The 144,179-nt window shown below is 41.8% G+C and overlaps 1 long non-coding RNA gene across 1 annotated transcript; it reads right to left on the reverse strand.

Moving 5' to 3' along the window:
• Positions 1–2,135: 2,135 nt before the first annotated feature.
• Positions 2,136–104,776, reverse strand: LOC124796386. The gene is made up of 3 exons (XR_007016756.1): positions 104,724–104,776; positions 4,399–4,632; positions 2,136–2,720 (listed from the first exon to the last, which is right to left on the reverse strand). It is a non-coding gene; the product is annotated as an uncharacterized LOC124796386 (long non-coding RNA).
• Positions 104,777–144,179: the final 39,403 nt, after the last annotated feature.

Below are 144,179 nucleotides of genomic sequence, written 5' to 3' on the forward strand. Positions count from 1 at the left end.
AACCTTATGGACAAGGATTTACATATTAAAGCCACAGATTCTGAAACAAATGCGGCTGAAGGCCTAAATGCAGAGCAACAAGAATTTTAAACGAAACACGGTTGATGGCCTAATCTTAAAGTTGAAGTTCGGCTGAAGGCCATATATTAAACATAAAACAGACAATATTAATACACAGCTGAAGGCCTGGTTCTCAGAAGTGTTTTAAGGGTCGGCCTGGGGAGGAAACTCTAACCACAGGTGAGACAGGCAGCCAAGCATAACACTAAATAATCGGTTTGCACCACGACCGACGGATGGCTGACGAACCAACCAACCGCCTAATCAGTTCCCTTCCACCCGACCAACAGCACGACAACCAAAAGTACCAGCATCAACACGGCGAGGAAAACACACTGCCACAAAACTACGCTAACGACCAGGGCAGGTAACTGGAACGTTAACGGCCGCAAGGCAGAAGATACCGCTGGGGCACTTCACTAATAAATTATAATCAGGGTGCAACAACCAGCAATCAATGAAGAAATGTCACAACGGTTGACCTTTCATGACAGGTTCACTGATTACTCAACTCCAGTATGCAGGTGCGCTGGGCGAAGAACTTAGCAGTTCTTGCAGCTAGTGCCATGCAACTCCGGCCGTGCATGCACGCCGCCAGCTGTCCCGGCCTGATTACGTGCTGCAGAGACTTCTTGTTGTGCAGTTGATTGCGCTTACTTAAACTTACGGCTTGACTTTTTTCAGGTCCATAAACATTTTATTTTTATGTGTTATTACTGTTATTTTGTAATTTGATACACTAACACGTTCCATGACCTTAGAGATTTGCTCCTTAATTACGCCCTACGGAACTTGACGTATAAATAAAATAAAAATAAAATTCATAAAAATTAAAAACCATAACATACCAAGGAACATACAGAAAAGGTAAGACATAAATATCCCACCAGCGGTAAACCTCATGTTCTTTGACATCACATCTATGTACACAAATGTGCCAATAGAAGAAAGATTTAGTGTTTTCAGAAACAACTACAGAAACAAGGAAACCCAACAGACGTGCATGTAGAAGGAACTGAAGCCATTCTCAAGCTTGTAACAGATCAGAACTGGTTCACTGTCAGCTGTGAGTTCTCAAGGTCCCTGCTAGGCTTGAAACATGGGTTACCTATGGAAGTGAGTCCGAATATGCCCCGAATTAAGTAAAAAATACCCTCTCACAGACACTGTTTGGACCCATTAAAAGAAACTGATAAAGCAATATGAATGCAAAAATGTTACAGAATCTTACCTAGGTAGAGAATACTTACTTTGCCCAACAATTTTGTAATGTTCATAGCTAAACAGATTGAATTTATGTTAATGTAATCACAATCAACACTTCACTAAGCACGAAAATGTGTAATGCAGCATGGCTTATAGACCTGTTCAGTGTTGTGTGCATGTGGATCCATCCTATTATGATAGAATACGAATATAAGACACTGAATAAACACATTGTCTGTAGAATAAATACCTATGGCCTGCTGCATCAACATTGACACTTACCATTCATGCTGAAAAATCATGCAGGGAATGTGAAGAATAACATCCACAGTAATTACTGGTAGTTTTGATGTAAATCATAATAAAAAAATCCCTTAAGGCAAGTATTGCATTTCACATCAATTGATCGTATGCTGACTGTTGACTGCAGACTGCAAAATGGTTGGTTCAAATGGCTCTGAGCACTATGGGACTTAACATCTGAGGTCATCAGTCCACTAGAACTTAGAACTACTTAAACCTAACGAACCTAAGGACATCACACACATCCATGCCCGAGGCAGGATTCGAACCTGCGACCGTAGCGGTCGCGTGCTGACTGCAAGACAGCACAAACTCATCTGGACAGGAACTGGTTGACAAGGAGAAATTGATTTGGAAGAACGCTTGATCGTTTTATTCATACAACGACTTCAAAAAGGTAATTAAATCACAACAGCACATGTATTAATAATGCTCAGAAAACACATAACTCTCAGAGTTTCATAACATCAGAAAGTCAAACAAAACAAAATCAGTACAAATAACGAATCAGTGATAGGAAAAGTGATGAAATTAACATTTCTACTGTTTGTCTGAATTAATAGCAAACAGATTCTCTACCAATCCCCAAAACATACTCTCCTCATGAAGATACAAAGACTGGATTTCCATACGTGAAACATGCATCCATATCATGAAAGTTTCAGTAATTTTGCTATGTAGATTGAGAAAATTACCATGCGTAATCCATACCTCACTGAAAATTATTGAAAATATCATATTGCAAATGGACTCTTTCTGCACACAATCAAAATACATCTTAAAAAGCCTTCTATAGAAATAGTTTTCTCTCCTCATCACTGGATCTATTCGCATTAGTGTCATTCAGCACATCACATACCAGAACATTAGACTACATCACAGTCAACACTGCAGGAAGTGCACTTCAAAAATCTGCATATTACATACTCTGCAAACTGCTATCAGTTTTCTGCATATGTTACTTCCAGTGTGTTAAATCACGTAAATTTTCAGTTAATGATTCGCAACAACAACAGATTACATGTGCACATATAGATCCCACTGCACTCGCATCAGGATCGGAACAGTTTTTGCTGAAAGTGAAATTTTGTGAGTATAGAACACTGAATAACATCGTAGTATCTGTCATGCCAAATATTCCTCCATCTCATCTGAAAAAAGAGAACAACATTGTTACATGTACAATTTCTCTAACCATCCCTACTTTTGCATTGCTTATACATCATTTCACATGTTTAACACATTTAAATTCATACAAATTCAAACCAAGGAAACAAAAGGATTACATAAATACATGAATATAATGGCACATCTTAGTCATTCCAGTGGCATGTGCACAGACCCATCATCTATAATCAGCTTAACTTAATACAGCATAATACCAGACAAAATGTTCTATCTGCATAATCTAATATAGTAATAAATTGTACTAGTATATCTCAGAATCCGTGGCTAAAATAACACAATCATAAAGTGTCCATACGCATTGTCTCAGTAGATATAGTTATCATAATATATGGAGACATTCATTCTACCACTGTGAAACAAAACATCCATACAAAAACACTGATGTTGTTTCATCACATAATACTTATATCAAATCACACACTATTGCAAGGAAAAGAAAATTACTCAAAATACACTAAATCTTGCTGATCAGTCACTTCACTACACAAGTTACTTTCAACACTGAAGATTACCAAAGATTCTCAATGTCGAAAATGTGATTTGAAGTGTTTCACCTTTTATTTTACACTTTTACCAGTTCCTATCTCATTTTCAAAACAATTAGCGTTACTTCACAATAATTCAGGAGGAGAAGTTTCTTCATATACATCTGCCCTGTTCCATTTCTTCAGCCAGTATTTGTCTCCAAGTTAATTGTCATATAAATATCCCTGTGGTTGCTACCCTTCAGTTTTCATCAGCACCTTTGTACACCTATATATTACATATATGTTGTGGTCTCTCATATTCTCTAAAATAAATTCTAATTAGAATCCTTTCAAATGTACAGTCATGTTCACAGTTAATTAATGGAGCAGGCACCATATCCTCCACATCGTACAGTCAGATCATGCAGACTAAAAGACACCGAGCTGTGAGGTCAAAATTCATTTGTTGACATAAAAGGAATGAAACAGAACTTCATCCAGATGACTGTTTTGAATAGTGGAAATAGGAAATCAAATACTGAAAGTTGCAAATATGACAGCTTATTTTCAAGTTGTGTTTACAAAAAGATGACCTGCCAATGGAGCAGTCCATCAGTAGTGTATCGCCAAAATATTTCTGAAACACATCTAAAACAACATATCCAGTGGAATTATATATCCAATACAGTACAAAGTACTGCAATGTGAACGATATTATTTGTTTAGTAAACGAAACCGACACTGGATAAAACAAGTACACGGAGATATAAACACAGTTCAGCCAAAACACACAATTGAGTCTGAAGTATACAAAATTTCCTGGACATCACTGTATACAAAACCAACAAGTTTAAGAAGCAATAGATCCCTCCATGTCATAGATCAATTGAAATCAATGTTGCAGTACAGGTTAGAGACGTTTTAACTAGTTTTGGTTTTCTTAACAAGTTTAGCATACTTATCAACAAAGAGATAATTGCTGCAACTTAGAATTTAGTTGTCACACATAACAATCACTCTGATGGTCATTCAGGAAATATTACAATTCACTTCAAGAATTTTTATCATGAGTTTCAAAAATAGTACTTAGTCAGAAGATGTAGATGTAAAAACTTCTAAAATAAGTTTCCTTTCCTCATATCGAGAACGCTCTAAGAATATACCTGTCACTTACGATAACAGACAGCAGCGGAGAAAGGTCTTCTTCTCGTTGCATTACAGCTCAGCGTGGATCTTAGCCTGTTCAACAATTTTCCTCCATTCTGGCCTCTGCGAACCGATTTTCCGCTTCACTTAGACTCTAAGAGGTTTTGTATCTTCTTCCACATTGTCTACCCATCTTACTCTCTGTTTTCTTTCAGTTGTTCTAGATTCAGAAACCATTTTAGTCGTTCTTCGGGTACCCATCCTAAAGACATGTTCAAGTATCAGAAGTGATAATTTTAAGATAACTAAGTTATGAAGACGGTGTAAGTAGCTTCGTTAGTTTTCAGTGTAGACGCAAACCAATAAAGCCAATAAGATTATTTGTAATTTCATTTTCAACGCTGATTCTTTCAGAATGAGGTGTAAATAAAATTTCTTTGCTTGTTCAGTACTTTTGTTATCTTTTATCTGCCTAACAAACATGTTATCTTATACCTACAATATGTTATTTTTACAAACTAAATAAGACTTTGGCATAGACATGAAGCTCAACTTTTTGTTCTTTGTTAATAAAAATATACTTGTGCATAACGATTTGATGAATGATGTTCAATACATTTATTATTTCAATTCTTTTCATTTATTATCTCATTAATTCATTAAATCATAAATTACATAGTAGAATTTTATGTAGTTAAATAATAAACCTTAAGTACGCTGTTAGAGGCTTAATCCGAAAATTGCTCTAAAATGATTTATTCGCAGCTTAGTTATCCCGACATTTTTCGCGGGTTCAGTCCAGCTGTCTGTAGATTGCAAATACGGCGCTGATGGAGAGTGTCTTGTAAATGAAAATAAAACAAGCTTAAAAGAAAGTGCATAATTATGTCAAGAAGGGCTAGGGAGGTATATATATATATATATATATATATATATATATATATATATACTCCTGGAAATTGAAATAAGAACACCGTGAATTCATTGTCCCAGGAAGGGGAAACTTTATTGACACATTCCTGGGGTCAGATACATCACATGATCACACTGACAGAACCACAGGCACATAGACACAGGCAACAGAGCAAGCACAATGTCGGCACTAGTACAGTGTATATCCACCTTTCGCAGCAATGCAGGCTGCTATTCTCCCATGGAGACGATCGTAGAGATGCTGGATGTAGTCCTGTGGAACGGCTTGCCATGCCATTTCCACCTGGCGCCTCAGTTGGACCAGCGTTCGTGCTGGACGTGCAGACCGCGAGAGACGACGCTTCATCCAGTCCCAAACATGCTCAATGGGGGACAGATCCGGAGATCTTGCTGGCCAGGGTAGTTGACTTACACCTTCTAGAGCACGTTGGGTGGCACGGGATAAATGCGGACGTGCATTGTCCTGTTGGAACAGCAAGTTCCCTTGCCGGTCTAGGAATGGTAGAACGATGGGTTCGATGACGGTTTGGATCTACCGTGCACTATTCAGTGTCCCCTCGACGATCACCAGTGGTGTACGGCCAGTGTAGGAGATCGCTCCCCACACCATGATGCCGGGTGTTGGCCCTGTGTGCCTCGGTCGTATGCAGTCCTGATTGTGGCGCTCACCTGCACGGCGCCAAACACGCATACGACCATCATTGGCACCAAGGCAGAAGCGACTCTCATCGCTGAAGACGACACGTCTCCATTCGTCCCTCCATTCACGCCTGTCGCGACACCACTGGAGGCGGGCTGCACGATGTTGGGGCGTGAGCGGAAGACGGCCTAACGGTGTGCGGGACCGTAGCCCAGCTTCATGGAGACGGTTGCGAATGGTCCTCGCCGATACCCCAGGAGCAACAGTGTCCCTAATTTGCTGGGAAGTGGCGGTGCGGTCCCCTACGGCACTGCGTAGGATCCTACGGTCTTGGCGTGCATCCGTGCGTCGCTGCGGTCCGGTCCCAGGTCGACGGGCACGTGCACCTTCCGCCGACCACTGGCGACAACATCGATGTACTGTGGAGACCTCACGCCCCACGTGTTGAGCAATTCGGCGGTACGTCCACCCGGCCTCCCGCATGCACACTATACGCCCTCGCTCAAAGTCCGTCAACTGCACATACTGTTCACGTCCACGCTGTCGCGGCATGCTACCAGTGTTAAAGACTGCGATGGAGCTCCGTATGCCACGGCAAACTGGCTGACACTGACGGCGGCGGTGCACAAATGCTGCGCAGCTAGCGCCATTCGACGGCCAACACCGCGGTTCCTGGTGTGTCCGCTGTGCCGTGCGTGTGATCATTGCTTGTACAGCCCTCTCGCAGTGTCCGGAGCAAGTATGGTGGGTCTGACACACTGGTGTCAATGTGTTCTTTTTTCCATTTCCAGGAGTGTATATATATATATATATATATATATATATATATATATATATATATATATATATATATATATATGTGTGTGTGTGTGTGTGTGTGTGTGTGTGTGTGAGTGAGTGTGTAATAGATCATGAAACGAGACGCTGAATGCTCTTTGCTTTGGTTAGAAGTAAAACACTTGAAAAACATAGACAGACTGTAGCAAGAAAAAATTTCCTGAATAAAAGAAACGGCTTAACATATAATATAAATTTAACTGGCTGAAAGCCTTTTTGAAAATATTTGTTTGGTATGCAGCCTGGTATGTAAATTAAGCATGGACGACAAAACGGGAATAGGAGCTTTTGAAATGTGGTGCTACAGAAGAACTTAAGTTTGAATTGTTATGTCGTATAACTAATGGAGAGGTATTGAATCGTGTTGGGCGAACAGAGAATTACAGTAGTACTTCCCTAAAACAATCAGTAGGTTGACAGGACATGTCTTGAAGCATCAAGAAATCGTTAATTCGCTAAGCAATTGCAATATGTGTAGTTCTCATTTTCAGAGGGAGACCAAGCGTTGAATACCGAAGCCAGGATCAAATACTTGTAGAATGCGATAGTTACGATCACAACAACAATTGCTTCAGATTTGAACTTTGGGTACATTTTCTGTCTAATGATCTCACATCGTAACAACGCAGTGTGCTCTGTAGGAATGAACAGATCGATGAACGTCGCAAGAAATTATTCTCGCGGAGCACGAAAGATCGTCATGGGTCATTCTACATCTGCTTCCAGGTAAGTACATCACTGCGCGCTGGCGTGGATTCATTTCGGCAGGAAGGCACCGTAACACGTTCCGGCATCTCCTAGGGAAATTTTCTTGAACCCACTGCCACAAGTCGCCAGCGGAAATTTAAAAAGTACACATTTGTTAAATCACAAAGTAACTATAATTTGCCACTGCTCCGGCACCAGTAAAAGCGACGATGTTTGACACATTGTGACGTTCGCGTTCAATTCTGTTGCCTATTTGCAGTAATAAATATAACCTCAGATGAATTCAGTTGTAATACTGTATGAGACAGCAAGAACTAGTAAAGATCCAGAAGTAGTTTTATACTATAAAAGTTATTGTAACATACTGAGAAAAGTTGTGAGGAAATCAAGAAATATGTATGTCAGAGAAGAAATTAACAACTCTGGCCATAAAACAAAATCAGTATGGAATGTTGTTAGAAGGAAGACAGGAAAAGTAACCACTGGGGTAGGTAGTATTACTGTTAAAGAGAACGAGACCATCCTAACAAACAGTACACAAGTAGCTAATGTATTTAACAACCATTTCGTAAGTGTAGGAGAAAAAAATTAGTGAGAACAGTTCAAAAGAAAAAGCTAGGCAGTACATGGAAGAGCCTATTTTGAAAAAAATTAGTCAGATTAAGTTTCACCTAACAACCTCTTGTGAAATAAGTAAAATTATTAAATCTCTGAAAAATAAATGTTCTGTTGGAGTAGATGACATCTCTAATAACATATTAAAACAATGTGGAGAAATTACAGCTAATGTTCTGAGTCACATATGTAATGCATCACTAACTCAAGGTATTTTCCCAGACAGGTTAAAATATGCCACTGTCAGGCCTCCCTACAAAAAGGGTGACACCACAGATGTCAATAATTATCGGCCAGTATCCTTGCTTACAGCATTCTCAAAAATCTTTGAGAAAGTAATGTAATCAAGATTGGTTAGCCATCCCAACAGTAATGGGATACTTAGTAAATCACAGTTCGGATTTCAAAAATGCTGTTCCACTGATACAGTTTCACTGTCCACATAATAAAGTCTTTAAATAGTAAGATGTCACCAATAGGAATTTTCTGTGACTTCTCCAAAGGATTTGATGTGTGAACCACGACATTATGTTACAGAAATTACAATTCTATGGTATAAATGGTATAGCTTATGAGTGGTTTAAGTAATACCTACAGAACAGGAAGCAAAAAGTTTCCTTATATAGGTCAAGTGATTTAAATAAGTTTGCCACTTCATCTAACTGGGGTGAAATTACATTAGCTGTTCCATGTGGTTCAGTCTTGGGTCCCCTTCTGTTCTTGATGATGTGAATGACCTCCCTTCCTATCTGAAACAGGAAGCTGAACTGACACTGTTTGCTGATGATACAAGCATCATTATTAATCCAGTAAAAGAAAGTCAAATTCAAACTGATACAAATAAGATCTTTGGAAAAGTCATTAATTGGTTTTCTGCAAATGGGCTTGCTCTAAACTTTGAAAAAACACAGTACATACAATTTTCTACTGCAAAAAGTGCACTTCCTTCAATAAATATAACACATCAACAGAAGTCAGTAGACAGGGTAGAGCATACTAAGTTTTTGGGTGTACATATAGATGAGAATCTTAATTGGAAAATTCATATTTTGGATCTCCTAATGAGACTAGGTTCAGCAACTTCTGCGATCAGAATAATTGCCAATTTTGAGGATATAGAAATTAGGAAGCTAACATACTTTGCATACTTTCACTCTCTGATGTCATATGGAATAATATTTTGGGGTAACTCAACATTTAGACAAAATGTATTCACTGCTCAAAAGAAAGGGGCTAGAATAATGTGTGGGGTTCATAGTCGCACATCTTGCAGGCATCTTTTTAAAAGATTGGGAATTCTTACAACAACCTCACGCTACATCTACTCGCTAATGAAATTGGTTCTCAACAACATGGACCAGTTTAAAAACAACAGTGACATTTATGATTATAATACCAGAAAAAGAAAGACTTACACTATCCTTTGCTCAACCTATCTTTGGCACAGAAAGGGGCAAAATATGCTGCTATAAAAATTACCAGATGAAATAACGTGTCTGACAGACAGCAGTAATAGCTTCAAAACTAAATTGAAATCATATCTCCTTCACAACTCCATCTATAACATAGATGAATAGGAATAAATAAATCTGTAAATATAGTAGATGCATTTTGTGTCATTTAAGGGAATGGAGTAAATAATATAAATATTAATCTTTAACTCTGTATTGTAATATATATATATATATATATATATATATATTAATTTGTTTCATATGTGCATTTCTTGTGCACTTGAGACGTTCCTCATCATAACGGCTTCCGTTCCGTACTATTTATCAGTGGAACACGCAACCAACCAACTAACTAACTATACAACTCAACGAGTAGAAGGCAAGTGACATTTAAAGCATTTGCTACCTTTCTAGCTCTGTGTCCCATGTCACACCTAGTTTCTTTTTTCCTAACTTTTCCGGAAGTCGGAATTGTACCTGAGTTCGATGTGCTACGAATATCTTCATCGTCATTCATTGCTAAATGCTTTGTTAATTAATATTGGACTATTGGCGTCCACTAAAGTTTTTCCAGAGGGGGAGAGGCCGAGACCTTAAAACTCCCATTTTAGATATAAATTACTTGATCAGCTGACAGGTGACACAAAAAATTTATTACATTCCAGAGAATTGGTGGTTATCCACACGATATGTATATTTGTTATAACTCAATTATTAAAAGGTAAGCGCTACCTTCAAAGCAGACCTTTTTATGTTATTAAATTAATTATGGATGAGACTCATTTTTGAAGTTGACGATCTAATGTTTATTGGTACTGAATGCAAAAGTCTAAAGTAGGGTATAATCAGAAGTGGTAATACTGTTGGTTATAAACAAAAATTACCAGTCGTAAAGAGCTTTTGACAACTCTTTCTCGGAAGTGATAACGCAAAAACAAATTTTAATCCATAGCGTAGTGTAACGGCACCGCACGTGGCATTCTGTGAAACCAAACAATGCTCCAGGAAGCGCTGCGTTTAACTATTGTTAATTACGTTAAGGAGACAGTGACAGGGCATCTGATTCGACAATAGTTAGGAAGCTCCTCGTAACTAACTAGACAACAATACTTCGAAGATAAAGAGAGTCGGCACGGCAAAGAAGAGCTGCTTTTAGCGACTTCTTTCGATCCGTGGAACAGCTGTGATCATTCGTGCTGTTATAGACTTGTTTGAAAATTCTGTGATGAATAAAAACTTTGTACTCTAGATTCTGGGGGGGGGGGGGGGGGGGGGGGAAGTAGAGGGGGTCAGAGACCCTTTTGCACACCCACTCACCCTCCACTCGGCGGACGCCTATGATTGTCGTAACTTCGAGTGAACATCTACATCTCCATCAATACTGACATTACAGTACAGAGGCTTTTAGCAATTACCATGGCTAGTAGGAAGTAGTGAATCCGCTGCTATCACCATGAGAACGTCGTCCTATGGCATAACGTTTTCTTAGTTGGTCGAATCATCCAGAGGCTCCATTGGATTACTATTGGAGAACTAATATTGGTAGTAGTAACGTCCCTGCTCTTCCTTGACGAAGTTTAGTGTCACTAGAGTTGTCTGAAGTTGTCAAAAGAGTGACAGATTTGTTGTCCATTTATTCTATAAGAGCTCCAATTTTCCACTGGAACTGAAATTCCCCTCCTTTCAGCGCATATATCTACTTCATCACTGATGGCAGTATCTCCAGTTTGTCTCGTAGTGCTTATAGAATAGATACATCGCTGTTTAACAGTATTTGCATTAGATTCATAGTGGTGAAGAAGTTGTCAAATGCTGCCACAAAGTGTACAACAATACGAGAAACTTCGCTCATCACACAATAAAAAAAATAAGTTGATGGAAGTCGCATATACCGTATTTTACGGAATATAAGACGCTACGGACTTTAAGATGCACCTTAATTTTTAAGGTTGCCAAGCCAGACTAAAAAAAAATTCTTAGTTTATAAAATCGAACTTACCTTCTAAATCCCTGAAAATCGACATCTGAGCTTTCTTCTTCTTCTTCTTCTTCTTCCCCTTCGTCGTCATCGTTGCTCTCTTTTTATATAAGATGGTCTTCACTACCATCGAGAGAGTAACTTACAAGGCACTTCTTGAAAGATTTAGCGGTAATGCTTCTCTCATTCTAGTCCATGATTGTTTTATCCACTGACACACTTGTCGCTTTAAAACTCCCTTCGGCGTGCATTCATGTTGGGTTTCATCCATTATACATTTGTTCTATTCCCCTCTCTTACATACTTTAAATGGTTTATCTATCGAGACATCAAGAGGTAGAAATTTTGAAGTAAGTCCTGCCGGAATAATAGAAAGCTGTGAATTTCCATGTCTCAGTTTCTCTTTTACAGAATTTTTTGAATGCCTACTAAACTGATCTAGCACAAGAAGAGAACTCTTCTTTAGCAGAGCACCTTTCCTTTTCTCTCACTGTCTGTTAATCCATAATTTCATAACGGGCTCGTCCATTCAACCCTTGTAATGTCCGTGAATAACACCTGGCGGTATTTCAGAAGGTTTTGGCACTGTTTTTCGATTGAAAATGATCGTTGGATTAAGTTAAGAAGCGTCAGCACAAAACAAAAGCACAACAGTGTAGTGCATTTTTTCATGTCCGCTTGTTTTTAAGGTTACAGTTTTAGCACCTTTCATAGTAACAGTTCTGTTACTCGGAACGTCAAATGTCAGAGGAGCTCCGTTCACATCCTCTATTTGGGTTAGTTACACACTGGTTTTCTTTCAACTTTGAATAATATAGCGATGGAATGAACACTCTTGTGGCATTTTCGGAGATAGGCCTAATTCGGCTTTGGTTCGCATGACACTTCATAAACCTGCAGCACCAAACAACTCCACGCTTAAGCCTGTAGAGACGAGGACACATCCTGCGCCACTAAAGGTGCAATAAGATAGTACAACTTGGTGTTCCAAGCTATCTAGTAGCTGCGTTTATACGCACAATGGCTGGAGTTGGCGCAGCAGTATTTTAGAGAACAGCTAATGAACTATGAGTGGCAGCTGCTGCTTGTACAGTATTTATTGCAATAATATCTCGGCGACGAAGAAATTTACGTTGGCATAATAGAAGATGGTGGAGTAGACCTTGGATTTTAAGACGTGACGACGGCGGTCGGGAATTGCACAGTCTATTACACGATGAACTGAGGATGGAGGACAGGGAATCGTACAGCAATTTTCTGAGAATGGGAGGGATGGAATTCCTGACATTGCTTCGTTTAGTAGATCCAATAATAACGAAGCAAGACACAGTTATGTGAGAATGTATTTCAGCTTCAAATAGGTGAGTAAGTACCATGATATAAGACCAGTATTCTTAGACTGCTGCACATACAGTGCATGCTTGTAAGCTGTAACTAATTAAATAATTTTCTTAATGTTAGTTCTAACACTGAAGTTTCTAGCTACTGGAGAAAGCTACAGAAGCCAAATGTTTTCATTCAGAATACCTGGAGACACGATAGCCTCAATTATTTCTTACACGCGTTTACCAGTGCTTGAAAGATTCAAACATGAAGGCAGGTTGATTTTGTTAAATTTCACGAGAACATGAGTAAAATAAGTTAATGTAATAACACATTCAAATAAACTAAAGAGTACAGTATGGGAACCATTTTTGTTCAGATGTGTTAGTCTCAGCAAGAAACATATTTCGGGGTGGGGGTGTATTCTAGTGCCTCTGCCACAACTTTTTGGTTGACTGATTGACTGAGGGGATTTTATGGGACTAAATAGTGAGGTTAACAGTCCCGCGTTTCCAAAGTTACTTGTGGAAGAGAGGTGATTTCCTAGAAGTGGAGGATCGATTCAGAGGGGTCAATCCATAAAATGAGAAAATTAACACACATAGGAGAAGGTATAAAAGGGTACATCAAATCTAGAAACTGGGAAAACAGAACGATAAAAGAGTGGTGTTTGTGCGGGGGAGTAGTCAATGGCTCACAGACCGAAAAATCATGAAGAGAGGCCACAAACACAATCGCTCTACCCCTGCTCCAGGAGTACAGCAAAACTTTATAGCTGAACATAAAAACCACTGTTACGTAGGAATCGTCTGCTAATATTAAAGACAAAGAATCTGTAAGGCAGTACTTAATGCGAACGCCCAAAAGAAGGGGACATTCCACCAATACATGAGATACTGTCAGTCTGGCTTCAAAGCCACATTGTGGGAGTGGATCGTTACTCCACAGAAAAGAATGGTTGGGCTTGGTATGACCAATGCGTGGACTCATTTCGATAGGAGCAGAAGGAAAAGTGTCAAACTGCAATAGTGTCTTTGATTGTACAGAGTTTATTACTGAGAGTAATAGAGAAACAGATGTCATTCCACTTTTGAGCAAAGGGAGAATTGATGTAATTCCACATATCTGCACCTGGAATCATGAAAGGGAATGGCGGATAAGAATTGGCCTCGCTAGAAAAACGGTCAGCTAGTTCATTCCCTAGGATGCCCACATGACATGGGATCAACAGAAAGACAACTGAGAAGGCGACACGGCCAAGGGCAGAAAGAAGGACATGGATAGCCGATACCAAAGGGTGACTACAGTAGCATCGGTCTACAGGGTGATGTTTTTCCGTGTGTGCAAACTCTAGGGATTTATCGGTGAAGATACGGAACAAGAAAGGTCTAATGAACTTATGTCCGGAAATACATGGTTTCAGTGCTAGAGACCATTTATTCAATCATACATTGTTACAGAGACTGCGGTCTAATATACGCTGTATCATGCAGCCACAGTTCAGGGTGTGTTGTAAATGGTTTCCATGTGCCTCAACGCTTGCGTGTACGCGCCGTATCATGTTCTGTCTCTCACGTTCACATCGACCAGTGTGCATGCAAACAGAGTCAAAGGCAGTATGAATACGCTGCTCAAGTGTCTCCACATCTGGAGTGGACTCTACATGCACGATACTTTTGAGATGGCCCCACAACCAGAAATTGCACCGGTTTAGATCCAGTGAAGAGCAGGCCATGCAGTTGGACCCCCTTCTTCCGATCCATCGACCAGGGAAGACATGACAGAGTCATCCGAATGTTAATGGCGAAGTAGGCTGGAGCACTATCATGTGGCAGCCACATAATCCTCGAATCATCAATAACCCTTCTTCCAGCAGGGAAGGCAAAGTCACCCACAAGGAACGCCGATAGTTCCAGCCTGTTAGGCGGGGTGGAAAGAAGACTGGTCCCAAAATATATTAGTCAATTATCCTGGCCCACACATTCCAGCTGCTCCGATGCTGATGATTCGCTGTCACTATACAATGGGCTTTCTGCATACTGTCCCACAGATGGTTGTTATGAAAATTAAAGATACATTCCGCATAAAGGTGGCCTCATCTGTGTGTAGGATGGATGAACAAATCCCCAAATCGGGGTTGCCTGGTGAAGAAACCAGTGGCAAAATAGCTCCCAATGTGGAAATCCGTCGCTAGTAAGCCCTGCACACGCTTTAACTGATAACGGAAGTAACAATTGTCACGGACAATGTTGCACATGGTCGTCTAGCTTACTCTATACTGGCGGGACAACTGCCTGGTGCTGACACGGCGGTCGCCTTCCACAGTGTTTATCACATTTCCGCCAAGTCTGGTGTGTGAACATTTCTGGTACGTCCTTCAAGACTTCCTGCTTGTTCAAACGACCATGTCTAAGAAAAAGGGTGAGGCAGTGTTGCAAACCTTGAATGCTGTGCTTGTTGTCGTCGGGGATAGGTTTCTTGATACAACCTTGCTGCCCACTGCCCATTGTCATTAGCCTTTCTGTAAGAAAACACGGTGTCTGTAAGCTCTCGATTCGAGTATGGAACCTTTGTTTACAACGCTGCATCACAATCAGTAAAAGATGAGTCAGCAAGAGCAGTGAATTGGGCACAACACAGTCAATTAATATTGCAAGAGAGGGCTCTTGAGGAACAGTACCACCCTCTAACAGGAAACCATGCATACTGCAGCTATGGCTGCATAGTACAGTGCATATTAGACTGCAGTCTCTGTAACAAAGTGTGATTGAATAAATGGTCTTTAGCATGGAAATCATGCATTTCCGGACATAAGGTCAATAGACCTTTTTTGTTTCGTATCCTTTCGTCGATCAATCCCTAGAGTTTGTTCATGACGGAAAAAACACCCCGTATAGCCTGCAGGCTGCTTATTGAGTCGGTACATACTAAAACACTGTAGAGGGAGGAGTAAACAATGAAGGGCCCTGTTAATGGATAGGAGCTCTTCTGTGAACGCACTACATGAACCCCATAGTAAATGGTATTCCATGCCAGTAGGAGATGTGAAAGCGTATCCTGTCTCTTATATCGTATTAGAGCCATCAGTATAGAAGATGGTAGAACCTCGGAACTCTGCAAGGATGGAACATACAAGGTGCTAGAGTCCAAAGGGGCGACAGAGACCTTAGGATCCTGAATAGGTCGGTCCTAATCCGCTGTCTTGGCACCATCCAATGGAACGGGGTAATGCGGGAGGAATTACACAGGATACATTCCAGTGAGTGGAGGTGGATATCCCGACAGAGGCAAGTGAGAAGTGTTCCAACTGGCAATTCCACCCAGGGGTGTGTATCAGGAAGGAGACATTCCTCACTTGCAAAGAAGATAGGGTAAATGGGATGGTCAGAGAATCAGCGAATGGCGATTGCGTAAGAACCAAAAGTCGGCCCCATCGGATTTGTAGAGGGGGAAACCCCACGTCTTCGAGGAGACTGTCAACGAGCACCAATAGCTAGATGCACTCCACAATGATGAACAGCGCTGAGTAGTTTCAGAGTGGAAGGAGCTGCTGAGCCATAAACCTGACTACCATAATCTAGTCTGGACAAAACAAGAGCACATACAGATGGAGAAGGGTAGCATGGTCTGCACCCCAATATGTGCGGGCCAGGAGGCAGAGAGCATTAAGCTTCGGCATGCATGGGGTCTCAAGGTGGAGTATAAGCAGTAGCCACGTCAGCTTTTTATCAAAACGCCCAATAAACGGGACTGCTACATTATCTAGGCGCTGGTCGTCTAAAGCTGTGGATCGGTGTGTACTGTGTGTCGATGGCAAAAATGCACAACCGGCGTTGTGGAGGGAGAAAATTGGAAACCATAGGAGAGGGCCCTCACAGAGGCCCATCCGATGGTGCCTTGGAGCTGGCATTCAGCAGATGCTGCTGGGTGGGACCTACACCAAGTGCAAAGATACAATGATGGGGTAGCAAGAGGCCCAACAGAGGTTACAAGACTTGATGGTTATGAGGAAGAGTTTGACACTCAACACAGAACCCTGTCGACACTGTTCTGAGTCCCAGGGGTGCTGAGTGAAGTGCCATCTGGAACCTGAATGAGCCAATGGAATAGAAACTCGTGAATAAAAATCTGAAGGGGGCCACGAAAGCCCCAGTCATGGAGGGTAAGTAAAATGTGGTGGCTCCAAGGCACGTCATATGCCTTATGCATGACAAAGAAGGCAGCAACAAGATGCCAGCGGTTAGTAAAAGCCTGTCGGATTCCAATCTGAGTAAATGATCGTTGAATATCGTTCTTCTTAGAAGCCACGCTGATATGGGGACTAAAGACCCCGAGATTCGAGTACTCAGAACAATAGAAAGCTAACCATCCTTTAGAGCAGCTTACAAGTACGTCGGTCAGGCTAATCTGGCAGTAGATGTCGAGAGATATTGGGTTCTTGCTGGACTTAAGGACAGAGATAACTAAGCTGTCTCGCCATTGCGAGGAAAGGCACCCATGAGCTGAGGAGATGTTGCCTCTGGGTAACTTCCAATTGTTGGATCATCTAGTTGTGGATGGAATCTGGACCTGGGGCCGTATCTTGTGAAAAGGTGAGATCCCAAGAGTTCCCATTCACGGTTCAACTTGGTGGAGGTTGAAAAAAGGGGGGGGAGGGACTGTTCAAGTCAGCGTTTCTGCTGGAGAAAGGTAGCTGGAAAGGAAGAGGATGTTGATGCTGTCGCAAAGTGTGTCACGAGGTGTTCTGCAAGGACCGATGGATCGGTACACAGGCCACCCTGGAGGATAAGCTGATTATTGTCGGCAGCCCAGAAGGAGCTTGGATGAAACCGCAGATGAAGAGGCCTATGTTCCCAGGAAATAAACATGGCACTCCGAATGTTCCTATTTACTCTGCTTAATCAGATAGCGAGCCGAAGCACTGATATGCTTAAAAGCGATAAGGTTGGTCTGTGAAGGGTGGCGTTTAAATTGCTGCAGTGTCCATCGATGGTCCTGGTTAGCGACTGCTACGTGCTTGGTCCAGTATTGTACCAGTCGAAGATGATGGAGACCGGTGGATAGAGGGATAATAGTGCCAGCAGCATGGAGAATAGTGGCAGAGACTGCCTTGCACGACCGCATCAGTGCAGTCAGAGAGGTGTCAAAGTGCACAGCAGATGTATAAAAATGCCAACTGGCTCTGCAGAATGCCCAGTGTGGGAGTCTATTTGCCTGATGGTTGCAGGGGAACGATAATTTCACTGGAAAGGGATCATTGTCACAAAGATCATCATGAGGTGACCAATGTAGGGATGCCACAAGAGCAGGGGAGGAGATCGTGAGACTGATAGCAGTAAAGTGAATAGAAGAGCTGTCATTGAGGAGACAAAGTCTGTAATGAGTTGGTCAATTAGAAGACTCCTGTCTGTCGAAGTGGCACTACCCCACAGGAAGCGGTGTGCATTGAAATCCCCAAGGAGGAGAAACAGGGGTGGGAGTTGCTGTATTAAGGTGGACGGTTCAACATGAAGTGGCCTACCTGGAAGGAGGTAGAAATTGCAAACGATGATTGCTGGGATCGTTATCACTCAACTACTATTGCTTCCAGGTTGGTACAAAGGGGGAGCCAGTCACTAATGACATCAGTGCGAACCAAAGTGCAGACCCTCCAGATGCTATCCTGGAGCCGGCACACTTCCGACAGAACGTCCAATAACCATGAAACGTTGGAGAGTGGTCATCGCAGAAGTACGTTACTTGAAGAGCGAGACAGAATGTAGAATAAGGAAACAACGTGTTTTATTTCCAGTAGGTGATGATAATATCAGCTGCAATTCCACCGGATTAGTGTGTGGCGAGAGTCCAGGTTAGACATAAAGAAACCAAGAAGAGTTCACATCACCGGGTCAGTGGACATCACAGACAAGAACAAGGTGACATCCATAAATAAGAAGTCAGACTCAGGTTGCAAAGTATGATATGGCACCTCCAGGGGATGTCAGGGTGGGGGGGCCTTGTCCTGGGACTCACGTTTCTTCTTCTTCTCCTCTTTCAGAGGATGAGAAGGGCAGGACACAGAGGGAGAGCAGGCTTTCCAAGATTGGGACCAAAACAGAGGGAGCAACCTTTGGGAGCACAGACGATATGTCTCATGGCCGAGTTGTGGTAGCAGGTTTCCAGCCTGAGAGACACTAGTGGGAAGGGGTTCAGGGGGACTTGGGAGCTCCATCACCAGTGGGTGCCGAAGAAGGGGCACTTCTCGACTGGGGAGGGATAGCAGCACCCAGAGGGGAAAGGCGTGGGAATTGCAGGGGAGGGGGAGGAAAGACAGGGATGGGGCTGGGGTAAGGAAGAGTGAGGAAGGGAAAAGGATAGTGAGGAGGGGGAAAGTATGTAACAGAGGCAAAATTCGAAGAAAGTGACATCACATGGAGTCCATCGTTTTTAGTGGGCCTCAGCATAAGTGGTCCAGGGGCTTCTGCTCTTTGATCTTCTTTTCTCTCTTGTGAGCTGGGTTATCTGGCGAGCATGGAGTGTGGCGCGCATTGCACTTTACACACACACAGGTGGCGGAACACAGGGCTGCCCTCATGGAGTAGGTGTCTACAGTCATGATGAAGGGGGTCCTCTGTACAGTGGGAAGACGCCACATCGCTCCAGAGTTCCTCATCAGTTTGTAGGATAAGGTACAATTAATAATCACTCGCTAGACCATAGTCGGTGACTAGTGAGGGGTAGTAGACACCAGAACGTCGCCAAAGCACAAAGAGCTGCAGATTGGGTGGCAGAAGAAGATCAATAGGGAGCTCGGTCGCGTCTAAATGAGAGACTCCACTTGGCCAAACCTATCCTCTATGTTCTCGACAAAAAACAACGGCTTTATGGCAGTGAATGCGTTCCTGACCGTCCTAGTACAGACCAGGTAGCGGGGAAAGTGTTCCATTCCAAGATGGCGAGCCTGACCCTCCTCCCAGGGGCTAGCCAGAGAAGGAAAGGCTGCAAGGTTATACGGAGCTGCATTCAATGAACATTTACCACTTAGAGAGACAGCCTTTTGAGAAGAGTCAGATTTTTGCATCTTGATATGCTTCATGTGCCAAGCATCCGACCTGATACCATCCACTCCGATCAGGAGCTCTCTCCTTGAGACCCAATGAGCCACAGCAATGGCTGTCTGGCACAGTGGTTGTTGCTAAGAGTTCCGATGCTACAGAAAGACAAGCTACCACTCATTGGCATACATGGGGAAGGAACAGCTGAGATATCACAGTGTGATCCTTGTGTTGTCAAGGGGCTCAGCCAGATGCGTACTTAACAACCTCACCACACGGACTGGTTACACATGCTGGTAACTGAGCAGGGTGGAGGGGGGCTACAGAGGGGAAGGAAGAGGGGAAGGAAAGTGGAAGAGGAATCCAGGCTGTAGACGCTTTGCAGGGAGTTCTTCCACAGATGGCTCACAGTAAAAGTAGAAAATTGAGAAGTGGAGGTCAAACCCCAAATGGAGAGAAAAGCACCAAACAGGAGAACCCTCTGCCAGGCACTTAAATGTGATTTGCAGAGTATCCATGTAGATTTAGACGTGTAGATGAACGATAACAGCCAGGAGGAACAAAACTGCAGGCAGAGAACTGGGCGAATAGTCAGGTCGACATAAATCAGAAGATCAAGAGAAGGGAAGCAGGGGGCAATGGGGAAGGAGTGAGAATAGAGAGGGAGGAGCACAGTGAATGAAATGCAGCCAGGGAATGGAGAATGAGCTGCAATAGCTTGGAGCCCCATGTGCACCACGTCTTTTGTTGCGTTTTATTTGTTACATTTTGTTAATTGGCAAAGCCAAGGAATTTCCTGTATTTTGCTAAATTCATTAGAAATAGCAAAAAATTCTTTAAAGTGGCATTCTTAGCAATTTTCGAAACATATTTTGGGGGAAGGATGGGAAGGATGTATCTCTGATCCACTCTTCAGCTATGGCGGTGTCCAGGCATTATCACATATTTTTATAGTTTGGTAAATATATTCGACATGTAGCCCTACATTGTAAAAGTTTATGTTAAGAATTAAACCTTACAATTTATAGGTCAAAACTGTTTCAAACAAGCCGGCCGAAGTGGCCGTGTGGTTAAAGGCGCTGCAGTCTGGAACCGCAAGACCGCTACGGTCGCAGGTTCGAATCCTGCCTCGGGCATGGATGTTTGTGATGTCCTTAGGTTAGTTAGGTTTAACTAGTTCTAAGTTCTAGGGGACTAATGACCTCAGCAGTTGAGTCCCATAGTGCTCAGAGCCATGTTTTTGTTTCAAACAAAATCAGTGCACTTCATAATTCATCATTTTCAGTTAGAGTAAAATGTGTCTCATACATAGTGATTTTGGACTTTAAGATAAACTTATTTTTCAGTTCGCCTCTATGAATGTCACATTGACATATTCACATTAGATTATCTTTCAGATACCATCAACAGAAAAAGAATGGTAACATATCTCAAAACAGTTTCAAGATATGTAGAATTTTCCAAATTGTCTTGGCGCTTTAGACAGGAAGCGTGTGGAATTATGAGCACCAAGATGTAAGGGATCATACTACCACAGTTACAAAGGAGGTAATAGCATTGTGTTACTGGCACTTGTTGATGTACAGTGTAAATTTACATGTGTGGATGTAGGTTATAATGTGAAGATTAGAGATGGAGGAATGTTCCAGAACATTCTGCCCTGTGAAATTCTTACTGGTGCTTAAAATTTAATGAGCATTCCTACATCAGAGATATTATCAGGAGCTCAAACTGCAGTGTCTTCTATAGTTGTAGCTGATGATGCTTTTCCCTTAGCAGAGCATATAATGAAGCCATATAAGGGAAATCTAATGCAACAACGAAAATATTTAATCACTGTTTGAGCAGGGCAAGAAGAATTTCCGAAAACGCTTTTGGAATACTAAGCAATACGTTCAGAATTCTCCTTGAGAAAAGGAGCTATCTGTTGAAACTGTGGAGAAAATTTCTACTTGTGTGCTACATAATTTTATTTCTGGGCCTATGTGGGAAGAGCTATGTCGAACAACTGTAAAGGAAAGGGACACAGATCACTGTGTTATCATTCCAGGAGAATGGCTGCAAAGTTATCTCTGAGACACCGGAAGATTAGGTAAACACAAATCAGTTAAAGAAGTTAGGAAAGTGATGGACACTCTTCAGTAATATTTTAACACCACTCTGTATGTACAGTGGTAGTGGGAATCTGTAAAAAAAAATCAGTACTGATACAGAGCCAAATCTTGAAAATAAGTAACGTAAATTATGACTAAAAAGTTAATACAGTACTCAGGAGAGTGTATGGTATTCATAAATTAATTTAGTTGATATTAGCAATAAATTTTGTAATTTGAATTTGCTATAATTACAATCCACATTCAAGATAAAGCACTACATTCAACTTCCATTTTATAGATAACAAGCAATTAAATTTTAATGGAAATAAACAAATAAACAGACCTGTTACTCAAAATAAAGAAGTAAACAGTCCTTTTACTCAAAATAAAGAAAGAAACAGTTTTGTTACTCAAAATAAAGAAATAAACAGTCTTGCTACTCAAAATAAACACCTAAACAGTCTTGTTACTCAAAATAAACACCTAAACAGTCTTGTTACTCAAAATAAGCAAATAGACAGTCTTGTTACTCACTATTGCCCAGGTCTTTCTCTTATTCAGTACAAAGTATGTTAAACAGCTCTCACTTAGCTCTCATCACCAGAGCTTGACTTTTTATTTGCTGTAGAGAAGCAGTTACATTTGAACCAAATATTTAAGTATCAGTTGGAGCAGTTTTAGGTTTATTTATGCTGGTCAGTATATTGTCAGCTCTTTTCAAAATAGCAATTTTTTCTCCATTGTAAGCTCTCTTCCTTTTTGTCCCCTTGGCCATACCACTTCCACATGGATCGCTGTTTGTTGATGACAATGATACTGCTTCAAATGGCTGGCCATCTTCTGCAACTTCATATTGCCTATAATTAAGAACTCCTCACTAACATCAACGAGAGACTCTGGGATCTCACTGACAAGACAGTCATCCTAAAAATCAATGATAACAATTGTGCACAACCTGCAGTATGTACCTTATACTTTCTGTGATTGGATATTTGTGGCCAATACAGGACACTGTACGAGATCATGAGTCACGAAATCAGCCTCACATCGTATTTAATTTTAAGTTACAAAGGGAAAAAAAGGGTTCGATCCACAATCTTCGAATTATAAACTTAACGCAATAGACAACCGAGCTAATGGTCAGCATATCTGCCTAGTAAGCAAAAAGACCCGGCTTCGAGTTCCGGCCGCAGCACAACTTTTAATTCACTTCTTCAGCTTCCAGCGTTATCGTAGATAAATTAGAAACTTAAATGTCTCAAGTGAAAGTATAAGAGGGGATGTAAACTGGAGTATTTTTTTAATGTTTATATAAATTTATTCACCAACAGGTATCACAAAACTTTTGGATTGTATTTAAATTAGATGTATACATGGCAAAAACATTGTATATTTGTTAGTATAATGTATCTTGTGAAGCTCGCCAAGACAACGAGTTATCAGCTTAGTTTTTTCACTTACTTTACTAACTGCAGAGGAAACTGAACGGAAAAGTATTACTTACTGTGACGTTAGTGTTTTTAGTGTAGTCCATGCTTTCTTGTGTGGACTCTGCGCTGCAAATTCCTTTCCTTGCCTGAACGTGGTCTCGCAAGACCATAAGTTTCTTAAAATACCACAACGTGGGCTCATACACGTCAGCATATCCCATACCCCTTTTTGTCGGAGTTTTTATTTTACTAAGTTCCAATACCAAAGTCTTGCGTATACTTTTCATCTTAGCTATAATTTCATCATGAGATGAAAATGAATCAACTGTTTTGTCGAGTGAGTATTTCCTGGCGTGTTTGTCTGAAATGCGGGTAATTTTGTGTCATGAAAACATGTTTCCTGTCTGTAAGCCTCAATAAGAATTGATATAGCTTTCTTAAACCACTCCATTATCACACAGTGCACTACTCATAACAAAAGGTAAAAAAGAAACAGACGTATGCACTCAAATGGCAGCCATATGGCGCGGAATATAGCTTCGTTCGGTTGCATGCTATTTACCAGCAAAACGATGGCACGCAAGGTAACTGTTCACACGAAGCAATTTACTCGGTAGGCCAGTCATGACACAAGAAATATCTCCGTCTGCACAGAGCTTTAAGGTCAGTTAAGTTCCACTGAAGCGCTAGATCAAGAGCACCTATTTGAATCATTTTTCTATTAATTCCATTGCCATTTTGACGGTGTTCTTGAATCGATCTTGAATCAGTCCAAACAGTGCTCGTCACGTGTTTCATACAACGCCCAGCATCGACGGGAAGCGTCTGTTGCTTGCCCATTACAAACAAAATGATTTTAAAATCGAAATTTTGCGTGCCGATTCGACAGAGTGGCCCCAAATTAGTCATGTGCGATATTCACTATATCGATATATATTAACAGGGACAGCAAAACACGAAGAATAACCAGTACCCCAGTAGCAACAGAGCAGAACCTCTGGACGGCGGCATCAACACGGGCCAAGGAGGTGCTGTCGCCGCTGGGTACTGGGTATTTTTCGTGTTTTGCTGTCCCTGTTGATACACATCGACAAAGCGAATATCGCACTAGACTGATATGTGGCCGGTCTATCGAATGAGCACACGTAAAATTCCGATTTAAAAATCATCTTGTTTGTAACTGGAAACGAACCGATGCTATCCGTCGACGCTGGGCGTCGCGTGAGACACCAAATCAACAGGATTTCTTCGGGCTGGCTCCTGACACACGTTGCGAAAACTAAGCTACAAATATCCGCTGAAGTATGAGAGAAATGCGCCTGACGACCCAGGAGAGAAACATCCGGTATTTACAAAGCGGGTCATGTGTGAAGAATTAGACAATCCGATTGTTAAATAAAAACTGTTTGGGCACACTGATGGCGGTTATCTTTTTGACATAAAGTACCTAAATTTCGTAAAATCTAAGACTCATTCTCATCAGAACACCGGGTAGGAAAGTGTGACATTTACTAAGGCATTTACGACTAGCTTAATTGGCGCCAGCGTATGCAGTAGAGGAAGTGAGGCTATTTGCAGATAGTGTTATTGCATTTGGGTTTGTGACAGTAGCAGGAAATTCTACAGAAACGCACGAAGATAAGAACTGCGGTTGAGCGACACTTAGTGAAGGGTCTATGCGCCCAGAGCAAGTAGTGAAATGACCGCATAAACCTAGTTGTAGAGATGTCAGTTGTCAGACCGGAATCCATAAGAAGAGTCCAAACAGAATGTAATTCATCCACGAGGGGCGGTACCTAAGTAAATACTAGTCTGAGAAATTCTTGGTTTGCTCGTACATTTTCCGTCTAGGATTAATAGCTGAGTTGGGGAAAATACAAACAAGAGCAGCGCGATTCGTCTCACATTTGTTTAGTCTGGGGGAGAATGAAACGGAGATGCACACCCAGCTCCAATTGCAGAGGTTTGAAGAGAACGGGGCTAAGCCATGAAGATGTATACTATTGAAATTCCGAGAACACGCCATAAAGGGTGAAGCATGTGTTCTTTCTACCGCAAACACCTCGTCGAATTACGATGGCAAAAAATCATAGAAAGTAAAAAACTCACAAACCCTTACAGAGATTCGTTGTACACTGCGCACCCTTCGCTAGTGGAAATGGTTAGGGGGAGAATGTGTAACGTGGGGCATATCATTTTTATTTTTTTGTAAGATATCGATGTGCATGTCAGAGAGAGCAAGTTATGTTACTGTTAATCTTTGACCTTGTTGTGGCACATCTTGGCCTTTGCGCAATCTGATACATTATTAGTTGAAGTGTCGTAGATGATACACCTATTCAGTAGTGCTATGTTGACTTGTGATTGTATCTGTTAGATGAAGAAAGATTTGTTGTAAAGGAAAGCACGAATGAATATGATGTCGGTTCTGAAAGGCAAAAACAATATATATTTTTTAAAATATTTTTTAAGAGATAAAGATTGAGGAAGGACTGCAGCACTGCGCATCTGGTTTGTCAGAAGGATTACTGTAGCTGGTTAACTTTTTTCACTTGCTTAAGCCTCAGAGGTGAGGAAAAGGTTACCCCGCTGCCCTAAGCCATTCATTAACATATCAACTCATTAAGCTGTTTGGTTTGTTTAGAAATTCTCTGTTAAAATTGTACCCTGTTTTATCATTGTTCACTTTATTAAGCGTAGTATTGTTCAGACCAATCTTATGTGTGAAGATCACGCCAAGTTTTACTCTGTCTTTTTGACTTCTTTCTAAAATTCTTGCCTTGGAATATCATTTTATACGAATAGTTACTATCCGCATCCCGTTGTTTAAAAAACGTTCACCGTTACGCATTACCTCGTTGCACCATGTGGTATGCCACAGTTTGAATATTGTTTGGAAATTTTATTTAAAAATAAAAATCTAGCTTAGCCGCTGCCTGCTTACTGTCAGCTGTTGTGCTTTCGAGAAATCTGCAACAATGTTGTCAAGGCGCTAGGTAAGTGGAAATTTTGATTATGGCTACATAATTGTTCTACTTCAGTTGCGCATCTAATGTAAAGACAAGTTGTATTCAGACCAGTTACAGTTCATTTCAAAAGAGGTTCTGTTTAGTCAAAGTTTAGCATTCGAGTTTAAGTTGGACAACTATTTGTGGGCACATAGTTTTGGTAATACGTAGACTTTTCATAGAGAGGGAGATAAATTTGGGCTAAATGTCATACAGAAACACATAGTGGGGAACATACACATGTCGACCTTTTCTGCCACGATTGTTCGTTGGTTCTTTTGGTAACACGTAGTTAGATGGTGTCGGATTTTTCGAAAGAAAAAGTACAGTTGCGCTAATTTTACTGATATGTTGTACTTCTTTTTTAGGCAATTCATTAAAAATTTCGTGTTTAACTTGCAAAATTTTGTGTTGTGTGACGATTATCGATTACATTATTACGTAAACAGTTGGCATAGTAGTACAGGTTCTGTGAGGATTTCATTCACTGCTAAGTATTTGCGTGCATGATAGTACAGCTTTGTTTGTTTGTTTTTTCGTTACTGCAATTTTATTTTTTCAGGAAATAGTGTTTCATCATGTCTGGCACAACCAAAAACAATATGAAAGTCTGTCGTATCACAAGATAACAGAGTGTGTTACAAAATAACGAGTCGCTATAGAATGAAATAATCCACCTTGAGCAATTAGCAGCTATCAATATTTTACATGTGACTGCAGGAAATTGCGCTGATCCATAATTATTAACCAATTTAGTTGACAATAAGGAAACCGAACAAACGATGGGTAATGAACACGCAAATTCTGAAGTTGAGTCGGTCGGCGATAAGTTGGCACAGTCTAGTGAAAGCGTACAAAAGTTGCCACAGTCGTGGGAAATATTACAACAGCTGGTAACAGAGACACCAGAATCATGTTCTGCGGCAATGTCTTTTAAACGAACACAACTCACATCACCTTCACTGACCCCAGTTATATAGAACCGCACTCCGCGAATCTGACAAATTTTCTAGAATAAATTAGTCAGTTTATGAGTGAGAAAATCGACAAGTCACAGGAAGTGAATAGAAAATCACAGGAAGAGAATAGGAAATCACGAAAAGAAATGAAACTAAACAACAGACTAAACAAATGTGAGACGAATCGCGCTGCTCTTGTTTGTATTTTCCCCAACTCAGCTATTAATCCTAGACGGAAAATGTACGAGCAAACCAGGAATTTCAATACAAAATTTCTCAGTTGATATTAAGGAAGGTATTAAAAATGACATTCAGCCAACAATTATCAGTTTTGCAACTAGGTTATTTAACCTTGAAACTGAACACGAAAACATAAAAACGAACCAGCGTAATGACAAGGACGAATTGTTAAGTAATATCAACATTATAGATACGAGTGCGATAGTTTCACTGATGAAAGAACAGAACGAACAGCTTAACAAAGCGGTGAAAGAAATTAGCGAATAAATGGAAACTTTGACATTAAATTCTGAAAAACAAAAAGAACAATTTAGCACAATTTAATAAAAAAAATCATTACCTGGCAATGACAATTGCAAATTTGTCAACCGGTATAGACAGAGATTCAAATGACACGATAACAGAATAATTTTCAGACACAACAGAATATTAGTAACTAATAAATTTTATAGACCAAATTAATTGGGAAAATAAGCGTTATAGGAACACTACGACTGAAAAAGTCGAGGATATTGAAAGAAAGCTTAACCACGAAGACGAATTTGACCGTTTACGTTCGTATTCAGAAAATTTTGGTGACCATACAAATTTATGGCATTCCACGGGAACAGTACCACACACCCAGATACGACAATGAGTCGCTGACGTGGTGCAACAGAGAACAATCTGGTTCACACGAACACTTTTTGACAGTATGTAGTTTTCAGTAATTACAGTAACGAAATTCGTCCCAAGTTTGGATTGATCAGCTCCTATATTCAGTACCACCAAACTGACCTCTTGAACACAAATTATAATTTCTGTGCGTTTATTTAGAAAATGAACCTGCAGCAAGAATGCGCTCAATACTGCCAAAGCGTAAATGATTTCTACTAAGCATTTTTCTTAGCATATTGGTTGGGGGCTACACAAGATCGGGTGAAACATAGCATTATAATGTTACGAGACTTTGAACAATCTGACCTCTCTAGTCCAGCAAAATACTTTGTAGACATAGTACGCAGAAATCAGTACTTATCAAACCTGTACAGTCCGTTAGCGCTAATTCTCATTTGTGTAACAAAGTTACGAGGGTCGATCAATAAGTAAAGCCCCGCATTTTTTTCCCAGAACATTTTTATTGTTAAGAGTCAGAGTTGGGTGACAATATACGTCATCATGTCTTATCCATGTCCTATTCTTCTACGTAGTCTCCATCACGTTCTATGGCCGTACGCCATCGTTGTGGAAGAGCGTGTATTCTCTGCTGGTAAAAGCTCTTGTGCCGTAGGTGTATACTTGTTTTCACTGCATGACTGACACTCTCGTCATCTTCAAAGTGTGTTCCCTGTAGAGAATCTTTAAACGGCCAAAAGAGCTGGAAGTCCGAGCGTGACAGGTCTGGACTGTAAGGTGGATGAGGCAATGATTTCCATCCCAATTTGGCAAATTGTTCCTGGGTTCTCAGACTTGCGTGTGGGCGTGCATTATCGTGTTGGAGCAAGATTTCTGGTGGATTCTTGTACGATCGAACACGTCGGAAACGGTTCTTGAGTTTATTCAGACTTCTCACGTATGCCTCTGAATTGATGGTTGACCCTCTTGCCATCACATCCTAACTAAGGTACGAGCATATGGGATTGGTTCCCAAGTATGTGAGTGGCTATAAGACTTCTTAAGTAATAGAACCCAGTACGTTGTCCTCGATGGTGAGTGTTCATCGGAGGTGAGGGTAACATCTGGAGTGCTCCAGGGAAGTGTGGTAGGTTCGCTGTTGTTTTCTATCTACATAAATGATCTTCTGGATAGGTTGGATAGCAATGTGCGGCTGTTTGCTGATGATGCTGTGGTGTACGGGAAGGTGTCGTCATTGAGTGACTGTAGGAGAACACAAGATGACTCGGACAGGATTTGTGATTGGTGTAAAGAATGGCAGCTAACTCTAAATATAGATAAATGGAAATTAATGCAGATGAATAGGAAAAAGAATCCTGTAATGTTTGAATACTCCATTAGTAGTGTAGCGCTTGACACAGTCACGTCGATTAAATATTTGGGCGTAACATTGCAGAGCGAGATGAAGTGGGACAAGCATGTAAAGGCAGTTGTGGGGAAGGCGGATAGTCGTCTTCGGTTCACTGGTAGAATTTTGGGAAGATGTGGTTCATCTGTAAAGGAGACCGCTTATAAAACACTAATACGACCTATTCTTGAGTACTGCTCGAGCGTTTGGGATCGCTATCAGGTCGGATTGAGGGAGGACACAGAAGCAATTCAGAGGTGGGCTGCTAGATTTGTTACTGGTAGGTTTGATCATCACGCGAGTGTTACGGAAATGCTTCAGGAACTCGGGTGGGAGTCCTTTCGTGAATCGCTACTGAGGAAATTTAGAGAACCAGCATTTGAGGCTGACTGCAGTACAATTTTACTGCCGCCAACTTATATTTCGCGGAAAGACTACAAATATAAGATAAGAGAGATTAGGGCTCGTACAGAGGCATATAGGCAGTCATTTGTCCCTCTTCTGTTTGGGAGTGGAACAGGGAGAGAAGATGCTAGTTGTGGTACAAGGTACCCTCCGCCACGCACCGTATGGTGGATTGTGGAGTATGTACGTAGACGTAGATGTAGATGTAGTAAATGACACCATCAAAAACCCAGAAGACTGTCACCATGACTTTTCCGGCAGAAGGGGGTTGTCTTGAGCTTCTTATTTTGTGGTGAATGAGGATGATGCCACTCCATGGACTGGCATTTTGTTTCCGGAGCAAAGTGGTGCACCCAGCTTTCGTCCCCCCGTAACGATCCCTGACAGAAAGGCCTTTCCGTCGGTCTCAAAACGCTCCAACAATTCAGATGAAATGGCCTTTCTTTGAATCTTATGGTCCCCTGCTAGCATTCGGGGAATGTATCGTGAGCGCCTCTTTGAATATCCGACAACTGTAGAGCCAACTGTCGAGTTGTGATGCGCCGGTCGGCACGAATAATGGCATCCGCACGATTCAGCGTGTCTGCAGCAGTGGCTGTGACAGGACGTCCCGAGCGTGGCTGATCATGGTGCTCTGTTTCTGAATTTCTTGAGGCTGTAGCTTTCTTTAATCATCGCCCAACTATACTCCCATCAACTGCAGCATCGCCATACACTGCACACAAACGTTTATGGATGTTCACCACGGTTTCTTTTTCTGCACACAAGAATTCAATAACAGCACGTTGCTTGTAACGTGGGTCACATGTAGACATCATTTTGACGCTGTACTACGATTCTTCTGTCTGCCAAAACGGTTCGAAGCTTCACCGGCGCACAGAACAAACATCAAATGTGAAGCACCAACAAGGGCGTTTGCCTATGTATATTAACGGCTTTTTTAAAAAATGTGGGGCATAATTTATTGAACGACCCCTGTAACTACACATTTGAGACACGTAAATTTGGACGGCAGATGTAAAGATGATTTAGAAGTATTTCAAACATTACTTCAGGAACTGAAATGGACTGTGACAACAGCTTAACGAGAAAACTCGGTAACAATCACAACAGAAACTATGACACAGAAGATGCTTTTGCACTGAGTGAAAACAAAAACTGTGGGAACTCGCATAACAAACACAACTATAGAAACAATTACAGACGGGTAAAACAACATTGTCTGTATGACATACAATTTCCGCAGTTGAATAATGATTATTGTGATAGAAGTTATTTCCGGAGCTCTGACCATAAACATAATAACAGACATCACAGTAATTACGGTTATGAGAACAGGTGTAATCATAATTATTATAACAATCAAAATAATCGCAGACAATATTCTACTAACTCAGATGGTCATCATGAAAATTCTCATGGGCACAGTTGAGAGGTAGATTAAATCCGCAAAATACATGGCACAACAATAATTAAGCAAACAGCAACAAACACAGTCACAGTAATCATCATCATGACTTACAGTGGCAAAATTCTGGAAGGGAAAGCCCGGGGCTACAGATAAAAATAATTGAAGTGAGATCATCATATCCACGAGATATACAGCGACAAGGAAACAATAATACATAGGATAATTCTATTTACTAAAGTTGTACCCAGATGATAGAATTACATGTCACCTAGTTTGAAAATATTTCTTGCGTTGCAGCGCACAGCAACAGTTCGCAATAAACAACGCCACTGCACCGCGTACCAGAGAGACTCCAGTAGCGTGGCAGGCAACTTTTGACAAAAGTCGGATGAGTCTTGTCGCGCAACAAATCGAGCGGTTTGCTGTCACAAAGAGTACTCAATAACGTCATCTAAAATCCAAATAACAACAAATAATTTATAATATAATGATTATTGACAGTATCTTTTAACCAGTTCTGAGGGGATAAACAGGTTATCAGCAATTTGTTCACTTGAGAAATATTTTTTGGCTACATACACCGATGATAATACAGAAATGTATAACAATTTCTACCACTTTTGATGAGATATACAGGGTATTAGGATGGTAATCGTGTTGTCTGGAAAGAAGAGTAATAGGTATATTCGCGTAAGAAGTTTTTCAGGCTATATTGTGAGGTAGTGAAGTTGTGTTTATTGAAGTGAAATATTTACAGTTATATCTATGCGATGTTGTTTGTGTGCAAATAAGAGGACGAAAAAAGAGCAGGGAATTGTTATTTGAAGTGTATATTGAGGTGAAAACAGCGAATGTGATTAGTGTTGTAATAGGCTAATGAGCTTTACCTTTGTTAGGTACACAGAATGATACTTATGAGATTTATGATGAATACTGTAATAGAATGAGCCAATGATTCTGATGATTAATGTAGAGAAGAGTAAGTGAGTAATGGTTAGGGCATAGGGACCCTATTTCTGGTTATAGTCAATTTTTGTGTTATGTGGATGCGTTTCATATTTTGAAACGTAAAAGGTAAGTTTTTGAAAAGACGTGGCTAGGTGGCAATAGCGAACGAAGGTAACTTGAGACAACATAGTTATTTCTTTGATGTGGAGTTTATGATTATGTGATGCAAATTATTCAACCTTTCACTAAAAATAAGTGTAATATTTTTCATCGAAACAATATAACTTGAAACAGTAATTCGAGAAGTGTACGTTTTTGTGTCCATTTGCCCACAGAAAATGTTTTGCAAAGATTTGGTTCGGCACTGATTGCTACTCTGTACTGTGACACAATGTTTTAGCGTATGGTATCTCTCTGAACTTTTTGTGCCTTGTCCTTGTGGTAGTGTCTATTTTCTTGTTTATACAGATGAATGACATTTTTTTTCCTGGTTTGTGTACAGTTACATGCAACCAATATTTAACTTCTACTGAGTTCTGTAGATCCAATCTACATTTGCATTGTCTAACAGATAAAGTTTACATATGTGTGAAACGATATTGTGCATTAGTCTACGTGTTTGGGAAATTTTGGAAGTGAAGATGAAATTCATGATTCGCAGGGTCGCACTTGGACAGACAATATACTTAGAAGGAGAAAAAAGGCGATGAGCTGCAAAAAGTATGTGGGATGCTAATATCAATTTTTTTAGCTTTCTTCTTTTTTCCATGGCATAGGATAAGATTCTTTTATACACATTTTTCTACTAACATGTGTGACATTGCATATTAACTGTCTTCTTGTATTTATACATGATATACTTTTGTGTATTCTATTGATGACCATGCATACATATTTATTTGAATAGATTTAGAATTTTTTTAGGTCATTCTGCACACATACAATAATTGTTTCTTATCATGCCTATTACTGTACACTGTTTCATATTATTAATTCGTTTGACGTTTCTATAATTCAGTATTATAAAAACATTTTGCCAATTTTTATTGCTTTTTTTCATAGACATAGAAATCTGTTGTTACCATTACACTACATGTCAGCCCATACATACAGCTAATAAAATATTATTACTCTCGTCTTAATGTGGGTAATTGTATGTTGTAAATGTAACAAATTGTAACTGATTGACTATTCAACACAAATGACTGAGACTTGCCAAGTCAGAAGAGATATATCTACTTACTATGTACTGAAATATTCTCTGCCAAATGTTAGCACTTCTCACCGATACAAGCTGCAGCTGGTTTTTGTAAGGAACTCTTCGATACTACAAGATGGCTCTGGAGTTTTCAATGGATCTGCAGTCTGCCTCAAGGAGATACTTCGGGTTTGTGCATGTGTAGGGTTGTCACCTGAGAACTACGCTTAGTCTCACTGAGTTTGCTTCCACATAATTTCCAAAACAGTGTCATAATTACAACGACCTAGAGAAAGTTGAATCGTTTGTGACAAGGACACTCTTCCCCCCACTCCTGTTGTGCAAGTCAATACTGCCATATGTGCCTGTCCTACAGAAATGTAGGCCCAGTGTGATATAGAAACTCTCTAATCTATTTCCTGTGTGCTACAAAAACAGGGTAGATCGCCAATACTACTTACTGCAATATAAAATGTGACATATAAACTTTCAAAAGAGCCCTGTGCAGAACGTTCCCAAAGATGTCATGAAACATGGTAAACTGGTTGACGTGAATTCTATTGCTTACTTCATTCACATGTTCTTGAACTATGTAAATATTTTTTACTTATAGTTCTTTAACTCATTTTCTTGTAAACCTATTTTTCTCTTTGAATTTGTAACATGTTTTATGTATTCCTTCCCATGACGTTTAGAATTCTGTCGTCGTAACATTCCTGTCTGAAATTATCCTTATACAAAATTCTACTCGGAGAAGGTGGAGGATGTGTAAGGTGGGCATGTCATTTTGATTTTTTGGAAGTTATCGATGTACACATCGGAGAGAGAGCAAGATAGAGCAAGCTACGTTACTGTTAAACAATCTTTCGCCTTGTTGCGGCACAGTCTTTGCCTCTGTGCAGTCTGATACATTATTAGTTGAAGTGCGGTAGGTGATGGACGTATTCTGTAGTATTGTGTTGTCTTGTGATAGTATCTGCTAGATAAAGAAAGGTTTATTGTTAAGGACAGCAAGGATGAATACGATGTAGATATTGAAAGGCAAAAATAATATAAATTTTGAATAGTGTTTTTTTTAAGAGAAGAAGTATGAGATAAGACTGCAACACTGCCCAACTAGATTTTTGGAAGGATTATTGTTAGCTGGTTAACTTTGTTCACTTGCTCAGGGCTGAGAGAAAGACCACCCCGCTTCCCTGAGTCATGCATTAACATATCAACTGATTAAGCTGTTAGGTTTTTATAGAAATTCTCTGTTAACGCTGTACTTTCTTTAAATCATTTGTCACTTTGTTAAGCATAGTATTGTTCAGACCAATGTTATGTGTGAAGAACACGCGAAGTTTTACTGTGTCTTTTTGATTTCATTCGAAAATCGTTGTCTTGGAATACCATTTCATCCCACTGTTTAAAGAAGGTTTACCGTTACGCATTACCACATTGCACCATTTGTCCGAATACTGTTTGGAAATTTTATTTAAAAACAGACGCCTAGCTTAGCCGCTGTTTGCTGTTTGCTGTTGTGCTTTCGAGACATCTGCGACTACGTTGTCAAGACGCGTGGTAGGTGGAAATTTTCATGAGGGCCAGATAATTGTTTTACTTCAGTTGCGCATTTACTTTAAAGAGTTGTATTCAGACCAATTACAGTTCAATTCAAATTAGGTTCTGTCTAGTCAAAGATTAGCATACGAGTTTAAGTTGGATAACAGTTTGCGGTTATATAGTTTCGGTAACACGTAGACTTTTTACAGAGAGGGAGGTAAATTTGAGCTACATTTTATACAGAAATAACTTACAAATGTTAGTGGCATCCAAAGTACATAAAGATTGCAGAGAATTCCATTCGCGTTTATGTGCTGCAACGCGTTGCAAAGCCAGTGATGATAAAACAAGTGGAATCAGCAAATGTAACTGTGTACGCAATCATCGCTGCGTTTGCAAGCTCGACTCATCTTTCATCTTCCGCTGTCTGAGCGTCCTCTGCTGTCTTTGCTTATTGTTCTTAGTACTTTTTACGTGTCCGTCTGTTATGTATCAATGTAAATTTTAAATGCCATGTACTTATGTAATTTTTTTACTTTTAAAGCATTTTTATGTCACTATTATTATTTGTTTCCCTCTGTCCGCCTTGGCGGCTTTCTACAGGCTCCTGCAGTAACCTTCCCTTCACTTGTTTAAGCACTGCCCCTCCACATGTCTCAGAAGTCTGTCTGTAAACTCTCACGACGATAGACATATTCGAATAAGTTCATATTACAATGGCCTATGTTACTTTCTTAAATAGTGGACGAGTTCCAACACAATTTACTTTGCTACGTCTTTTTTGTGATGTTTGTAGACGAGCTATTATACAACATCACTTACATTACTTCGCTTATTTTGACGTTGTTTGCTGTTACATTCTTTTTCATATAATTATCGTACTGTGCTTTGTTTTTCAATTTTGTGCAGACAGAAACTGGAAAACGATATTGGTGCATGAATTCGGTCGTGGTAATCAAAAACAAAAAGTGCAGCTAGTGGTTGTTGTTATTTGATCTCAAATAATGTCGAATGGTTTGTGTCAGGTGTTGGGCACAGATCTATTAACAACGAGAAACAGTGGAGGGCTGACAACTATATCACTGATGTACAAACTGTGGCGTCCATTCTTACCGCATGCAGTAAGACAAAGACTTTCTGCTTACGCCAGACGTTATGTTATGTAGTGTGTTCTTATGTTTTCTCGATTTTGTACGAGTATTAGTTCAGTAACTTATTTTTGATTGTTTTTAACTTTTAAAATTGTCAAATATATCTGCATTTTTTTTACTTTTATTCGTTATGGACACATAATTTAAACTACATTACCCGCGAGGCAAATGGGGCGTATCTCATCATTCATAAGTCTGCCGTTTACTCATTAAACCTCTACTCAACATGTGACAGATACCATTCGGTAATACCTCTATAGTCACGTCTCTCCTGCCTCAAGTGTTAGATACATTGAACTTTTTTTCACTTTCTATTGTATTATGTCGTTATTATGTTCCTGTTTTTATGTCTTACGACTCTTTTTTATATTCACATTCGTCTGGTGATGGTCTATGGACTGAAAGCGCTTACAACGGTAAATAAACGCGATTGAAGCTTTCTTTTTACAATCAGTAAAATCAGCAACTCCCCCAGAAATTATCTCTAAAATTATTATTTATTAGAAACTGGATTTATCTCTGGCAACGACACCTCAGTGTAAGAAAATGTCATTATCCACCCTGTTTTGGATTCTGTGTCAAACTATAGACCTTTGCGCAACACATGAGGGGAGGGGGGTGGGAGGGGAGGGGAAGGAAGCAAAGGGCATACTACCTTCCATGCAACCATATCCAGTAGAGAACTCTTCGCTTGTTAGACAGCTCCCCTTTCAAAAAATCACTTCTGTTACCTACTCAGAGCAGAACGAGGACATGTGGCCCAACTCACCCATTTCCTGACAAGACGTCATGAATGGCATGGAGCAAGACAGTAAGGTGAACACGGTATTTGTTGACTTCTAGAAGGTGCTTGGCTCCGTACACCACCGTTTAGTAACGAAAGTATGATCGTTTGGAGCATCAGTAAGGTACTGGAAATGTGCAATCAACCTGCAAAGTGTCTGCTTACACTAAAAAAAGCATGTACGACCCTTGTAATTGTATTGCTCAATCTGTGGGTCCTATACCGAATAGAACTAAAAAGAGATATTGAAGAAACGTAAATAACCGTAGCGTGAGTAGTTTCAGGTTTGCTTAAACTGATGTCAGAGCGTTATGGAGACATTGAAAATCCTAACTTTCAGACCCATTACACCAAATACTGCGAGAAAATCGGCTAATAAAGTTCCAAACAGCCCCCTTGATATCGCTGCCGTACGGTTCGTGAAGATAAGATTACACCAATTACAGCGCACACAGAGAGAAACAGTTGTAATTTTCGTGTTACACCCGTATGTGAAAAGGGGATAAACCTTAAGAAGTTAAGAAGGGTGCAACGGGTGCGCGTCATTACATGCAGATCGTGTTTCAAGAGAGGAACGTTGGAAAGTTTGTAGCCTACGTCAGTTTCTGCCTCCCATGTCACGTGGAGGCGGCGCTACCATATACGGTGCCCCGCAGTGTAAAGTGAACCGCGTATCCCCGCCTGCAGGAAATTCGAGAGCTCACTGCGACGCAGAAACTGCGGCCAAATTGAGGGAGCAAAACGTCTCAGCTGGCTGGCAGCCCACATCTGGCTCCGCAACTCATTGCGAACGCAACGCGGTCGGCGCGGCGAGGCGTGGCGCGTCGCAGATCGGTAGCCGGCGGTTGGTTGGCAGCGGTGCAGGCTCCGCCCCCTGCCGCGGCAGCGCGCGTGCGCGGCCCCGCCCCGTGCCTCGACCCGGCCCCTTGGCAGCCGGTAGAGCACGCCGCGCCGCGCTTCGCCGTGCGCCCCGACGCCCGCGCGCCGCGCACGCCCACGCCCACGCCCACGCCGCTGTTGCGTAACCCGCGCCGCGGAGCCCCGCCGACCTGCTAACCAATAGCGACCGCCACGCCCGCCACCTCGCTCCCGGTTGGCCGCGGCCCAGTGACAGCTGTCACTAACAGCTGTTTGCAACGGGCACGGCGCTGCGCAGCGCAAACAGGTACGCAACTGTATCGCTCCGTACTCGCGTGTGTAGACTGACGTCTTTCAAGATCGTTTTTGAAGTGTGAACAGGTAACTGTGTGACAACTGACAGTCGTATTCATTCGAGTGAACATGTCGTCCTACTTACCTTCCAACAAAAAAAGTTTCGTATAGTGAAATAGTGGGATTACATATTTAAGTCATAGTTGCTTAGATCACGTGTCGACGTTAACGCATCTCTGGCCAGAGATTTAGGAGCTTTCCTCTCAGTGTACCGGAAGTGTTTCCAATAATTCCTATTTAGAAGAAGGATCCTCGTCTGGCAAGTTACAAACAACAAGAAATAAACAGCGACCCAACAGTATAAACTAGGAATAAAAGTGATTGTTCCAACATGCGCCCGTCTCTCCCCTCCAAAAAAAGTATGAAAAGAAAGGCCGCAACACATCTGACGTAGGACAAGAATGAATATGCACTGCTGAAAATGATTGTTGAGTCGTTGTAGTGGTTAAACTATTTCATATTACTATTTGACTGCAGTAAACGTCATTATTATTTAGGCATGTACCCCCTCCTCTCATTGAGTAACAAACTAAAAATGAATAAATTTTCCTACTTCGTCACGTTGAACAAATTTTTCATGATCATTAACTTGCGCAATAAATTCGTTTTATAATTAGTAGCTAAGTTGCTAAATTCGTTCTGCAAAGTCTGTTTTAGGAATCGATAAGCAGAGGGTTCTGCGAATTATCACTCGTTATCTTCTTTTTTTAAATTTACATTACAGAACTCTCAAATTTATTTGGAGAAACTAGTTGTTGAGGCTGGCCGCCTCTCTATCGATACGGTTTCGTCCCATGTTCGGAAAACTCGACCGAAAACAACGAATGTGATTTTTGCTTCCTATACAAACGACAACATGCAGGAACTTTAAAACAAGATACTCAGACCACCTCAGAGCCCTAAAAAGTGACAGCAACCACTGCACATTTGCGGACCACCTAACAGCCCGTACCGACCACCCAGCAACAACAGCAACATATTTAAAAATACTGAAATCCAACCACAGCCCGCGCCACAAACTGACAATAAAAGAGAACTTCCAAATAAAAAAGGAAACAGCAGAAGGCAAACAAATTTTAAATGAAAACCCTATACTCTGTAAAGGCACATTATTTAACACATTAAAGAAACTTTACGGAAAACGTAACAAAAACAGCTAAAGGAGCTTACACACACACACACACACACACACACACACACACACATACACACAGAAAGAAAGAGAAAAGAAAAAATTCCAATTCGTCGCCAAACTCTCTCGGGAGCAAATCAACGCCGGCGAGGTTAGAAAACACAACAGCGCTCACCTCGTTTTGTGAAGTGAACGAGACGTTTGTAGAAACGAAATTGCAAAAAGTATATCAATATGTGTGTGCAGTGCCCTCAGAATGAAAAAGGAGGAGGATCAATCACAAAAAACTTAAGTAATAACAAATATATACGAAAAACATTTTGCCACACCAAAACCAGGTTTTTAGGAATCAAGAGATGTGTTAACTCGCCGATGAAATTCATATTTATGTAGTCTTGTTTGCAGATGACAAGCTGTCGGTGAGTGCAGACACCATAGACACGGTCTTGCAAAACATGTAATGTAAAATCACGGTAAGAAGAAAAACGAACAAAAACTTTCTTTAGGCCTCACTCCGTTAAATCAGTTACAACCTAAAGTATGCTCACTTTTTTTAGTTATGAGTAAACAAAACCCACTGATGATAGCACAGAGGTGCCAAGACGTGTTTGGGTAACAATAAAAAACTGTTTTCGTATAAAAGGCGGAATCTATAGCCAATAATTTAACTGGAGACACGGAGAATAATTCAAGAGCTGCAGATCCAAAAGATGAATATTTGGTTTAAGAATCATGGAAGAAGCAAAAGTCGTGGAGACATTTAAAAATTTAAAATATTTATCTAATGTGATGACAGAGAATTCGAAACTAGATTTTAAACTGCGTAACATGCAAATGCATATGAATTGCTGTTTGAAATTGAAGAGACTGTAGAAAGGTAGAAAATTAAGGAGACGGGGCCCATATAAGTTCAAGGAAACCAAGATTTTTTGAGAGTTTCACAGGAAGTATTAGGTAACGATTGACTCACACAGCGCATAGAATACAACAGAAGATGAACAGCTAGCACTGCGAGTTGAAATAGCGCAGGCAATTGAGAAAAAAATTAGGCAAAACCTTCGCAGTATGTAACCTTGAATTAAACTGTTGAGAGGAGAAAACGCAAAAAATGGGTTAAATGAAGAAGGTGAAAGTAAGTACAGACGTCTAAAAAATAAAATTGGTAGAAACTAGAAAATGGTAAAGCAAGAATGTCTGGGGAAGAAATGCCAAGCTATGGAAGTTCACATGGCAAAGACAGATATCGTATGTAGAAAAATTAAAGAGAAATAGCTGTATGAACATCAAAAGCTCAGGCGACAAGACGGTACCAGTTATAGACGTAATGTGATGCAGACATTTTCAGCTGCTTTTCTGTCCCACCCTCTCACTGACCTGCCGCTCTCTGTCTGGTCCACACCCTCCACTTCTCGTCCCCCCTGACTCGTCGCTCAATCACCAGTCCGCGCCAGGGACACGTGTTGGTAGCGCTGCAAATGATTCCTCCTCTCAGTCCGCAGGAATAAATCGATTTTCATGTAGCCCCAGAGAAAAAAAGTCTAATTGGATGAGGTTCAAGGATCCTGCGAGCCAAAATAAAGGTCCTTCCCCCCTGATCCACCGTTTGCTCAAAGGGGTGCTGCAGATACCGGTTCTGGAAAGTGTGCCAGGTCGCACTATGCACAGATACTTCCTCGGATACGTAATGTTACCTCCTACACTAACGTCAGCGAGTGCTCCTGCAAGAACAATGTGTATATTGGCCACCTGAGTAGAGGAAGGTACCCATATTTGTAATTTTTCCTTTAGGAATGATCAGTTTCCTGAGCGATTAATGTACTCTGTAGCAAAGAGGCTTTATAAAAAGGGAGAAACGGATAATGTAGACAATTTTAAACCTATTTCTATGCCATCAGTGTTTGCTAAAGTTATCGAAAAGGCTGTGTATGTAAGGATAACTGATCATTTTATATCACGCGATTTGCTGTCAAATGTACAGTTTGGCTTCAAAAGTCGTTTAACAATTGAAAATGCTATATTCTCTTTTGACTGTGAGGTACTGGATGGGTTAAACAAAAGGGTTTCGAACGCTAGGCATATTTTTTGATTTAACTAAAGCGTTTGTTTGTGTTGATCACAAAATATTGGTCCAGAAGTTGGACCATTACGGAATACGGGGAGTAGCTCACAATTGGTTCACCTTTTACTTTAGCAACAGACAGCAAAAGGCCATTATTCACAGTGTTGAGAATGGCTGTGATGTGGGGTCTGAGTGAGGTACAGTGAAGTGGGGGGTGTCTCAGTGTTGGGACCACTCCTATTCCTTATTTATATAAATGATACGCGCTCTAGTATTACGGGTAACTCTAAAACATTTCTGTTTGCTGATGACACTAGCTTGGTAGTAAAGAATGATGTGCACAACATTGGCTCGGTTTCAAATAGTGCAGTTCATGGCATAAGTTCATGGCTTGTACAAACTGACGTTAAATCACAGTAAGACTCAGTTTTTACAGTTTCTAACACACAGTTCAACAAAACCTGACGTTTTAATTTCACAAAATGGGCGTGTGATTAGTGAAACTGAACAGTTCAGTTTTCTAGGTGTTCAGATAGAACGTCATGGAAACCCCACGTTCAGGATGTTGCTCAACGATTTAATGCCGCCATTTTTACTATTCGAACGGTATCTGAAGTAAGAGATAGATCGACACGAAAATTAGTCTACTTTGCTTATTTTCATTGGTTTATGTCGTATGGTATTATATTACGGGGTACCTCATCCCATTCTAAAAGGATATTTTTGGCTCAGAAAAGGGCAGTTCCGCAATAAGTGGTATAAGTTCACGAACCTCTTTTCGACCCCTGCTCTCGAGTCTGGGTATTCTGACATTGGCCTCCCAATATATATATATAGCCTTACTGTTATTTCTTGTTAACAATATTAGCTTATTCCCAAGAATAAGCACCTTTCACTCAGTTAATACTCGGCAGAAATCAAACCTACATTTGGGTTGGACTTCCTTAACTCCTGTGCAGAAAGGTGTGCAGCATACTGCTGCATCCATGTCAATAAGCTACCACTTGAATTCAAAAATCTTAGCAGTAATCCATGTGCTTTTAAATCGAAACTGAAGAGTTTCCTCATGGGTCACTCCTTCTATTCTGTCGAGGAGTTCCTTGAAAAATTAAGCTCATTCTTGTTGTATTGTTGATTGCGTTTACGTAAGCTTATAGCTCGACTTTTTTTGGGTTCATAAACATTTTATTTTTATCTGTTATACTTTTATGTTGTAATTTCATATACTGACACGTTCCATGACCTTGGAGATTTGTTCCTCAATTTGGCCCTACGGAACTTGACGCGTAAATAAAACAAAAAAATATAGAGCTCAAGCTAGTAGTAGCCCATGACACCGGCCCACATTATTAATGAAAACTGTCTCATAATTTTGCACAGCAATTGTACCTCGATCTACAATGCGGGGGCAGAGCGGTTTGTAGCACAATGTTGTTCTCCTTACGCAAGCAAACCGGCCACTTGGCCTGTGACCTTTATGTAAACAAACTAGTCACTTGCGATCTTACGTTATACTTGTGTAAGTCTAATTTATAACCCAGTTATATTCATGTTGTTAATTTATGGCCCAAAAAATGGTCATCATACTCCTTCCCCCTACCGCATTCCTCTAGACCAACTGGATGAAGTAGGCCTATAAGTGGTTGGGTGTTATCCTATTGGTTGAATTATCTTAAGCACTATAATATATAACCAAAAAATGACGTCTTAGCTGCCCATAACCTTTGATATTACGGAGGATCGGTGAAACACAAGTGATATAGCAGGCATCTACCACAAAACACACCAGCACTGTGCAACTGTACAATTATTTTATTTTACCTGACCTGATTAGGGACATCAGGACTTTTCTTACACTGAACCAGATTTTCATGTAGACAGTACTTTTTTACATCATAGTCACCTAGAAAATAACGATTTTAATACGACAAACATTATTAAAATGTCCATGGTGAAAATGTGAATAAATATGACTATGAACTAAGAAAGCTAATACTGGCAGTACTTCTACTACCTGCTGCCACTAATAATAATAACAATAATAATAATAATAACTACAATAATAGGCCCTAACCATATGGTGGTGGCAGATATATAAAGATTTTATAGGTGTGTAATATAGATGTTTTCTGCTATAGCGAGTTCTAGAGAAAGGAAATTTAAGGAGATTGCATCATCTAAGAATACTGGGAAATGAAAAAGATCTGGTTGGAAAGAAGGATGTACAGACAACGAGTGAGTACAAGGACAATGGTAATCACTGTTGTTGCTTTAGTGCAAGTTTAATTAAAAAGAAATGCGACTGAATGACGCAGTGGGATGGAAAGTGCTCTGATGGGAACCGTTGTTTCAGCCATCTTGTTCAGACACGATTGTTAATATCGAGGAGACATATGAGCGACAGTGTAAGTAGATACGACAGCAGAGAACACGGGGGTATGGAAATCTCTGAATTTGCCTGGACAGAGCCAGTATAGCTGTGCATATGATGGTGAAATATGATCAGAGTCGAACATCAGAGATATAACGAACACAGGCTTTCGTAACAGTTCCAGGTGCCGTGAGCTTTCCAGAGAAAGACCTCGCAGGATAACATCACTGTAATCAATAATTGGAAGTATAAGTCTTTGTACAAGCTTGATTTGCAGGTCAAGAGGTAAGAGCTTCTTATATTTTTGTAGGGAATGGGGAGATGCTGATGCCTTTCTGCACATTGCAGTTATGTGTTCAGACCAATTTTGATTTTCATCTGTTATTACTCATAGACTCTTTGCTGAGGAAGAGAAGTTAGTATTTGTCCCATTTAGGGTAAAAGATGGTAGGGATTCCCGATATTTCGGGCTAATGAACCTAGAATATCAACCAGTACCGCTTGGCTTTTGGATGGGTTGAACATTAACCCTACATCCTGCATCAGGACAAAAGTGGTGACACATCTTTGATATACAATGAAAAGAGTATAGGACCTAGCGCCAAACCCTGGGGGACGCCTGATACAACCCGCCTCCATCATCAGTTTGTGGTGCTGGAAGTTCTGTACTGCTGGAGAGAGGTCATTGCACTGTACTTTGCGAAAAATTTGGACTAAAAAGGTTGGCAAATAAAATATCGAAGCTTACAAAGACACCGCTGAAGTTTAAGAAGCAGATGATAGTCGACTCTTGTGCATCCATGGCAAGCTTCAGGACATTTGTTACCTTTATTAAGGCAGATATTGCAATGCGATTCTTGTGGAAACCTGATTGGTAACCGTCTGGTTTGAGGTTAGGTAGTTTGTTAGGTGATTATTGACTATATATTCTAAGGCCTTTGGCAGTGCAGGAAGAATGCAAACCGTTGGCTTAACTACTTCCTTTTTCCAGGCATCTGGGAAAACAGTTTTGGATAAGGAGTGGTAGGGGGCAGTAGTAGCTCAATAATAAGTTTCATTACTTTGGCTGTGATGCCATCATGTCCAGTAGATGCCGATTTGATATGCATGATGGTATTTTTGACGGTATTGCAAGTGGCATGCTTTAGATACAATTTTTCATGTTTACAGCTGTTTACTCCCATAAGTGATCCATGATTCACTATTTCGTTTGCGGTTCCATTGTGGTTCCAAGCTATGAGAAGCGCCGGTCCAACTCTTCGGCTGGGACAATAATCAGCTGCAGCTTTCACTTCGTCTATACCAAGACTATGCAGCTGGACAGACCTGAGTTTGGCGTTTCTCGCAGCTTGACTAATCCTGTCCGCTTCTGCTTGTAGGCAATATGATTTTCAGGCGTAGAGCGCAGCTTTTAAGCCCGATGTGCAGCATCTATGAGATTCGTGAGCTGTTTTAGTTCGTTGATTAGGCAAAGTGCGGGTCTCCTTACTTTTCTGGTTTTTAGGTCAGCATAACTTTGTGAAAAGACGTAAAGAACTCGTTTTCTCATTACAGGTTTGTTAAAATACGTTGCAGTGCAGTAATTGACATATTATAACTTTTTAAAAACATAAGGAACTCCTTCTCGTATTTTAGTTGTGTTAAACTACATTGCACTGCACTTTATATCTTTTTAAATAACTGAAGCCACTTCTTTTCACATTAGATGTGTGTTAAAATACGTCACGCTGCACTCACAGATGAGTTAAAAATTTTATAGACACAAATCCGCAGTCATCAAATACTTCACATGCCAGGTGATGGACGTTGTGCAGTGGAGCGGCTTCTACTGGACTGGCGACCCATGTGGCCCACGCCCTGCAACTCCAGCTTCCACACATTTGCCCAGCACTGTACAGCAATCACTTGCCTATCGACACACTGGGCAGCAGGCTTCTGCGGGTTTATTCACAGTCCATTCATTCATTGTGTGGCAGATTGCTGCTTGTGTACGTGGCACGCACTCTATGGAGGTGAAGGCGCTGCTGACTCAGCGTCACCAAGTGTCTGCAGCAGTGAGTGTACAGAGGTCCCAGTGGTAGTTAGCACTGAGTCTCTGCTGACTCACAAGCGGCGTTTTGCCAAAATGCATGCAGTTGTGCGTTAACGAAGCCTGGACGATTTTTGAACGGTTGGTCAAATGAGGAGGGATGAGCATATTATGGCTGAGTGCAGTCCACTAACTGTGTGCTCCCAAGACGTGGACACTACACGCAGGTAGCCGGCTCTGCATGCGGTTAGCTCCTGGGACATAGGCACTACACGCACCCCAGACAAGACTAGTGTGTGTATGTTTGTGTCTGTTCTCTAGATTTTTTTATTATTGTCTTGTTGAGCCTCTATGGACTGCGTGGTAACGACTAATTTCATTTTGGTGTCTAGGTCTTGTTCTTCTTCCAGCTTTGACTTCCTGCCAGTATCTTCTGAGCCCACCAACAAGTGCCTGTTTATGCTCTTCAGATAATGGTCCTCTCTGTCTGTTGGGCGTTGATGCCATTTTAAAACCTTGGTAGTTGTTCACCAATCTTCTAAATTTGTTCCTGTCAGGAATTTCTCTCTCTGAGATACCAATCTGCCTAAGATCTTTTTAACATTCTTCGAACCATCTTGGCCTTGTTTTCTTAGATTGGAAGAAACTCCATGTTCTTTTTGTTAGTCGGTCACCGTCCTTCCTCATGATATGACCGTAAAATAACAATCGTCTCTTCTTAATGGATGCTGTGACAGATTTTGTCTTGCTGTACAAGTCCTCATTTGCTTTCATTCCCCATCGTCCATCAATCCGTCTATTACCTACGAATTTTCTTAATATCCTATGCTCTCGCTTTTCCAGCCGCTCAGCTTGACCTTGTCTATTCGTGGTCAAAGTTTCGGACGCATATAAGCCTCAGGTCTTACAACTGTATTATAATGTCGGAACTTGATCCCTATGCTCATTGACTTTTTGTTATAGGTATTCTTTGTCAGTTGGTATGCTTGGTCTAACTTCCTCATCCTGACGTTAATTGCTTCTTCTTTTAATCCCTTCTCCTGGATGACTTCACCGAGATACCTGAAATTCTTAACTCGTCCGATTTTTCCCAGATTGGTGATCATCCATTCAGGTCCATCACAGATGTTCGTCATATATTTTGTCTTTTGAATAGAGATCTGGAGTCCAACTTTTTCAGCAATTTCTGACAGGCTATTGATCTTGTTGGCTGCTGACTCTATGTTGTTAGCAGAAATGGCCAGGTCGTCCCTAAAAATTTATGTTTTTACGGGGTTTTTGAATCAACTCAGTCCCACGGAAATACATACGACAGAGCCCCTGGTTGCATATGCGTCTACCAGAGGGGGCCAGTCCACTAGCTGCTCATCACTATAAGCAATATGACCCTTTCTATCCATCTCTCTCTCTCTCTCTCTCTCTCTTTCTCTCTCATGTACGCCAGGTTCCTGAGGAGTATTTCCCGTCTCAAGCTATAACAGCATTTCCAGCCCTAAGTTCTCAGGACTGGGTTCTCATTGTTGATGAGCGGATATGTGAGAGTTTTCTAAAGTAATAATTTACGTTTGCACACATTAGCTGACAGATTTATTTATTTCGTTACCAACGATTTAAGGGGTAGATGTCACAGCCACTGGAACTAGAGTATGATGAGATTATCGAAACTCAAGCCATGACGCCATTTTCGGCCCTAAGTTATCAGGTCTGATTGTGAATCATCGGGTACATTAGTAGTAATTCACATAACAATTTTTTAAAATAATAATTTATGCTTGTATTCATTGCCTGCAGGACTGTTTTTTCTCTAAGTAGCTTAGGTAACGATGTTACGAAGACGAAATGTGTAGACACTACAGCCACTGAAACTGAGCACAAAGAGATCTTCCCATTCCAAGCAATGACGCCATTTTCAGTCCTAAGCCCTCAGAGCTCAGGTCTGATTGTTTATGAGTCGATACGTGAATAGTAATTCATATTTCTACAACAATAACAATAACTTATGCCGGTGCAGGATTTTCTGCAAGAACTGACCTCTCATAAATGTTCGGTGGGATACACGCCGAGAGATACGGGTGGCCAGATCATTCGCTCGAATTGTCCAAATGTTCTTCAAACAGATTGCGAACAGTTGTGACCCAGCGACATTCCATCGATATTTGGCATTCCGACGTTATTTGAAAACTTGAAGTCCAGGAGTGGCTGCAAATGGTCAAAAAGTAGACGAACATAACCATTTCCAGTCCTCGACCGGTTCAGTTGCACCAAGTCAATTCCATGTAAACACAGCCTACACCATTATGAAACCCGTACTAGCTCCCGCGCACAGTGCCTTGTCGACAACCTGGGCTTTGTGGGGCCTGCGCCACATTTGGAACTTACCATCAGCTCTACCCAACTGAAATCGGGACTCATCTGACCACGCAACGGTTTTCCAGTCGGCTAGGGTCCAACCGATATGGCCAGGAGAGGCACTGCAGGCGATGTCTTGCTATTAGCAAAGACACTCGCGTCGGTCATCTGCTACCATAGCCCATGAACGCCCGATTTCACCGCACTGTCCTAACGGATACGTTCGTTGTACATTTCACATTGACTTCTGTGGTTATTTCGCGCAGTGTTACTTATCTTTTAGTTCTGACAATACGCAAACACCGCTGCTCTTCGTCGTTAGGTGAAGGCCCTCGGCTGCTGTGTTCTCCGAGGTGAGAGGTAATGCCTGAAATTTGGTATTCTCGTCACACTCTTGGCGATGTGGCTCTCGGAGTAATGAATTCTTTAACGATTCCCGAAATGGAATGTCCCGCTTTCAGAGTCTGCTGATTCCTGTTGTGCGACCATAATCACGTTGAGCACCTTTTCGCATTGAAAGGGTACAGTACCGCCCGACATTGAAAATAGGTACAACATTCTTCGTTATTCTTGTCAGAACAACATATTTTTTCTAACAATAACTCAATTTCAATTAATACAGTGAAGCCGGATACCAGTGTGGGAAAGAATGACAATTTATTTATTTAATTGATCACATGTGCACTCCCACAAAATAAATCCCTACATCCAGTTTGGTGAGATCTGTGAAATGAATGAATGGATGGTCGTCTGCTAACCGCAGATAGTGAATGTGAATATATGATCATCTTTGAGACGATCCTTTGGCGACCTTTGGTGGAACCAAAGAGATGAAACTTACCGGAGCTTTGAGCGCCTGAAATGTGGCTGGCCAATACGGTAGCAAGATGCTCCCCCACTTCGGCAGAGGTGCGAGATGACCTGAAGAACGGCCATGTTTCAGCACTCTGCCGCTGGATCTAGTGTTGGTAAGACCTGTCTTAGGCGTGCTCCGTAAGGACAAAAGAGTGGAGACATGGTATGCATGTGAAATACTTAAGAGTAGTTTAGTATAATAATTTCTCTATTTCAGGAACTTTTGTGGGGAGAATTAAATGTCAGGCAGGTAATATTAATGGGATTGTAGTAATCTTCGGAAGTGAGCAACGGTCACAATGAAACCACGTGTAGCAATAAGTTGAAATACTTCCGAGTGCTTAAGTTAAGCTGAATTACTAGCGTGTGTACTATAAGTTGGAAATATTTAAGAAATGGCTTGTGCAGGACTTGAAATTAGAGACGAGTACTTCCACGTGGTGAGTACTGTGTGAGTCTCAATCTGTGTATGAGACAAAGGATAAAGAGAAGTACTCGTCCATGGTAGCAGTTGAGGACTCGCGTGTGTGATGAACATGTTCTTAATATTACTTTGCGTGTTATGTTTCCGTGTGACGCTTGATTCAAACTATAATACTCTGAGAGAGAAGCAAGATGAGTCAGCCGTCTATCCAGCAACGCCACTTGGCTTGCATTGCACAGGAAGATGTGCATATATCGTCCAGAGTTCGTAGTAGGAAAGAAAAGTTACGAAGTGGGGCAGTGTCGTGTGAAACTGGGATGAATACTAATTGAAGTGGGAAAGCTGCAAGTGATGTGATTATAATGTTGTGACTATTCCTTATGTTGTATTCCACGTTGCAGTGTGGTGTATGTCATGTAATTTAAGTATGTGTGGTTTGCATGGGAGAGTAGCAAGGTAGTTTCAGAGGTAGTGGGTTATGCTTGTTCCTTTTGTACCGCTCGGTCTGGAGGAAAGTTTCGTGATGATGGTTGTGAGAGTCGAAGTGTGAGATATAGAAAAAGATCCACCATCCTATCCAGAAAGTGCACTGTAGCATTAAATAATTACGAGACCATAAGATAGAGAATCACAAATGTAAAGCCATGCCCACTGGGCGGAATTTCTATTGTGTTATTGTTGTAGGTTATGGAATTTGTGTGTTTAGGTTATAGAATTTATCGGAATAAATAAGATAGTGAAAAGAAAAAGATTGGTGGCCTTTTCCTTCAAATTGTATGTTGTCATGATATCCAGAATTTATATTGTGTGCGCCATTCATATTCAGTGCGATGGCCACGTGTTGATCAAAGCCGTTAAATAAGAAAGAAAATGTGGTATTGCTAGTGCATAGTGAACAGTCAGAGTTCTGTAAATTACTGATAGTCAGATGTGCGTTTCCGTTGCGTAATATTCATACAGAAGAATAATTTGTAACTTAATTGTGAGTACTAGAGTTCGTGTTACTCGATAAATAAGAATGAATCCACTCGCTTGGCAGACCACTCATCTTGCAGTCCTGACTGCTTGATGCCACATTATGAGCAAGGCATGTGGGTGCCTCTCAACATGAATCGGCTGAGTATAAAGGCGAAGAAGGGCAGTTTGCAGACGAATAGTGTAACTCAGTTTACAGTGATCGCTGCCTTTTTTAATTCAGTTATCGGGAAGAGTAGGAGGCAGCAATGTCTACACAAATATGTATGTGAGTCTTGGTAATGTTGAAAATAGTTGGTAAAGTAACAGTGCAAAGCTCTTGCGGGTATAAGTCTCCAAAAGAAACGCGAGTAGGACAGGTTTTTTAGGTTCATTCTTAACATACGCAACCCATTGATCTCCAGGACCTCTACCAACATCTAAGCTTACAATTCCACATTCTTTAGACATCCACATAGTCTTAGGCGTCAAGGTTCTCCATAAACACTCCACAAAATCTGGGAATGCGAAATTTTTTGAAGAATCAAAGAAGGTCGATGTTTGAAAGCGGCCTGATGGGTAGTATAGCAAGGAGATTTTTCTTATAAACAATTCAGGCCTTTTCCCGTGCAGTTTTAAATATAATCCTTTGCTATTGTCTCTTTTCGCCTCTCAAAATGTTCTTGACGCTCTGTGCATTTTTCACAGTTCGGGTGATGCCTGATGCTCCTCCGGCTAACGATCCAACAGGCGAAAGCCTTGGAAGTACAGTAATTAGGAATGGATTAATTCCAACAAATGTCTTAGATATTGATAGAAACCATGGTGCTTTAACCCTCTTCTCTCTTCTTTTTCCATTCTACTTCAGGACACTTCTAGTTGATGACAGTGATGTTTGGAGGTAATTTAGTAAACATGCTACAGGTTTGTTCTTCCTCTTAAGAGAACGACTAGTGGCATTCATAACTTGTCAGAAATCTATCATAGCACCCAATTTAAATTTGGTATATTTTTTTATCAAATGCAAATTCTGTGTCCCATCCTACATGCACTTGCTTGGTTTTATCAGCTAAAATACTATCTGCCAAACCTTTATGTGCGACATAAGCGACATCATGCTCTTTCCAAGCCTCATCCCGCAGATTAATTCTCTTCTCACAGTGTACTAACTACTTCGCCAGCTTTGTTCCCTGCCCACAGTAGTTATACGAGTGAATGTGTAATTCCACTGGTACTTTGTTGAGGATACTACCATTACCAGGAACAATGCACATCCTGCAAGACTTATTATGCTGTCTTCACTGATGGAGTGTTTGCACGCCCTATTATGTACCATGTCTATTGCATCCACACATCTGTTAAGAGATAGAGGGAAGCCAAGGCATTAAACGAAGACCTTATTGCACCACCATCTTATGACACACTATGAGAAAGAAGTCTGATTCACTCTTTCTCTGTAATTCTTCTATGTGAAAACTACTAGCTATTTCACTACCACCATCATTGCACTTTGTAAACTGTATATATCTCTGTTGACAAGTTGCGTAGGTATACTTTCTCAAATGCAGACTTGTATTTTGAAATACATAACAAATCACCTACATTAAATTTCTGCTTGTTTGGATCTACCATTTCAATGCAACTGTATACCATATTTAGAAGCTCATTATTGTTGTTGTTGTTGTGGTTTTCAGTCCAAAGAAGGGTTTGATGCAGCTGGGCAAGCTTCCTCATCTCCAAGTAACTACTGCAACCTACATCCTTCTGAATCTGCTAACTGTATTCGTCGCTTTGTCTCCTTCTCCAATTTTTACCCCCCATGCTACCCTCCAGCACTAAATTGGTGATCCTTTGATGTCTCAGAAAGTGTCTCACCAACCAATCCCTTCTTCTAATCGGGCTGTGCCACAAATTTCTTTTCTCCCCAGTTCTATTCAGTACCTCCTCATTAGTTGTTTTATGTGATCTACCCATCTAACATTCAACATTCTCCTGTAGCACCACATTGCAAAAACTACTATTCTCTTTTTGTGTTAACCGTTTATCGTCCGTGTGTCACTTACATGCGTGGCTACATTCCTTACAAATATTTTCAGAAAAGACTTCCTGACACTTAAATCTAAACTCGACATTAACAAATTTCTCTTCTTCAGAAACAACTTTTTTGTCATTGACAATCCACATTTTATGTCCTCTCTACTTCGACCATCATCAGTTATTTTACTGCCCTAGTAGCAAAACTCATCTACTACTTTAAGTATCTCATTTCCTAACCTAATTCGACCACATGCCATTATCCTTGTTTTGCTTGTGTTGATTTTCTTCTTGTATCCTCCTTTTAAGACACTGTCCATTCCTTTCAACTGCTCTTCCCTTTGGTGTCTCTGACAGAATTACAATGGCATGGGCAAATTTGAAACTTTTTATTCCTTCTTCTTGGGTTTAATCTCCTACTCCATATTTTTCTTTGGTTTCCTTAATGCTTATTCAGTATACAGACTGAATAACATCAGGGATAGGCTACATCACTGTCTCACTCCCTTCTCAACCACTGCTTTCCTTTCATGACCCTCGGTTCTTCTAACTGCCATCTGGTTTCTGTATAAATTGTAAATAGCTTTTCTCTCCCTCTATTTTAACCCTGCCACCTTAAGAATTTGAAAGAAAGGATTCCAGTTAGCATTGTCAAAAGCTTCCTCTAAGTCTACAACTGTTATAAATATACGTTTGCCTTTCCTTATCCATCTTCTACGAGAAGTCATAGGGTCAGTATTGCCTAGTGTGTTCGTACATTTCTCTCTGGAATCCAAACTGATCTTCCCTGAGGTCGGCTTTTATCTGTCTTTCCATTCTTCTGTAAAGAATTCCTGTTAGTATTTTACAACCATAATGTATTAAACTGATAATTCGGTAATTTTCACACCTGTCAGTACATGCTTCTTTAGAATTGCAATTATAATATTCTTCTTGGAGTATGAGGGTATTTCATCTGTCTCATACATAGTACTCACCAAATGGAAGAGTTTTGTCGTGGCAGGCTCTCTCAGGGCTATCAATAGTTCTAACGGAATGTTGTCTACTCCCAGGGCCTTGTTTCGTCTTAGGTCTTTCAGTGTTCTGTCAAATTCTTCATACAATATCATATCTTCCATGTCATCTTCGTCTACGTCCTCTTACATTTCCATAATACTGCCCTTAAGCACATCTCCTTTGTACCCTCTGAATATTTCTACCATTTTCCTGCTTTCCCTTCTTTGCGTAGGACTGATTTTACATCTGAGCTCTTTATGCACATGGTTCTCTTTTTTCCAGAGGTCTCTTTAATTTTTCTGTTGGCGCCATCTATTCTTCCCCTAGTGATATATGTTTCTAAATCCTTACATTTGTCCTCTAGCCATTCCTGCTTAGTCATTCTGCAATTCTTGTCTATCTAATCTCTAGACGTTAATATTTCCGTTCACCTGCTTCATTTACTGGATTTTTATATTTTGTCCTTTCATCAATTAAATTTAACCAAGGATTTCAAGTACCCATCGTGTTTTTTCATGCTTGATCCTCTGCTGCCTTCACTATTTCATCTCTCAAAGCTGCCCATTCTTTTTCTTCTGCATTCCTGGCATCTGTTCTTGTCAATCATTAGCTAATGCTCACTCTGAAACTCTCTATAGTCTCTGCTTGTTTCAGTTTGTCCACGTCCCATCTCCTTAAATTTCTACATTTTTGCAGTTTCTTAACTTTTAATATTCATAACCAATAAATTGTGATCATAGTTTTAATCTTCCCCTGAAAATGTCTTACAGTTTAAAATTTGGTTTCGAAATCTGTCTTACCATTATATAATAAATCTGCAACCTTGCAGTTGTCTCTGGGTCTCTTTCACATTTATCACCTTCTTTCATGATTAGCTATGATTAAATTATGCTCTGTGCAGAATTCTACCAGGTGGCTTCCTCTTTCACTCCTTTTTCCCAGTCCATATTCACATGCTGTTTTTCCTTGTCTTCCTTTTCCTACTATTGAATTCCATTCCCCTACGACTATTAAATTTTCGTCTCCCTTAAGTATCTGAATAATTTTTTTTTATTTTATCATACATTTCTTCAAATCTTCGTTATCTGTGGAGGTAGTTGGAATATAAACTTGTACTACTGTGATAGGCGTGGTCTTATGGGGTTTCAAATAGAAAATGAAATGATGTGGTGGTGGCCCTCAACTACGTACCCACAGACTCAGAGATGAAATATTAAAAGTTTTGGCTGGTTTCGTTGTCTAGGGGTTGGGATGCGTAGTTGCCGCATTACATGCCAAATACTGCTAAGTCTACAGTATACAATATGAATATACACATGAATCGAATGGTCGAACGTTCCTATCACTTTGCAATTGCGAATTTTGAACGTAATATAGACGTTTATAAATGAAAGACTGCAATTAAATAAATTCTGCAGGTACTATTTTAACGGCTTTAAATGATGAGTACAATAGCAGAAATACCTTTAAGAATGCTCTTTATTACTGTAAAAGACTTATTGGTGTCGCTGGTCCAGCAATTAAATAAAATATAAGTTGAAAAATAGGGAAACAACTGTTTCCTACTTCACGTAATTAGTTGTGGACAACAGCATAGCTCGCGAGATACTCACTTCTAAACGCATACCATGTCTTCATTGCATAAGCCACGGAAATCTCACAGGTGCCCAAGTCTGTTCAGGTCTCTACCGTGTGTTCTCCCATACTGTCCAGAACTCCCCTGTCGTCTCTCGAAACGATGCTGCTCCCCCACTTCCATACAGTCTCTCCACGTGTCCTTTTTGGAACGATCGCTGTGATTGGCTAGAGCGCTGCCGTACTGTCCCCAAGCCAACGCACACTCACAAACGTATTAAAACACATACAAAATACTGGATTTACATTTAAATAACTTGAAATTAAATAAATATTCCTACGGTTGGACCATAAACACGCTCTAAGACACATTATTAAATTCAGAAACAAATTAAACAAACATATATCAAAGGAATAGAACGGAAGTAAGCCAGTAGCCTAATGTCTCTGTGCTTCCTAAAACACAGTAAAAAATTGACCAATTTCTTCATGAATAATATATAATGGATATAAACAAAGACACAGATGAATAAATATACTTATAAGCATACTGCTACCGTTTTTTCGTGTAAGTGTGGAGTACTTATGCCCTGACGCGATTAATTAGTAATCGGCCACATTGACCTCCAGTAACTCACGTACTATTCACGTTACATGCCTGTAATTCATTCCAATTTAGGCTTACACTAACAGCTGTCTAAAGACATGTCGATCGACAAAATTGGATGAACCATTTAGATTTTGGAAATTTTTTGCTGGGTGTTACTTGTATAATTTATCATCAGACACTAAACTTTAAACAAATAAAGTTATTGAAAATCTGATTACACCATCAGAATCATCGGGCAAATAATGATAATTTACGTGTTTCTTTTTTAGATATCATGATTCATCTGGCTACTATTAATTTCTGTACGAACTGTGAAATGTCTGCCACTAAGGTTTCACAAAGTCCGCCATCTTTGGCACTCCTGGCATGTCTCCTTCATCGACTCAGCGTCACCATGGAATTCCCAGCCACGCGGTCGGCCTGGACCCCAGCTAACGTTCGGTACCACACGGCCGCCGAAGAATCGCGGCCCACCGAGAGGCCACAGTGCTGCTTTGCCAATTCCGAACTTAGAATATTTTCAGGACGCCACAACTCTCCCGTTACCTCACAGGATTCATATCTATCTTGGCTACAATAATATTCTGATTCTTCTCGGGTTATCAGCCGAGTGGTGGCATCGTCTTGTCGCAACGTTTCGATGAGTTTCATACCCATCATCTTTGCCAGCGGCTGATAACCCAAGAAGAATTCATCAGTGGGAATACGCCAAGAAAGACTGCAATCGCATATACAATAATACTTTCATTATGCTGTTCATAGTAGCGTATCCACATTGCTATTTTCTTTAATTCATTATTAAACCTATTCCTGCATTACCACCATTCGGTTTTGTGTTTATAACATTGTATTTACCTCGCCAAAGTCCTCTTCCTCTTGCCAGCAAGTTTCACTAACCCCAACCGTATCTAACTTTAATCTATCCATTTCCCTTTTTAAATTTTCTTACCTACCTGCCTGGTTAAGGGGTCTGACATTCCTTGCTACTGCCCATAGAACGCCAGTTTTGTTTCTCCTCATAATGACATCCTCCTGAATGGTACCTGCCCGGAGATCCGAATGGGGTCTATTTTACCTCCAGAGTACTTTACCAAAGAGGATGCCATCATCATTTAATCATACAGCAAAGCTGCATGCCCTTGGGAAAATTAGGGCTGTAGTCTCCTCTTACTTTCAGCCGTTCACAGTACCAGCACAGCAAGGCTGTTTTGGCTTATGTTACAAGACCAGATGAGTCATTCAACCAGACTGTTCCCCATACCACTACTGAAAAGGTTGCTGCACCTCTTCAGGAACCACACATTTGTCTAGCCTCTCAAGAGATACCCCTCGATTGTGGCTGCATCTACGGTACAGCTCTCTGAACTGCTGAGGCACGCAAACCCCCACACCAATGGCAAGGTCCATGGGTTGTGGGTGTGAAATCATTATTATGAATATCAGTTGGTTTAATTTTTGCATTATCTGGTTATATTGTCCAATTATTTGTTGAAGAACATCTGTCTATTTATTATGATTCACAAAGATACAAATGTATCACATACAGAAATTTTTATTGCTCTCTGTTCAAATATTTCATCATATCTGCCTTCAACAGGTAGAATGTTGAGTAGTGGTGTACTCCAATACCAATCCATTACATCTTGAAATATCTGTTGTAAAACTCTCTGCCATGATCATTTTGAAGGTTTACAGGACGTTGATTCATCTTTGTCTACAGCAGTTGTTTACAGGACGTTGATTCATCTTTGTCTACAGCAGTTGTTTTCAAACCTTTGCAACTTCCTCCCCAGGCTTTGTTTTCACAGGTAGTGCCCAGGCAAATTTTCAGTAGATATCAATAAGCACTATAGTATATTTGAAACCGTTATTTGCTCACTAATGGTGTCTTATATCTAAGGGAACCGCGTGTCATAAATCATCCAAAGTCGAAATATAATTCATCTGCACGGTAATGTTTTGTGTGCAAGTTCGAGGATTTCTTGAGCTATTGTCTCCATAATTATTCATTAATACATCTTTCTCTACTCCGAAATGACTGATGAGCTCTAGTACTCTCAGCAGTGGCTGATGTTGTGAACAGTCGTAACCATTCTGCTATCTTATTGGAGTCTTCTTATTATGTATACTGCAAATATCGATTTTTCACTTTTTATGCTGAATCTTAAGACCTTAGCTGGCACTACGTGTAAGAGCTAACAATGGTTTAATAATATTTTCCTATCTCCTACTGCTAGGGCTTTTATTTATATATCTGTGGTGCTGTAGTTCCTATGGGCGTTAGTCACATTAATCATATTTCAACGTATATTTGTATCTCTTTTGTAAAACACTTCCGAGGTTTCAAGGTTTAAACAAGGCAGTCCTTTCAAATTCTCTATCTGCAAACCTGCATTCCATTCTTAGTTAAAGTTACAGGGTGCTTACCCAGCCAGTATGATTGACCCCTTATGACCCCCTATGTTCCATCTATCTCACTATCTATGTGATGGTTAATGACTAATATATAGTGTATCCTTCTTCTTCTTCTCTTTTTTCTTCTTCTTCTTATCTTCCTCCTCCACTTATGCCTCCATCATCTGATCGGTTGTGTATGGAATCCATTTAAGAGTTTAGTTATACGTCTGAACGCTTGATCTCACTGCAGTTGTCCTTATTTTAGCAGCTTTAATTTCTGCCAAACTACCTTCTGCACTTTGATAAAGTTGTGTTTTGTCGACTCGCTGTTGCAAACTAAGAAGGCTTTGAGACTGTATACAGGGGGTCGTGAGGCACAATTTTCACTAGTGGTTCAGCAGATATTTACGTTCTTGCCTTGTGTAGCTGGAATCAGGTTAAATAAATATTACTCATTAAGTGTCTCATGCGACGCCTAGTTTCGATGGAAAGCAGGGCTTGTTTCCTGTTACAAACAAAATGATTTTTAATTCGGAATTTTATGTGCCTATCGACAGAGCTGTCCCAAATTAGTTTAATGCGGTATTCGTTTTATTGATAAGTGTTAACAGGAACAGTAAAACATGAAGAATAACCTAAAATTCCAGCAGCAACAGAGCAATGCTCCTGCCTGGAAGTGGCAGTCGGTGTGGGCCAGGGCGGTGGTGTCACTGCTAGAGTATTGGTTATTCTTTTTGTTTTACTCTTCCTGTTAAGACACGTCGATAAAACGAGTATCGCACTATACTAGTTTGGGACAGCTCTGTCAAATGGGCACATAAAATTCCGACTTAAAAATACTTTTATTTGTAATGGAAACAAACTGACGCTTTCCAACGAGTCTGGGCGACGCTTGAAGGGCGTGATGAACATTTGTTTGGGCTGATTCCCGCTACACTTTACAAAAACGAAAATGCAAATATCTGCTGAAATACCAGAGAAAATGGTCCTGATAACTCTTTGGTGGGTTCCCTGCATACTATGAGACTAGCTTTGTGGAAGGTCTTCCTTTAGATTTTCCAGCATTTCTCGAATTTCACGAAACTTTGCAGTTCCCAAATTCAGTTAGCGTTGATGCCCTGCAGTTATCGTTTTCTTGAACATTTATAATCTTCGGTGTTTCCATGATCAAATTAATCAACTTAGCATGTGTTTTACTTTTAGTGTTATGAGGCTGAACGTGTTTGTTAAAAGTTTTGATGCTATCAGTCAACATTGAAATTCTTGCAGACTAGGTTTTCAGAAGTTCGTTGATCATTAACATTTATGTAGAATTCTATTTAGGATTTTTGTTGATAGGTTCAATTTTTCCATCAACGTAATGGCCTATGCAACGTCCCCTTGGAATTAGCGCATGACATAAGTATGGTGTACACTATGGTGACACATTTACATACTGGAACACTATCTCTTAAGAATAACCTCCAGGAAGTTTCGTCTACATTGCCTGCCATTCAATTTTTTGTCTTATCAATAACCGGAAATGTCAGTTTTTTGTCTTATCAATAGCCAGAAACCTATACCTGATCTGATCCCAGAAGTGTTCACATATGGTTAAAATTTCATTGAATGTATGTCAGTTCCTACATGCACCTGATAAATGAGTTTTAAATTCATATTACGTTGTTTGAAAGCTACAGTACAACAAGGTTTTCGCTGTCCCTTACTAACTGCTTTGGTTAAAATAAAAGACATCGTCCCTCCCTATGACGACCGAAACACAAATATTTCCGTATTTGATGCCGGTTTTCCACAGCAAATATAAACACGGTACTTGGCTCTTCTCTTTCAGGTGCAGTATATCAATGCTTCCTTTGAATATCATATATGTTGCACCACCAATGCAATCCAGTATCTTGTGTAACAGCTGGAATTTGGACTGAAACAATGTTTCGAAAATAAATACACATCCTTGACATGAATGTTATCTGGATGTGTTAGCAATGACAAAATAACATTTTTCTTGGTACAGTCTGATTGATCAGCAATTGTCACTCACGTATTATTGGGAATGTGCGATCCATTCTGCTTTTTCATCATCTTCTTGTTTTCAGTAGTACTGCAAGACCAGTCAGACGCTACTGTATGTTTACATTAGCATACAGGGGATTTTAAAGAGAAAAAAAACATATATACGTGACTCTAATACTTTTTCATTTATAAACTTTTACATATAGTTGGACAAGTGTACATTACTTAAAAGAACATAGTTTAGTGCCTACATCCACCAGGGCTTGTTCATACATACTTCCACATATTTATGAACAGCATGTGTCATAGAGTTGAGCGATTATTCCTTCCAAGACATGCAGAGATTGACATGCTAACTCCTTCAGATAGATCCGTATACTCTCCTAGATTATGTACGCATATGGCTGCCAGATTAGCCGCTTTTCTGTAGATTGCTGGATCACGTAACTGCCCATCATAAAATTTTTGAATATTTGCTTTTGTAGATGAGTGTTTAGCCATTCATAGGAAGTCTCCAGTGGAGAGCATATGATCACCTATTATCACTGAAGGAGCTTGAGCACTTCTGTGGAAAATGGCACCAAACACAGGCGAATCGACTCAACCAGGGATAATTATGCAGCCACTCGCTCGACGAAAGATCTGTACCAAAATACTGGAAAGCTGAAAAGGTCACACCAATACTCAGGAAATGTAATAGGAGTAATATGATGACTTGCAATAAGAGTATGGATCATATTCTGTGTTGAAACAACGTTGTGAATTACATAGAAGAAAACAGTCTATTGACACATGTTCAGCACATATTCAGGAAATATCGTTCGTGTGAAACACAACTAGCTCTTTATTCCCTCTAAGTGATGAGTGCAATCGACAGGGGATCTCAAATTGGATTCACATCTCTAGATTTGCAGAAGGCTTTTGACACCGCTCCTCACAAGAGACTTCTAATCAAACTGTGTGCTTATAGAGTATCACTTAAGCTGTGCAACTGGATTCGTGATTACCTGACAGAAAGGTCACAGTATGTAGTAATCTACAGAAAATCATTGAGTAAGACAGAAGTGATATCCGGGTGTTCTCCAAGGAAATCTTATAGGGCCTCTGCTGCTCCTACCCTACATAAACGATTTACGACAAAATCTGAGCAGCTCTCTTATATTGTTTGCAGATGATGCTGTCATGTACCATATAGTAAAGTCATCAGAAGATCAAAAACAATTGCAAAATGGTTTAGACAAGATATCTGTATGGTGTGAAGAGTGGCAGTTGACCCCAAACAAAGAAAAGTGAGAAGTCACGCACATGAGTACCGAAAGGTATCCGCTAAATTTCGGTTACACGATAAATCACACAAATCTAAAACCCGTGGATTCAGTTACTTATTTAGGATTACATTTGCAAATAAGTTAAATTGGAACGATCACAAAGATAATGTTGTGAGAAAAGCAAAACAAAGACTGCGATTTATTTGCAGAACACTTAGAAAATGTAGTAAGTCTGCTAAAGAGACTGCTTGGACTACGCTTGTCTGCCCTCTTCTAGAGTACTGCAGTGCAGCGTGCAACTCGCGTCAGACAGGATTGATGGAAGTGTTCGAATAGGTTCAGAGAAGGACAGCCCATTTTGTATTATCGCGAAAAAGGGTAGAGAGACGCACAGATATGATTCATCAATTGTGGTGGCTATCATTACAACAAAGGCGTTTTTCACTGCATCAAAATCTCCTCATGTAAATTCAGTCACCAACTTTCTCCTCTGAACATCAAAATGTTTTATTGGTACCATTCTACATAGGGAGAAATGATCGTCATAATAAAAGAAGAGAAATAAGATCTCGTACAGAAATATAGGGTGTACCTAAAGTCCAGGAACACTTTCAATTATTTATTGCACGAGAAATAAACATTGTACAGATGTCATACATATTGTATTTTGAAAAGAAACTCTGAAAGTTTTTTTTTTTTTTACAAACATTCGAAATGCGAACCGGCCTGACGCCAATAGCGTAATCGAATTCTTGCCATACCCGTTCCAGCATGGCATCATCGACTGTGGTAGTCGCTTCGCGCATTGTCTCCCGGAGCTCTGCTACATCACCTGATAGAGGCGGTACATACACCAGATGTTCTATGTGTCTCCACAGAAAAAAGTCACACGGAGTGAGATCTGGTGTTCTGGGAGGCCATTTCATGAAACAGCTGTCCCTTTCTGTAGCACGGCCGATCCATCGATGAGGCAGCTCTGTGTTCTGCACTAGCTCCAATCTGAAAGGTTTCATAGACAGCTTCTGTCGCAGGACTTTTCCACACTGTCATTGGAGCCATTTCGAGTTCACGGGATGCACGACTCACCGATTTCTTTGGACTCCTTATGAATGTCTCTCGTACGCGCTCCACATTCAGTTCACTCACACTGAGACGTCCGCTTCTTATTGCCGGGCAAAAGCAACCCGTCGTAACGAATTTGTTGTGCCAGTGGTAAATGGCCTTCCTTGTTCGTGGTTTCTTACCGTACTTGGTTCTAAACATCCGATGAACAGCTGTAGCACACTTGTTTTTGCCGAACTCCAACACACAAAAAAATGGCTCTGAGCAGTATGGGACTTAACTTCTGAGGTCATCAGTCCCCTAACTAACCTAAGTACATCACACACATCCATGCCCGAGGCAGGATTCGAACCTGCGACCGTAGCGGTCGCGCGGTTCCAGACTGTAGCGCCTAGAACCGCTCGGCCACTAAGGCCGGCTCCAACACACAGAAAGCTCGCTCCGCACCCGAACTTACCACATATGCGACTAGCACCAATGTAAATAGTCGTTTTGTTGCCACTTCCCCCAATGATTGTAGAAATTCTGATGGAACGCCCCTCATAGAGGCCTTGAATGTACTGTTTTACGTCTATCCGTTCTCTCCTCTGCATTTAACAGTGGAATTCCCATTGTACTCTTAATGTTACCGCCATTGCTTTTAGTGTCACCGAAGGTTGTTTTGACTTTCCTGCATGCTGAGTCAGTCCTTCCAACAATAATGCCTTTTTCGATTTCTTCACATTTTTCATGCAGTCATTTCGTCTTAGCTTCCCTGCACTTGCTATTTATTTCATTCCTCAGTGACTTGTATTTGTGTATTCCTGAATTTCCCTGAACATTTTTGTACTTCCTTCTTTCATCGATCAAGTAACGTATTTCTTCTGTTACCTATGGTTTCTTAGCAGTTACCTTCTTTGTACCTATGTTTTATCCGTGATTGCTCTTTTTAGAGATGTCCATTCAAAAAGATGTTCAAATGTGTGTGAAATCTTATGGGACTTAACTGCTAAGGTCATCAGTCCCTGAGCTTACACACTACTTAACCTTAATTATCCTAAGGACAAACACACACACCCATGCCCGAGGGAGGACTCGAACCTCCGCCGGGACCAGCCGCACAGTCCATGACTGCAGCGCCCCAGACCGATCGGCTAATCCCGCGCGGCAGAGATGTCCATTCCTCTCCAGCTGTACTGCCTACTGAGCTATTCCTTATTCCTGTACCTATAGCCTTAGAGAACTTCAACCGTATCTCGTCAGTCCACTTCTTTGCGTGTTGATTCTTCCTGACTAACCTATTAATCTTCAGCCTAGTCTTCACTACTACTACATTGTGATCTGAGTCTATATCTGCTCCTGGTTACGCCTTACGATCCAGAATCTGATTTCAGAATTCCTGTCTGACCATGATGTAATCTAACTGAAATCTTCCCGTATCACACGGCTTTTCCAAGTCCTCCTCTTGTGATTCTTGGAGATAATATTCGCTGTTACTAATTGATATTTGTTACAGAACTCAATTAGTCCCTGTCCTCTCTCATTCTTTGACCCAAGTCCATATTCTCCTGTAACCATTTCGTTGCTCCTTCCCCTACAACTGTATTCCAGTTCCCCAAGAGTATTAGAGTTTCATCTCCCTTTACGTTTTATATTTTTCTTTCAATATCCTCATATACTTTCTCTATCTCTTCATCTTGGTCATGTAAGCACCTGTAAATCTCAGTAGTCTATAACTTTGCCCACCACGTTGAGCTTGTTCAGATCGAAACATGGCTGCTCCCCGTGTGACATTGTCTTATATTACGCACACCCATGCGACAAATGAGGGTTACTTTTTTCCTTAGATAATCATTTGCTGACCAATTCGTCTGCCAAAGAGATGTATCTTTCCACCTTCTTCGTCAAGTGAGTTTAAAGTAAAAGCTTGTGTTGTGTGTTTCGGGATGGGCTCATTCAACACGTTGTTTCAAAGTATTAAATGGAATAGCTGCTTCCTTCGTGCATTCGAGTTGCATTTATATTAGTGGAATTTTGCATATTGCTCAAGCTATGCTAAACCACACTATTTCTCAGGCCGGATCATTCGATTTCCGAAGGAACTAAGCATTCTTTTGTGGTTCACTTACGTACGTGCAAGTCATTATCCTGTTTGAATACATCCACACGTAGATGCAGGTGACTTACTGTATCTCTCTCAATATTTCTATCTCTCTCTCGTAAAATCGTGGTTTTGTTGTTGTTGTTGTGGTCTTCAGTCCTGAGACTGGTTTGATGCAGCTCTCCATGCTACTCTATCCTGTGCAAGCTTCTTCATCTCCCAGTACCTACTGCAACCTACATCCTTCTGAATCTGCTTAGTGTATTCATCTCTTGGTCTCCCCCTATGATTTTTACCCTCCACGCTGCCCTCCAATACTAAATTGGTGATCCCTTGATGCCTCAGAACATGTCCTACCAACCGATCCCTTCTTCTGGTCAAGTTGTACCACAAACTTCTCTTCTCCCCAATCCTATTCAATACTTCCTCATTAGTTATGTGATCTACCCATCTAATCTTCAGCATTCTTCTGTAGCACCACATTTCAAAAGCTTCTATTCTTTTCTTGTCCAAACTATTTACCGTCCATGTTTCACTTCCATACATGGCTACACTCCATACAAATACTTTCAGAAATAACTTCCTGACACTTAAATCTATACTCGATGTTAACAAATTTCTCTTCTTCAGAAACACTTTCCTTGCCATTGCCAGTCTACATTTTATATCCTCTAAAATCGTGGTATCCACTTTTTAATAGTATTTTGAAGGTCTCTTGTGTGACGATATACATCTGCGATGTTAAATTCCAAGGATCGCATGTCTTGTACACCCACGACGGGTAATTCATTCTGTAATTATTTGGATCTTTATAATTCTTATTCAGCACTCTTGGCGTTCGTGAAACCATTACTTTTTCATGAATATGCTTCCGACCACATGACGCTCACCTGATCAAATTTATACCGGAGTTGCTTCATGGCAATGAGTATCATTTATCTACATTGTGTTATTTTCAAGGACAACAGCATTTAATAGTACAGCACTTTTGATACTGTCTTCCTTAGAATTTTCGCAGGATGACACTTAAGGCTACGTGATACAGTTCTCCGAGGCATTTAATTGCGGAGACAGCATCACCAGTATTCTGTCATTCCACCAAGCCTCCTTACAGATTATCAGATTTTTTGTGCGTTGAAGGTTACAGATGGCAAACACATTTGCCCTGCAAGATCTGAGTCTACAGAGTGATTTTTTCCACCGTATACATACTCTATGTATTGATCGATGAGAGGATACGGAACAAAAAGATCTAATGAACTTATATCAGGAAATGCATGGTTTCCATGCTACAGACCATTTATTCAATCATACACTGTTACAGAGACTGCAGTGTAATACGCGCCATACTACGCAGCTACAGTTACAATATGTGTTGAAAATGGTTACCATGTGTCTCAACGCATGCGTGTACGTGGCGTAGTACGTTCTGTCTCACACGTTCACATCGGCCAGGCTCCATCTGAACAGTGTCAAAGACAGCCTGAATACGCTGCTACATTGTCTCCACATCTGGAATGGACTCTGCATACACGATACTTTTGAGATGACCCCATAACCAGAAATCTCACAGGTTGAGATCCGGTGAATGAGCAGACCATGCAACTGGATCTCCTCGTCCGTTCCATCGACCAGGGAAGACACGATTGAGATGCGTCCAGACTTTAACACCGAAGTGGGCTGCTGCAGCATCGTATAGTAGCCACATAACCCTTCGAATCATCAATGGCTCTTCCGCAGAAAACGCCAATAAGTCTGGCCTGCTAGGCGATGTGGATGGAAGACTGGTCGCAAAATACGGTCGCCAATTACTCCCGGCCCACACATTCCGGCTTCACCGATGCTGATAATTCGCTGTTACCATACCATGGAGTTTAGGCATACTATCCCACAGATGACGCTGTTCCATATGGACGTCTGACTTAGTCTCTAGTGGCAGGACAACTGTCTGCTACTGACATGGCGGTCGCCTTCCGCAGTGTCAATCACATTTTTCTCTAAATCTGGTAACCGAACGTTTCGGATGCGTCCTTTACGACTTCCTGCTTCCAGAAACGACCCTATCCAAGACAAACGGCGAAACACTGTTGCAAATATTGAATGACGTGGTTGTTGGCAGAGATAGGGCCTCTGATGCAACCATGCTGCCCGCCGCCCGTTGGCATTCGCCTTTCCGGAAGTAAACACCATGTTGGCAAGCTCTCGATTCGAATACGGAACCTTTGTGTACAACGCCTATCACATCCGCTATAGTGTGAGTCAGCATGAGAAGTGAATCGGACACAAAATTACTAATTACTATGGCAGGAGAAGGCGCTAGGGCATGACGTATGAGGGACAGTACCACCCTCTAGGAGGAAACCATGTATACTGTAACTGTGGCTGCATGGTACAGCGCGTATTAGACCGCAGTCTCTGTAACGATGTATGATTGAATAAATGGTCTCTAGTATGGAAACCACGCATTTCCGGACTTAGATCATTAGACTTTTTTTGGTGCGTATTCTTTCATCGATCTATCCCTAGAGTTTGTACACGGTGGAAAAAAATCACCCTACACAAGGCATGGCTTAATATACGACGACATTTAATCATACAGTTTTTTTAGGCAATGTTCAGACCTAAATCTCCATGTTCAAACCTAAATCTCCCAGAATCATTTCAGAACAGCCCTTTGTAACACTTTCTGCCGAATCTAAAATATTATAATTTGGATTAAATTGCATTTCCCGAAGACCTTGCGCAATAATTTTAGGGTAAATTTCGGAGTAAGCTATGTTCAGAATTTTTCATGAACACCCAGCCTTAAATTTTATGTTGTGTTAGGAATTAAATTGACCCCCTGCGCAAGGATACGTTTTTGGAAACTTTTGATCACTAATAGCTACATTAACCAGCTTCACTGGAGAGTTTGATAGTTATCTGTGTAATGCTGATAATGTAAGCTTTCAAGGTCTAGTTAGTCTTGCCCCTCGCATCCACAAACTAGCAGCGCAGACTGCAGTGGAGGGAAGTTAGCATCGCGACGCAGTCCCATGGTGTCTAGTGGTTGACCGAATTTACTTTGGACAGTCGTTGCAGATTCCTTCACGAGACTAACAGCTCCATGGCAGACACTTTCAATACGTGCATGGAAATTTTGCTTTTTGTTTATGTGAAGCCCCAAGTGCCTGGTTACCCCACATCCCTTAATCGAATTATTATTTATTCTCAGTGCCTGTTTTCTTATTCGTGACAAATTCCCTTGGAGCAATATGTAGACTATTTTGTAGCTGTTTTCGGACTCGTACATAGTCTTGCTGACAGGCGTTCTTCCGCTACACAGTTTCCGAATAGAGCAGTAAATATTCTCCCCTTTACACTGTAAGACTTCTTGTGGAGTCTAAAACTTACACTGCAGTATTGCCGAAATGAAAAGTGCGGTTTTCGCAGAATGGATTGGTAGTCAGGGGCCCATATTGTTAGCCAACAAACGGATTGTAATAATGCTTAGAAAACGTATTTTTCGTGCAAAAACACACTTTTTAAATGAAACAATGATTATTGACATTAACTAACTAAAAGTACAGGGTGATTCAAAAAGAATACCACAACTTTAAAAATGTGTATTTAATGAAAGAAACATAATATAACCTTCTGTTATACATCATTACAAAGAGTATTTAAAAAGGTTTTTTTTCATTCAAAAACAAGTTCAGAGATGTTCAATATGGCCCCCTCCAGACACACGAGCAATATCAACCCGATACTCCAACTCGTTCCACACTCTCTGTAGCATATCAGGCGTAACAGTTTGGATAGCTGCTGTTATTTCTCGTTTCAAATCATCAATGGTGGCTGGGAGAGGTGGCCGAAACACCATATCCTTAACATACCCCCATAAGAAAAAATCGCAGGGGGTAAGATCAGGGCTTCTTGGAGGCCAGTGATGAAGTGCTCTGTCACGGTCTGCCTGGCGGCCGATCCATCGCCTCGGGTAGTTGACGTTCAGGTAGTTACGGACAGATAAGTGCCAATGTGGTGGCGCTCCATCCTGCTGAAATATGAATTGTTGTGCTTCTTGTTCGAGCTGAGGGAACAGCCAATTCTCTAACATCTTCAGTCCAGTTACAGTAGCACCTTCGAAGAAAAAGGGACCAAAAACTTTATTGGCTGTAATGGCACAGAAAACGTTCACCTTAGGCGAGTCACGTTCATACTGAGTTGTTTCCCGCGGATTCTCAGTTCCCCATATACAGACATTGTGACGGTTGACTTTCCTGTTAGTGTGGAAAGTTGCTTCATCACTAAACACAATCTTTGAAACGAAAGATTCATCTGTTTCCATTTGAGCAAGGATAAAATCACAGAAATCGATTATTTTAATCTTATCAGCTGCAGACAGTGCTTGAACCAATTTCAGACGATAAGGTTTCATAACTAACCTTTTTCGTAGGACTCTCCATACAGTTGATTGTGGAATTTGCAGCTCTCTGCTAGCTCTGCGAGTCGATTTTCCTGGGCTGCGAACAAATGCTTGTTGGATGCGTGCTACATTTTCATCACTCGTTCTTGGCCGTCCAGAACTTTTCCCTTTGCACAAACACCCATTCTCTGTAAACTGTTTACACCAACGTTTAATACACCACCTATCAGGAGGTTTAACACCATACTTCGTTCGAAATGCACGCTGAACAACTGTCGTCGATTCACTTCTGCCGTACTCAATAACACAAAAAGCTTTCTGTTGAGCGGTCGCCATCTTAGCATCAACTGACGCTGACGCCTAGTCAACAGCGCCTCAAGCGAACAAATGTACAACTATATGAAACTTTATAGCTCCCTTAATTCGCCGACAGATAGTGCTTAGCTCTGCCTTTTGTCGTTGCAGAATTTTAAATTCCTAAAGTTGTGGTATTCTTTTTGAATCACCCTGTAGGGCAAATTAGAATGTCAGTGGTGTTTATTGCAGGATTTTAGTGCGAGTGGTTTACGAGACACTTCTTTGTGCCGTTCAACCTGCGTAGTTGCTAGGTACGATGTGGTTATGTTTACCGACAGTGCTCGTGTCTATTCCTGGGCTACAATGCGACTTGCTAGTCAGTTAGTGTGTGTGGCAGGCCAAGCAATAGGTCGCGAGTGGACGATGCGATCTGCCAATGCAGAAAAAGCCGACATACTCAAGGTGTATGGAGAGTGTAGGAGGAATACAGTTCACTTGTGTGCGGTACATGCAGCAACATATCCCAATAGACGTCAACCATCTCAGCAATTATTTATCAACCTCTTCAGTCAGTTACGTCAAAGTGGTAGTTTAACACTTGGACAACGTGACGGAAGGAAGCAAGTGGCGACAGACGAGGGGGAAATTCATGTTCTTGCTGCTATTGCAGTTGATTTGCCCGTTAGCACCCTCGCATTCGTACGAGGAAATGGAATGACTCAGGCAAGTTGTAAGTAGGCTGTTTAGGTTTTTATATTGGCAACGTTACGTAGTGCTCTGTATGAGAATCACTGGCTGTGCTGTGTGCAGTCTGTGGCTAGTTTGCATTGTTGTAATACTTGCCATTGTAGTGTTGGGCAGCTGTATGTTAACAGCGCGTAGCGTTGCGCAGTTGGAGGTGAGCCGCCAGCAGTGGTGGATGAGGGGAGAGAAATGGCGGAGTTTTGAAATTTGTAAGGTTGGATGTCATGAACTGCTATGTATATTATGATTTTTCAACACTATTAAGGTAAATACATTGTTTGTTCTCTATTAAAATCTTTCATTTGCTAACTATGCCTATCAGTAGTTAGTGCCTCCCATAGTTTGAATCTTTTATTTAGCTGGCAGTAGTGGTGCTCGCTGTATTGCTGTAGCTTGAGTAAGGAAGATTTTTGTGAGGTAAGTGATTTGTGAAAGGTATAGGTTAATGTCAGTCAGGGCCATTCTTTTGTATGGATTTTTGAAAGTCAGATTGCGTTGCGCTAAAAATATTGTGTGTCAAGATAAGCACAGTCTCGTGTATAATTTTTCAAAAGGGGACGTTTCAAAGTGTCCTATGCATTCCCCGTCGACATAATTCCGTCCCTATCACATCTCTCTCTATCAAGAGCTGCACGGAAACGATTATGAAAATCGTAGTAACTTCTGTACATGGGTATCAATACAAGATACTCCAGACGTATCATGTATCTTGTTTAGAGCAGAAGTCATCTTTACCAATAAAGGCCAGGTAAAACGCTGTAACATGCACTATGTCTCTGTTGACAATCCTCGATAACTTCGTCAGGTGGAACGTCACCGTCCAGGGAGTGTAAACGTATTATGAGGGATAGTGAACCATCAGCTCATAGGCCCACGCCTCACAGACTATACACCGAACGCACACAGCTACCATAACAAACTTCCAGCTTCCACGGATGCTAGAAGACGTTCCTCCGCACGTTAGGAGGAACCTGTGCTACCAACACGATTGCTGTCCGACCCATAGTGCACAAGTACTACGGTATGTCTTCACAAACTCCAGAATGAGATTTTAACTCTGCAGCGGAGTGTGCGCTGATATGAAACTTCCTGGCATATTAAAACTGTGTGCCGGGCCGAGACTCGAACTCGGGATCTTTGCCTTTCGCGGGCATGTGCTCTACCAACTGAGCTACCCAAGTACGCTTCACGCCCCGTCGTCACAGCCTTACTTCCGCCAGTACCTTGCCTTCTACCTTCCAAACTTTACAGAAGCTCTCCTGCGAACCTCGCAGGACTAGCACTCCTGAAAGAAAGGATATTGCGGAGACATGGCTTAGCCACAGCCTGGAGGATGTTTCGAGAATGAGATTTTCAATCTACAGAGGAGTGTGCGCAGATACGAAACTTCCTGACAGATTAAAACTGTGTGCTGAACCGAATCTATAGATTGGACGAGGAGGAGCTTTACCTTGGCCAGCCCGTTCCCCGGATTTGACGCCTATAGACTTTTGCTGTGGGGAAAGCTGGAGGACGCTGTCTACAAGGATATACCATATGTTGTTGTCTTCAGTCCTGAGACTGGTTTGATGCAGCTCTCCATGCTACTCTATCCTGTGCAAGCTTCTTCATCTCCCAGTACCTACTGCAACCTACATCCTTCTGAAACTGGTTAGTGTATTCATCTCTTTGTCTCCCTCTACGATTTTTACCCTCCACTCTGCCCTCCAGTACTAAATTGGTGATCCCTTGATGCCTCAGAACATGTCCTACCAACGGATCCCTTCTTCTAGTCAAGGTGTGCCACAAACTCCTCTTCTCCCCAATTCTATTCAACACCTCCTCATTAGTTATGTGTTCTACCCATCTAAACTTCAGCATTCTTCTGTAGCACCACATTTCGAAAGCTTCTATTCTCTTCTTGTCTAAGCTATTTATCGTCCACGTTTCACTTCCATACATGGCTACACTCCATACAAATACTTTCAGAAACGACTTCCTGACACTTAAATCAATACTCGATGTTAACAAATTTCTCTTCTTCAGAAACGCTTTCCTTGCCATTGCCAGTCTACATTTTATATCCTCTCTACTTCGACCATCATCAGTTATTTTGCTCCCCAAATAGCAAAACTCCTTTACTACTTTAAGTGTCTCATTTCCTAATCTAATTCCCTCAGCATCTCCCGACTTAATTCGACTACATTCCATTATCCTCGTTTTGCTTTTGTCGATGTTCATCTTATACCCTCCTTTCAAGACACTGTCCATTCCGTTCTACTGCTCTACCAAGTCCTTTGCTGTCTCTGATAGAATTAAAATGTCATCGGCGAACCTCTACTCCATGGATTTTAATACCTACTCCGAACTTTTCTTTTGTTTCCTTTACAGCTTGCTCAATACACAGATTGAATAGCATCGGGGAGAGGCTACAACCCTGTCTCATTCCCTTCCCAACCACTGCTTCCCTTTCATGTCCCTCGACTCTTATAACTGCCATCTGCTTTTTGTACAAATTGTAAATAGCATTTCGCTCCCTTTATTATTCCCCGTGCCACCTTCAGAATTTTAAAGAGAGTATTCCAGTCAACATTGTCAAAAGCTTTCTCTAAGTCTACAAATGCTAGAAATGTAGCTTTACTTTTCCTTAATCTTTCTTCTAAGATAAGTCGTAGGGTCAGTATTGCCTCACGTGTTCCAACATTTCTACGGGATGCAAACTGATCTTCCCCGAGGTCGGCTTCTACCAGTTTTTCCATTCGTCTGTAAAGAATTCGCGTTAGTATTTTGCAGCTGTGACTTATTAAACCGATAGTTCGGTAATTTTCACATCTGTCAACACCTGCTTTCTTTGGGATTGGAATATACCGTATACACCCGATGATATGCGACGACGTATTACAGCAGTCTATTCGGACATCTCAGATGAAATGGTAGCCCGTGTGCAGCAGTCGTTGCATAGCAGGCTGGGAGCGTGTGCTGCCGCTGCCGGTGGTCATTTTGAGCACAGCCTGTGATGGTCAGTTGTCTCGCCACTGGGCAGAATCCACATAACCAGTGCATGCACTGGTGTTGTTCTTTAGTGTGTGCTACCACGGATATTGTACAAGTGCCTGTGCGTGAACTTTTCAAAATACAATATCTCGTAAACGACTCGCACTTGCGACAAACACCACTGTCATTCCAACTCACGCTACTTTTAGTTTGTTAATGTCAATTGGTATTGTTCCACTTAAACAAGTGTACGTCTGCACTTCTAAGTATAATTAGAGTCTGTTTATTGGCTAACAATACGAACCCCTGACTACCAGTCCATTCTGTGAAAACTGCACTTTCCATTTCTGCAATATTTGCGGTGCCAGTTTTAGGTGATTCATCCTTTACATGTGTTTGTAGGACCGCGGTTTAAGCCTGAAACCTACCCTGGACTCCTGCCTTGCGTTTCTAGGTGGACGAGAAGCAGCTGTATTCTGAGTGACCAGCTGGGGCCCGTATAGGTAGAGGAAAAAACTGATATTTCCGTGGGAGTCGGCGGACATTTGTCAGTGCTTGCTGGGGCTGTGCCAGGGCGAATTGTGTGGCGACACAGAGGCAGCTGTCGCGACTGGGACGCGGACAGCTATATCTGTTCCCCGCACTCATTGTTCCGCGTGGACCCAGCTGGATTGTTCTCCAGTGTCGCCTGCGTTGATGTGCGGTGTTTCAATTTTGTTGCCAACGCCACCTCTATGTAAGGGTTATCTTGCCGGTAGAAAAAGTTATTTTAGTGTTTTCAAGCGAAGCAGTATCCTTCAACTTAGACTATCTTTGTTCTAGTGCATAACTTCCACTGTTATGCGTCTGACTTCCAGCTAGGTTCATAAGATACTGGTGCTATTTTTAAACTATGCGATGAGCATGGATGGGTATGGTCGTGTGAGGGATAAATAGAGGGTAGAGGGTAGAGCAAGAATTAACAGTTTCCAGATTGGACACACTGAGAATTAATTGACGCAAAGATATTACAAATATATATATATATATATATATATATATATATATATATATATATATATATATATCTTCTTAGTGGAAGGACTGGCAAGGAGGCACTGCGGAGCTGCTTGCATGGGAAGTAGCAGCTCTTAGGTGTGGAGCCGACAACAATGACGCGGCGGCCAGTGGTCACCGCGTGGTCTTAAGGCTCTGGCTGCGGAACTATTTTTGCTGTTCATATAAAATAAAATATTTTTAAATGAAAGATGTGATTCAAGCAGTTATATACAATCCATATTCGTCTGCTGGTTTGCTTCCGTAGACGAGTTGCCAGCTTAGATGGCCTACATGCGGAAGACCCGGGTTCGATTACCGGTACTGCCAAGGCTTTTTCTTGGTGCTAGGACTGGTAAAGGGTGCACTCGACCGTGTAATACCATTTGATGTGCTACATGAATAGGAAGTAGCGGTTCCAATGCCTGGAAAGTCGACAAAACGGCCGGAAGAGCGGTGTGCTGACATGCCCCTCCATCATTCCACATCCGTGTGACGCCGAAAGGGAGAGGATGACACGGTGGTCGGTAAACATCCCTTGGGCGTTTAAAGCCTGAACGAAGTGCTCGTTTATATTATTTTATTATTATTATTATTTTTTTTAAGATTCGTCTGTTGCTGGTTACAATTTGATCTGTAGTGTGCTCACGTCAGCTAGAATAAGTACATCAGTCATACGCAAAACAGTTGAATTATTTTCTGTCTAAATATTGTTTTTCTACGAAAACCATATTTCAAACATTTCTAAACAAAAGAAAACAAACTGTTATACTTTTTAAAATAAAAAAGGCAAAATAAAATCATTACTAACATCAGATAACGTAATCCACAAAATTATGTTGTCTATACGACAAAGGATTTATATCTCATGAAATGTTTTTAAACTGACACGTCCTCTTATTGACGTTGGCCAGACATCACTTTCGCCCAGGCACGCGTTGTCTTTGCGCGAGAGCCACTGTCATAAGCACTGCTACTGGAAACCGACAACGAACGATCTGATGGGAAAATTACGATCCGGCGACTGCCACTAGGTCTCTACGATGCTTTTCTTTTTACTTGCTGCTTTATTTTTAATGACCGACCACTGATGTGTTAAAGTGGGTCTTGACTTGGCCACTTGGTCGCTATGTCAGGTTGAGAGTGTAACGGGGGTGATTACAGCTGCCTCCAGAACCAACCTCCGCTCATACTGTTGCGCAAGCCCCACTAAGTGGAGGCGAGTCTCTTATTGTTTTTGCAACAGAAGTACTAAGTACTATGCTGCTTGGACTTCTTTGGCAAGAGGCAAGATATCGATTTTTTAAGCTGTAGTGCGGGGTCGATCCTTCGAATACTACCATTAAATTGCACTATATAACTGTTCAGTATTCATGCCGGAGGGTACTTCGTACCAAAATTGCCGATTTTCTATCCTAGCCGGAGCCAATATGGCTGACTTACAAGTTTGTCATTTTCCATGATGGCCAGTATTTTCTCAAACGTACGCGGAGAATGTTCTACTAGCTACACCAGGAAACAGTGCCACTCAGAAGCACTGTAAGAGGAAGCAGGAAATAGGCAACGAGAACGTCTACATTCTGCTCTTATTTTGATTGTCTGAAAGGCCTAAATGACTAATGATTTTGTGGAGCGGTTTGGAGTTCTCGAAATCGAGGGGTCGGCCGGCCGCCGTCGTGTTGTGTTGAAGACGAGTGCCCTCTGTGGCAGAGGTGGTGTCTTCGTAGTGTCGAGAGACACTTCTCAGGGGTTATTTCTTGCAGAGATTTTTAAAGTGCTTTTCCGTGTGCGTACGTGGATTCTGGATTGAACTTCGGACTGTGGAATGAACTTCCTTGTGTTCTAGACGGACGTTGCTTTTCTTCGTGTGTGCATGTGTCCGGTAGTTTTGAGGTAGCGTTTTAGTGAACGAGACGGGCTTGACGAGGTTTTAGAAGCCAATAATTTGCATTTGTTTCTGTGGAAATTTGAGAGTGATGTTTCTGTGGGACTTTTTGGCTAACCACTGTGAATTGGATTCGCGTATGGTTGTGGTCAATAATGGCATTAGCCAGCTCAGTGTGGTATAGTGAATGTTAGTGGTGAACATTTTCCAGTCCATTTGTCGGATTTAAGTATCTTTCCTGAAACTAGTAAACAGCAGATGCAGGTCAGGGCTTAAAATTATTTTCTTTGGAACTCCGTGTCGCAGGGCAAAGTGAGACTGGCGAACCGTATTTGACGTAACTGACTAGCGTACTATTACAGGTAAACATTCCGAATCCGCCGTTAAACGTTTTGATTAAATCTACGGAGCAGTGCGTAGCGTAATTTGTCCTTCCCGCAGTTCATCGGACCCGGACGAAAGGAGCGTTTCAGCGCGTAGGAAAAGAAAGAGAAAAAAAGAACACCTATCTTCCACGATGCTTAACGACATTCTCCGACAAAAATCAAGAGTAGGACATTTTCCAAAATGTGTTCACCCCATAGCCTTTTATCCCATGAACGCTGTGTTTACCACCTTGTTGATTTTGGCGTCAGTAATGGAAATTTTCATTGGCGCTGCAGCCTCACCTTCTAATAGCGTTTCTGTACACTTTTCTGCTCTCAATTACATCATAACTCTGAAAACTACCACTTTCGGTCTGGGAAACTCACCAGCCCTTTTCCCAATCTAGAAATCCGAGCTCTAAACTATTTCGAGTGGGAAAAGCTTAATCATTCCGTAAGTGATGAACTCACTAGTGACGATGTTCGCCACTGAGAGCCTCCAGCGTCCCCTGTCACTAGACGGAAGTCCACGGAACGTCTGAAGTACTCTCAGTGGACATACATTTCTTCCAGACCAGTAGTATCTTGCGTCAAGTGACATAAGTCCCAAAAAGTAAAGTCCACACCAGGTATTACACCGCTATAGCAATCTGCCTCTGAAAGCTCGGACATGTTTTGTTACTCACTATTCTCTAGGACGACAAACTTAATAATAATATTTCAACATGAAGACAGCACACTTTCATAAAAGCTTAACGATACTTCCAACGGCAGTTCCAGCCTACAGGTGATAGTCTCATAAAATCAAGTATGTTCAGTAGAAATATTGTTGTTCTTATGTCTGACAGAGTGCTTGCTCTAACACTTCTCACTAATCCCCAAATCTGAAACTATGCTCTCCACAAGACAGTTTGGACAATGACCTCTCCCGGCAGTTGTCAGATACTCTCCACGAAACGCCTAAAGCGACGCACAGTTCCGTCTGGAATTTACTCCCACTTCAAAAACCAAATGCTGAATCGCAGTTCAAATTCCATCTGTCATCGAGATCTCTCGGAAGTCCTCCCTCTCTGGAGACTCTGTCCCAGACCTCAGTCTCGCTACATTTTTTAATCAATTAGTATCGGTGTTATTGATTGATCCCGTGCTCTTTTCCTTTCGTATCAGTTTCGCTGTTATTGCATTCGAAGAGGAATCATAGTTACGGTGCTCATAGTCCTAAGGAGCTACGAATTTGGATGACATCATGGGCAAGCCTTCAGTATCCATGTGGCTGTAGCATTCCCCGCGTACTCGGGACGTTTTGTGCATTTCCTAGCCGCACCGAAGACGGTCAAAGGTTTTTCCGTGGCATTATACGAACGATAGTCACCAAAGATAAAAAATGTCATCAAGGATGCTAGGAGGGTATTTGAGTAAGGTCACACTGATGAATCACTAAAGGTCTCCTTAACATACGAACCAAAAGCATTTAGTTTAGATCCCGTAAAAGCAGGATAGTTGTGACTAAAGATGAAAGATGTTACCAACAGCGGACTAGAAAAATGCATACCAAATGCGGTAATAATAGACAACAAAGACCCATCTTACTATAATATACTCATTTGGAGAAATGATAACAGAGACCAAAACCCTTTCGCTACAACACAGATTGCTGGAATACTAACTGAAAAATCTTAACATCAGCTGGTATATCCTTAAGACGAGCTGCTGCCTTCAGTAATTTCCATATCTTGGCGAAATTTCTAGTCATACGTAAACTCAATGAAACTATTCAAACCTCCCATCTCATCTCTCGTGGATCATTCTTACGTTGAAACTGAATACGTCAGCATTGAACATAAATATTAAATTCCGCATTTAAAAATGCATTTATGCATGAGGATTCCACCGTATCAGTGTGCGGCCGCCGCAGACTCACAAATGAGAGAGAAGTATATAAGCAACTCCGTATTAGAAAACATTTAACACTACTCAAAGTGCATGAATCATAAGGCCCTGACAAATGTCCAGTTGGATTTTACATTGAATACACCATGGGATTAGCTCCTGTTGTAGCTAATATTAATCGAGAATCCGCTGTGCAGGGGAAAGTCCCGTTCGACTGGAAAATGGTGGAGGTCACTCCTTCTTTCAAAATATGTAAAAGAAACGATGCTCATAATCGTATACCAATATCGGTGCTACATCGCTGACGTCCATCTGATGTAGGATCCTATTCTAAACTAAAAAATTATGACGTTTCTTGAGGAAAACAATCTGCTCTCAAAGAATCAAAACGAATTCAGGAAAATACATATTACTATATTTATAAGACGCGACCAAAAAGTTTTCCTTTAAGGACGTTGCTGCAACGTAAATGCAACGTAGCACGACTGCGATGCTAGTATGTAAGCACAGACGTGTAGACACGGGATTAGTGTGATATTCGTGTCTTTCAAATGTGTGTGCAGTAAATGTGGAAACGAGAATTTTGGCAGCGTTATTACTAAAAGCGTCCAAACAGGACCAGTGCACTGTTTTTCTTGTCTTGGCTGCTTAATCACCGGTAGGCATCCGTCGCAGAATAAAGAATGTGTGTGTGGAAGCTTGTCTGTCGAAACCACCGTCGTGGAATGGTGCGCCAAGTTCTGTGCTGGTCGCGATTCGACACAAGACACCGGTGTGAGGCATTCGAGCAGCCGCCCTATAGTTCTGATTTCTCCCCGGCGATTGTCACGCCTTCATTCCCTTAAAAGAAATGAAGGGTCGACGATTCCTGTGCGACGAGAATGTGCAACAGGCAGTTACAGGCTTCTTCACACAGCAGGACCCGGTGTTTTAGCAAACAGGTATCATCATCCTGGTACGTTGGTGGGATTATTGTCTCAATGCTGTTGATTGATTTGCCTGACTGGCATACCAACTGGATTTTGATGCCCCTTATAAGTACGATATCTTGTAAATAGAATATAGCAGGTCAATAGGTGGATTCTATATTCATAGAAGAAACGTTCGACACAAAACTACATCGCCGTGATTGGCTCCCTTACTCTTGGGTTCTGCACAAATGTAGGAACACCAGAGGCAATACCGACTCTTGGGCTTACCCTAGAACGTAGGTTGAAGGAAGGAAATCCTAACTTACTAGTATTTATAGATTTATGGTGTTTTTGTCAGTGTTTGTTGGACTACACTCTAAAGGTAGCAGGGATAAAATATAGGGAGCGAAAGGCTATTTACAACTTGTACAGGAATCAGACGGCAGTTGTAATAATCGAGGAGCATAAATGGAAAGCTGTAATTAAGAAGAGAGAGGCAGGATTGCACACCATCACCGATTTACTCAGCCTGTATACTGAGCAAGCAGTGCAGGAAACCAAGAGAAATTTGAAAAGGGAATTGAAGTTCATTGAGAAAAAATGAAAATTGTAAGGTTTGTCCATGAGAGTGTAATTCTGTTAGAGACAGTAAGGGATTTGAACGGAGTGGATGGCGTTGAACAGAGTGAATGGTGTCTTGAAAGGACGACATAAGATTATAATTAATAAAACTAAAACAGGGGTAAAGGAATGTAATCGAATTAAAGTTACTTTGAGGGAAACGGATTAGAAAATGAGACTCTAAAAGAAGTAGATAAGATTTACTATTTGAGCAGTAAAATAACTGATTACGACGACGGGTTCCCGGGTTCGATTCCCGGCGGGGTCAGGGATTTTCTCTGCCTCGTGATGACTGGGTGTTGTGTGCTGTCCTTAGGTTAGTTAGGTTTAAGTAGTTCTAAGTTCTAGGGGACTGATGACCATAGATGTTAAGTCCCAAAGTGGTCAGAGCCATTTGAACCATTTGATTACGACGGAAATAGAGAGGATATAAAATGCAGACTGGCAATAGCAAGAAAAACATTTCTGAAAATGGGGAATTTGTTAACATCAAATATAAATTTTAAGTATTAAGAAGCGTATTCTGAAAGTATTTGTATGCGATATAGCTTTGAACAGAAGTGACACTTGGACGATAAGCAGTTCAGGCAACAAGGGAACAGAAACTTTTGAAATGTGGCGCTATACAAGAATATGGTTGGATCGAATAACAAATAAGGAGATACTCAGCTGACCTGGGGAGAAATTATGGCACAACTTAACTAAAAGGAGAAATCAGTTGATAAAACATCATGAGACATCAAGGAATTGTGAAATTGGTAATGGATGGAAGTTTTGGTGGTAAAAATATAAAGGGTGGCCAAGGTTAGAATAAAATAAGCAGGTTCAGAGGGATGTAGGTTTGCAGTAGTTGCGCAAAAATGAACAGGCTTGCACAGGATAGGCTAGCATGCAGAGCAGCATCAAACCAGTCTTCAGACTGATGGCGATAACACCTCTTGAATTATTATCAAACGTGTTTTATTTTATGAGACTGGGAGAATGTTGCATGCATCCAATTGGGGTTTGTGAGCATTTAATGCCGCATTGTATGATTTCCATCCCAGGCGGTTGACCTTGGAGTTTAGGCGCCATTAGATAATTGTAAGGTCCATTTGAATGATTTGGATTTAAGAATATTGTCTCACAAGTCAAATCGAGGCTGGCGACCCTTACCTAAACAGTTTAACGCAGACTCACAGGTAGTCGCCTCCCATCGGTAGCAACATATGTACACTGCACTGTTGAGACTTTCCTTCCTACACGCACAAAGAAATACAGCTTCACATACATCAAACTTTAAACTTTTTGGCTTGAGACAAAGAATTTAATCAAAAATAGTTCCCAACGCCTGGTTCTAACCAAAGGGTTTCGGAAGGTTTCCCTTGGTTGTAGGGCAAGTGTCGGAACTGTCTCGGCCCAAATATTATCAGTTGTGGCTCTCTCTGCCCCAATACCAGTTTACATGGTGTTTGCCTGAGGTGTCCCTACTCTATCAAGGACCATTACTAAAAAAGCCCGGTCTGCAAAAAAGCACACATTTGTGAGGGTGAAAGGCTTCTGGTATTCGCATCGACTCTTTTAATAAGTTCGCATCTTGTTACTCTGTTATTTTCCAAGTAGGGGGATACTTCTAGACGCGCTGTCATGTGCTGGCTGCTCGTGGTATCCCTGAACGTGTGTGGCGTATTTTGGCTAGCAGGAGCTAACGAGACGTGTGGTCGCGGGTTTACGTAGTGAGGAAGCACGGTCAGGCGGAAGCTTCACACTGGCGCTGAATTTTGTTACGTTCGCACCTATCTTGGGGCCGAATTCGGAGCTGTTTTCGCCATCCTGCATCATACTTGCTGGACGAGATCGCAAGGCATTCTTAGATTAAGCAACGATTTTCGTGTGTCTCTCACTACGTTCATGTCGATCGCATTTGCTTATAGAGTATGGTTAGCCGAAATAAATTTTCGTGTTGGCGAACTCGCTCAAACTGAAATGGAAGTTTATGTGTCCTTTGTGATGAATTCAGAAACCCGTGTCCACATGGTTAGTTAACCATTCGTACTTCATTCACCTATAAACATTCGTGGCATTCACTCCCCCTCTCATACCGCTGTAAGTGAGCAAACTGCCGTAATGAGATTATTTTATAAATACTCTAAAAACTTGCTATACTACACCCCATCGTGTAATATCTGAGACTGATTGTAGTCGCCTGTATAAAGCTGCTTGTTATGTATTAGTGGACGTTAGATTAATTTTGCAACAGTATCTGCAATCGAGTTGTATCTCCCTTTGTGTGTTCTTGTTCACGATCAGTCCTGTTTAAACAAGCAACACATTCACTTCTTAGAGTCACATATTGTTCACTTGTTCCACGTAATGTTTCATCTATAGGAGACATGTTTGTTGTTTGCTGGAGAATGCAGTTCCACGGGCAGTTCTGTTTTTTCCAGATCAAATATCTCAATAGATTCGTTTAACATCGCCAGAACTCAAAGATGAAAATTTTGTAGATATAAGCTCAGATTTCGTTGCTATTTTAGATCTCACAGATGGCATATGCATATGCGTTCTACGATTGTTTGTCTCTAAGACGAAACTCTATAGTCTGGGAATGTATTAGCTTTGCAGATCTCCTGTGCTAATAAATTGGTTCAAATGGCTCTGAGCACTATGTGACTTAACATCTGAGGTCATCAGTCCCCTAGTACTTAGAACTACTTAAACCTAACGACATCACACTGATCCATGCACGAGGCAGGATTCGAACCTGCGACAGTAGCAGTCACGCGGTTCCGGACTGAAGCGCCTAGAACTGCTCGGCCACCAAGGCCGGCCTACAGAATTCTGAAGTGTACTAGTATATCAGTATGACACTGATGTACTGAGCTAATTTGATCAGGATTTTTTTCAAGATTATATTAAACACTTTTCTATATCAGCAACCTTATTTGTGTGACTTGCGATTTTGTATCGTAGTTATGCTCCCGCGAGACACTGCTGACAAGAGCTCAGTATATGGCGATTCTTGATGGTTAATGGAAAGTTGGAGGCTGAAAATCGTGTGATAAAATTCGATCTAGTGTTCGTATTTAGTGGAAGCAAATAGATAAGCTCAAGCTTCCAGAAACGTGTGTAGGAACAGATTTTTATACCTCTCTCATGGGTCATAGTGAGTCTCGTAGTCCTAATTGTAAACTAAGTAGGGAAGGAAGGTGTAGTGAAGCTTATTTGCACTGGCTAACTATTTTTCTTTCATTGTAGTGTAGCAAAGAGACACATCATAACAGAGCATGTTGTGGTATAGCCAAACCTCATGCGAGATTACAGTGGCAAAGCAGTTTTGGATGGTCATAAAAAGAAGGAACACTTTAGCTGCTGCCTAGTGTTTCCGCTGTTGGTGCTACTTCCGCTCCTTGGTGTTAGCCAGTGATAGTCAGCTGAAGAAATTGCTAGTTAGTATAATATCCGCGATTCTGGATAAATAGCACAGTCTTATCAAATGTGCGAATGCCAGTTGTGGGGAGTTTGGTTTCTTAATTCCAATGACTCGAAGAACTGCTTCGTCAATGAGCAGTGCCAGAATTATCTTGCAAATAACCGCACTTGCACTCTGGTCTTCATAATTTTCAAACCCCACGCGACTCGTAAAATGTACAATTTCTGTACTCGTCACGGATACCACTGGACCCATTACAGTGGCTCGGGGAAACCAAACACGGCCCCTCTATGTCAAACCCTTGATCACCCACTGCAGGCAACAGTCCCTTCCAGGGCACCGCACCCACATGTCGAAGCCCACGCAGACACACAGAGTTGTGTTCTGAGAGGGATCATAGTGTATTACTTTCTCCCGCTCTTCGTAGCCTCCCACCTCCCTCCTCCTCCTCTAATATACACTGTGGTGACAAAAAGTCATGGGATAGCGATATGCACATATAAAGATGGCGATAGTAACGCGCACACAAGGCATAAAGGGCAATGCATTGGCGGACTTATCATTTGTACTCAGATGATTCGTGTGAAAATGTTTCCCACTTGAATATGGCCGCACAACGGGAAATAACAGCTGTGAACGCGGAATGGTAGTGGGGACATTCCATTTCGGAAATCGATAGGGAATTCAATATTCCGAGATCCACAGTATTAAGAGTGTGCCGAGAATACAAAATTTCAGGCATTACTTCTCACCATGGAAAATGCAGTGGCGGACGACCTTCACTTACCAACCGAGAGCAGCAACGTTTGCTTCGCGTTGTCAGTGCTGACAGAGAAGCAACACTGTGTGGAATAACCGCACAAATCAGTGCGGCGAAATTTAACGTTAGTGGACTACGGCAGCAGACGATCGACGCGAATGCGTTTGCTAATAGCACGACATTGCATGCATCGCCTCTTGTGCGCTCGTGACCACATTGGTTGGAGCCCAGACTACTGGAAAACAGTAGGCTGGTCAGATGAGTCCCGATATCAGTTGGTAAGAGCTAATGGTAGGGCTCGAGAGTGGCGCAGACCCTACGAAGCCATGAACCAAATTTGTCAACAAGGCACTGTGCAAGCTGGTGGTAACTCTATAATGGTGTGGGCTGTGTTTACATGCAGTGGACTGGGTCCTCTGGATATTCGGCTACGTGGAGACCATTTGCAGCCATTCATGGACGTCATGTTCCCAAACAAGGTTGGAATTTGTATAGATAACAGAGCGCCATGTCACCGGGTCACCATTGTTCGCAACTGACTTGAAGAACATTCTGCACAATTCTAGCGAATGATTTGCCCACCGAGATCGCCTGACATGAATGCCCGAACTTTTACAGGACGTAATCGAGAGGCCAATTCGTGCACAAAATCCTGCACCGGCAACAATTTCGCAATTATTGGCGGCTATAGAGGCAGCATGGGTCAGTATTTTTTCAGGGGACTTCCAACGACTTTTTGGGTCCATACCACGTCGATTTGCTGCTCTACGTAGGGCAAAAGGAGTTCGAACATAATGTTAGGAGGTATTTCACGACTTCCGTAATCTCGGTGCAATTTACTGTCACTCCCCCTTTCAATGACTTAGAGCTGGCTAGGATTCGATAATACGATACATCAATTAAAGTTGTCATCAATCCGGAGACAGTTTTGAAAACGCCAGTGCTTTATTAGGCATGGTCCTGTTGTAGATGGTATGTCGTTTCCTTCCTCCTACGTTTGTACTGAATTCATAGACAGACTTAGGGGTGTCTATTGCTTAAAGTTGATTCCGAACCACGGTGCAACTCGGTATTTTACACTGTCAGAGGTGAAAGAATGATAAGTGATAGATAAAAAAGACTGAAAGGGGATCGAACGCGAGACCTCTCGATTTGCCGCCTAGGACTTCAACAGTGAGACATCGAGTCAAATGTTCTAAGGTAATAAGAGTAACTTGCTTACAGTAATGCTTAGTATATCACTTTAGCGTATATCACTTTTTATCAGCCTTCTTATTAGTTTGACGCGGCCTGTTACGAATTCCACTTCATCTCAGAGTATCACTTGCACCCATCGCCTCCAGTTATTTGTTGGATCCACTCCAGTCTCTGCTTTCCTTGCAGTTTTTACCCTATACAACTCCTTCAAGTACCATGAGTTCCTCCTTCTCACCGATTCTGTCGAAAATCTCCTCATTTCTTTTATAGCAACACGTCTCAATCGCTTCGATTCTCATCTTTCCCACTTTGCGATAATAATAATTTAGACCATATAAACTGGAAATGCGCACTCACCATTAATTGAAATTTCTGATGTTCTTCACGTAGTAGGTCACTATCTTGCACATCCTGTAAATTGTATCGAGCATCCTTGAAACGCGCAAGCATGTTTTTGTAACAAGTGCACCTTAGCTTCCCTCGAATATCCGTACTATTTCTTATACACTACACGGTCATATAGCTGTGGGTTTATTCGAAATCTTTTCATATTTTTTCTTTTTTTACTTTGCTGTGGATGATCGTCCAAGTACGTAATTATCTTTAGTATCCACTCCTTGGACAACGGTTCTCCGTTACCTTATTTCACTGGAGACGAAATTTGTACCTCCCTCTCCGACAAGGATGACGACTTTCGTGGCTCGACACCAGTTTCAGTTCACTTTCACTTGTTAAGCACGTATCGTCATCACTGGACTCCTTATATACATTGTCCGCACAGTCGAACGTATACGAGACCACACATTCCACTGATGTAGCACTGTTGTGAGTCACTCGTCGATTAAGCAGTTCAACTATGCTTCGTAGCCTCTAGCTGTGTTCACCATAGGGGTACCTCCAGTCCTACCCGCTGTTGTCATTAGCACCCAATATTGTGGTTGCATGGTAGACAGTATGTGGGGCATCGAATGCCGTAAACATCATCGACCTTTTGCGACCTCACACTCAAGAGATTCCTTGTAACACGTGAGCTACACATGTGTCCTAATTAGACAATGTTGTCTGATCAGAGGTCACGAACTGGAGCCGAGCTTTCCTTTGCCCGGCTGTAGATCGGCATCCGTGCGGTGGCACTGCGGCCTGGGAGCAAGTGCGTGGCTTCACCAACGCCTCGTATTCGTCGTTGCGGAATGCAGCGAGGCATTTTTAACTTCTGTGGTCTCGATACGAGGTACCGACTTTGTTACGACACAGCGACCTTTGGACAATACCACACTTTATTCTCGAATGTAGGCGGGCGCGATTGAATGAAACAGCGGTCCTCCCATTTGCACACGTAACCTTAGTCTGCAGGTCTGTAGTCGTAGTGCTAAATGAAATCTTGATAATGGTGAGTGCGTATTTCCATTTTATATGGTCTAAATTATTATTATGTTAAAGTGGAAAAGATGAGTATCGAAGCGATTGAGTATGGTTCAAATGGCTCTGAGCACTATGGGACTTAACATCCGAGATCATCAGTCCCCTAGAAAGAACTACTTGAACCTAACTAAACTAAGGACATCACACATATCCATGCCCGAGGCAGGATTCGAACCTGCGATCGTAGCAGCAGCGCGGTTCCGGACTGAAGCGCCTAGAACCGCTCGGCGACAGAGTCCGGCGAAGCGATTGTGACGTGTTGCTGTAAAAGAGTTTGAAAGTTAGGAGGACTCGTAACGTAAGAAGTGAGGAGATTCTCGACAGAATCAGTGAGAAGGGGGACTCATAGTACTTGAAGGAGTTGTAGAGGGTAGCAAACCGCAAGAAAAGCAGAGATTGGAGTGGATCCAACAAATAACTGGGGGCGATGGGTGCAAGTGATACTCTGAGATGAAGAGGAATTCGTGGCGGGCCGCGTCAAACTAATAAGAAGGCTGACAGAAAGTTACGCTAAAGTGATATACTAAGCATTACTGTAAGCAAGCTACTCTTATACACAGGGAACTTCGGAATCGACCCGAAAATTTGTAGGTGAGATAAACAAACTTATCCCATCATTCAGTAAGGAATTTGTTCATCTCCGACCTATCGGGAGTTGAAGAGAAAGTGCATGTGAAAGGAACTCTGGAAATTAGAGGTACCAAGAGAGTTGTTCAAGATCAACTAACATCAATGCCTTAACACATTCGTATTCATTTATGTCGAATGTTAATCTGGATGGTAAATTGGCTGAAAAGTTATTTATTGTGCAGCGAGAAGTTGGGGATGCTCCACCTGCTGCGAGTCTTTCTTGTGTGCGTGATCTTGCAAGAGCAGTAGAGAATATTTACGTCACAATAAGTAAGAGTGGGAAAATGGGCACTGCTTTTGGCCAATATCTGGTCAAAATAATTGCTTTTGCTTGATTTCTGGTCCTTTATAGCAAACGTTTCCTCCTGAAAAGTGTGTGACATTGCAGTTTGTACAGCCTGGAACCACTAGACAAATTCAGCCTCCAGATGTTTGTTTTTTTCCTTGTCTATAAAACATAATATCGCACTATCTGCAGCTACGCCTTCAACGATAGTCAGTTCCACGGTAAGCTCCACGACAGACTGTTTCGCATTCGGTTGCATGCTATCACATTCCATCGGTTATCACCACCCTGTTACACCAATATGATTATATATGCATTCTTTAAGAGTGGATACCTAGCTGAAAGTCTTGCACGGTTTGTAACTCCCGAAGGGTTCTAGGCGCTTCAGTCTGGAACCGCGCAACCGCTACGGTCGCAGGTTCGAATCCTGCCTTGGGCATGGATGTGCGTGATCTCCTTAGTTAGGTTTAAGTAGTTCTAAGTTCTAGGGGACTGATGACCTCAGATGTCAAGTCCCATAATGCTCAGAGCCATTTGAACCATTTTTGTAACTCCCAAGGGGCTCGCGTTCGATTTTGAAAATGCGAATCTTTGTGATCACTATGCCCAGCGTTCGAGTTAAAGGTTTGTTTCGAACTTTTCTTGAATGTCGACGATGCCCATTTTATGAAGTGTAGACATGCATCCCATAGAAGGTTTATCGCTGCATCTCCCTTACTTTCATTTTCTGTCGCCCTCCTGATGCACATGGTGAGTCGTTAGCAGCAAATATTTTTCCTGACGTAATTGTTAACACAACACTTTGAAACGAACCTTACTAAAGACTGAACTCGCGACCACTCACTCAACGTGTTCCTAGTTAGACTGTACTGTCATTCTGAAATTTGTACTTCAAGAGAAAAGTTTGATAAATGTGTGCGACAAGTGATGCTTTAATATTCAAAGAGAGGTGTAAATATTTGGCACATTCTTGTGGCAATGGATTGTATGAAGATAAGTATACCTTTTTATCATTCTTGTAACAAGTGACTTATTCCATGTGTTACAGTTCCACTCCATATTCCAGAGAAGTCAAAGAGCTCACAGTTATACTGGACGACTGTAGATTCGTCAGGTCATTACACGTAGTGCTTCTGTTCTTTTTTTTCCTAACTGGAGGACCTGCCCCTTTCCTTCTCGCTTCACTCAACCTCCTCTCATTTACTGATTCTATCTGTGCACTCGAGGACTTTGCCGGGTTTGTTGTTGGCAGCACCTACGGCCAGGCTATGGATGGGCGCTTTTATCAGACTGGAATGGTCTTTGCTGCGTGCCATCCCGCCGGCGAATCCATGTGGGCAGGCCCTCAGGTGTCCTGTGCGTTTATTTTAACTTATTCAGAGAAAAATCATTTATATTTATCTTCTCTTACTTACAAGGAAACAACCCAACTCTAGCTCATATTTTAAGAAGAATAAAGCGCACTTCCAAGACGTCAGACCCAGAAATCGAAGCCGTCGATAATTTGGGTCATGTTTCTGATAGTAGTCATTTATGACCTTCCGAATTTACTGGTTTTAAACATGCATGCGCACTACATATCTCTCGCCCCGCCCCACTGCAGCCGCCTAATGCTCGTACGGGAACTACTGTACAACGGAGTGAATAAGATGTTTAAGAAGTACTGTTTTGACGTGGGTGACATTCTTTGTTCACCGAGTCAAAGTGCGCGGTTTCTAGCCTCCAGCTGGTGCCAGAGGTACACTACTGGCCATTAAAATTGCTACAACACGAAGATGACGTGCTACAGACGCGAAATTTAACCGACAGGAAGAAGATGCTCTGATATGCAAATGATTAGCTTTTCAGAGCATTCACACAAGGTTGGCGCCGGTGGCGACACCTACAACGTGCTGACATGAGGAAAGTTTCCAACCGATTTCTCATACACAAACTGCAGTTGACCAGCGTTGCCTGGTGAAACGTTGTTGTGATGCCTCGTGTATGGAGAAGTGCGTACCACCACGTTTCCGACTTTGATAAAGGTCGGATTGTAGCCTATCGCGATCACGGTTTATCGTATCGCGACATTGCTGCTCGCGTTGGTCGAGATCCAATGACTGTTAGCAAAATATGGAATCGGTGGGTTCACGAGGGTAATACGGAACGCCGTACTGGATCCCAACGGCCTCTCATCACTAGCAGTCGAGATGACAGGTATCTTATCCGCATGGCTGTAACGGATCGTGCAGCTACGTCTCGATCCCTGAGTCAACAGATGGGGACGTTTGCAAGACAACAACCATGTGTACGAACAGTTCGACGATGTCTGCAGCAGTATGGACCATCAGCTCGGAGACCATGGCTGCGGTTACCCTTGATACTGTATCACAGACAGGAGCGCCTGCGATGGTGTACTCGACGACGAACCTGGGTGCACGAATGAATCCAGGTTCTCTTTACAGCATCATGATGGTCGCATCCGTGTTTGACGACATCACGGTGAACGCATATTGGAAGCGTGTATTCGTCATCGCCATACTGGCGTATCACCCGGCGTGATGGCATGGGGTGCCATTGGTTACACGTTTCGGTCACCTCTTGTTCACATTGACGGCACCTTGAACAGTGGACGTTATATTTGAGATGTGTTACGACCCGTGGCTCTACGCTTCATCGATCCCTACGAAACCCTAATTTCAGAAGGATAATGCACGACAGCATGTTGCAGGTCCTGTACGGGCCTTTCTGGATACAGAAAATGTTCGACTGCCGCCCTAGCCAGCTCGTTCTCCAGATCTCTCACCAATTGAAAACGTCTGGTCAATGGTGGCCGAGCAATTGGCTCGTCACAATACGCCACTCACTACTCTTGATGAACTGTGGTATGGTGTTGAAGCTGCACGGGCAGCTGTACCTGTACACTTCATCCAAGCTCTGTTTGACTCAATGCTCAGGCGTATCAAGGCCGTTATTAGGGCCGGAGGTGGTTGTTCTGGGTACTGATTTCTCAGGATCTATGCACCCAAATTGCGTGAAAATATAATCACATGTCAGTTCTAGTATAATATATTTGTCCAATGAATACCCGTTTATCATCTGCATTTCTTCTTGGTGTAGCAATTTTAATGGCCAGTAGTGTATTTTTGTTTGAAACACTTTCATGTTGTGATTCTCAAATGTAGTGTAAATGAATAAAAAGAACGAATCTGTCATTAAAGAAGTAGCGTAGAAGTATTCAGCTTTTAACAGCGATGTTGTGCACTATTTTCTTTGGATTTTAAAGCTGATACTGTTAACGTGAAGCAAACTTGCAGGACATTTGCTACTCTTCAACGTGATTGGCGTGATTAAATTGTTAATAAAAACTCATTACCTACACGTCATGACAGTTCTGCGTTTGGCTAGGTCAGGAGTGGGCAAGTAGCGGCCCATAGGCCACATGCCGCCTACCCACGGTTTCTGTGTGGCCTGCCAGGACCGCCAGAAAAATCCATCTTGAATCAAGATTTCCTTCCCGTGCGCGACTGAAAATTTCTACTAGGACGTCCACGTCAATACGTATGTGTAGTGTAGAGGTTTCTCGGTTGACCCGATTTATTGTCCGTGCAACAATAAATATGTAAATTTCCAACTTCAGCGAAACCATGAACCCTCCGAAAAAACAAAAAATCAGTGATGGATGACAACTGTTTAGTGAAGATATGCACGTACACATCATGCTGAGAAAGTGTTTGAGACCAAACAGCTAAGGTATCAGTTTTCTGCTTACCCCTGACGACAGAAGCAGTGTACCCAGTCTGTCTCCATACAGAGTAAATTCGGCGTGTAACTATGATAAAATGTCCTAAATGTTAGCAGAGTGTGTATCTGAGGCGGAACAGGGGAACCAGCCCGGCATTCACCTATTGGGATGTAGAAAACCGCCTAAAAATGACATCCAGGTTGGTCGGCACAGCGATCCTTCGTCGTTGATCCGCCAGGCGGATTTGATCTGAGCTTAGCATGCCACTCCAGCTCGAAAGCGGTCGCGTTAACACAAACGGCTACCCAGACGAATAACGCACACGTTTTATTTGTTAATATAGGCAATAAAGCGATGTGTTTATTTTATTATGAAACGATAGCCCTACTTACGGAGTGCAACCTGAAACGACATAGTAATGCAAAATATAGTGAATTTCGCTACAAATGACGCAAAATAAAAGCTACGGAGTATGTGAAAATCTGGAAGAAGCGACAATCTTTATTTACAAAGCAATCAACACTTCAAAATAGCACTACAGAAGCAAGTTTTATGGTAGCCTGTAATCTTGATAAACGAAAGGCATTTGATGAGAGCACAGGTAACGAAGACGTTGCACAATTACTCATCTTTATCCATGCATTTAATGAAAATTTCGTCATCACACAGAAATTACTTGGTGTAGAATCGGTGAAAAATAAAACCAGTAGTCAGGACCTGTTTGAGTATACTGTCAATTGTATGTAAAAAGGTGGTCTGTCCTGAAACAAAATAGCAAGTACTATTACAGATAGGGACAGAGCTTTCAGTGGGAAAAATATAGCTATGTTTCAACTTTTTTTTAAAAAAAAAGAAAGAAAAGAGAAAAAACAAGTTACAAGCACAAGACACAGATATATGTCTTGTCTTTTCATTGCATTTTGCATCATGAGAGCGTTTGTAAACCTGTACTGGACGGAAAGCAAGTGGCAGATTGTATTGTTGATGTCGTGAACACAACCAGAACAATGGCACTCCACCACTGACATTTCGAAACTTTTCTTGAGGGTGTGCAGACAGAGTGTTAAGACGTAATTTATAACAACAGTGTTGGTGTTGTGAAGAGTCTGGGTATTTCAGAATGATATTCTGTTGTTTCTCAAAGCGAAGGAGACATCTAATGATTTTCTTACAAATATGGGATATGAGGAATGGAGATATGAGAGATGATGTTTACAGTTGATATATTTGAGAAATTGAATGACCTGGATGTAAAATTGCATGGAAAGTAATTGTTTGCACATGAAATGTGGAAGCACGTAAAATCCTTCAAAGCAAAAGTAGGTCTATTTGCAAGGCAAGCAGGGGAATATATTTTTGTCATTTCCGTTTCTTAGTGTAATAGAAAGGGCTTTTGCTGATATTAGAGATCGTTGCAGAGTTTGAAGGAAGAGGTAGCAAGAAGATTTCAAGGCTTAAGAAAAATTACGTCTCAATTCAATTTTCTCTCCTATCCGATCACTGCTGATATTTCCAAGTGCCGCCTGAACTTACTGACATGCAGTCCGACTGCATTGTGAAATAAAAAATAAATCTGTGACATAAGCTCACTTTTACAAATCTTTACCTGCTGAAAAATTTTCGTGTACGAAGAAATTTGCTGTAAAAATATTCTCTATATTTGGGTCATTAAATTAAATGTATTTGAAGCTGTAAATAGTATGAAATTAACACGATATATAAACCGAATAAAATTTCCAATATTTATTTTATTTATATTTATTGATTTTTATGGCAGAATTTATACCTTTTCTAATATGCGAAGTTAACTAATGAACGCAACCATTTTAAAAGGGCGGCCCACATCTAACCTCCGCTTCTTCCACAAAATGGCCCTCAAGCCAAAAGAAGCAGAAGCTTTACCTCAGATTGATACATTTACCCTTCTCCCTCATCCCTGAAAGTTTATAACATCATCACGGAACCACCCTATATATGTGCGTGAGGTTGGCATATTACGTGCTGACGTTAGTTACCAATTTTTCGCATAAAATAACATGTGTTGTCAACAAGATTTCAGAACTGTTTGGGTAGGTGTATCCACCTTCCCCCAGTTTTTACGTATATTATTTTCCAAGTTTCTTAGATACCGTTTGGAAAGTAAGGTAGCGTGAAAATTGTCTAAAAATGCCAAGGAATTCTAGAAAAGTACACGCTAACTGGATCTCATAGGCACGTCACTCAAAAGTGAATTAAGTAAAATGCTAGTTCTGTTATGTGTTGCTCTGTAAAGTTTCATCATAGAAAACAGCCTCCAAGCGACATATACAATAAGAAGAACGATATGTGCACTGGGCGATACATCTCTCTGAAAGCTGGCTCGAGGACATCGTGATTTATGACTGGTCCCATGCGGTCTCTGCTTGGCAGTGTCACTGGCAGTATACCCGAGTTAAGTAACTTGAAAAATATTTCTCGGGACTGCTATCGTAAAAATAAATACTCACTGATGACTACTACTTGCAGACGGGGACATTCCAATACTGGGTTCGATACGATGCTTGATTTCGATACTAATGCTTAAAATCCCATTAAAACCTTTCTGATATCGGTACCGAAGCCATCGCTAGTTATTAATTGTTTATGTGTCTTTAAACCTGTCTACAATACAACAGCAAGTATTTGGAATAAAAGGCAAAGTATGAAAACTATACTACGTTTCCATAAACCAACAAGCAAATAAAAGCCTTGATAAAATTTATGTTAATTTTACTGCAGTGTATGAGGAAATGTTAATTTTTAAGACAAAAGCACTCATTTCAGAAATATTTTTAAAACAAAGCATTCATTTTCAATATGAGGAAAAATATGGGAATTAAGCTACATTTACATGAATGAAATGAAATATAAAATCAACACTCGAATCACATTTCCATGGCAGTTGAATACGTTGGTGAAATTTGGTATGTTCAAAATGGCTCTGAGCACTATGGGACTTAACATCTGAGGTCATCAGTCCCCTAGAACTTACAACTACTTAAACCGAACTAACCTAATGACATCACACACATCCATGCCCGAGGCAGGATTCGAACCTGCGACCGTAGCGGTCGCGCGGTTCCAGACTGAAGCGCCTAGAACCTCTCGGCCACACCGGCCGGCATTTGTTATGTTATAGACTGTATGTTATAGACTGTAAGCGGTATGTAAATTTTACGACTGCATTTGTTTCCTGTATGGCACAAGTATATGGCACAGATTTTAATTCTCTTTAAATTAGCGATAAAAGGTTATTATTTGCTCTAACGCCATGCAGTTCTTCTGACACCGATACATGATTTTTCCTATGATCTATGTAATGACCGAATACTTCGAACTGGTACTGTTATCATAGATATCGATACAAAAGTAATGGTACTTACTCATATCGGTAATATCGGAATGTCTGTAGATGCAGGCGTAAATCGGCCAATGTCGGAAATTTGTCGAATGGAGAAAACGTTTTCGGTTAACTTGCCGTATCAAATTCGATTAAAATCCCAAGCTTTCGATGACTGCTTCCATCATTATCATCAGGGACTAAGTCTGTCATGAAAATGGCGAAGCTTCCACTTTTATGTCCGATTGGTTAGGTGGCGTCCTCTCCAGCCCCAGATTATGTTTGCACTCGCTGTCCTCCCTGACTTGCACCGCCAACACTTACATCAGGCGACGAACTATGAGAAACCTTGTTCTGAGATTTTTTTTATAAAAAGTGCACTTTCACATTTTGTCAACTACAGATACCGTCCTCGGGGTAAAAAAGTACGAACCTCGCCAATTTCACGATACATTTACGAGGACAACACGGCAAGTGCCAAACCTGATTTCCCAGGAACTTCACTCGGTAAAACAGGGGTCAAAATACGCGAACATGTGTCTCAGCTTATCCATAGATACTCGATCTTATCCGAGAAAATGACGGTCAAAGTTTATGACATAATTTAGATGCCTTTTAGCGAGCACGTATTTAACTAAGCGATAGTACGGTGGCTAGTGTTGCGCTTTACACTTTGGCGCCCCAAGTTCGAAACTCGATTATTATTTTTCTTTTCGTTTTTCTTTTATCTACCCATCTCCGTAGAAGATTACTGCACTAACGTTTTCCAACGTATATTGAAATAACATTGTCCTTATACGTCTACAAATTGTGTGTCTAATGATTAAGTAAAAAACAATAAATGAATGAGAAAATTATTTGAAATAGTTTTCCGTGAAATTCTTGTATTGTATCTTGATTCATAACCAGCTGCAAGCGCAAGTTTTCGGAAAAGTGATTTGTAAAGCGTTAGTTGCCCCTAAATTATTGCCAACGCTTGAAGTGTTCAGCAATGTTAAAATTTATTTCCCGAGTGTGATTCATACGAAGAAATGTTACTGCGGAAAACCTGCCTCTGCTCGTGGTGTTCGAAACTTCTATGTTTTGAATGTTTCGTCGATCGGTATACTCCAAAGGAATGTACCTGATATTCCTGAACAATAAATATAAGAATGAATTATAAGAATTAATATAAGAATTGATTTAAGAATGAAGTGTAAGAATACGATAATTGAAAAAGATTGTATTCCTTGATAATATCGTACTCGTACACACATATATTTTATAATAAATTTAATTTTGCAGCTAATACAATGCCGTTGTATCCCATAACGTGATGAGAAATATTCGTGCAGTAAACGCCTACGGGCATGGGTAGAAAATGGGAAAGAAATAAAGTGAAACCTTTCGAACATGGGGTGCAACAGTGTGAGGCCGCAACGCTAGCCACTGCGCCGCCATTTCCGTTCAGAGTATCGCGGGCCAAAAGGCTGCTAAATTACGTTGAAAACATTGACTGCCGTTTTCTCAAAAATGTTGGAGTATCTACGTGTAAGCCGAGACACGTGTTCGCTTTTTTTGAAACTTCTTCGACTGAGTGAATTTTCTGAGAAATCGGGTTATGACCCTTGCCGTGTTCTCCTCGTTAAGCCCTAACGACGATGATGGTGACAACATCGAAAGCCTGCGCTTTATTTCGAATTCGACGCGGCAAGTTAACGGAGAATTTGTTACTCAAGACCTCCATCACGGAAGGCCTCATAATCATACGATCTTTCCCTACAGGCAGGACATAGCGTGCAGCGCCATTCGGCTGCAGAAGCTGCGTCTTAGTCACAGCTGCTCAGTAATCTGGCTTTAGTACAACGCCGTCGTGATGAGATTCTGCCAAGGTTCTCAGTGGTCAAATACCAAATAAGAACTGCTGCAGTGAATAGAATTTTACGGAAAGCGGTCATGATACCGTCAAGGAAAGGATGCATTACGCGAGATATAAACTTGATGCAAACGCACACTTATTATTTGGTTGCCATCTGTTTCCGTCGGCAGCTCTCTCACCATGGGACTGGGAATGGGTAGAAACGACTCTGGCAGTACATCAACGAGCTAATTTAAACAAGTAAACGACGAAACAGGCTGTTACATTTGAGCGCCTTACCCATGAGCAAGGGAATGGTGGGTGCAGTGGCGTTGACAAAATTGTCATCTTCTTCTTCGAGAACCTTCTCGCAGTAACCGTCGCAATTCTGAGTAAATGACTGAACTTTGCTCGAGCTCCACGAATGCTGCAACTTGCCTAGATGATCAGTGTAGTGGCACAGGAAGCAAGAGAGGAGGTAATGCTCGCTGCCATCCTTGTTTTAGTGGTAATCAAGCCCCTCTAAGTTTTATATTGGCAGGGTGAAAAACAAGAACTGAAATTGTTGGAGGATGATGAAGAGTCAGTAGTCTTACTGGCCGACAAAATAATGCTACAGTTATTCTCAAAGCTGTAGATTATCATAGGGCAGTGTGTCTATTATTGGAAGATAGCTCATATCAGATTCTTTAAACGGGAACACACGGGAACTACTAAAGAACGCTGTGTCTAGATTGAAATTTTCACTCTGCAGCGGAGTGTGCGCTGATATGAAACTTCCTGGCAGATTAAAACGACGTGTTGTGAGTCGTGCTTGGGTAGCTCAGTTGGTAGAGCACTTGCCCGCAAAAGACAAAGGTCCTGATTTAGAGTCTCGGTCCGGCACACAGTTTTAATCTGTCAGGAAGTTTCAACGCTGTGTCTCTCTGACAAACCTGTGGTTAACTTAACGCCAAGAGCACCTGCCCACCCACGATGTACAGTCTGACGAAAAGATACAAAGATGCATACCACTGAGACCAATTATCTGTGCCACTGGCTCTCCTACACACCGTCTGGAATGGTATTTAACTAAGTTTTTGACACCTGTAGTTGGCCACTGGAGACATTGTATCAAGAACTCACAAATGTTTATAGATATCATGAAGCAGGCGATTATAACCCAAGAGAATTTATGATCAGCCTTGACATGATCTCCCTTTTCATGAAGATATCAGTGAAAGATACATTTAAACTACTGGTGCTAATTTCTCCCCTGAGATTTTAAAATTGTTTGAACACACCTTGATGACCACATTTTTTCGACAGTGGAAAGTATTATAAAATGCTTGATGAAACAGGCGTGGATTCGACACTGACAGAAGCCATCTCTAATTTTTTCATGGCGTTTTCGAAGAACAAGCGTTGAACATTGTCCCCCTATGTCCTGCTGCTTCTTCAGATATGTTGACGATACTTTTTTAATCTCATCATGTGGTAGTGACGCGCTGCAGCAGTTCGGCGACCAGATGAACAGCATACATCCAAACGTAAGACTTATGGGCGAGATGGTGGAGGAAGCCAAGCTGCCTTCCTTAGATGTATTGCTCGAACGGAAAGCAGATAAACGTTGCCATTCTGTGTATCGAAATCGAAGTATATAGATCTATATATCTGCAGGATTGCTTCAGACAAGGGCCACCTCGGCTCCGAATTAATCATACCCATGATATTAGATCAACACTCTTGAAGAATCCATGGTGTGATACCATTCATCAAAGCCAGGAGGACCAACACATGATGCACTTTCCATTCTATGGTGAGCAACTAGTAAAACACGCAAGCAATCTGACCAGTCTTCCACCCACCAACGAAAAATTAAAGAAACATAGCGAGCTGTTAACGCTAATCTCAACTTGGGAGTACCAGAGATTTATAACATCCCTTGCAAGTACCGATATGACAGTAGTTACATGGTGCATGACATATCGCATACTGCCGATCGCTGCGTTAAACATCAACGTCACCTTAAATACAGGAATTTAGAGACATCAAAGGTGGCTGAGGCTAGCCTGTTAAATAAACACAGGGTTATGTTTGAACACACGAGAATTCCAGCTCACACTTAGAACTATTGGCTCTTTTTGATGAGGCATGTAATGTGAATTACACTATGTGATAAATCCATACGTGTTATAAAAATGGCTGCATGTTCCACAGGTCTTACTAAATCACTGGCCAATTTCAACCGAACGTGGTACACATGTCACTCACTTATGTGACTGTAGGCTTTCCCGGCGTAAACTATTGATGAAGGTTTCTCGGGTCTCCAGCCGGGTGGTAGCGTTGATATCTCGCGACGTTTCGGGAAGTGTCATACTACCCATCTTCGGAGACCCGAGAAACCTTCATCAATGTCACTCACTGTCTGCAAAGACAGGGAGGGAGGGGATGAAAAAGTAGTGTAGCACAAGACCCGCGAATAACCAAAATTTATTCATACAGCACTTAAGAATGAGAGCACTTAATGACTTATAACAAGCTTTACATGTAATTTCACACCTTTACGAAACTTTTTCTTGCTGACAACCCACACTAAATAGTGAAACGATAAAAGTTTATCGCTTACTACATTTTCACTGTTCATGCAGTACAGCCTGAAGCACGACGTTTTAATTTCTTACTTCTTTTCTACTAACGCTATTCGCAACAGATTATGCAGACCGTATTCAAATGGTTCAAATGTCTCTGAGCACTATGCGACTTAACTTCTGAGGTCATCAGTCGCCTAGAACTTAGAACTAATTAAACCTAACTAACCTAAGGACATCACACACATCCATGCCCGAGGCAGGATTCGAACCTGCGACCGTAGCGGACGCTCGGTTCCAGACTGTAGCGCCCAGAACCGCACGGCCACTCTGGCCGGCCGCAGACCGTATTCTCATATACCACTGGACGTACCAGAAAAACTACATTATTGTACGACACATAGTTCATATGTATTCATAAACACAGAGATGCATGAAAAAAGTGCCCCATCATGCATGACATTTAAATTTATTACTTCTTTGCTACTAATTCTATCCGCAACGCATTTCACAGGCAGTATACACATATGCCCTTGTATGTACCTACAAAAATACATAGTTTTACGGCATACAGTTCAGGGGATATGACATCAAATACTGAGATGCGTGGAAAACTGCTGCGTCGTGCATAACGTTTTAATTTGTTACTTCCTTAGTACACGTTCCGTATGCGGTATACACAGAAGCCGCCGAAAATAACACCATTTTACAGCACATAGTTCAGGAGATATGAAGTCACAAAAACTAAACCGCATGAAATCGAAACCACAAGGCAAAATTCGCTAGAGATACAGTAGAAACATGTGTACATGTATGTGTGAAATATGTGTGACATGTAAGCGGACATTGGCGCAGGTAAAAATCTCCTCTTGACTATCTGGACTGATTTAAATCAAACTTGGTACACATGCTACTTACTATAATGAAATAAATACTGTAGGTGTAAGAACCAGCAACTTCCTATTCGAGTGGCCATGGTAACCTTCAGAGAGAAGGGGGGGGAGGAAGAGACGGATAATAGACGGAGAGGGTGAAGGCGGACGTGGACACAAATATGAGGAAATTGACGGAGACAGGGTGAGGGGAAAGTGAGCAGAAGAACGAAAGAGGAGACAGAGAAACGGAAGATAAGATTTTTTGAGAGAGGTGGAGGAGGTGATGTACAAAGAGGAGGGAGGAGCTGAAGGAGGTGATGGACAGAGAGAGAGGACAGTGGCAGACGGACAGAGAGAGGGGCAGGTGGAGATAGAGAGAGGAGGGGTGAGGTGGAGGAAGTGGACAAGTATGGAAATGGAGATGGACAGAGAGAAGGGGAAGCACAGGACTGACCAATATAATTTGAATAAATACATACGCGGGCAATGCCAGGTGCTCAGCTAGAACACTGGTTATGCCCTTAACAACGCATCGAAACGTGCACTTGATAAAGAAAGAGCACAGAGGAAGACTGCCTGATTTTATAGCCGAATATAAATGGTGGCCCTATAAGCGACAAAGCACAGCGAGTGCATATGCAATCTACGGACGTAGAGGGAGGGAGCCTTCTCGGCATGCGCTATTCCCCATGACGTAATGTTGCCTGCCAGACGCCTTCCCCTGGATATAAAAATTAGAGCCTTGCAAGTTTTGTGATAGCCAGACTTACTCCCTGATGACGGAAGGGACGGCTATCATCTACCGCTGACGCGACAAGTTATCCAATGATTCTGCCGCAAAAGGCGCAGCAGATTAGTCAATTGTAAGATTAGCTAACTTATCTAAAACGCATGTTTGTAAGTCGGCCGTAGTTACTAATTCGATTTGCATTCCTTTACATCCACTCACGAGACACGCCTAACTAAGCTTTTTAACTGTCACCACACGAAAATAAAGTTACATACCTAATTTTTTGTTTGTTTGCAGGTGACAAAAATCATGGAATACCGATATGCACATATACAGATGGCGGTAGTACCGCGACACAAGGTATGAAAAGGCAGTGCATTGCTGGAGCTGTCATTTGTACTCAGGTGATTCACGTGAACAGGTTTCCGACATGATTATGGCCGCACGACGGGAATTAACAGACTTAGAACGTGGAATGGTAGTTAGACGCATGAGACATTGTTAGGAAAGCCAATATTCCGAGATCCACAGTGTCAAGAGTGTGACGAGGGTACCAAATTTCAAGTATTATCTCGCACGGACAACGCAGTGGCCGACACCCTTAACTCAACGTCCGAGAGCAATGGCGTTTGCGAAGAGGTGTCAGCGCTAACGCACAAGTAACCGCAGAAATCGATGTCCACCGTACGACGAGCGTATCCGTTAGGACAGTGTAGTGTATGGCAGCAGACGACCGGCGCGAGTGCCTTTGCTAACAGCACAACATCATCTGCAGTGCCACTTCTGGGCTCGTGATATCAGTAGGACCCTAGACGACTGGAAAACCGTAGCCTCGTCAGATGAATCCCGATTTCAGTTGGTGAGAGCTGGTGGTAGCATTTGAGTGTGGCGCAGGCTCCACCAAGCCATGGACCCAAGTTGTCAAATGTGTGTTCAAATGTGTGTGAAATCGTATGGGACCTAACTGCGAAGGTCATCAGTCCCAAAGCTTACATACTACTTAACCTAAATTGTCCTAAGAACAAACACACACACCCATGCCCGAGGGACGGCTCGAACCTCCGCCGGGACCAGCCGCACAGCCATGACTGAAGCGCCCCAGACCGCTCGGCTAATCCCGCGCGGCCCCAACTTGTCAACAAGGCACTGCACAAGCTAGTGGTGGCTCCACAAAAGTGTGGACTGCGGAATGGACTGGGTCCTGTGGTGCAAATGAAACGATCATTGAACGGAAATGGTTATATTATATTACTTAGAGACTACTTACAGTCATTCATGGACTTCGTATTCCCAAACAACGATGGAATTTTTATGGATGACAGTGCGCCGTGTCCAACGACCGAAGTTGTCACGACTGGTTTGAAGAACATTCTGGACAATTCGAGCGAATGATCTGGTCACCCAAATCGCCCGATATGAATCCCACCGTGCAACTGTAGGACATATTCGAGAGGTTAGTTCGTGCACAAAATCCTGCTTCGGCAACGCTTTCGCAATTATGGACGAATATAAGATACTAGAGATATGCCAAGAATTTGGTCACCTCAATTTATCAGCAGTCCTCATACACACTGGTGTACCCCTGCCAAAGTTTCGTAACAGGCCTCTAGAGCAGCCAAAGTAAAACGGAGCTGAACACAGACATTCGAAGGGTAATACCATTTTAATAACTAAATATACTGAAATCGTACGGCATGAACAGCTGGGAGACCCCGAAGGCGCCATGTCACGGATTGCGTGGTCGCTTCCGCCGGAGGTTCGAGTCCTCTCTCGGGCATGAGTGTGTGTGTCGCTCTTAGCATAAGTTAGTTTACGTTAGTCTAAGTAGCGCGTAAGTCTAGGGACCGATGACCTCAGTAATTTGGTCCCTTAGGAATTCACATACATTTGAACATTTGAGACCCCGAAGGGCGGGTTCGGTTCAAATGGCTCTGAGCACTATGGGACTTAACATCTGAGGTCATCAGTCCTCTAGAACTTAGAACTACTTAAACCTAACCAACCTAAGAACATCACACACATCCATGCCCAAGGCAGGATTCGAACCTGCGACCGTAGCAGTCGCACGGTTCCAGACTGATACGCCTAGAACTGCTCGGCCACCGACGCCGTCGGCGGGTTCGGTAATCCACGCTGGGTTGTGGGACGATTTCAGATAAATCTGAGTAACCTGAATGAGGAAGAACGAAGTGGACGACCGTCTCTCCGTGAAGAATTAGGATTCGTAAGGCAAGTGGAGGCCTTGCTGCCGGAACACAGGGTTACCTCAGTCGAGGCGACAGTGGAAAAAGTAACTTTAGTACAATTAAACATTACGTAGGTCGCCACCTGCTGGGCTTTGCGACTGCTCACACATATTGAAAAAGCCGGCCGAAATAAGGCAGCATCGGAAATGTTGTACCAAGCTAATCAAGACGAGTTTTTCATCCACCTAATCACCTTGAGCGAATGCTGGGTAAGTCAAAGAAGCAAAGGAAGCAGTAGTCGTTTCACCTTCGGCGGAAGAAGTAGAGACCCAACCATCATCGGACAAGGTGATGCTGAGCATTTTTGTAACTGCCATGCTGTGGTGGTAATAGATTTTGCTCACAAGGGGCAAACCGTCACAGGAGTAAATTGCCGAAATTCCCTGAACAAGTTACACTGAGGTGACAAAAGTCACTGAATACCTCCTAATATCGTGTCGGACCTCCTTTTGCCCGGAGTAGTGCAGCTACTCGATGTGGCAAGGACTCCACAAGTCGTTGTAAGCCCTTGCAGAAATACTGAACCATACTGTCTGCAGCCGTCCATAATTGCGAAAGTGTGGCCAGCGCAGGATTATGTGCACTAGCTGACTTCTAAATTACTGTATATCGTATAAATGTTCGGCGGGACTCATGTCGGGTGGCCTGGGAGGCCAAATCACTCGCTCGAATTGTCGAGAACGTTCCTCAAACCAATCGCGAACAATTGTGGCCTGGTGACATGGCGCATTGCCATCCAAAAAATTCCATCGTTGTTTGGGAACAAATGGTCTCCTAGTAGCCAAATACAACCATTATCGTCAACGATCGGTTCAGCTGGAGCAGAGAACCTAGACCGTTCCATGTAATCACAGCGCACACCACTACGGAGCCACCACCAGCTTGCACAGTGCGTTATTGAACCCATACCTTTGTGGGGTCGGCGCCACACTCGAACCCTACTACCACTTTTTACCAACTGAAATCGGGAAGAACAGGCCACGGTTTTCCAGTCGTCTAAGGTCCAACCAATATGGCCAAGAGTCCAGGAGAGGCGCTGAAGGCGATGTCGTGCTGTTAGCATAGGCACTAGCGTCAATCGCCTGCCCATTAACGTCAAATTTCGCCTCACCACCCAAGCGGATACGTTCGTCGTACGTCCAACATTGATTTCTGCAGTTATTTCACGCACTGTTGCCTGTCTGTTAGCACGAACAATTCTACGCCAACGCCACTGCTCTCGGTCGTTAAGTGAGGGCCGTCGTCCACTGCGCTGTCCATGGTGAGAGGTAATGCCTGAAATTTGGTATCCTCGGCACACCCTTGACACTGTGGATCTCGGAATGTTGAATTCCCGGACGACCTCCGAAATGGAATGTCGCATACGTTTAGCTCCACCTACCATTGTCTGTTAATCGCCGCCGTGCTGCGGGAATCACGTCGGAACACTTTTCCCATGGATCACCCGAGTACAAATGGTTTCAAATGGCTCGGAGCACTATGGGACTTAACGACCCGAGTACAAATGACAGGTCCGTCAATACCCTGTGTTCGTGATACTACCGCCGTACCGCATAGCATATCACAATCCCATTACTTTTGTCACCTTAGTCAACATGAAGGGGCGCTGGAAGCGGTCCAAGGTAGTGTTTATGCATCACGACGACTCCCCAACTCATTCTGGATAGGGCATAGTCAGACATGCTGCTTCTTTGCCTCACCAACCGTATTTACCTGACATGGAAAGGCAGAGATGTCATCACTCGGATGAAGACACCATTGCGTGGCAGACATTTCCAGAATGACGACGAGCTGATGTACTTCGTGAATCACATCCTGAACAGCCGAAATGCAGACTTGTGCAAGCGAGGTCTGCAACAAATTATCCAACGCTGGGAAATGCGTCTCACAGAACGATGAGTGTGTAGAGAAGGGCTAACATCAACATCGAATTTCATGTAAGCAGGATGATGTTCTGCAGGAGAGTACTCTCTAGCCCCCACCGCCCGGTGCTTTCCTCCGCGACGTCGGCAGCCGAGCATCCAGCGCAACAGGTAGAGCAGTGCGTCCGAGTACGTGACTCACCTTACACGGCCTGGCAACGCTTGCGGCTGCCACCGCCCGCCGCGCCGGCAGCGGACACGGCAACTGGTCGCCCGCGCCCGCGTGTCGTGTGCGTGGCAGCCCCGCCGCGTGGGTGGCCACCTGGCGGCTGCGAGCCATTGTGCGGCGTGGCGCGGCGCAGCTGGCGGCCATCTTTTAGGCGGCGTCGCGGCACGCGCCAAGTATTTTGAAGCGGCGTCTGCGCCAGCTGCTGCTGCCGCTGCGACGCCCACCGCCCGGGGTGCCCGCTGGAAGAACGAGTCCGTCTCAGTAAACGACTCATCCCGGCAGGTGCGCCGTACAAAGAGCCCACTCATCACAAATACCAGCGACACCCAGGCGGGGCAGGTACAGCTCGGTTACTCACACGTATAGTAAACACACTGTCGGAAAAAATATAACATGCTCAAGGACAAGGTACACTACTGGCCATTAAAATTGCTACACCAAGAAGAAATGCAGATGATAAACGGTTATTCATTGCACCAATATATTATACTAGAACTGACATGTGATTATATTTTCATGCAATTTGGATGGATAGATCCTGAGAAATCAGTACCCACAACAACCACCTCTGGCCGTAATAACGGTCTTGATACGCCTGAGCATTGTGTCAAACAGAGCTTGGATGCCGTGTACAGGTACAGCTGCCCGTGCAGCTTCAACACGTTACCACATTTCATCAAGAGTAGTGACTGGCGTATTGTGACGAGCCAGTTGCTCGGGCACCATTGTCCAGACGTTTTCAATTGGTGAGAGATCATGAGAATGTGCTGGCTAGGCCAGCAGTCGAACATTTTCTGTATCCAGAAAGGCCCGTACAGGACCTGCAACATGCGTTCGTGCATTATCATGCTGAAGTGTACGGTTCCGCAGGGATCGAATGAAGGGTAGGGCCACGAGTCGTAACACATCTGAAATGTAACGTCCACTGCTTAACTTGCCGTCAATGCGAACAAGAGGTGACCGAGACGTGTAACCAATGGCACCCCATACCATCACGCCAGGTGATACCCTGTATGGCGATGACGAATACACGCTTCCAATGTGCGTTCACCGCGATGTCGCCAAACACGGATGCGACCATCGTGATGCTGTAAACAGAACCTGGATTCATCCGAAAAAATGACGTTTTGCCATTCGTGCACCATCGCAGGCGCTCCTGTCTATGATGCAGCGTCAAGGGTAACCGCAACCATGGTCTCCGAGCTGATAGTCATGCTGCTGCAAACGTTCGTGGAACTGTTCGTTCAGATGGTTGTTGTCTTGCAAACGTCCCCATCTGTTGACTCAGGGATCAAGACGTGGCTGCACGATCCGTTACAGCCATGCGGATAAGTTACCTGTCATCTCGACTGCTAGTTATACGAGGCCGTTGGGATCCAGCACGACCTTCCGTATTACCCTCCTGAACCCACTCATTCCATATTCTGCTAACAGTCATTGGACCTCGATCAACGCGAGCAGCAATGTCGCGATACGATAAACCACAATCGCGATCGGCTACAATCCGACTTTTATCAAAGTCGGAAACGTGATGGCACGCATTTTCCCTCCTTACACGAGGTATCACAGCAACGTTTCACCAGGCAACGCCGGTCAACTGCTGTTTGTGTATGAGAAATCGGTTGGAAACTTTCCTCATGTCAGCACGTTGTAGGTGTCGCCACCGGCGCCAACCTTGTGTGAATGCTCTGAAAAGCTAATCATTTGCATATCAGAGCGTCTTCTTCCTGTCGGTTTGATTTCGCGTCTGTAGCACGTCATCTTCGTGGTGTAGCAATTTTAATGGCCAGCAGTGTAATTTTACCATTAAGTCTGGTGACAGATTGTTCATTATAGTAGGAGAATGATAACAAATTCAGACCAAATGAAACAGATATGTGACAGTAAAGCCGCGCGGGATACCTGCGCAGTCTCAGGCGTCTTGTCACGGTTCGCGCGGCTCCCCCAGTAGGAGGTTCGAGTCCTCCCTCGTGGCATGGGTGTGTGTGTCGTCTTAGCTTAAGTTAGTTTAAGTAGTGTGTAATCTTAGGGACCGATGATCTCAGCAGTTTGGTCCCATAAGACCTTACCACAAACTTCCAATTTTTCACGGTAACGGGTGCCCAAACTGCCACATCGACTAAGAGCTGTCGTCCCCCCACACCCACCTGGCGGCAACGCTGGTTTCCAAGACCACAAAAGGTGCCGAATGGCATCCTGCGATAGACTGCCCAAACACCATCCTCCTTTTGTTGCAATTCGTCAATAGTTCTTGCAGGCCCTAGAGAGCGAGTGAGTTTCCGCTCATCACGTCCCATGCGTGTTCAGTTATTGTGAGGTCGAGTGATCTTGCTGGCCAGGACTGTTGTTCACCACGAAGAGCCCGCTGCGTCGCAACAACCATACGTGTACGTACAATTTTCTGCTGAAAAAGCACATTACCTTGGTCTCGAGGAAATGGTAACAGCACGGGGATAACAGCCGGTCTAATGTTGCGGACACATGTTACTTTACCCTGCAGAAACATCAAATGTGACTGCGAGTTGTAACTGTCGTGCCCCCACACCATGAAGCGTGTGATGGGACCTGTGTGTCGTGAGCGAATGCACTCTGCTACGGGCAGTTCACCAGGTTCACGTCATACACGTGTGCGTCTATCACTTGCATACAGACAGAACATACTCTCATCACTGAAGACAGCACAGCGCCGTTCAACTCTCTCTTCGATCCTTTACATCAGAGTACCCACGCTTGGAAGTGTACTGATGTCAGTGGTAACATGTTCAAAGGCGCATTTGATCTTAATGCTGCTGCAAGCAGACGGTTTACAGTTGTTCTTAGTGACCCAGCAGGCATCTTATGCGTCGGAATTTCGTCGCTGGATGGCGCTCGGTTGGCCACATTTGCTTGCATAGTGCGGCGATTTTGACGTGCGTCTTCTCTTCGCGGACGCTCAGAACCTAGCCTACATGTGTGAGAATGTTCCACGGACCACTATTGACAACAACTACACGTGACCGATGTATTGTGCGAAAATGTGCAGCAGTCCTTCCCTACACCCATCCAGCTTGGCACGGGTCCACAATACGACCCCGTTCAAGTGGCTGAAGCTGTTCAACGGGACTACGTACTAGTCAGTGGAGCGTGGTTGTGACCTACAATGAATGCTGCGACCACTGTTGGCCTCTGAACTCAGCACAGTTACTGTATCGAGAGTGAAAACAGAGGGAGCTTAGCCAAGCCTCCTCAGCGCTGTCAGGTCGACGAATGAATCACCAACACTACAAACCCATAGTATGCACACATTACACTGAGGTGACAAAACTCATTGGATACCTCGTAATATCGTGCTGACATGCTCTTGCTCGGCTTAGTGAAGCTTCTCGACGTGGCATGGTCTCAACAAATCGTTGGAAGTTCCCTGCAGCAATACTAAACCTTATTGCCTCTATAGCATACCATAGTTGCGAAAGTGCTGCCAGTGAAAGATTTTGTGCACGAAGTGAACCCTCGATTGCGTCCCATAAATGTTCGATTGGATTCAGGTAGGGCGATCTGGGTGGTCAACTCATTGGCTCTAACTGTCCAGAATCTTCTTAAAACCAATCCCGAAGAACTATGGTCCAGCGACATGCCGCATAGTCATCCATAAAAATCTTATCTTGTTTGGAAATATGAAGTGCATGAATGGTTGAAAATGAGCCTCGTACAGCCGAACATAACCACTTCTAGTCAATGATGGGTTCAACTGGACCAGGGGATCCAGTCCATTCCATGTGAACACAGCCCGCACTACTGTGGAGCCATCACCAGCTTTGACTGTGCCTTGTTGACAGGTGTGTGTTACACTCGAACCCTGCCATCACCTCTTACCAACTGAAATCGAGACTCATCTGACCAAGACACGGTTTTCCAGTCGTCTAGGGCCCAATCGATTGGCCCACGAGGCCAGGAGAGGCGTTCAAGGCGATGTCGTGCTGTTAACAAAGGCACTAGCGCCGATCGTCTGCTGACATATGCAATTAACGCCAAATGTCACCGCGCTGACCTAACGGATTCGTTCGTCCTACGTTCTAAATTGATTTCTGTTGTTTTTTCACGAAATGTTGCTTGTCTGTTAGCACTGACAACTCTACACAAACGCCGCTAATCTCGATTGCTAAGTGAAGGCCAGCGACCACTGCGTTGTCCGTGGTGAGAGATCATGCCTGAAATTTGGTGTCCTCCGCACACTCTTGATACTGTGGTCCTCGGAATATTGGATTCCCTAACGATTTCCGAAATGGAAAGTCCCATGCTTCTAACTACCATTCCGCGATCAAAGTCTGTTAATTTCCGTTGTGCAGCCATAAGCAAGTTGGAAACCTTTTCACATGAATAACCTGAGTACAAATGACAGCTCCGCCAATGCGCTCTGACCTTTTATACGTTATGTAAGCAACACTACCGCCATCTGTATATGTGCATATCACTATCTCATGACTTTTTGTCATCTCAGTGTACACCCTATGCTACTAAACACAGTCGTTGAGGGTGTTCCACTTGTTTTCCTTCAGTGTATGAGCGTCAGTGAACACAGCTCAGTGGAATGTTCCATACTATATTATCAAATAATGGAGTGTTTACAAACTGTACCTGAGTTTACGATTATTTCTACACACTCACATGGAGATCCATACCCTTTCTTAAAGAATAAATAAAGAAAAATAATAAATAAAAACCACTTGAGCTTCCACCTCGCCTACTCCGACGACATTGTTGGACGGTAGAACTGAAAGTTAAACATGACATCAAATTAATAAATGGTTCAAATGGCTCTGAGTACTATGGGACTTAACTTCTAAGGTCATCAGTCTCCTAGAACTTAGAACTACTTAAACCTAACTAACCTAAGGACATCACACACATCCATGCCCGAGGCAGGATTCGAACCTGCGACCGTAGCGGTTGCGTGGTTCCAGACTGAAGCGCCTAGAACCGCTCGGCCACTCCGGCCGGCTCTAAAATCTAAGAATTCAGATAAAAACGAAGTAATTAGCCTTTCCAGTGTTCTCCAAAATATTAGACTACTGATTTTTATTTTAACCTGAATAAGCGGTTGGAGAAAGCACGCGACTGTAAAAACAATGAGGGCAAACAACTTACAGGAATGCGGTCAGATGACGTCTTCGACATCCACCGATGTTTCGACACACGCACACTCCGCCTCTTTAAAAGTACAGATACTACGGGAGAGGGCTGTGCTAGGAAATTAAAACCTCTGTTGTTGTTGTTGTGGTCTTCAGTCCTGAGACTGGTTTGATGCAGCTCTCCATGCCACTCTATCCTGTGCAAGCTTTTTCATCTCCCAGTACCTACTGCAACCTACATCCTTCTGAATCTGCTTAGTGTATTCATCTCTTGGTCTCCCTCTACGATTTTTACCCTCCACGCTGCCCTCCAATACTAAATTGGTGAACCCTTGATGCCTCAGAACATGTCCAACCAACCGATCCCTTCTTCTGGTCAAGTTGTGCCACAAACTTCTCTTCTCTCCAATCCTATTCAATACTTCCTCATTAGTTATGTGATCTACCCATCTAATCTTCAGCATTCTTCTGTAGCACCACATTTCGAAAGCTTCTATTCTCTTCTTGTCCAAACTATTTGTCGTCCATGTTTCACTTCCATACATGGCTACACTCCATACGAATACTTTCAGAAATGACTTCCTGACACTTAAATCAATACTGGATGTTAACAAATTTCTCTTCTTCAGAAACGCTTTCCTTGCCATTGCCAGCCTACATTTTATATCCTCTCTACTTCGACCATCATCAGTTATTTTGCTCCCCAAATAGCAAAACTCCTTTACTACTTTCAGTGCCTCATTTCCTAATCTAATTCCCTCAGCATCACCCGACTTAATTAGACTACATTCCATTATCCTTGTTTTGCTTTTGTTGATGTTCATCTTATATCCTCCTTTCAAGACACTGTCCATTCCATTCAACTGCTCTTCCAAATCCTTTGCTGTCTCTGACAGAATTACAATGTCATCGGCGAACCTCAAAGTTTTTATTTCTTCTCCATGAATTTTAATACCTACCCCGAATTTTTCTTTTGTTTCCTTTACTGCTTGCTCAATATACAGATTGAACAACATCGGGGAGAGGCTACAACCCTGTCTTACTCCCTTCCCAACCACTGCTTCCCTTTCATGTCCCTCGACTCTTATAACTGCCATCTGGTTTCTGTACAAATTGTAAATAGCCTTTCGCTCCCTGTATTTTACCCTTGCCACCTTTAGAATTTGAAAGAGAGTATTCCAGTCAACATTGTCAAAAGCTTTCTCTAGGTCTACAAATGCTAGAAACGTAGGTTTGCCTTTCCTTAATCTTTCTTCTAAGATAAGTCGTAAGGTCAGTATTGCCTCACGTGTTCCAGTGTTTCTACGGAATCCAAACTGATCTTCCCCGAGGTTGGCTTCTACTAGTTTTTCCATTCGTCTGTAAAGAATTCGTGTTAGTATTTTGCAGCTGTGACTTATTAAGCTGATAGTTCGGTAATTTTCACATCTGTCAACACCTGCTTTCTTTGGGATTGGAATTATTATATGCTTCTTGAAGTCTGAGGGTATTTCGCCTGTTTCATACATCTTGCTCACCAGATGGTAGAGTTTTGTCAGGACTGGCTCTCCCACGGCCGTCAGTAGTTCCAATGGAATATTGTCTACTCCGGGGGCCTTGTTTCGACTCAGGTCTTTCAGTGCTCTGTCAAACTCTTCACGCAGTATCGTATCTCCCATTTCATCTTCATCTACATCCTCTTCCATTTCCATAATATTGTCCTCAAGTACATCGCCCTTGTATAGACCCTCTATATACTCCTTCCACCTTTCTGCTTTCCCTTCTTTGCTTAGAACTGGGTTTCCATCTGAGCTCTTGATATTCATACCAGTCGTTCTCTTATCTCCAAAGGTCTCTTTAATTTTCCTGTAGGCGGTATCTACCTTACCCTTAGTGAGATAGGCCTCTACATCCTTACATTTGTCCTCTAGCCATCCCTGCTTAGCCATTTTGCACTTCCTGTCGATCTCATTTTTGAGACGTTTGTATTCCTTTTTGCCTGTTTCACTTACTGCATTTTTATATTTTCTCCTTTCATCAATTAAATTCAATATTTCTTCTGTTACCCAAGGATTTCTACTAGCCCTCGTCTTTTTACCTACTTGATCCTCTGCTGCCTTCACTACTTCATCCCTCAAAGCTACCCATTCTTCTTCTACGTATTTATTTCCCCCATTCCTGTCAATTGCTCCCTTATGCTCTCCCTGAATCTCTGTACAACCTCTGGTTCTTTCAGTTTATCCAGGTCCCATCTCCTTAAATTCCCACCTTTATGCAGTTTCTTCAGTTTTAATCTACAGGTCAAAACCAATAGATTGTGGTCAGAGTCCACATCTGCCCCTGGAAATGTCTTACAATTTAAAACCTGGTTCCTAAATCTCTGTCTTACCATTATATAATCTATCTGATACCTTTTAGTATCTCCAGGGTTCTTCCATGTATACAACCTTCTTTCATGATTCTTAAACCAAGTGTTAGTTATGATTATGTTGTGCTCTGTGCAAAATTCTACCAGGCGGCTTCCTCTTTCATTTCTGTCCCCCAATCCATATTCACCTACTATGTTTCCTTCTCTCCCTTTTCCTACACTCGAATTCCAGTCACCCATGACTATTAAATTTTCGTCTCCCTTCACAATCTGAATAATTTCTTTTATTTCATCATACATTTCTTCAATTTCTTCGTCATCTGCAGAGCTAGTTGGCATATAATCTTGTACTACTGTAGTAGGCGTGGGCTTCGTGTCTATCTTGGCCACAATAATGCGTTCACTATGCTGTTTGTAGTAGCTTACCCGCATTCCTATTTTCCTATTCATTATTAAACCTACTCCTGCATTACCCCTATTTGATTTTGTGTTTATAACCCTGTAGTCACCTGACCAGAAGTCTTGTTCCTCCTGCCACCGAACTTCACTAATTCCCACTATATCTAACTTCAACCTATCCATTTCCCTTTTTAAATTTTCTAACCTACCTGCCCGATTAAGGGATCTGACATTCCACGCTCCGATCCGTAGAACGCCAGTTTTCTTTCTCCTGATAACGACATCCTCTTGAGTAGTCCCCGCCCGGAGATCCGAATGGGGGACTATTTTACCTCCGGAATATTTTACCCAAGAGGACGCCATCATCATGTAATCATACAGTAAAGCTGCATGCCCTCGGGAAAAATTACGGCTGTAGTTTCCCCTTGCTTTCTAGCGTCACCGAAGATGATCAACGTCAGCAGTTATCGATAGTGAACATTAACTATCAACCAGTGTGCGATTTGCAGGGGGGGATGGGGGGAATTTCACCCCCTCTGCATCAGACAATCCCCTCCTCTGGTTTTAGTTTATGAATCCCAACCTGGGATGTTTATTTCCCACGCACTGGACTAGAACTTTACATATAATTTAAATTTGTGGAGCCGAACATTGAAAGTTCACTATTAATATGTTTGCTTATTAATTTTGAAAAAGTGTTATGTAGTAGTTAAGCATTTCAAAACCTTTAGAACTAAATGACAAGACGACGCACGCCACATTTCCGTAGCATGCCACAATGTTGCAAGACGTCGCCCCAGCGTAAACGAGGCTTTAGAGCCAGGTCTGTATTGTATGGTGGATGTGATTTGTTGCGTACGAAACTAAAACCTGCAATCAGATCCAAACGTCGTGGAAAACTGTGAAGAGGTGTCATCCTGCAGCAAGATAACGCTCGCCCACATTCTGCCAAACGGACAGCCGACGCAATAAAGGAGTTCAGGATCGAGGTGCTGGAACATCCACCATACAGTCCAGACCTGGCTCCAAGCGATTTTCCCGTGTTTCGATCGTTAACGGAAGCACTACAGGGAAGAAGATTTGAAAGTGATGAAGACGTCATTGCTGCGGTGCAAAATTGGTACAGATGCAACCGATAAACGTATTATCTGATGAAATAAAAAAACTCGTAAAACGTTGGGAAAACTGCATTGAAGTCCAGGGAGGTCACGTAGAAAAATAACGCATGTTTCAGTTTTCTAACATCAGAATAAATACAGCTTTTCACAAATGTGCCTTTACTTTTTTAATTCCCCTCGAATATCTGTATGTAGATGATTTTCTAAATAAGCTTTACCTATAACGTACTTTTAAAGATACAAGGGATGGCTTTTCTGATAGTGCATACGCGTGAATAGTGAGTTTCGGCATTAAAATCTATTTATAAATAACTATTTAACCATTAGTAACGCCACGGTCCACGCTAGTAACATATATAATTATACTAACCCCCTAAGACATCCCCCCCACTGGTAAAACCACAAATCGCACACTGCTATCAACGGCGAGTTAGCACTGCGTCTGGCTCTCTGTGGTTTGACCAGGGAGAGAATAGGATTCCAAGTGGAATTTAAGCAAAAACCTCAATCTCTATCTGTAAGATTACTTGCTAATTATTTATTCTCAACTGCTTCCTCAGAAACACGTTCCCAACAGTTCGAGGTACATTCCAGAATCTTCGCGTTGTTATATTGCTTAGCAAACCGGTGCCTAGACAAAGACCTGCAATAGCAGATTTCCCCTGTTGTTAGAAGGGTATGTGACGCTTGTGTTAAATACACCAGACCTACACGGTCCTGATGATCTGACAAATATATGACGTGACTCAACTGGAAAGGTTACGATAAACACTCGCCTTACGCAAAGCAAGAGCGTCCTTCACAGACTCTAAATGGACCCTAATCTTAGATAGTGGTCGAAACACACATTTCACACAATTTTCTCACGGAATATGACTAATACTGATGGTAGTACAAATCATAGGCTCTTTGTGCTGCTGGCCAGCCATGCATAGGGTGGGCGATGAAAATAACGAGGTGGCGCGCAGGTAGCATTTTCAAAAGGAAATGCCCTGCATACCGAGGTTTTTGAATTTCCGTGTACACTGCTCTCTCGTTGCATATTTTCATTGAAAATAACGGAGTGAGCGCCTGCCGAAATATTGATGGTTGTGGAAGGCGTCACTTAGCTGCCTCCATGTAAGTTATTTGAATATTTTTTCGCGTCGGAAGAAACTTACGTTCAACAATATGTTTGTTTATACATTAACTTTATTTGCTCCCAGTCACGATTTGCTTTTTATTTATACTTTGCGCGACGCAGTTCACTTTTAAGTGCGTTCCTAGTGTGTTATGTCATTTATGCGCGATGTTTACAATGTGTGACGTGCTGCATTGTTGTGTTCCCTTCATGTTTTCTTGGAGTCCATTTACGCAGAAATACCAAGACCTTTGGTTTTTGCAACGTGTGCTGTGCACTTTAAACTTGTGAGCGATGTGTAATATGTTAAACTTCCTGCATAAATGGGCTACAAAAAGGCAATAGAACAGTACAGCACGTCACACATCGAAAACATCTCTCAGTTATGTCTACGAGTGTACCGATAATGAACGATGAAACCATCGCGTCCGTCTGTTTTGTTTGAACACCCTAATTTCCAAACCCAGGTTTTCTTGAGGTTTTCACAGATAACTTCAGCGTATCTGGGGACAACGTATTTGCTTAATTTATTCAAAATCGGATCACGAAAAAAGAAGATATCGTGATTTAAAATTCTATCTAAAACCGTTGTGTCTGTCTGTCTTGTTAGAACACATTGATCTGCAAAACTACCAGACGAATTTTGCTTTGGATTTTCACAGGTAGGCCTAACTTGAACTTAACGCGGGGCAACATCTGGGCTGTATCTCATCGGAAAACGAAAAAATGAAATCGTAATTTAAAGTTTTATCTAAAATCGTCTGCTCATCTTAGCAGTCCCGACGTTTACCCCAGCGACGCGATCATAACGGGGTAGTGCATAGAAGAACAAATAGATGGGGCTGTTAGCTTTTTAACCCAGTGGCGGATGTATTAAATATAGTGCGAATTATGGAAACATACTTACTCTTTGAAGAAGATGTTTGCTCTTTGAGTTTTGAACTTTATCATATTTGTGAAAAAGCTGCTATTGGTTGACATGTTCTACGCAATACCACACAATGAACACATATATGAGACAAAATACCACCGAGCTGTATCTTGAGAATGTCGTTATCATCTCACACAACTCGTTTCCGAGGCACATTACCGCCATCCTCCGGCCCCACCACTGCCAAAGGGATATTAAATTTCCTTGGCGCATTTATTGTGAAGTCCTTGTTACTAGCACACGTGTGTTAGCTTTCCTCAGGAGTCTCTTCTCGACACCATGTTGTCTCCAAGGCAATCACATGTACCGATCATGCTCTTTGTGGGCACGTTAGGTCATCGTACACTCCGCTCGGCTACGCTACTGCACATATTGCTGCGTCGTGCGTTTGGAAGTTGGAGGGGAGCGTAGTCCACGAGCTACGTTTGCCAGAACTTGCAGGCCCGTGATGACAGCTGACGTTAGTTAATGTACAATAACTTACTTACGTCATTATACTGATAAGCGAGAGCAGCCGCAGGTAACAGCTAGCAAATGACGTAATACATAGGGTACGAAAAGTGCCACCCACAGGCCATAGCATTACACACGTCACCAGTCACAGTATGCAGCAACACAGAAACTTTACGTCGAGATCAATATCACCACCTCAACAAGGAATTTCTACATTAGTACTACCAGGTCACCAGGTAACTTTATTTAATTCTTGATAAAAATATACTTCGTCTTTTTTTATCAGTATTTTCCCTCTTACTAATTATTTTCAAAATAGTCCTATATAATCACATCCTCGCTTCCATGGTTCCTCAATAGCGAGTTAAATGAAAAATGAAGGAGAAACTTCTATTAGGTAAATGTGATCACTTCCTGCTAACGCAAAATGCAGACTGTAGGATGAAAGTACGATTTGGTTAATAAGCCGTTATAGAGAGTATCGCAGTAGGGTTGGTGACTGGTTTTAGCTTTTGTACTATGAACAATGCCGCTCCTCCTACCGATAGCTGATGGTCAGACTTCCAGACATCCATGGCAGATGACAGTGAAAGGAATGTGGCTACTGCGGACGTGAGGACAGTTCCTGGTGTCCGGGAGATGCAGGGCTTTCGTTCATCCTGGGGATGATTTCCCTCTCTTTTCCTAATCCTTTTAAATGGGTTGTGGTCTGCGCGGACTATGCTGCTTTGAGTGGCGAGTAATTTTTCCATAACGGGAAAATGTTTTTCCAGCCCCTGGTGGAAGTAAACATCTATAGATCCTTGCGACATCAGCGCCTTCGTGAGAATTTCTACTAGCGAGAGAAGGAAATGGCAACGAAAGTGCATACATTCTGCTCCGGAGGTTAAATGTTGAAACAATTACGTTGAGCAGGTTAGAGCGTGTGAGATCGCAACCGTAAACGATGGCCCTCGTTGGATTAGGAATACATATATATATGTGTGTGTGTGTGTGTGTGTGTGTGTGTGTGTGTGTGTGTGTGCCGGCCGAAGTGGCCGTGCGGTTAAAGGCGCTGCAGTCTGGAACCGCAAGACCGCTACGGTCGCAGGTTCGAATCCTGCCTCGGGCATGGATGTTTGTGATGTCCTTAGGTTAGTTAGGTTTAACTAGTTTTAAGTTCTAGGGGACTAATGACCTCAGCAGTTGAGTCCCATAGTGCTCAGAGCCATTTGAACCATATATATGTGTGTGCGTGTGTGTGTGTGTGTGTGTGTTCCACATCACATCTCCTGCCAAACCGCTTGACTGATTTCAACCAAACTTGGTACACATATACCTTACCGTCACGCGACAATCTGTCAATCGCTGCACCTATCTAAGGAAGGGGTGGAGGGGAGAGTAAAAAAAAACGTAGCCAGCAACTTTGTTCATTCAGTATTTGATAATGAGAGCACTTTGCAACTTGCAAAAAACTTTACGTTTAATTTCAAACCCTTACGAATTTTTTTCTCGGTGACAACCCCAGCAAATTGATGAAAGGAAAACTGTTGATCCTTACTACTTTTCCGCTGTTCATGCAGTAAAAGTACTGCATGAGGAAACGCCATTATAATTTATTACTTCCTTACTACTAATTGTATTCACAGCACATTTTATAGACGGGGTATTCATGTACTACTGAATATAAGTGCAAAATTATATTGTTGTACGACACATAGTCCAAGAGATATGATGTCAGAAACAGTGAGATGCGTAAAGAGCTGTCGCATCATGCACGACATTTAAATTTAATGCCACTAACTCCATTCGCAACACATTTTGCAGACAATATCAACATATGCCGCTCAATGTACCAACAAAATTATATCATTATACGACACAGTTCAGGAAATATGATGTAAACATTCAGCATACGGCCAGACTCTGGTACGGGTGTGGACACACAGCTGTAAATAAATACCTCGACAACACCAGATTTTTCCGATAATACACAAATAAAAACTTCAACATCCATGCCCTTGTTATAAGACAAATCAGTAAAGGCGTCAGCTTATAAAACTTCACAAAATCGGACAAACTAACTGCTGATAGAGAGCGCACATATATTTAACAATGTCCTTTTATTTTAGGATCCTATAAAGCCTTTAACCGCCGATATGCTGTTAACTGACATTTAATTATAACAAATACTAGCAAGAACGACGTGGTTTTGATACATCTTCAATGTGCCGTTGCCTTAGAAAGACGTACTTTCGTAACATTATAATACGAAAATAACTACAAATGAATATTCCTTGACTATCAACATGACGTTTCCCTGCATTTTATTACCATAAATGGTAGCAGTAGCGACGTGTTTTCGGAAGATGCTCAGTGTGCTGGTGCTTAAAGACAGCATATCTCTTCATAGGGTGTAAATTATAATATTAAATTCTAAAAATGTGGGCTGCAACTGAGAACAACGAAATCTAACATGGTGTCTTCCACGTTCTGTAGAGCGCGGTCTTGGTTCTCATTCGTTACATGCTGCAATGCAATTTACCGAAATATCGTAGAACTTATTTTGAGTTTCACATGACGAAATGGCGTCTCAACGTGAAATAGCATGAAGTGACGTTACAAAACTCGTAGAGCTTGGTGTCAATGTTACCCAATGCGTGCCGTGTGAGGATGGATTAAAGGAGTATATCCCTCTTTGAGTGCACGAAAAGTGAGTGAATTTCGTGACTTTTTTCCAGGTAAAACAAAAAATTATCCTATGTCTCATGATATAGTTCTATTCCTTACACCTTTGTCTTTAAGAAATCATTTTTGTGACATCGGGCGCTCCCTGTAGCCGCTGCATCAGTTGGAAGGAACTCTTGCAGCCAGAACATTGGTCGTCGAAGGGAATTCCCGAAGCCCTGCTACTGGACCTGTACCAAATTAACTTTGTATCAGTCATTTTTAATGACTATTCTACCAACATATAAAGGATAAATGAAAAATATTAGGTTATAACAAAATGATGACGTGTTGAAACAAATGTCATGTTTTTCGCCCAAAACATCGAAAATAGAATTTTGAAGATATCGGAGGATGGCTAAGTACGCTGATAGATAATTCCATGTAGCATTAAATTCCAATCAAGGTCGTATGTACCGTTCTCCAGTTGTGTTTCCCATCTTCTTAGTGGCCTGGGGGTCTGTCTGGCAGCTTCTGTAATCCGCTGCTCGGCTCGCTCGATACGCTTTTCGTCCGCTTTTGAGCAGAACTTGTAACAGGCTGGTCCGATCTCAAGTGCGAGCACATTCATAATTTCCGTAATGCATGTTCGGTCGTCGTTGAAATTACATGCGGCCGCGATATCGACTTTTCTCCCACGTTGTGAAAGGTTTTCGATTTTTTCATAAATCGTCTTGTAAGTCGACAGCGGAGTTTCTGGTAAACTTGGGATGAATACTACAATAAATCAGACACCCTAGAGAGCATTTTAAATCCAGAAATCTATTTTCTGAAATTTTCGAAGAGGACTGCCGCCTTAAATGTGTATGGTTTCTGCCCATGGCCGCCTGCGGACCTCCGCGCAACTCCACAGAAGCTTCGACGACGCACGAAACGTTTCACTCGGAAGCGGTGATATGGTTGGTGTGCTTCAGGGATGGAGATAACCTAATCCTAGGTAGAATCATATCGAATGGATACCGTGCAGAGGCTAGGGTAAAGTATGGTTCCTGAAGAGGTGCAGCAGCCCTTTCACTAGGTGTGAATCTTAAGTGACTAACCTTATAACACTAGCTAAAATGACCCTTCTATGCTGGCACGGCAAGCACATCTGAAAGCAAGGATAATTTACAGTCGGTATGTTTCCTGAGGATATGCCGCACAACTGTAAGTCTTAATGATTAATGACACTCTTATAAGAAAAATATTCTGTGAGTAAAATAGTCATGTCGGTAGACAAGAAAACTAAAAATAAAAATACATAGGTTGATATTAGATATAATGAGAGTTAAAGAAGTGCGGTAGCAAAAAAAAAAAAATGAAGTCTTGACTTGTCAGTATAGGAGTTGTAACGTCAGCTCTGGGCTTATCCTCTTGGCTATTGTAGACAACAGGGACAGTTTTCCATATCTATAGGGATTTGTCTAGCCTGGAAATGTCGTATCCATCTTACCGTCGGAGCTTGCTGTGCTGGCTTCAGCGTTAGTAACTTTCTTGTGATGGCATCACCTGGCAGGAAATAGCATCCTGCAGAGGAATGTCATGAACCATGTTGGTTGGATGTGCTGTTTTAAGTGTGATGCGTATAGCAACTCGGAAATGAGCGATTCTTACTGACTGATACCCTTATTCCGCTGGTGCGACAAGTTTAAAAGAATTTGCGAGGCCCTTATCGTGTGTGCGCAAGGCTTATTACCGATAGCTCATTTGCGCTTTTATTGCCGTGTGTTGCAACTTATCGCGAGCTCATGAGATTAGTTGGAAAAAATTGCGCACCGAGTTGTTCAACAATTTCAGTAAGTGGAGGTGGAACTGAATAAAAGAGACGGCCTTGGCGACATTTAATTGAAGCCAGTAAAGGTTATTTATTTCTATGCAGACTTGAAGAGTGATGTATCAGCTTTTGAACTGTGGACGATGAACGTTTACGTTGGTCGTTTGGGTGCAGTTTATCGATGGGTCCATCAGGTAGGCGTGTATAAACGACACAGGAGGAATGTTTCACGTGCCAACCGTGACAGCATCGGACCCAAAATACACAATTTTGTCTTCACTAACACTGTGCGTCGGCCGTAGTGCTTATAACGTAGACAACCTTGCACCGTCAATTCTACGGCTTCGCGCAACCCATTTCTGAGGTATCTGTAGGTGCGAGTGCTCAGTTTTGTGCTCGGGCCAACGCTTTTCTCTTGAGCTGCTGCAATTTGTGCCGAGGATCTGCCATGTCGGAATTACATTGAAATTGAAAGGAAGAAGTTATGAAATAGATACGGGGTTGCACAAGAGGTCGAGCGAGACGAAGAAAGAAGAAAAACAGAGAAAGAGAAGAAAGGGAACAGAGGTACAGGAAGGAAGAAAACTGACCAAAGGTGGTGCTGAAAAAATGATAATGATGAGCTTGGTTTGTGGGACGCTCAACGGCTTGGTTATCAGCGCCCGTACAAATTCCCAATCTTTTCACTGTCCAGTCTCGCCATTTTCCCGAATGATGATGAAATGAGGAGGGCAACACAAACATCCAGTCCCCGGGCGGAGAAAACCCCCGAACGAGCTGGAATCGAACCCGGGACACCGGATCCAGATGCAGCAACGCTAGCCACTGCTTTTAATCTCGTTTTGTTCGTTGCATTTATTCGGGGATGACGCCCCAAGACACTCGTTCAAGTTCATCGTTGATCCATTCACTCTTTTTCTCTTTCTTACACATGGAAGCTAACCCTCTGACTGAACACGCTGGGCTACCGTGCCGGCAACCACTAGACCACGAGCTGCGGTCTGCCGATAAAATGGTACAAACAAGAAAGTTCCTAGCTCACCTGAATATGGTTACGAAGGAAAGGAGTGGAGAAAAAGAAAGCTTTATTACCTAGTAATGCACAGGAGGAGGCCAACCAGGAAAGAACGAGAGAAAAATGGACTGAGATAGAATATGTGAAGAAGGTACGGGAGGAAGAAAGAAGTGGCTAGAAGATCTTTCTGAGCTATTTATATTACGGTAGCAAGCACATGAAAAGAACTCAGTGACCTAGAACGTCGGGAAATAGAGAAATTATTTTCCAAAATAATCTGAAGGCTGCAATACTTTTAATGTATAAGAAAGGAATTAAGTTCCCTCTCATGCCTTTAATATTAAATTTTTGGCAACGGAGTATGAGAGAGATCGACAAGAATCAGAGAATATAATAGGAGATTTAGCATGAGAAAACTGTTAACCAGTTGTTTTGCGTGGAAAGCTTCCAAATCGAAAGACAAGCAGGAAAAATAAAAAGAGAAAGTCGAAGAAACGTGTTTAAAATTTTATTCGAGAAATGCAAAATGAACTTCGGAAATCGGTACTATTCCGAAGGGATAGAGCTACTGAGAGCCGCTGACAGCTAACACATTCCGAGGCATCAGTTTTGGATACCGAAGAATCAGCCACATAGGCGATATACGGGGTTAGGATTGTGGCTACAACATATTGCTAATGAAACAAACTGTAAGAGAACCAAATTTTCTTCGGCGCCTCATTGATTAAAGAAACTGCGCTATGAACATTCAAACCATCTCGGATACCTCCGGATGCAACAGACATGACACCCTCCTAAACACTCTCAGCCGGCCGAAGTGGCCGTGCGGTTAAAGGCGCTGCAGTCTGGAACCGCAAGACCGCTACGGTCGCAGGTTCGAATCCTGCCTCGGGCATGGATGTTTGTGATGTTCTTAGGTTTAACTAGTTCTAAGTTCTAGGGGACTAATGACCTCAGAAGTTGAGTCCCATAGTGCTCAGAGCCATTTGAACCATTTTGAAACACTCTCAGCTATACCACTAAAAGTTTTAAATGTGATCCGAATGTGCAGTGATGTTAGCAAAGCAGGGCAGCTAAAGAGATCAGTGTCTTATTTAATTTTTTTAGAGAAATTGCACGGGAATTACGAACATTGTGTTTGTAGGTCTGATGTCCCACGACTTCCTATATGTCCATCTCGAAAAGCTACCTTCCGAGTGATATTCACTAATGAGCGGGTTTTTTCGTTTGCGTTCATACCTTTTTTCGTGTTATGTGTGCCAACACCACAGATACACTTATGCAGTTGACTTAGATTTTGACTAACTAGATATGATGGCTATACATGAATTTTACGTAGAAAATTGATTTTGCAAAGATGGTCTGTAACACAGAAAGCTGGAAACTGTTATGCTGTAGTAATAATCGTGTATTTTATAAAACATTTGAGATGCTAATTTATTTTGGATTGAGTGAGATATGAAAAAACAATTTTCTTTTTGGTTTCAGAAATTATTTATTTATAATTTTAGTTTAGTAATGTTCACGCTGAGAATTGCACGTATTTTAAGATTTGAAAGATGTAGAACGAATTATGTCAGAGGCAGCAATGTTGAAGCTAGTGAAAAGTGTCTTGAAAGAAGGATATAAGATGAACATTATCAAAAGCAAAACTAGGGTAATGGAATGTAGTCGAATTAAATCAGTCGATGCTGAGTGAATTAGATTAGGAAATGAGACACTGGAAGTAGTAGAACAGATATGCTAACCGGGCAGTGCAACAGCTGATGATGGCCGCAGTAGAGAGGATGTAAATATAGACTGACAATGGTAAGAAAAGCATTTCTGAAGAAAATACATTTGTCAATGTCGACTATAAGTTTAAATATAAGGAAGTCTTTTCTGAAGGTGTTCGTCTGGAGTGTAGCCCGGTATGGAAGTGAAAGTTAGACGACAAGCAGCTAAAACAAAACAAAAGAATAGAAACTTTGTGCTGCTACAGATGATTTTGAAGATTAGATTGGTACATCACGTAAGTAATGAGGTACTGAATAGAATGGGAGGTAAAGATTGCAGAGAGACCAAGAGATGACTACAGTAAGCTGGCTCAAATGGATGTAGATTGTAGCAGCTATTCGGAGATGAAGAGGCTTGCACAGATTAAAGTAGTGTGGAGAGCTGCGTCATACCAATCTTTGGACTGAAAACCAGAAGAACAACAACAAAATTAACAGAACAAATTCTTTTATTACTGGGCTTTTGGATTCTTTTCACTTTATGAACCTTTTGTTTAAATTTTCTCATTTTCATTAATGCATTATTGTTAACTAATACAGTAGTGGTCAGCTGTGCTGCACAGCTCAGCTCTGTTTTCTTTGGTTTTCTGTGTGATAATTTTTATGAATAAACTTACATATTGTTTCTTTTTTCAGTATCTTATCCGTTTATTTTCTTTGCTTTTGGATTGCGTGTTGAACGACACTTTTGACCAGTGCTTGTTTCAGTCTTCGTTCCACTGTGTTATATACTTTTTATACAATCCAGCTATGTAAAATGAATGTGTCTTCAGAACTCCCCACGATTTTGTAAGTTTACGGCTAGTACTCCGAAATAGGCGATTCGCATCCCTTACTAGTGATGATCACGACAAATATTTTCTTACACTTGACATTAATCTTCTTGAAACCAAAAATTAAATGGAATTGTTTCTTCAATTACAGCGCAGTTGAAAATAAGTACAGCGATTACAAACGGCCATAACTTTGTAATTCATAACTATACATTTATAAGATTTTTTAAAAGTACTGTGTAGGTGCTCCGATTGGTTACAGGAACAACATGTAAGCGACAGTTCATTACACGCTACTTATTCTGAAGCATATGTGGAGTCGCCATAGCAAGTGGATCAACCTTGTCACTTTAGGAAAGTTATCCCACCTCTATGGCTTCCAACATTGCTATAGCATAATTCGTACGATTTACATAGTCTTCCTGTTTTCTTTTCTGTAAAATTTGAATTCCGTACGATTTAATTTTCATTTTTGTTTTGAGAACACGCCAGACACAGTTTGTGGCATTTGTAGCTCCATAATGACCTTGCACGTCGTTTTCCGTGCACTACGTTCAAATGAAACGTGAAATATTCCAACGTTTTGTCCCGCTACACGTGGTGGATCTGTACCTCATCCTTTGCAACAGCAACAGTTTCTTCAGAATGCCGATGACATATGAGAATGTTGTTGGGATATGGAGGTGCCTGCTTCTATCTCTGACAAAATCTTATCTGCATTGTGCTGAAAGGACGACGATTGCTAAATTCCAACAATCAATGCGATCTCTACGGGAGACTTTTTTTTTATTATTATTATTACACGGAACTTTTCACTTACGCATCACTGCGCATGCAGCGGCTTCGGATTCACGGCACTGGCGCAACTATCGAAATTTTGACCTTCTTTTACATTCTCTGTAATTCTTACCTATGTATCGCTATGTACGAGTATTAAATGGTTATAGACGTGTGTAGCCGCTATGTTCATTTTCATCTGTGAATTGTTGTACAAAACGGTTCAATATGTGATGGAAAAGATGCGAGGACGACTTGCGGAAGAAACTAAGTTTATGCGTTTCACATCTCATCGATGTTGAATCACTGAAGGCCTGCAACATTTCAGGTGGAATGGTGACGGCAGAATGAAGCGGCCGATTGCAGAACCATTAAGGTATCTGCATATTCTGACATAGGGAAACCTTTTTCTTTCTTGGGTTATCAGTCTTCTGACTGGTTTGATGCAGCACGCCAAGAACCCCTTTCCTTTGCCAACTTTTCTATCTCAGAGTAGCACTTGCAACCTACGTCCTCAATTATTTGCTGGATGTATTCCAGTTTTTGTGCCCCTCTACCAGAATGTAAATTATTCCCTGATGCCTTAACAGATGTGCTATCTTTCTGTCCCTTCTTCTTGTAGTGTTTTCCATTCCTTTCCTCGTCGATACTGTGGAGAGCCTCTTCATTGCTTGCTTTATCAGCCCACCTAATTTTCAACATTTTTCTGTATTACCACATCCCAATGCTTTATTCTCTTCTGTTCCCGTCATCCCACAGCCCATGTTTCGCTACTAAAGGTACATTCTCAGTAACTTCCTTCTCAAGTCAAGTCCTATTTTTGATATTAGCATACTTCTCTTGGCCAGGAATGTCCTTTTTGGCAATGCTAGTCTGCTTTTTACGCCCTCATTTTTCCGTCCGTCACGGGTTGTTTTGCTGCAGATTTCCTTAACTTCATCTACCTCGTGATCACCATCTCTGATGTTAAGTTTCTCGCTGTTTCTGCTACTTCTCACTAATTTCGCCTTTCGTCGATTTACTCTCAGTCCATACTCTGTACTCATTACACTGTTCATCTCATTCAACACATCTTGCAATTCTTCTTCTCTTTCACTGAGAATAGCAATGTCATCATGTAATCGCGCTCTTGAACCCAAATTTTATTTCCATCATCGCTTTTTCGATGTATAGATTGAACAGTAGGAGCGAGAGACTAAATCCCTGTCTTAAACCCTCTTTAATTTGAGCACCTCGTTCTTGCTCTTCCACTCTTATTTCTCGCTCTTGGCTCTTATACATATTATACATTACCCGTCTTTCCCTACAGCTTACCGCTATTTTTCTCAGGCTTTGGAACATCTTGCACTATTATACTTTTTCGAATGCATTTCCAGGTCGACAAATCCTATGAACGTGTCTTGATTTTTGTTTAGTCTTGTTTCCACTATGAACCGCAATATAAGAACTGGTGCATGTACCTTTCCTAAAATCAAACTGATCACAAAACCAGAAAGTCCTGGGGGGGGGGGGGGGGAGTCCTTGCCCTCTCGAAAAGAACCCAGTTGCTTAGCACAGCGTTTGTTATGAAAGTTTTTAGTCGGTGTTTACGAACTGGAAATAGTTTCTTCAGTTCAGATACCGTCTATGCAAATACTGAGCATTTCGTTAAGCAAAAATATTTGTCTGGAGCCTAAATATTATCTAATTAATAAATCCGTATAGTTTCGGAGAAATGCGGTTAAGTAACCACGAAGTCAGTACGTGAATTTTAAGAAAGCATTTATATAAAACAGAGAAATTAGTGTGCTGAGGCATCACAGATGAAGAATTTAACTTAGGGATAATTTATACCTGATGAGTAAACAGACGTCATTATAAATCGAAATGTCAAAACAACAATGAGCCGATGTGTCAAGTGCCCCGACGGGAATAACAATCAAACCGTTTCTTTCCCTAGAAGAAAGCTACTGTATTTATTTGCCGAAGAAGCTGCCAGCGGTAAACAGGAATTAATTCAGTCCTGCAGCCGGATCTTATAAGAACGTGGAGCAGCGCCAGGTCAGGCCGCTGGCGCCACACCAAGGTAAATGGAAAGTGATCAGTATACCTCCCAAACTCTGTCGGTGGCGCGATTAGGGTTAACCTTCTTGTGAATATCACTCACAGGAACGTTTCGTACAGCAGTTTTTAGAGGACGAAGAAACTTTAGTAAAGCATTCATAAACTGTAATTGTGAAAGTTTTTATTTATTGTTGTAGGTTACAGTGTATAATAAACTAATTTTTGTCGTTTAATTAAGTTCTGTGTAGAGGTATTTATATAGCCTTGATCGAGATGTATTGGGTTAATTTGGTTCCTCTTTTATATGAAAGTACTTCTGTCTCGGTACACAGAGGAACGACTTATTTATGGCTTTAAACTAATTATGAATAATGAACTTATTCTTTAGCTAAAACGACTTACTATTTATTAAATATGTACCTTAAATATCACTAATTGTCTGTACAAGTTTTGAAACGTCCCCTTAGAAAAATTAATGAATTACTGTGCTGATAAACCTCTTACATTATTTAATTTTCAAACAGCTGAGCACAACTGAACGTACTCAGACATTTCGCTCTTTACCCATTCTGATGAACACTAAACTGACACACAATGCTTTTAGCGCAACGCAATCTGACTTTCAATAATCCCTACAGAATAATGGCCCTGACTAACATTATTAACCTATACCTTTCACAAATCACTTACCTCACAAAAATCTTGGTTACTCGAACTACTGCAATACAGCGAGCGCCAATACTGCCAGCTAAATAAAAAATTCAAACTACTGAAGGCACTAACTACTGATAGGCATAGTTAGCAAATGAAAGATTTTGATAGAGAACAAACAATGTATTTACCTTAATAGTGTTCAAAAGTCATAATATATATAGCAGTTCATGGCATCCAGTCTTACAAATTTACTGTCTCTGATGGACACACGTCCAGTTCATCCGCTCTCAAAACTCGGCCATTTCTCTCCCCACATCCACCACTGTTGGCGGCTCACCTCCAACTGCGCAACACTACGCGCTGTTAACAGCCAACTGCCCAACACTACAATAGCATATACTCCAACAATGCAAACCAACCACAGCCTTCACACAGCACAGTCAGTGATTTCCATTTAGAGCGCTACGTGGCGTTACCAACATAAAAACCTAAACAGCCTACTTACAGTTTGTTACGTGTTTCAGCAGCTTAAGTGCGCTGGGAAGCGAAAGTTCGGTGAAGTGACGATTACGCACTATCAGCGTGGTACCGTATGCATATCTGTATTCTTTTCCTTACAACCTGCTGTCTAAAGTATTCTTGGTGCACACTGCGACATATTTCATCGCATTGTGCTAGTTTTTAACATGGTCAACTACCACCCAGTTTATCACTTCCCTACAGCGACTTCTGCATCTAGTTTCATCACAAGGAGAAGAAGAAGAATAGTGATACGAGCAGAGCCAGCTACAGCGGGAGTTGTTCAAATCATATCTTAAGTAAAAGCTGATTGAATAAAGTCATTGTCGCTCCCACTGCAGCCCTTTCGATCACAAGTGACAAACATTAGATCAGCTTTATTAATTTTATTTTAAAAGGGACAAGGTATGTAAATAATTGCCCAGTACATTAAACAGTGCTTGGCCTGGGTGGAGGATTTATTGCATATTAATTATTCCACGTCGGACTCTGAATGATGCAGCGCTAGTACTTGGACCACTGGTTGATAACAATTTTACGTCTGCCATGTTGAAGGATTTATGTGGAGGGATTTATGGCTGTACTGCTTAAAGCAGGCTTCAGATAATAATACAGGTATCACAATATGTGCATCAAATATTCACAGGTCTATCACTTTTTCCAGAGATTCTGATGCAGCGCTTGTAAAATTAAAAGACTGAAACCTGTCAGTAAAACATACTGAATGCGACTTTTGGCTGTCCTGTGAAACGAATTTTATAATTTTCTCATTAATGCTTACTTTCACTTCATGTACAGGATGATTATATTTAAACTTTCGCTACGTGAACCAGCGTAGGCGGGAAACATCTTTTTATATTGTCTTTCAGGAAGTGCCCATACAGCCATCTCAATAGTGTAATGTCTCAGTTATGACGATGCGAAGGTAAGAACACAGCACACAGTCCCCGAGAGGACAAAATCTCCGACGCGGACGGGAATCGCACCCGGGTCCCTTCGGTTAGCAATCCACAGCGATGGCCGCGGAGATACCGAGGCGGACGACAAAAAATGCCTTCCAAACGGGTCCCCAACTTTATAGGAATATAGGAATGATATTCAGTGTGTGCGCTGTAGGGTTTGCGATGTTCATAGTGTTAGTGTCATGAATTGCCGTTAGGCGCTGGTACTGGTACGGCGAGGTAGACCTGAAACACAAACATCAGTGTGCATTATATTTGCAGACATTCAACATAGGTCTGGAGAGGATAAGCAGAGCTTTACTCATGGAGCTGTTTATCAAGACAGCAGCAATAGTGGTGCTGCTCTGCGCGAGTATCGACGCATTAAATGAACATGGATAGTTCCTCGTTCCGCTCCACGATTGGAGAACATGACTCGGAAGTTCGAATTAACCTTCTCAATTGGAGAGACATCCGGCGATCTACCTGGCCAAGGTAGGGGGGTTTGACAAGAACGAAGACAAGCAGTAGTAATATCGTTGACGTACCACAGTGCTGTAAGGTTGCCGTGGATGACAACCAAAGAGGTTCTTGCATAACAAAAATGGCACCCCAGGCCACCACTCCAGGTTGTCGGGCCGTTTGGCGGGCGACAGTCAGGTTGGCATGCCATTACTGTCCAGATCGTCTCCAGACACATATTCTCTGGTCATTGGGGTTAAATTCGAAGTGAGACGATATTCCACACCCCGTTTTGTTGCCCTTCATGGCAAACCATCATGTGTTTACAATTCAGCAGCCGAGTACGGTGGCCGAGCGGTTCTGGGCGCTTCAGTCTGGAACCGCGTGACCGCTACGGTCGCAGGTTCGAATCCTGCCTCGGGCATGGATGTTTGTGATGTCCTTAGGTTAGTTAGGTTTAAGTAGTTCTAAATTCTAGAGAATGATGAGCTCAGATGTTAAGTCCCATAGTGCTCAGAGCTATTTGAACCATTTGAACGATTCAGCAAGATAATGTTTGCCCGCACACGGTGAGAGTTTCTAATGCTTGTCTTCGTACTTGCCACACCCTAGCTTGGAGAGCTAGGTCGTCGGATCTTTCTCCAATTTAGATCGCTTGGAGCATTATCTGCCGGGTCTTCCAATCATCTCCGGATTACGACTATCTAACGAGCCAATTGGATGGAATTTGGCACGCTATATCTCAGGGGGACGTCTAACAATTCTATCAGTCAGTGTCAAGACGGATAACTTCTTGCATAAGGGGCAGAGTTCTTTTGAATAAGTCATCCAGTTTATCTGAAATTATAATCATTTGTTTGTCTGTAGATGTACATCACATCTGCCAGTTTCCGTCTCCTAAGGCTAATTCCTTCGCGGGTCGTCGTTTTTTGTCTTAAAGTGTACTTTCGACACTTCTGATAAATCTCAGTCCCTCACCTGTCTTCCCACAGCACTATTTATATGGTCGGCCCACCTGAAAAAACGCTCAACAAATACTGCTATATACTTAATGCTCGTAATTATCATCTGTGTCTCCATACATCCATTATTTTAATAGATAATAGAATAGTAGCTGTTCAGATTTATGTGTAGAAATAGTAACACCTTCAGCTGTGTGTATCAGTTTTACTTAATTGGAAGTGGTTTCGGTAATACAATCCAACGTCTTCAGACCCCTCTCCAATGTAAGGTGATCATCCTTTCAATGAGTATTACCTGAGTATCTCAGAAAGGGAGCAAAACCCACCGGCGTCTGCGGAATTACCGTTTATGGTGCATCGGAGTGCAGCACATCTACGCAGTCCATTCTAGTTGCAGCTGTAACCAGACACACCATAAACCGTAATTCCACGGACGCCGGTGGCTTATGCCTCTTTTACGGAAAAGGAAATTTGTGGTAAGATCTTATGGTACCAAACTGCTGAGGTCATCGGTCCCTAGCCGGCCGCGGTGGTCTAGCGGTTCTAGGCGCGCAGTCCGGAACCGCGCGACTGCTACGGTCGCAGGTTCGAATCCTGCCTCGGGCATGGATGTGTGTGATGTCCTTAGGTTAGTTAGGTTTAAGTAGTTCTAAGTTCTAGGGGACTGATGACCACAGATGTTAAGTCCCATAGTGCTCAGAACCATTTGAAGCATTTGAACCATCGGTCCCTAAGCTTACACACTACTTAATCTAACTTAAACTAACTTACACTAAGGACAACACACACACCCGTGCCCGAGGGAGGACTCGAACCTCCGACGGGGGTTAACCGCGCGAACCGTGGCAGTACCCCTGAGACCACGCGGCTACACCGTGCGGCTCCTCTTTTATGACATAACGTGATGGTGCCCGTTGAAAGTGTGGCACTCTTTGGTGCAAAGGGGCTTGAAGATTGTGGATTGTATCACCGAAACGTTTTGATTCCGATTAAATAAAACTTACTCTAACAGCTGATGGTGTTATTGTTTCGACACATACGAGGGCTATTCGGAAAGTAAGGAACGATAGGTCGCGAAATGGAAACCACAGTGAAAATCAAAACAATTAGCTACAACTTCCAGCTACTTATCTCCACAGTCGCCGATCCGACTTAGGCGTTTGTCATAGCGTTGTATCAACTTTCCAATACCCTCGTTATAGAAGGCAACCACCAGTGCTTTCCGCCAATTCTCTACGCTGGCCTACAGCTCGTTGTCTGTGCCAGAATGGCCAAAATGTTGCCTTCATCGCCAGCGGTTCTTGTGAGCAGAGATGAAAATCAGTGGGAGACAGTTACGGGCTGTATTGTGGGTAATCAAACATTTCCAATTGAAAACGATGCAGGAGCATCTTCATTGCCCCTGCAGATTGCGACTGAGAATTGTCTTGAAGAAGAAAGCGCACGACAGTTATGTAATGTTGGCTGCATAGCTTTAGGCGAAATTTCTCACTGGGCCCTCGTACTTGGCGGGAGACAGTATTGTTTTAGGTATCTTTATGTGTTCCCTGTGTGCTCAGAAGTAAAACGAACGACGTAACGCGATCGACGGGCATACTAGAGACACTGCCCAACACACATGTGAGAAACGTCGTCGGATTTTCACTATGGTTTCCATTTCGCGACCGATCGTTCCTTACTTTCCGAATAACCCTAGTATAACATCAGGGCCTGGTTATCAGTTGTGTAGTCATACGATGTAGTCTTTTTGTTTTTAATTGTTGGTTTGAGGCAAAGCCCGTTTCATAAGATGTAGTGTTAAATTATCTCCTGAGTTCGATTTAGATTGTCACCCACAAATTGTGTAAAACTATGTGATTTGATGGCAAACTAAAAGCAGACATTTGTATGCACACACTACAAGAAAATAAGGTATAATTTATAACTTAAAAGATAATTATAAACGCAAAAGTATACGTATTATACGTAAGAAAACTATTATTGAAATTTAAGTTGCTTTTTAGAGAGGTGAAAACACACTTAGCAACAGAGAATCGATAGAGCTAACAATCGTCTAAGAAAAATACAACCTGTGATTTTTAAGATATTGTACAGTTTACTCGATATTGAGTGATTTTACTACTAAAACATGTGCATGGTGCGCTTCAGCGAGATCTTTGTCTGTTAATAATGTTTCTTTTGTCTTGAGGTCATAGTTGAAAGGCCGAGGATGGCGTGAAACCAGTTGGTGTATTGCCCGACACTATGTCCCTTCGAAATTATGGTCCTAGTACACTAACATTGTCCATTCCACCTTAGCTTTGTCGAAAAGTATAGTACGAAAACTTCTTTTTGGTAGGGGTATTCCGCAAGGAATTATATAGATGCGATCTATGTAATGACTACCACTGACATAAAAGAAACCTTGAAGGTCCTATTACGATCTGGTTAACTAAACAAATAATTTGAAATGAAGCTTTGTTGTATGTGTTTAGTGACAGGTAAGATAAAAGTAAGTGCAACATGGCTATTGAAATACCTTGGTCTGTAAAGAAACTGAAGAAAAGTTTTACCATGAGTTTAGATAAACTGAAGAGATTCGAATCAAGGGCGAAGTTTTCAGTAATGGTCCAGATTCTTGCTGCCTAAACAGCTGTCTGTGAAATTCAGTCATAGTCACCCTATTCACAGAGAACGGTTCGAGTTCCTCGCTGACGCCATAAAACGAACATCGTGCCCGCCTGGTAACTCTTAACGCCAGCAGTATACATGATTTACGTTGTCTTTTGTATGACGCTACCTGGGTCACACAAACGGTCGTATTGTTTCTAGCAATGCGTCACAGTGCACATCTTTCTTTATGCAGCAATTATAGCTCTCGGCATAACTTCGTCTCGCTCGTTATAGAGCAATAGCCACGGTCGATAAACAGAACACAACAAACAAATGTGCCTACCACGAAGATTACAATAAATTTTGCGTCGCCAACTTTCGCGAAGTTTGTGCATGTCTGAATTCCTCTATAAGAGATCGCTTTTCTAACTGGACACAGAAACGCTGCAACACTGGTTTTATCTATTAATAAAATCATTGATCGTGTAAATATATTCATGTCTCTGTGCCTGCCTTACGATGCTGAAAGCTCTTTACGAAATTTAATGTGAAATTATCTCTTTGGCTCAGTTTCCTAACGAAAATACATTCATGAATTTAAGTTTTTATGGCCTCCATCAGGAACGCCATCTCCCTGCTGTCACTGTAAATACACGTAAAACAACAGTAACTCTTTTGTCTCTCTTCCTCATGACAATATTTTTACGTTTGGTCTCGCCAGTTGCAGAACTTTCACGTGTTTTACGAGGCAATGCACACTCTGCTATCAAACGTTTCCGGACACCGTTGTGTAATGCGTAATTGACCATTAGACGTCACGAGAGGCGGACCGACCAGTATACAAGGAAGCGAGGAGGACTACAGAGAAGCAGAATGGGTCGGACGGGAGAGGGCAGTGATTTTGAGCGTCGACCTGTCATTGTATATCAGCTGAGTAACAAGTCCATCAAGGTTATGTCAAAGCTTCTGAAGCTGCCGAAGACAGTTGTTCGTGATTTGATTATGAAGTGAAAACGCGAAAGAATAACCGCAGCGAAACCTAGCCCAGGCAGACCTCATGATCAAGCGCACAGGGACCGTCGAACATTGCAGAGGGTAGATATAAAAAAAACGCACGAAAACAGCGAAAAGAATCGCTCCTCAGCTCCGGAATACAATCACCATTCCAGCTAGCATAAAGACCTTGCCTGGGGTATTAAAAGCAATGGAGTACAATGGGCGAGCAGCTCCTCAAAAGCCACACATATACACTACTGGCCATTAAAATTGCTACACCAAGAAGAAATGCAGATGATAAACGGGTATTCATTGGACAAATATACTAGAACTGACATATGATTACATTTTCACGCAATTCGGGTGCATAGATCCAGAACAACCACCTCTGGCCGTAATAACCGCCTTGATACACCTGGGCATTGAGTCAAACAGAGCTTGCATGCCGTGTACAAGTACAGCTGCCCATGCAGCTTCAACGCGATACCACAGTTCATCAAGAGTAGTAACTGGCGTATTGTGACGAGCCAGTTGCTCGGCCACCATTGACCAGACGTTTTCAATTGGTGAGAGATCTGGAGAATGTGCTGGCCAGGGCAGCAGTCGAACATTTTCTGTATCTAGAAAGGCCCGTACAGGACCTTCAACATGCGGTCGTGCATTATCCTGCTGAAATGTAGGGTTTCGCAGGGATCGAATTAAGGGTAGAGCTACGGGTCGTAACACATCTGAAATGTAACGTCCACTGTTCAAAGTACCGTCAATGCCAACAAGAGGTGACACAGACGTGTAACCAATGGCACTACATAACATCACGCCGGGTGATACGCCAGTATGGCGATGACGAATACACGCTTCCAATGTGCGTTCACCGTGATGTCGCCAAACACGGATGCGACCATCATGATGCAGAAACTGGATTCATCCTAAAAATTAACGTTTTGCCATTCGTGCACGCAGGTTCTTCGTTGAGTACACCATCGCAGGCGCTCCTGTCTGTGATGCAGCGTCAAGGGTAACCGCAGCCATGTCTCCGAGCTGATAGTCCATGCTGCTGCAAGCGTCGTCGAACTGTTCGTGCAGATGGTTGTTGTCTTGCAAAAATCCCCATCTGTTGACTCAGGGATCGAGACGTGGCTGCACGATCCGTTACAGCCATGCGAATAAGATGCTTGTCATGTCGACTGCTAGTGATACGAGGCCGTTGGAATCCAGCACGGCGTTCCGTATTACCCTCCTGAACCCAACGATTCCATATTCTGCTAACAGTCACTCGATCTCGGCCAACGCGAGCAGCAATGTCGCGATACGATAAACCGCAATCACGATAGGGTACAATCCGACCTTTATCAAAGTCGGAAACGTGATGGTACGCATTTCTCCTCCTTACACGAGGTATCACAACAACGCTTCACCAGGCAACACCGGTCAACTGCTGTTTGTGTATGAGAAATAGGTTGGAAACTTTTCTCATGACAGCACGTTGTAGGTGCCGCCACCGGCGCCAACCTTGTGTGAATGCTCTGAAAAGCTAAGCATTTGCATATCACAGCATCTTCTTCCTGTCGGTTAAATTTCGCGTCTGTAGCACGTCATCTTCGTGGTGTATCAATTTTAATGGCCAGTAGTGTGTGTAGTCAACACTAAGCGGCGTTTGAGGTGGTGTAAAGCGTGTACGCGCTGAACCGTGGATGAGTGGAAACGAATCATTTGGCGTGATGTGTCTCGTCATACCATGTGGCAAACCAATGGCATGGCTTAGGTTTGGCGAATGCTCGAAGACAGTTCAATGTTATCGTGTGTAGTGCCAACACTAAAGTAAGAAGGAGGTGGTGTTACATTATGGGAGTCTTTTCGTGGTCAGTTTCTGGTCCCTTCAGTGTGCTTAAGAAAATGTATAAGAGTATGAATATATTTTACAGCAATGTGTGAAGCGTGCATTAGACGAATAGTTCGTAAACAATGATTTTGCAGTGGTGCCAGTTCAGTCTATCAGTAGATCGGGTTTCACTAAGCTTGGCCTGCACCTCAGTGGGTATGGGAAGGGGAGGCTGGAAAACCTTATAGGTGACAGTGTGGTGGGTGGTGGTGGAATCACCCATGGAAAAATTGGTGTAGTAGTTGGTGTTGCAGTTGCACCTTTTTTTTATTGAGGTCAGCTGATAGGTATACCTGCTTAAAGGTAGTCCCTCTAACTAAAGAATCACTTTCAGAGAACGTCACGTTTCCAAGTAGAGAAGTAATTAATATATTTCATCAAAATATAAGAAGTACTAATTATATAGTTAGTGAACTGCTTATAGATGTTGACTGAAATTAATGGATAATATCGGAGCACCACTTAAATGATTTGACAGTTCAGAGCCTTTCTTTGCCAGGATACAGATTAGCTGACTGTTTTTCAACGAGCTCCTTGCGGGTTGGGAGAGTGGCCATGTATTTCATTTGAGTCCATAGATGTATCACGGCACTGCACTGAACAGATATTTGAATGTTGTGCAGGGGCAGTTGAATTTAGTGAAACTAAAATTATAATTTTTGTTGTTTATAGGTCCCCTAACTTTGACACCAGAGCATTTCTGCTGAAACTAGAGGGGTTCTCGATGCACTTTATAGCAAGTACCGGAAATTAATTATACGTGGTGACTTCAGTATCAATGTTGTATATGATTATGCAAGAAAAAGGATGTTGGTAGATCTCCTAAAGTCATATGATCTGATGCAGACTGTGTTTTTTCAACTAGGGTGCAGGGGAACAGTAGCACAGACATAGACAATTTTTTTTTTCGTTCTTCATTACTAGGTGGGCATTCTGTTAGCAAAAGGGTGAATGGCCTTCCAGACCATGATGCACAAAATTTAACTCTAAAAGGCTTTTGTACTCAAACAAATGTCACATGTAATTACAAACAATGTAGGAAAGTTAATCCAATGGCAATAGAGAGTTTCTTAAACCTCGTCAAGGAATAAAAGTGGCAAGATGTTTATAGTGCCGGTAACACAAATGACAAATATAATGCTTTCCTTAACAAATTTCTCATGCTCTTTGAGAGTTGCTTTCCAGTAGAACGTTCTAAACAGGGTGCTAGCAGCAGAAGGGAGCCTGGGTGGCTGACTATTGTGGTAAAGATATCATGTAGAACAAAGCGGGAATTATATCAAAATGTTAGAAGTAGCCAATTACAAACATTACTGTAAGGTGCTTAAAAATGTTATTAGGAAGGCGAACAGTATTTGGCACGCAAACAGAATCGATAATTCACAGGATAAAATTAGGACCATATGATTAGTTGTGAAGGAAGTGTCTGGTCAGCTGCACAAGGTCGACGATGTAAAATCTGTTCGTAGTAAAAATATTTCTGTTACTGATAAATCAGATATATGTACAATATTTAACAATCATTGTCTACGCATTGCTGGTGAATTAAATAAAAATTTAGTTTCTACTGCCTGGCAAATGCCTTTCCGACACTGACGTCTGAAACACTCCTCTGTGATACAGACAAGGGGGAGATTGAGTCAGTAATTAAATCACTAAAGACCAAGGACTCTCATGGATATGATGGAATGCCTAGCAGAATATTAAAGTACTGTGCTGCACATGGTAGCCCTGTACTTAACCATATTTGAAATCTTTTCTTTAGGAATGGTCAGTTTCCTGAAAGATTAAAGTACACAATAATAAATTCGCTTTATAAAAAGGGCGAAAGCGATGATGTAGACGTTTTTAGACCCATTTCTATGCTATCAGTGTCTCCTACAGTTATTGAAAAGGCTGTGTATAAGGATAATTGATCATTTTATATCACACGATTTGCTATCAAATGTACATTTCCGCTTTAGAAGTCGTTCAGCAACTGAAAATGCTATATTCTCTTTTGTCTGTGAGGTACTGGTTGGGTTAAACAAAAGGTTTCGAACGCTAGGCATATTTTTGATTTAACTAAGGCGATTGATTGTGTTGATCAGAAAATATTGGTCCAGAAGTTGGACCATTACGGAATACAGGGAGTAGCTCACAACTGGTTTACCTGTTACTTTAACAACAGACAGCAAAAGGCCATTATTCACAGTGTTGAGAATGGCTGTGATGTAGGGTCTGAGTGGGGTACAGTCAAGTGGGGGGTGTCCCAGTGTTGGGGCCACTCCTGTTCCTTATTTATATAAATGATATGCGCTCTAGTATTACGGGTAACTCTAAAACATTTCTGTTTGCTGATGACACTACCTCGGTAGTAAAGGATGTTGTGTGCAACATTGACTCGATTTCAAATAGTGCAGCTCATAACATAATTTCATGGCTTGTAGAAAATAAACCAACGCTAAATCACAGAAAGACTCAGTCTTTTTACAGTTTCTAACACTCAATCCGACAAAACCCGACGTTTTAATTTCACAGAATGGGCATATGATTAGTGAAACTGAACAGTTCAAATTTCTAGGTGTTCAGACAGACAGTAAACTGTCATCGAAAGCCCACGTTCAGCATCTTGCTCAAAGACTTAATGCTGCCATTTTTACTATTCGAACGGTATCTGAAGTAAGTGATCGTTCGGCACGAAAGTTAGTCTACTTCGCCTATTTTCATTCGCTTATGTCTTATGGTATATTTTTGGGGGTAACTCTTCCAACGATATTTTTGGCTCAGAAACGGGCGGTTCGGGCAATAAGTGGAGTAAGTTCGCGAACCTCTTGTCGACCCCTGTTCACGGGTCTGGGTATTTTGACATTGGCCTCTCAATACATATATGTTCTTTGCTGTCGTTTTTTGTTAATAATTACAGCTTATTCGCAAGAATAAGCAGCTTTCATTCATTTAATACCCGGCACAAATCCAACCTGCATTTAAATCGTATTTCCTTAACTCTTATGCGGAAAGGTCTATAGTATACTGCTGCATCCATTTTCCTCAGGGGTCACTTATAAAAAAAATAAAATAAATAAAAAATGTTATTTTAAATATGTTAATTATTCTATCTGTATGATGGTGATTGTGATTGCAATTGTATTTGCTTATCTGGAACGTGGACGTTTAATTATTCGGTATCAGACACTTGACAATGGCTTTTTCGTAAAGGCAATGTTACTCGTAGTTGACCGTGAAATAAAACTGAATAATCGGACTTCGTAATTAAATCGTTTCCAAAGACTGCTGCGGTAGGTGCGGACTCATAATCTAAATCTCAATATTACAATAATTTGCCAGCCATGCCAATACGTCGTACAGAGGTGATTGTCTACTAAACATAAAAAAGTTACACAGTTAGTTAAATCAGATATATTCAATGAATAAGCCTATAGTTCATAATCCTACATACTTTTATAAATATAAATTCTTTACAGAATCGAGTGCCTAGTGTGGTTGCAACTCGCAGTATTCTTCTATAACATGAAATATGGCGGTGTGCCAGACAATAAAATAAAATACGTGCTTCTCGCACCACTTCAACCAGAGCTCTCTCTTTCTTAATCAAACATAAGAGTAACGTAATTGTGTTTTTGTTTTATCAGCGACACAGCACTGCAGTTGTGTGCCATAGGCTTTATTTATTTGTCACTGATTATTTATTTAATTAATATTTCGCGTTTCCGAGGAAACTCACGCTCGGCACACACCTGCAGGCGAGCAATTCACCTAAAGGCACAAGAAAATCTAAGTTATCTACAACTATTTACATGACTTACATTACACATTATACACATTATATACAAAATTTGAATGACGCTGGTGCGCCGTAAAAGTTCTAATGTTGGCAGATAGAGTGCGCGCATGCGCAGAAGCGTCTGTGTAACTGCGGCACTGCCGTTATATCGTACAGTTAGATTACGCGGCACAGTATTGCAGATCATATTGTTCGTGTGCGCGCGTTTTTCAGTCGTTGCACAAAGAAAATATTCAACCAAGATTACATATGAAGACTACATTCTATGACAGGTAACTTAGTTTTAAATTTACAATATTTGTTATAACACAATACAACTTAGATTGTTGAATGTTCTTAGTTACATAGTATTGTTTTGAAATACTTCAAAGAAAAATGTCCGTATTTTTCAGGTGCGTTGACCTATACACATCGTGTCGTTATTACAGTTCATATTCATCCGCTGCACAATAATTTTTTTTACAGGTTAGTATCGTCGTGGTAAAGTTTTTTGATCACAGTAACATCGTTGTATAACAACGTGATTAATACATAAGCGTGTCCATTTCTCATTTCCATTATAGTCGTAGTGATGCAGTTCGTTGTGACTAAAAGCATTGCTTATTACAGATCAGACGTGACCCGTCGAGTAATTGGTCCACGTGCAGTTCGTTTTTTACATTCCGTGGAAGCTTGGTTGCAGAACCTCGGACGGCACGTAGCTGGCGTCGATCCTTGGACAGTCCAGGTAAGAGTGTCCGTCACATTTCGAGAACATTTCATTCCCTGAAGTTCCAACCAAAATTCTTCCACCCGTCGTGTTGTTTTCTGGACAGGCACTTTGTGTCCATTTAATCCAGTTAACATCTTGAAGTTGGGTACTGTAGTAATATCACTAGACGATGCACGAATTATGCACTTCACATTTTCAGTTTTTTGCTGAATATAGCTCACCTAAATGTTCGTAGTTATTAATCAAGGAAATCGTTCATCGCGTTCACATAGATACGCTGCATAATGAATGGCATTAACAGTTTCTTTCACATAGGTTTCCGCGTAGTTGCAGAGTTAGTAATGTTTGTTAATGTCCGTGAACAGTGGTTCACTATGCAATGTCTTTTTGGCACTCGTTTTGTTCAAATTTTTACATAGTAACAGTTACACTATACATCAGTTAAAAAAATAAGTAATTATACATACACACGTCACATATTTTCTTAGCATAAACATAATATAGTTGCACATAAACATGTTTACATCATCATTACATCGCTATAGGTTATTACATTGTGTCACATTTGATTACATGAATTGCAGATATTTACATCCTCTTTAGCGGTTTTGCTGGGATATTATCGATGTTTTTTGTGATGTCATCTGAAATTAAGATAGGTTAGACACAACATTCATTACGTCAGTAGGCAAGACCAGGCGTTTTCACAACTCAATAAATATTCAAAATAGTAAGAGAGAGAAAATGTTCGATTCCTCGCGTTTTGTGCGTGTGTGTAGAGTGTCTGTGTGGCCTTGACTACTGATAGATGCTTTTCGTGTTGAGAGATGTGCGTCTAATCTATTTCTCAAAGTAAAAGATCGCTTCACAGATGACGTCTGTCAGTTCGTCAGGTGTCACACCAAGTCAGTGGTACCTTCAGTAACAAATGTTCCGTGAAAAATTAATATGTCATCCACTGCTACGTAATCATAAATTTTACTTTAATATTCCGTCTTTCAGGTGGAGGCGCGCGCTGAAAGAAGAGTTCTTCTGTCTTCAACTGCGTCACTGGAACCGCTGAAATGAAAATTTCTATACTACTTATTATCTGTGTTGTAACAACAGAGTTTTTCGAGTTGCTTAGCAATATTTTGATGGGTATGACTTTGACATTATTCAGCATGAAATGCTCTAAGATCTCGGTGTGCGTATAGCCCAATAATTTTGTTAGTTCTAGGATGTTGTAACAGATACGCACCAGGATGCGGTATGTTAACAATTATATAAGGTCCTTCATATAGCAGACGCCACTTAGCGTTGCGTCGTTTGAGTGCTACAGATTTATGATGAGTACGAAGTAGTACAAGCATTCCTACCTCGAATTTTTGTTTTCTTTTTATTATGTTTCTGTGATGTTTGTTTCGTATTTGTGCGTGATGTGTCAATGTAGTCAATACTTCTTTTATTTTCTGTTCAGGTGTGATTTCCTTGTCTGACAACTTAGGTAATGGTTCTATCCACTGATCGTTCTGTTTGCAATTGAACATGATCTCGTTAGGTGTGTAATTCGTATCGTAAATATTTAAGTTATTGTGTACGTCTTCGAAAAGACTTAGGTAGGACACCCAATTAGTATATTTTGATGAAATATAGGTCCTCATGAATCGATTTAATTCTCGGAAAAGTCTCTCAGTCGCGTTACATTGTGGACTAAACCTCGAAATAAATATACTTTTAATGTTATTGTCCTTCAAGAAATTTCTCCATTTGTACCCAGAGTAGTATGCTGCATTATCTGATAGAATTGCTTTAGGTTTTCCCACGTGCGTCAGGTAATCACTTGAGAATCTTCGTATTATAGCATTTGCAGTGGCGGATTTTAAAGCATAAAGTTTTACATGTTTAGAAAATATATCGTAAAAAGCTAAGATATATTTGACGCCTCCAGAGCTTGCTGGATGCGGTCCACTGATGTCAGTACACAGAATTTCCAGGGGTTTACTAGGTAAAATAGAATGTAAATCTGTTTTTGTGGATAAATTCTGAGGTTTTGATTTTTGACATATGACACATGTTTTTAGTTCCCTGTAAATTTTTCTTCTCATATTGCTAAAATAACAGTATGTACTGAGCTTTGCCAAACACTTTTTCGTCCCATAATGACCCCAAACTAAGTGTGTGTGCCAAATTAGATTACGTTCAGACTCTTTGGGAATGCATACACACCAGTTAGTAGCATTTGGATGTCGGCGGTAAAATAACACATCATTGTGTAACTTGTAATACTTAGTCAAAGGATGATTGTGTTTTTCTACCAGTAATGTTATTATCTTATACCAGTGAGGATCAGATTTTTGTAATTCAGCCATGTTTCTGCACATATCAATATAATATTGGTGATACTGCTTGTCTTGCATTAAGAGAATCCTGTAGTCATTTATATTTTCTAAGTCACTGTTGGTATCATTCATACCTTGTGGAAGTCTAGACAAAGTATCTGCAATGGTGTTGTCCTTACCTCTTATGTACTTAATTTCAAAAGAGTAGTTCTGAAGTGTAACTGCCCATCGTGATAGTCTAGGATGTACAAGTTTACAAGTTAACAAAAATGTCAGGGCCTGGTGATCGGTGTAAATTACCGTATGTTTTCCAAATAAATAATAATTGAATTTCTTGAATGCCCATACTATGGAAAGTGTTTCTAACTCAGTAGTGGAGTATGTACGCTCACATTCAGTTAGAGTGCGACTCGCAAACCCAATAATTCTTATCTGTTCCTCCTCTTTATTCTTTACAACTTGAAATAAGCAACAGCCCAAGCCAGTACGTGAAGCGTCACAAGTCATACAAAAATCTAAATTGAAATCTGGATGGCTCAATATGTTAGCATTCACTAAAGCATGTTTAATTGTATTAAAGTCATTCTGGCACTGTTCCGACCAGATCCAAACTTGATTCTTTCTGAGTAGATTTAGCAGATGTTTACTGTTCAAAAGTGGTTGTGGCAAAAAACGTCTGAAAAATGAACACAGCCCAAGGAATGATTTTAACTGCTTTTTAGTTCGAGGGCTAGGAAAGTTTCTGATAGCATCTAATTTACTGGGATCCGGACGTATGCCCTGTGAATTAATGATATGTCCTAAATACTTTATCTCACTGCAACCAAATTTTGATTTTTCTTAGGTTGGCTGTGACTCCAGCTTGTGCAAATTTTTCTAAAATTCTTTGAAGAGTGTCAACGTGTTCATTCCAAGATTGTGTAGCTATCAGTATATCATCTACATAGTGTGTGACTGTCTCAACTAAATCGTCGCCAAGCACGGTATCCAGGGCTGTAATGAATACCCCAGAGCTGACATTCAGTCCGAAGGGTAGAACACAAAACTGATAGGTTCGCCCCCCGAACATAAATGCAGTATATTTCCGAGAATCAGGAGTGATACCCACCTGCCAAAACGAATTAGCGAGATCTATTGTGGAAAAATATTTTGCATCTAGAAATTTCTGTAATTGCTCTTCTAAATTTTCAAGTTTTGTGTGAACCGGTAAAATTATTTCATTAATAGCTCGTGCATCTAACACTAACCTAATGCTTCCATTTGATTTTTTGACAACAAGTAGAGGACTA

This window comes from Schistocerca piceifrons, chromosome 4, assembly GCF_021461385.2.
Source record: "Schistocerca piceifrons isolate TAMUIC-IGC-003096 chromosome 4, iqSchPice1.1, whole genome shotgun sequence".
In the NCBI taxonomy this organism is placed as follows: domain Eukaryota; kingdom Metazoa; phylum Arthropoda; class Insecta; order Orthoptera; family Acrididae; genus Schistocerca; species Schistocerca piceifrons.